The 144,179-nt window shown below is 37.5% G+C and overlaps 1 protein-coding gene and 1 long non-coding RNA gene across 5 annotated transcripts in view; both read right to left on the bottom strand.

Annotated features, from left to right (window-relative positions):
- The window catches only part of LOC135270800 (uncharacterized), a 20,011-nt gene extending 1,433 nt beyond the window's left edge, over window positions 1–18,578 (bottom strand). Inside the window, exons 1-2 of the long non-coding RNA XR_010338946.1 lie at window positions 12,051–18,578; window positions 1–8,413 (exon numbers count right to left, since the gene is read on the bottom strand). The exon at window positions 1–8,413 is cut by the window's left edge and continues 34 nt beyond it. This is a non-coding gene — a long non-coding RNA (uncharacterized LOC135270800). The remainder of the gene's footprint in view (window positions 8,414–12,050) is intronic.
- Window positions 18,579–29,471: 10,893 nt separating this feature from the next.
- On the bottom strand, window positions 29,472–102,030 carry CCDC50 (coiled-coil domain containing 50). 4 transcript variants are annotated; one of them, XM_012448933.2, is made up of 12 exons: window positions 101,933–102,030; window positions 69,002–69,064; window positions 68,008–68,134; window positions 64,674–64,764; window positions 55,884–56,001; window positions 50,581–51,108; window positions 45,891–46,006; window positions 45,441–45,485; window positions 45,242–45,346; window positions 43,383–43,462; window positions 39,081–39,187; window positions 29,472–36,672 (listed from the first exon to the last, which is right to left on the bottom strand). In XM_012448933.2, exons 1-12 carry the CDS (start codon window positions 101,979–101,981, stop codon window positions 36,653–36,655), a joined length of 1,449 nt encoding a protein of 482 aa, XP_012304356.1. In that variant the 5' UTR covers window positions 101,982–102,030; the 3' UTR covers window positions 29,472–36,652. The 4 variants fall into 4 exon arrangements, with proteins under 4 accessions (XP_012304356.1, XP_012304355.1, XP_012304357.1 ...); XM_012448932.3 differs by lacking the exon at window positions 101,933–102,030 and adding an exon at window positions 97,706–97,859; XM_012448934.2 differs by lacking the exon at window positions 101,933–102,030 and adding an exon at window positions 91,856–91,901.
- Window positions 102,031–144,179: the final 42,149 nt, after the last annotated feature.

The raw sequence follows: 144,179 nt of genomic DNA, 5'->3' as shown, positions 1-144,179 counted from the left end.
TTGCAGGCTAAACGAAAGAGAAAACAAAGATTGTGACCAAAGAACCATAAATCAGGTGATTAAAATATTCCTTCTTATATATAGAAATATATACCCTACTTTTTTGCCTCTTCAGGCATGCCTTTTAGCAAAATACACTGGTTTTGAATTTGAAATGAAGCAGTTTTTCATTTCATTTAAACATCTGGCTCTCAACTGATGGGAGGCAAAAGACAATCAAGTGTAGTCTACTGTTTGCAGAAGCATTCAGATTAGAAGGGGCAGAGTGTTCCCAAGAAATCAATGGGGTCCAATCAGAACACTCAAAATCCAAAAGTATACACCTTGTACAAAACATTACTTCTTCATAATCTGTAAATAGTTATATTAGTCTGTTTTCACGCTGCTGATAAAGACATACCCGAGACTGGGCAATTTGCCAAAGAAACTGGTTTATTGGACTTACAGTTCCACGTGGCTGAGGAGGCCTCACAATCATGGCAGAAAGTGAAAAGCAGGTCCAACATGGCAACAGACAAGAGAAGAAAGCTTCTGCAGGGAAACTCCCACCAGATCTCACGAGACTTACTCACTATGAAGAGAACTGCAGGGGAAAGACCCGCCCTGATGACTCAGTCACCTCCCACCAGGTTCCTCCCAAAACATGTGGGAATCGTGGGAGTTACAATTCAAGATGCGTTCGGGTGGGGACACAGCCAAACCATGTCAGTAGTAAACTAGATAGGATGGATTTTTAAAAGGTGAAGAAAGAGAAAAAGGGAAGGAAGGAGAGATGTATTATTTAAGTTGGCAGAGATTTATAGTGAGCACATTCATTCACTTTCTCTCAATCTTTAGGATCAGCTGTGTTTTTGAAACAGCAGAGTGTCCGGGGGTCACCTTTTGCCAGCTGCCTGGGTCCTGTTGCTTTTGATCACTTTCTCTGGCAGATGTGATGTGATTCTGTTTGCCAGCTCATTCCTTTGAATCTGCTAACTTAGTGCACACTGCTCTCATCTCACTAGCAGGGCTGCCTCTGCGTAAAAGCAGTTACTCTTGCCAAAGGCGATCTCCCCTTGGAGGGGCAAGCCCCTATCATCTCCTGACAGCCCAGACTCCCATGGCAGATGCAGCTCTCCCTCTGGTCCTGGTGTCAGCTTCAAAGGCCTGACAAGCTTCCATCAGCAGAAGCTCCCTTTTAATTGCTATAGATCAAAAAGTGCTGAATATGTCCATGAAAATAGAGTAGAAGAGGATAGAGGAAGAGAAGAAAGATCAGGCATTTACCAAGATAACCCATGCTTTCTTTATGTCACCTGATCCTACCTGATTAATGGGCTGGTCATTTTCACACCAATACCATAAACAAAGCAACCAATTTCAGCATCCCTATATGACCCTCACTCTCATGTATTTTATCTTTCCTGTAATTTATCTGTCCCTAGAGCTACCTCATATTTCCATTAGGGGACGCCCGGCAACACACATCCACACATACAAGAGAGAAAGAGAGAGAGCACTTGCTGAATTTTTTTTACATAGTTGTTATTACCTGTTGCATTCCATCAACATGGCAAAAAACTTGATTTTTATAGCTGGAAGGGGGCTTCACTAAATAGAGTGTAACAGTTGAGTAAACTAAGGCCAAGAGAATTGATCTGACTTATGCAGGGCTACAGAGATGCTTTACCCACTACCCTACTTTCTATTTAATGTACCCTTCTATTTCATGACTATGCTAGCTATGTTTCAATAACCTGATCTAAAACCTCAAGGGGCAATCATGTGTGCTGGTTGAAAATCAAACCCACTGTGCCACATTGGCCCTGCCACTCAACAGCTTCCTTCTCTGTATAGTGCAAATTTGCAGCCTTCCCTCCCTCATGGAGGAGCTGTGAGCATTGCAACTAATGTCTTGGTAATGCTGTTTAGTCCAAACACACAATGAGCTTTAATTTATCAACCCTTTTTTTTTTTTTAGCAGTTCAGGGGAACATGTGTAGGCTTGCTATGTAGATAAATTTGTGTCATGGGTGTTTGTTGCACAGATTATTTCATCACCCAGGTATTAAGCCTAGTACCCATTAGTTATTTGTCCTTATCCAGTCACTCCTCCCACCCTCCACCCTCTGAAAGGCCCAGTGTATATTTTTCCCCTCTATGTGCCCATGTGATCTCATCATTTAGCTCACACATGCAATATTTGGTTTTCTGTTCCTGTGTTACTTTGCTAAGGATCATGGCCTCCAGCTCCATTCAGAATCCTGTAAATGATATGATCTCATTCTTTTTTATGGCTGCATACTATTCCACAAATGTGGTGTGTATGTACCACATTTTCTTTATCCAGTCTATCATTGATGGGCATTTAAGCTGATTCCATTTCTTTGCTATTGTAAATAGTGCTGCAATGAACATATGTGTGCATGTGTCTTTATGATAGTACAAATTGTATATTCCTTTGGGTATATACCCAGTAACGGAAATCTTGGGTCAAATGGTATTTCTGTTTTTAGGTCTTTGAGGAATTGCCACACTGTCTTTCACAATGTTTCAACTAATTTACACTTCCATCAACAGTGTATAAGCATTCCTTTTTCTCCCCAACCTCACCAGCATCTGTTTTTTGACTTTTTCATAGTAGTCATTCTGGCTAGTGTGACATGGTATCTCACTGTGGTTTTGATTTGCATTTCTCTAATGCTCAGTGCTTTTGAGAGTTTTTTTCATCTGATTATTAGCCGCATATATGTCGTCTTTTGAAAAGTAACTGTTCATGTTCTTGGCCTGCTTTTTAATGAGTATTTTTTTCCTTATAAATGTAAATTCCTTATAGATGCTGGATATTAGACCTTCGTTGGATGCATTGTTTGCAAAATTTTCTCCCACTCTGTAGGCTATCTTCTCACTCTGTTTATAGTTTCCTTTGCTGTGCAGAAACTCTTTAATTCAATCCTGATTGTCAATTTTTGCTTTCATTGCAATTGCTTTTGGCATCTTTGTCATGAAATCTTTGCCTGTTCCTATGTCTTGATGGTATTGCCTAGACTGTCTTCCAGGGTTTTCATAGTTTGATTTTTTTATATTTTTTATATTAAAGTCTTTTATATTTAAGTCTTTAATACATCTTGAGTTAATTTTTGTATATAGCAATAAAGAAGGGGTCCAGTTTCAATCTTCTGCATATGGCTAGCCAGTTATCCCAGGACCATTTATTGAATAGGGAATCCTTTCCCCATTGCTTGTTTTTGTATCAACTATTTCTTAAGTAGAAATTAGTATTTGGAAGAAGTAAAACATTTATAGTTTACCCAACTTATTTAATACATCTCAATAAGTTAGATACCAACAATCTCCAAAAATTCAGTATTTCATGATTTTTTTTCATTTGGTGGATCAACAGATTGACAAATGTTATTTTTCCAAGTGAACAAATTTCTAAAACTCTCACTACCACATTTGTCTTATAAACTAAAAACAAAAACAACAACAAAAAAAACCACTTAAATTCAAAGTAGAATAAAAGGCATAATTTGAAAACCAAAAATAATCCTTCCCGAAAACAAATAAAATTTTTTATTCTGATGAGAAAATGCTGTCATGGACCAGTGTAACAAGCACTAGAGTTTGCTGTGTTTTTATCTCACTTCCAATAATAAAGACGCACGTTGCCAGAGACTGCATGAAGCCCTCCTTCTTCCTATCTTCCCACGTGCACCAGGAAGAGGCAAGGCTCAGGGGCTTTGACTGAGAAGACATTTATCCAGGACTGTAAATGAAGCAGCTGCCAGTCACCCAAGACTTATCCAGTGTTCATCAAATCTGCACATAAATTCAATTTGCCAAAATTGGAATTCCAAAAAAAAAAAAATTATCAAGCATGGACAATAAGCAAATCTAACAAAATAAAAGCTTGAAAAAGAGCAAGCTCTGCCTCTTATTGTAAAACTCACCTGTACTTCTGGTGAAGTTCAGGAAAATGGTGTATGAGAAAATACAGTGAAAGCTTAATAGAAGATCCATGTGAGCTGTGACTGCATGAACGGTGTTCAAATTTAGGAAGCAAGAGCTTAAACTCAGTTTTGTGGCATTCAGATCATGCCTGGAGGTGAGATTTCAATAGGGACAAAGACAGACTAAAATAGGCAAGAGGAGGCAATCAGAAGTGCAAAGGCCCTGGGCTGTTTCATAAAAAGATACTGACGACCCCAGGGATGTCTATGTCAGAGTAGTAAAATTTCAGGAGCAATAGTCACTGTTTTCAGATGGCTTTAGAGCTGTCATGTAGAAGAGAAAATAGAACTGCTAGAGGCACAAGAAGGTCAAAATGATTGGAAACAAGGTAAAATAGACTTACGCAGCATAAAGAAAAAATCTAACTCTTACAGTTGCTCCCCTCTCCCCAGCCCCTAAAAGCTGGAGTCATTTTCTTGAACAATGTTGAGTTCCTTACACTGGGAAGTAAGGAATGTCCACATCAAGGAGTTATACCAGGAAGTCTAACAACAACAACAAAAAAGACGGTGCTATAGATTCCCGCTAAGAGCTGGAAATCTGATAATTTTACCATATAATCTTGGATATCTCCCAGCTGCTTTCCCAGTCTTGCTTTGCCCACAAGTGAGACTATTATATATGATAAATTCAGAGCAGTTTGAATATGCGCTGGCTTTTATCAATAAACATATCTGGGTTTTTTTCCTTACCTTTGACTATGCAGCTATCATTTATTATTTTGTTTTGTTTTATTTATTTATTTATTTATTTATTTATTTATTTATTTATTTATTTAGAGGTGGAGTCTCACTCTGTCGCCCAAGCTGGAGTGCAGTAGTATGATTCGGCTCACTGCAACCTCAGTCTCCCAGGTTCAAGCAATTCTCCTGCCTCAGCCTCCCAAGCAGATGAGATTGTAGGCACCTGCCACCATGCCTGGCTAATTTTGTATCTTTAGTAGAGATGGAGTTTTGCCATGTTGGCCAGGCTGGTCTTGAACTCCTGACCTTGTGATCTGCCCATCTCAGCCTCCCAAAGTGCTGGGATTACAGGCATGAGCCAGCCTGGCCAGCTATAATTTATTGACTATTTTCCTTGAAAAGGACACTGAAAAATTTTGAAGTAGGTTATATTATTATTCCCACTTTAAAGATAGAAAGCTAAGTTTCAGAGTCCATACATAATTTGCCCAGGCCACACAGCTGGCAAATCAAAGATGTAATTCCAAACCCAAATCTGTCTGAGGCTCTTAAGCCACATGGTGCAAGGATTGAAGACATTTAAAATGTATTATCTTGAAAGGATTCTCATTTTGCCCTAGTAGCATTTGTTTCATTGCCAAGTCCTATGCCTATAAATTTACACAAATTCCTGATTATCCAAGGATTAACTTAGAGATCAGTATCATGAAATTGCTGCCCTTCCCAGATCCGTTTTCTTTGATGTTAACACAAGCCTCCATGATGATTCCTCTTCTCATGTTCTGGGACTCACTGCCTATAAAAACGTTACTTCCAACAACCCAGGATTATGTGTCATTGAGTCTTCCACCATAGTTGCCTCTCTTTGCACTCCATTTCAGTTACTTACTATATGGGCTCAAGCCCTATACCATATCTAAAATACCTTCTTTCTGACTATAACATTTCATCCTTGACACTAACTTCCCTATTTCATGACCCCTGAACTCTGATCTTGCTGTGATCTCATGGAAAACAGTTCCCTGCTCTCCAAGAATGTTCCTTCCTGCCCCTTGGCCTCACCCGAAGATCTCATAGCGCTTTACCTTAACCTCTTTCTCTCCTCTGACTCTAGACCTCCCTGTTAACACATGCCCATCTAAACTCCAACAATGTTTCACTCTCAACCATTCACATCATCTGCTGAAACCAAGCAGCCATGAAGAATGATGCCACAATAAATGAGCACAATCCAGTCACAGCTGCTCTCTCAATCTACAGTGCTCAGCAACTCCTAGTCAGTCCCCTCTGTCATTTACCTCAGCCATTCCTCTAAACTGTCACCATTCTCTACAAGCTTCTAAATCTCACTATTCTGTTGTAGAACATAACTTGTTGTAGTATTTCACTTTCCTCAAACTTCCAACTTGCCTCCTCGTTCTCAACACAGGAAATTGCCTTCTACTACATGGAAGGAAAAAAAGAGAAATCAAAAATAGAAATTCCATTTGCTTTCTATTAGCACATCTATGTGCATCTGCATTCTCTTTTCCCTCATCTTTATATTATATATGACTTATATATGTTCTAACATGATGCACAGGCATGTTCTTAATGGCATCGGAAATGGTGAATCCCTTCCAGAAGTTTTCAATTTACTTTGCCCAGATCCAACAGAGGAATGACAATCTATGGCAGTTATAGCCTCACAATGTGTACTTTTTAAATAATCAGACTTGAAAGTTCAAATTATTCCTTGGTCTGTGAGCTGCAGAATGGATGTTGTATCCGTAGACATAAAAACATTAATATGCTTGTACATCTCTATCAAAGCTTTAGGGCTACTAGGTGAATCAACAATGAGCAATAATATTTTTAATCTTTTTTTTTTTTCTGAGCAGTTGGTCTCAACGGTGGGCTTAAAATATTCAGCAAACCACGCTGTAAACCGATGTGCTGTCATCCAGCCTTCCTTGTTCCATTTATAGAGCACAGGCAGAGTAGATTAAGCATAAATCTTAAGGATTCTAGGATTTTTGGAAGGGTGAGCACTGACTTCAACTGAAAGTCACCAGCTGTGTTAGCTTCTAGCAAGAAAGTCAGCCTGTCCTTTGAAGCTTTAAGCCAGGCATCAACGTCACTCCAGCTTTGAAAGTCCTGGAGGGCATCTTCTTCCAAAACAAGGCTGAATCATTCACACTGAAAATCTGTTGTTTGATATAGCCACCTTCACCAATTATCTTTGCTAGATCTTCTGGGAAATTTGTACAGCTTCTACATCAGCACTTGCTCCTTCATCTTGCACCGCTATGTTATAGAGGTGGCTTATTTCCTTCAACTTCCTGAACCAACCTCTGCTGGCTTCAAACTTTCCTTCTGCAGCTTTCTTACCTCTCTCATAGTTCACAGAACTGAAGAGCCTTCGGGCCTTCGTCTAGATCAGACTTGGCTGAAGGAGATGTTGTGGCTGGTTTAATCTTCTATCCGAAGAACTAATCCTTTCTCTATATAAGCAATAAGGCTCTTTCACTTTATCACTCATGTGTTCCCTAGAGCAGCACTTTTCACTTCCTTCAAACACTTTTCCTTTGCATTTACAACTTGGCTGTTTGGTGCAAGAAGATTAGCTTTCAGCCTATCTCAGCTTTTGACATTTCTTCCTCTCTCATTCCTAATCACTTCTAGCATTAGATTGGAAGTGTGAGATGCACAACTATTCCTTTCACTTGGACACTTGGAGGCTATTGTAGGGCTATTAAATGTCCTCATTTCAATATTGTTGTATCTCAGGGAATACTGACGCCTGAGGTGAGGGAGAGAGATAGGGGAGCAGCTATTGGCAAAGCCATCAGAACACACACCACATTTATCTATTAAATTAACCATCTTATATGAGCACAGTTTATGATGCCCCAAAACAATTACAACAGTAACATTAAGGATCACTGACTGCAGATCACCATGACAGGTATGACCATGATGAAGAAGTCTGAAGTATTGCAAGAGTTACTAAAATGTGACACAGACATCAAGTAAGCACATGCTGTTAGGAAAATGGTGCTGAGACTTGCTTGATGCAGCATTGCCAAAACCTTCCATTTGTAAAAAAAGAAAACAGTACCTTTGAAACACAATGAGATATGTCTATAAAAGGCCAGTTTCTTATATATGCACATATAGGTGTATATTAGGCAAATTTCTCATATATATAAGGGCAATTTCTTACATTATGCACATTTAGGTCTGTGTTTTATTTATATATATATATATCACATTCCATCAGGAATTTTATTGTCAATAATGTATTTTCTATTATTTTTCTTTTTTTGAGGCAGAATCTGGCTCTGCAACCCAGGCTGGAGTGAAGTGAGGCGATCACAGTTCACTGCAGCCTCGACCTCCCAGGCTCAAGCGATCCTCCCGCCTCAGCCAGCCAAGTAGCTGGGACTGCAGGCGCTCACCACCACGACTGGCTAATTTTTGCAATAATGCACTTTCTTTTCTATTTTCTTCAAACTCTTAAAGTCTACTTGTCAATATTCTCAGATTTTCTACAATTAGCATCTGCTACTAGTATCTGTGAAACAGTGTGCAATGAGATATGCACACTCATTGATAAAGTACTGCTTTTGTAAAGGTGTGATATTTTTCTTACTGAACTAGTGTCTTGGTTTTTACATTCTGCCAATCCGGTAGATTCTCTCAGTCTCAGAGTGCCTCAAGGTTAACGCCGTCTTGCCATCTCCGGGTGCCCTCTGCTGGCAAAATGAGAGTACAACATGTCAGTCTGGAGAAGTTGAGACACCACTTCATACTTACCAATCATTGGGAAGTTTATAAAATGCCATCAGTTTGGGAGGCCGAGACCGGCGGATCATCTGAGGTCAGGAGTTCCTGACCAGCCTGGCCAACACGGTGAAACCCCATCTCTACTAAAAAAAACGAAAAAAAATTAGCCGGCGTGGTGGCTGTGCCTGTAATCCCAGCTACTTGGGAGACTGAGGCAGGAGAATTACTTGAACCTTGGAAGCGGAGACTGCAGTGAGCTGAGATCTCCCTATTGCACTCCAGCCTGGACAAGAGTGAAACTCTGTCTCAAAAAAAAAAAAAAGGCTTTCGTATCCGTAATTGCACAACACTAGTTAACATGTTAAAATGTGGCTCTCCTTATTTCCTTTTGAGCTGACATAGATTACAGGTGGACTGTCCAATGTGGTACTCTAGTAGTCGCCTGTGACTTCTGAGCACTTGAAAAGTATCTAGTTCAGGTGTGGTGTGGTGGGTCACGCCTGTAATGCCAGTACTTTGGGAGGCCGAGGCGGGCAGATTGCCTGAGGTCAGGAGTTCAAGACCAGCTTGGCCAACATGGTGAAACCCCATCTCTACTAAAAATACAAAAATTAGCCAGATGTGGTGGTGGGCTTCTGTAGTCCCAGGTACTCAGGAGACTGAGGCAGGAGAACCGCTTGATCCTAGGAGGCAGAAGTTGCAGTGAGCCAGCCTGGGTAATGAGAAACTCTGTCTCAAAAAGAAAAGTACCTAGTTCAAACTGAAAGGCCTATGAATATACACCACATTTGAAGAGCCACAGTGGAAAAAAACAAATGTAAAATATGCAATTAATAGCGTATTGATTACATGCTAAAATAATATTTTAGATGTATTAAAATTTTCTCAACTCATAATTTTCTACCTTTTAAAATATGGTTACTAGAAAACTATAAATCATATATATATATATAATCTTGCATTGTATTTATACTTTACAATATGCTACAGATAGCACATTCTAAAGTCATAGTATCAGGCAGAAATTTCAATGTAGGTGGTAAAAAATGGTTAGATGACACCTGAAATTCTCATGTAGATTGAGGGGATAAAAATCACTGGGAAAAAGATCTGAGAAAGATTTTATTAATTTTTTGGATCAATTTTGGAGAATCACTGATGTGTTAAGTGCCAAAGACCACCATCTCTCCTCAGAGTGGGGAGAGGGTAGGAAGTGCCTACACCTTAATTCAGGCCTATTGAGGGGCATCAACTGGACCACCGTGAGAGCCTGCCAAGAGGCCAGACATGGCCTATGCGAGCAAAATACGAGGGTGTGACTAGGGAAGTAATATGCTTTGCATCGGCGTTCCCACTCAAATCCCATATTGAATCATAATCCCCAGTGTTGGAGGTGGGGCCGGTGGCTGGATCATGGGGGTGGATTTCTCATGAATGGTTTAGTGCCACGTCCTTGGTACTGTTCTCACAACAGTGAGTGATTCTCCCCAGGCCTGGTGGTTTGAAAGTGTGTGACACCTCCCCTCTCACTCTCTTGCTCCTGCTTTCACCACGTGATGTGTCTGCCTCCCCTTCACCTTCCTCCATGATTATAAACTTCCTGAGGCCTTCCCAGAAGCAGTTGTCGCTATGCTTCCCGCACAGCCCATACAACCACGAGCCAATTAAACCTCTGATTTTTTTGTTTTTGTTTTTGAGAGGGAGTCTTACTCTGTCACCCAGGCTGGAGTGCAGTGGTGTGATCTCAATTCACTGCAACCTTCATCTCCCAGGTTCAAGTGATTCTCCTGCCTCAGTCTCAGGAGTAGTTGGGACTACAGGCAGGCTCCACCATGCCTGGCTAATTTTTTTGAATTTTTAGTAGAAATGGACTAGGCTGGCTAGGCTGGTCTCAAACTCTGAACTCAGGTGATCTGCCTGCCTCAGCCTCCCAAAGTGCTGGGATTATATAGTTGTAAGCCACTGCCACCAGGCTAAAGCTCTGTTCTTTATAAATTACCCAGTTCCAGGTATTTCTTTATAACAATGTGGGAATGGCCTAATACAGGGAGTAACTGCATTTTCAAACTTTGTCGGAGTGCAGGATGCTTCTTCCTCCAGGACGGGTGTGGGCTTTTTGTGTTCTTTACAGCTATGTGTGTGGTTTAGCTTCTCAAAGAGGGCCAATTAGAGGGTAATAGGATGATAATAGGTAGAAATTGGAGGTGGACTACTGAATGCTTAGTGAAAAAGGTTCTGGGAATTCAAGATGAGCGATCCCCAGTGATGGGGGAGGAAAGGAAAGGGTACATGTAGGCATGCCATTTGACACTCAGTCCTGGTGAGGCTGTCCCTTTTCCCCAACACCTTCCTTGCCAAAAACTACAGGAAAAAAAAAGAGAGAGAGAGAGAGACCTTCTTTGCAAATCTTTGAACCCAAACATGTCTGCAAACATAGCCTATAAATAACTGACAGGTTAAAAACATCAGCTATTTTCAGATGATCTCCTCTGATCCTTATTTTGTCCCTTGCCCCTTCCTAATACTCATTAATTTATTCATCAGATCTTGAGTAAGGCTCTGCTCAGTAAATGGAAATTCCAAGAATGTCAAAGTTGGAGAAGGCCTTAGGAGTCCTCTCTTCTTTCCATCCACAGAGTTATTCATAGATTTTTGAGCTCTTACTATGTGTCATGCACTACAGAAGGCAACAGGGACAAGAGGTTATATTTGGTGAGAAATCACATCTCCAGTGTAGCCCCATTCTACCTTGAGGAAATTCTCATATCAAAAAGATTTTGTTTGTATCTACTCATAGAATTATAAAACAGCCTGTGTGTCTGGAGGAAGTGAGCTTAGAATGGCTGGAGCACAGTATGGGAGATAACGTCCTGAACATCCCAATCTAGACAGCTTTGACTGTTACAAAAGTTCATTTTTTCCAGTTTTTCAAATATTCCAAGTGAGGTGAAGTTTTTACTTTTACAAAATGTTCCTATTTTTCTCCAGTAATATTCTTTAAAAAAAATTTTTTTTGAGATGGAGTTTCACTCTTGTTGCCCAGGCTGGAGTGCAATGGCATGATCTCAGCTCACTGCAACCTCTGCCTCTTGGGTTTTAAGTGATTCCCCTGCCTCAGCCTCCCAAGTAGCTGGGATTACAAACATGCACCACCACGCCTGGCTAATTTTTTTTATATTTTTAGTAGAGACAGGGTTTCACCATGTTGGCCAGGCTGGTCTCAAACTCCTGACCTCAAGTGATCTGCCAGCCTCGGCCTCCCAAAGTGCTGGGATTACAGGCATAAGCCGCTGCTCCTGGTCATAATACTCTTCATTAAAGATTACCTTTTCTGGTATTTATTACGGCTTTCTTTTCATTAGTTTCCATGACCATCTTTTTTTGTTGTTGTTCTTTATTTTCATTCTGTGTCATATAAGTATTTTTCATAAAGCTGCATATAGTTTTATCAGCCTTACAATCTTGTCTTTCAGTTGGAACACTTGGTTCACAAACATTTAATATAACAACTGAAATATTCAACCATTTAACTACTATTTCTTCCATTTTTTCTAAGTTCTTTTCTCACCAATTATATTTTATTATTTCATTTCCTTCACTATTAACCTGAGAGTGCAGGGCAGTTGTCCAGACGGGCTTGGGCCAATCCAGTTCTCTCCTTTTTTCTTCCTTGTAGTTGTCAAGAATAACTGTAGAGTGTGGTGGAAATGCAGCATCCTGAGATATGCGGCGCCTGGCCAGAAGAGCCTGGGCTCTGTTTCAGTCTCCCCAGAGAAACAGGCTGTCTTTCAGTGCTTTGGCACTAAATCACAGTGAAACACAATGCCCCAGGGTATAAAACTCAGGGTGGGCTTCTTTCCAGGTTCCCTCAGGGTTGCTGCAAGTTAGACACACACAGATAAGACTCCATCAGTCCAAAGCAGTTTTCCTGATCTCTGGGGGACTGGCTTATGAAGAGTCCTAGGCTACTGTTGTCCTTTGCTGCCTATTGGTAAGTAATAAACCACTTCATGAAACTTGTGTATGAGTGTGTTCTGTCTCGCCAGACTCAGATAAGGTGATGAGTGCAGAGTGAATCTGCTTCACAGGTAGTTTTACATTCTTTTACTACTCTTTTTATAGCTGTAATAATGATTACATCAATCACATCTGACATACGAAGTCTAATAGTATTTAACTTCTTCCAAGATAATGAAGAAACTATATCTTGCTAGCCACAATGTTTTCTTAGACAGAAAGAATAAAAATAACCCGAGAATTTGTTAAAAATGAAAAATAGCTAATGCATGCTGGACTTAATACCTAGGTGATGGGTTGACAGGTGCAACAAACCACTTTGGCACACATTTACCTACGTTACAAACCTGCACATCCTGCACATGTACCCCAGAACTAAAAATAAAAATTTAACATTTTTTAAAAGGATTTAAAAAAGACTACATATTAAGTAAAGTGTACACTACTTGGGTGACAGATACACCAAAATCTCAGAATTCACCACCTAAGAACTTATCCATGTAACCAACAACCACCTGTACCCCAAAACTATTGAAAATTTTAAAAGAAATTTTAAAAATGCAAAATCCCCATCCCCACCCCAGACCGATTAATCAGTATTTACAATTTAACAAGATCCCAAATGATTAATATATGAAAACATTTGAAAAATACTGCCTTAGAACACTTTTTTGATTTTTTTAAATTTATATTTCATTTTCATGTATTTTAATTTTATTTACATTTTAACCCATGATAGTTTAAATAGTCAATATTCATTTATATTTACCAATGTACACTTTTTATTTATACTAATTCCTTTCTGCATTTCTGACCTTGCTGTTGTATGTGTGCCCCTTGTTTCTAGGCCTTTTCAATGGACAACAATGGCTGAATTTTGTTTTTATATGTATATGTGTCCATTGAGAGACAGAGAGAGAGAGAGGGAGATTGAGTTACATAAGATCATTTGAAACAGTTCATTTCTGTATTAGTGTTAACCAGTTGGATACAATTAAGTTCACTTCTTTCATTTCACATTAACTTTTAAAGTTTCTTTTGTATTTGTAAAGTTTTGTTTCATAATTATTTGAAATAAATACCCAATTCTTATGTCAAATATGCAAAACAATGAATATTGCATTATATCTAGATTCTACATCTCCTACAAACACATATTTCCTCCCTTCCTATAGCAAACTCAAAAATTTTGCTATTCCATTTTCCTTAATAAAAGCAAACATGCACACATAATGGCATAATCTCTCAACCTCCCTTTTCCAGATACATGATGAGAAACTTTCATGTTTTCTCCACCTTTTCTTCCTCATTTAAAAATATATCCTGTAGCTCACTTTATGGCTGAAATTTTCTTCATTTCTTTTGACAGCTAAACAGTATTCCATTATGTATTAGTAACAACTATTTCATTAAAAGTATTAAGATAAATTTTCTAGCATTATTCTACAAAATAAGTCAATTTCCTTAAGGAATTAGCAAAAGGGCCAAGTGGGCAGTCTCAAACCCTAGGCCCCCACAAATCCCAACCACACACACACACACACACACACACACAAATCAAAAAACAAGCAGAAACTTTCAGAACCAACATTTTCAGAACTCTGGAAAACAATCAAAGGCTTACAGCAACCTAGTGAACATGAAATAAAGGAAAAGCTAATTTATACATGGTTAAAAAGTTTTCTGGCATTTTGCTTGCTCATTCCCCAGCCTCTCCTGGTTCAGCAACACTTTTAAAGAAAGCAGCCTACATTCCCAGTGTGGGATCCTGGTCCCTAATATCAGAGGAAGCATAGAAGACCTTATATGCAAATTATCATTCAGGTCTGTTCTAACCTGACAGAGTGATGTGAAAGAGTCATGCAAGGTGCTTATCTTAGTTTGCCTAACTGGAAAATCACCAAGGCCAGATAAATAGTGGGCATTATTTGAAAACACTGCAAAGTGGATGAGCAACCACTGACATCTATGGCAAGAGATTAAAGTTAAGACATACAACAGACAGACCAAGGCTTAAGAGAGAAACCTGGGAAGAGAGTTTCTTAGCAATCAAAAGTGCCCATATTTATGGGGGTGTTTAGAAAGCCATATATATGCCAAGGGCAAGAAGCATGCACAAAAAAGACCTCAAAAGATCTTAAGTTTTACCTTGGGTGAAACTCTTGTCTCAGTGAAAATTGGGCTAAGTGTTCAAGAAGGGGAGGGTCCTAGAAAAGAGCCAATCTGCAAAACCTGAAAGAGGTACTACTTTGTCCCCTGACACTGGCCCCACATCTGATGTTCAAGAAAATATCTGTTAAATACAAGATAAAAAATCACACACCCTAAAGAACTACATATGACAAGCAATATAGTCTCTGCCAACATAGTTTGGGAAAGTCACTAGACAATGGACTACTACAACCCTCAACAATAGAAAGAAAATGCAACCCCCAACAAAGGGTGAGCATCTGATTTCCAGGATTATCATATTCAAATGTCCAGTTTTCAACAACAAAAATCACAAGATATATAAGAAACAGAAAAGTATAGCCTACTTAAAGGAACAAAATCAATAGACGCTATCCCTGAGAGAGCCCAGATATTGGACTTACTAGACAAAGACTTTGAAACAATTGTCTTAAATATGATGAAAGATATGAATTTACACATCCAAGAAGCTCAACAAATCCCAACTAAGATAAACTCAGAGACCCATGTTGAGGCACATTATAATCAAACTCTCAAAAAACAAAAAATCTTGAAAGCAGCAAGAAGTAGCACCTCCTCTTGTACAAGAGAGTCTCAGAATTAACAGTCAATTCCCTCCTCAGAAACTATGGTAACCAAAAGCATGTAGAATGACATAGAGTGCTAAATGAAAAAGACTGACAACCAAAATTTCTGTATCACACAAAAATGAGGGAGAAATCAAGCCATTCCAAGGTAATCAGAAACCAAGGGAGTCTGTTACCACTAGACATGTCTTGAAAGAAAAACTAACATAGACCTTCAGGTTGAAATGAAAAGACACTGGTAACTGAAAACGGTGTGAAGAGACAAAGCGCACTGATAAATGTAACTACATGAGTGAATGTAGAAGCCAGCACTATAGTATTCTTAATTTATAACTCTACTTTTTGTGTCCTACAGCAGCATCCCCAAACCTTTTTGGCACCAGGGACTGGTTTTGTGGAAGGCAATTTTTCCATGAACCAGGGGTGCGGATGATTTGGGGATGAAACTGCTCCAGCCCAGATCATCAGGCATTAGTTGGATTCTCATAAGGAGCCTACAACCTAAACTCCTTGCCTGCCCAGTTCACAATATGGTTCACACTCATAAGAATCTAATGGCACCACTGATCTCACAGGAGGTAGAGCTCAGTGGTAATGTTTACTCGTACCACTCACCTCTTGCTGTGTGGCCCAATTCCAAATGGGCCATGGACCAGTACCAGGGGCTAGAAAGTCTCATCCTACATTATTTAAAAAATAAAAACATAAAAATAATTCTAGATCTATGCTATTGGGCATAAAATGTATAAAGATATAATCTGTCACAACATCAACATAAAGAGAACAAAGTCTTTGTATGCTATTGAAACTGATGTCAGTTCAAACTAGACTGTTATAAATTTATTATGATAAATATAATCCCCATTGCAGTCAGCAAGACAGTAGTTAAAAAAATAAAAGAAACAGAAAGGAAGCAAAACAATTCACTTAAAAATATCAACTAAAGACAAAAGAAAACAATAATAGAGGAAATGAGGAACAGAAAAAAGGAACTGTCCATACAGAAGACAGATATCAAACAGGTAGAAGTCCTTCTTTAACAAAACTTACAATTGTAAATGGATTAAAACTCATTAATGAAAAGGCAGTGGTTGACAGAATGTAATTTTAAAAATTATCCAATTATATTCTGTCTACAGGAGACCCACGTTAAATCTAGAGGCACAAATAGGTTAAAGTAAAAGGAAGGAAATGGTAATCAAAAGAGACCTGGGGTAGCTATACTAGTACCAGGGAAAATAGACTTTATGTCAAAAACAATTATGAAAAATAAATAAAGACATTATACATTGATAAAAAGTAAATTCATCAAGAAATTACAAAAATTATAAACATCTATGCACCAAACAACATAGCTTCAAAATATATAAAGCAAACACTGACAGAATTGAATGGAAAAAGTTTTACAATAATAGCTGGAGGCTCCAATACACCACTTGTATTAATGAGAACATCTAAACAGATTAGCACTAAAGAAGTAGAGGACTGGAATAACACGATAAATCCATTAAACCTAATATACATAAAACACTCCACCCATCAACAGCAGAACACACATTCCTCTCGAGTTCATATAAAACACTGTCCAGAATAGACTATGTTGGGTAAAATAACTCTTAATAAATTTAATAAAATCAGAACCATACAAAATATCTCTTTGATCACAATTTAATGAAATTAAAAGTCAATGTAATGAATATGGAAAAATTAAAACTGTGAAAATTAACACATCCCAATAAAACCAATGGAGTAAGGAAAAAAGTCAAAAGGTAAACTAGGAAATACTTAGAAAATAATGAAGATGAAAACATACACACACATTCACACACAATACCAAAACTTACAGGATGAAGCAAAGGCAATACTCAGAGGGAAACTTACAACTGTATATACTCATATAACGAGAAAAATCTCCAACCATTAACCTAACTTTATACTTTGAAGAAACAGGAAAAAACTAGAAGAAAGGGGGAAAGAATGAAGATCAGAGTAGAGATAAATGAAATAGGGAATAGAAAAACAATTAAGTCAACAAAACCAAAAGTTGTTTATTTGAAAAGATAAATGAAATTATAAGCCTTAAGACTGACAAAAAGGGAAGCAGCAAATAACTAAAATTAGAAATAAGAGTAGAAACATTAGTACCAACCTTACAAAAATGAAAAGGATTATCCCACAACTTACCAAAAAAGGATTATAATAATTTGAATAATTATATACTCATAAGTCAAATAATGTAGATGAAAAGAACCAATTCCTAGAAACACAAATTACCTAAAATAACTCAAGAAGAAATGCATAATCCCAACAGACCTGTAGTAAGAAATTAAATCAGTAGTTAAAACACTCCCAGAGGGGTGAAAAAAAAAAAAAAAGCATAGGACCAGATGGATTTGCTTGCCAATTCTATAAATAAATAAATAAGAATTGAAAATAATCCTTCCCAAATGCCTCCACAAAATAGGAGGTACCAATTCTTAACTCATTCTAAGAGGTAAGCATTGCCCTCTCAAAGATGCCCACTTTCACTGCTGTTATTCAATATTGTACATAAATTCTAGCCAGAACAAGTAGATGTAAAAAAGATATAAAGGCTGATATAGTTTAGATACTTGTATCCTTCAAATCTCATGTTCAAACATTATCTCCAGTGTTGGAGGTGCGCTGGTGGGAGGTGTTTGTGTCATGGAGGCAGATCCTTCATGAAAAGCTTGGTGCTCTCCTAGTATATTCACATGAGATCTGGTTGTTAAAGAGTCAGGGGACTTCCCCATCTCTTGCTCCCTTTCTTGCCATATGACGTATCTGCTTCTCCTTTACTTTCCACCATGATTGTAAGCTTCCTGAGGCCTTCACCAGAATCAGATGCTGGTACTATATTTCCTATACAGCCTACAGAACCATGGTCCAAATAAACCTATTTTCTTTATAAATTACCCAGTATCAACTATTCCCTTATAGCAATACAAAACTTACTAATGCAGAAAATTGGTACCAAGGAGTGGGGCATTGTGATAACAACATCTGAAAATATGGAAGCAGCTTTAAAACTGGGTGGTAGGCACAGGTTAGAATAGTTTGGAGGGTTCAGAAGATGATGGGAAGACAAATTTGGTACTTCTTTTTTTTTTTTTTTTTTTTTTGAGACGGAGTTTCGCTCTTGTTACCCAGGCTGGAGTGCAATGGCACGATCTCGGCTCACCGCAACCTCCGCCTCCTGGGTTCAGGCAATTCTCCTGCCTCAGCCTCCTGAGTAGCTGGGATTACAGGCACGCGCCACCATGCCCAGCTAATTTTTTGTATTTTTAGTAGAGACGGGGTTTCACCATGTTGACCAGGATGGTCTCGATCTCTTGACCACGTGATCCACCCGCCTCGGCCTCCCAAAGTGCTGGGATTACAGGCTTGAGCCACCGCGCCCAGCCAAATTTGGTACTTCTTAAGAGTCTGTTTAAATGATTGTGACCACAATGCTGATAGAAATATGGAGAGTGAAGGCTAGGCTGATAAAGTCTCAGATGAAAAAGAGGAACTTCCTTGCAACTGGAGCAAAGATTACACTTGTTATACCCTAGTAATGAACATGGCTACATTTGTCTATGTCCTATGACTTTGTGGAAGGCTGAACTTGAGTATGACTTAGGGTACCTGGGGGAAGAAATTTCTAACCAGCAAAGCATGGAAGATTTGGTGTGCCAGCTTCTCATGCCCAATGATCAGATATGGGAGCACAGAAAAAACTAAAGTTGGCATTTATAATTAAAAAAGAAGTAGAGCATAACAATTTGGGTAATCTACAACCTGGCCATGTGGTAGAGAAGGAAAGAGCATTTGCAAGGAATTTGAGCAAGCAACCATTGCTAGAGATATTAGCATGAATAAATGGGAACCATGTCCTAATAGCCAAGATAATTTTTAAAAAGGTCTCAAGGTATTTCAGAAATATCTGAGGTGGCCCTTCGCATCACAGGCCCAGAAGCCTAGGAGCAAAGAATAGTTTCAGGGGCCAGGCCCAGGGTCCTGTTGCTCTGTGCCACTTTGGGGAGATGTTTCCAGAATTCTGGTGGTTCTAGCTACATCCAAAGCTCAAAGGGTCCCAAGTACAGCTCAAGACGTCATTCTGAAAGGCATAAGCCATAAATCTTGGAAGCATCCACATAGTGTTAAGTCTGTAGGTGTGCAGAGAGTGGAGGTTTGGCAGCTTCCACCTAGATCTCAGAGGATGTGTCAGAAAGCCTAGGTGCCCAGGCAGAAGCCTACTACAGGGGCAGAGGCTCCATAGGAAACCTCTACTAGGGCACTGCCAAGGGGAAATGTAAAGTTGGAGACTCCACACAGTCCTCACTCGGACACTGCCTCGTGGAGCTGTGGGAAGGGGTCCACTGCCCTCCAGACCCCAGAATAGTAGAGTAACCAGCAATGTGCACCTTTAACTTGAAAAGCTGCAGGTATTAAACTCCAACTCATGAGTGCAGCCACATAAGCTGCACTCAGCAAACCCAAAGGGGTAGAGCTGTCTAAAGCCTTGGGGACCTACCCCTTGAACTAGTGTACCCAGGATGTGAGACATGAAGTCAAGAATTATTTTGGAGCTTTTAGGTTTAACGTCTTCCCTGCTGGGTTTTGGACTTGCTGGCTAAGTCTGTTGCCCTTTTCTTTTGGCCAATCTCTCTCTTTCAGAATGAGAACGTTTACTCAATGCCTGTACCACCATTGCATCTTGGAAGTAACTAACTTGTTTTTGATATTACAGACTCATAAGTGGAAGGAACTTGCCTTGAATCTCAGATGAGACTTTTGACTTTTGAGTTGATGGCAGAATGAGTTAAGACTTTTGGGGACTATTGAGAAGGAATGATTTCATTTTGCAACGTGAGGAGGACATGGATTTTGGGGAGCCAGGGGCAGAATTTTATAGTTTGGATATTTAGATTTCAACTCCAAATCTGATGTTGAAATTTGAAGGTGTTTGGGTCATAGGAGCAGACCCCTCATAAATGGCTTGGTGTTCTCCCCACAGTAATGATTTCATAAAAGATCTGGTTGCTAAGAAGTCTGGGGCCTCCTCCCTCTTTCTTGCTCCCTCTCTTACCATGACACATCTGCTATCCCTTTGCCTTCCACAATTACTCTAAGCCTTCTGATGTCCTCAACAGCAGCAGATATTGGTATCATGCTTCTTGTACAGCCTGCAGAGCCATGAGCCTTTAAATAAACCTCTTTTCTTTAGAAAGTACCCAGCCTGAGGTAATTCTTCCTAGTAATGCAAAACAGACTACTACAAAGGCATCTCAATTTGAAAGGAAGAAGTAAAACTATCTCTTTGCCTATGACATAATCCTATTTATTGAAAATCCCAATGAATCCACAAGACAGATACTAGAGTTAAACAAAGTTGCAAGTTATAAGATCAATAAATAAAAATCAGTTGTTTCTATACACTAGTAATAATCAAAAAATGAAATTAAGAAAGCAATTTCATTTACAATAGCTTCTAAAATACAAGGAATAATAAGAATAAATTTAACCACAGGTGTGAAAGACTATACACAATAAACTATAAAATATCATTTAAAATAAATTAAAATTAACATAAATCAATGGAAAGACATTCCATGATCATGGATTGAAGAACTCAATATGGTTAAGATGACATTGTTACCCAAAAGACCTGTGGATTCAATGCAATCCTTATCAAAATTGCTACAGTATTTTTGTAGAAATGAAAAGGCTAATCTTAAAATTCATTTGGAATTGGAATGGGGACCCTCACAGCCAAAATAATACACACACACACACAGACACACACACACACACGAGGAGTCACAATCTCCAATTTCAAAACTTACTACAGAGCTCCAGTAATCAAAACAGTGTAGGACTGGCGTAAGGCTAAACATACAGACCAATGGAACAGAACTGAGGTCCAGAAGTAAACCCACAAACTTATGGCCAATTGATTTTCCTCAAAGGTGCCAAGTTTATTAAATAAGGGAAAGAAAATCTGTTCAACATATAGTGCTGAGACATACGGTAGGTTTCCAGATACAAAATAATGAAGTTGGAGCCTCATTTCACACGCAATTAGGATGACTATTAGGGAAAGAAAGAGAAAACATCAAGTGTTGATGAGAATGTGGAGAAAATGCCGATGGGAATGTAAAATGGTGTACTTATTATAGAAAACAGTTTAGCGGTTCTTCCAAAAGTTAAACAGAGAGTTACCACATGATCCAGCAATTCCAACACAGAAAACCAGAAAAACTGAAAATAGAGACTCAAATACTGGTACTACAATGTTCATTTAAGCATTTATTCACAATAGTCAAAAGGTGGAAACAATCTAGTGTCTATCAATAGATAACTGCATTCACAAAATGTCATATATACTTTATTCTTCAGTCATAAAAATGAACTGCTGATAAACGCTACATGAGTGAACCTTGAAAACAGTATGCTAAGTACAATAAGCCAGACATGCAAGTAGTGTGATTCCACCTTTACGAAATATCTAAAACAGACAAATTCGTAGAGACAGAAAGGTTAGATTGCTAGAAGTTGGGGAAGGGGAAGAATGGAGAGTTACTACTTAATGAGTACAGAGTTTATATTCTGGGCAATCGAAAACTTTTGGAAATAGTAATAGTAATGGCCAACACTGTGAATAAAATTGGTATCACTGGATCATACACTTAAAATAGTAAAATTTCATATTTTATATTATACAGATTTCATTATAAAAAATACACCAGCAAAATAAATAAATGCAGAACACAGTAAAAGATAAAAAGGAAAAGAAATTGCCAAAATTGCTTTAATCTTCCACTGGGGTAATAAATAGGAAATAGTCATTTTTTTGAATGTGCCACTAGACAAATATACTTTTTTAAACAAAAAGTACAGAATTAGAACTATTATAATAGTGGATTTCAAATCTATAAAACAATGAGTTGGTTGTTTAATAAACAGCATAGGCAGAAATGAACAGAAAATAAAACTAATCACGTCAAAATAAATTCCTAGTGAAATAAATCTCAAAACCTAATTAAAATGAGATTAAAATATGTAAATATTGGAGTCTTTCATTTCTAGGAAACAAAAGACATACTTTTCCCTATTCCTCCCACTAAATACAACTAAAACACCTAAACATATTATACAACAACACAGGATGCTGAATAAATAAATAAATAAGGCAAAGAACTTTGGAACCTAAGGAACATGGTACTCCTGGGTTTTCTTGTTCTCTCATATATATTAGGACTAAGCTGGCCATAAAGTTTTCAAAACCAGTGGTCTTCAACTTTTTAGCATCAGGGACTAGTTTTTTAGAAGACAATTTTCCCATGGACAAGGATAGGAGGGTGGGGTGCAGATGGTTTGGGATGAAACTGTTCCATCTCAAATCATCAGGCATTAGATTCTCGTAAGGAGCCGGCAACCTAGATCTTTTGCTTGCACGGTTCACAATGAGGTTTGCGTTCCTGAGAATCTAATGTTGCTGCTGATCTGACAGGAGTCAGAGATCAGCCAGTGATGGGTTCATTCAACTGCAGCTCACCTCCTGCTGTGTGGCTCGATTTCTGACAGGCCAAGGTCCAGGACCTGTCCATGGTAAAACAGTCACTCCACTAAGACATGACATGTATATATGTCATGTTATGTATCTGTGATGATTAATATTAGATGTTGATTTGAAGGATGCCTAAATGGCTGGTAAAGTATTATTTCTGGGTGTGTCTGTGAAGGTGTTATCAGAGGAGACTGACATTTGTTTTGGTGGACTGGGAGAGTAAAACCCACTCTCAATATGGGTGGGTACCATGCAATCAGCTGCCAGTGCGCCTAGAACAAAGCAGGTGGAGGAAGGTGGGATAAGCTTTGCCTGCTGACTCTTTTGCTTTGCCTGTTGCCTTTTTCCCCCATGCTGGATGCTTCCTTCCACTTGTCCAGCCCTTGGACATCGTACTTCAGGTTCTTTGGCCTTTGGACTCTGTGACTTCTACCAGTGGCTCACCATAGGCTCTCGGGCTTTGGCCACAGACTGAAAGCTGCAGTTTTCCTGGTTTTGAGGATTTCGGACTTGGACAGAGCCACTATCATCTTTTATCTTCCCCAGCTTGCAGATGGCCTATCGTGCAACTCCACCTTGTAATCATGGGAGTCAATTCTCCCTGATAAACTCTCTTTCATATTTCTATATCCTATTAGTTCTGTCCCTCTGGAGAATCCTGCTATAAACACACACACACACACACACACACACACGCACGCACACACACACAAAGTACAAAGTATCAAATGACAGCTGCAAAATATGTAAAGCAAAAAATGATAGAACTGAAATTAAAAAAAATAGACAAATCCAAAGTAGAGACTTCAAGACCACTCTCTTGACAACTGATAGAACAACTAGACAGAATTCAGTGAGGATACAGAAGAACAACACCGCTGACCAACAAGATCTAATAAGCATAAAGATGGCCCCGACTGCATGAAAATGATGTTGCATCTAGATAAATATGATTACAAAAATGAGGATGGGGTTACATCTGGATAAACCCATCATAAGTTGAAATTATTAAGTTGAGGCTGGATGCAGTGGCTCAGGTCTGTAATCCCAGCACTTTGGGAGGCTGAGGCAGGCAGATCACGAAGTCAGGAGTTCAAGACCAGCCTGGCCAGCATGGTGAAACTCCACCTCTATTTAAAAAAATAAAGATTAAGTTGAAAGGCATTTTCAACTTAATGAGTTTATGCAGATGTAACTCCACTATAAGTCAAGAAGAATGAGTACGTAGAACACTCCACCCACAGCAACACAACACACATTCTTTTTAGTGCTTATGGAACATATACTAAAATAGGCAATATCCCAAGGCCATGAAACAAACTTGAATTTTTTTTTTTTTTTGAGATAGAGTCTAGCTCTGTCGATCATGCTGGGGTGCAGTTGTGCAATCTCACTACAACCTGCACCTCACAAGTTCAAGCGATTCTCCTGCCTCAGTCTCCCGAGTAGCTGACTTCAGGCACCCGCCACCATGCCCAGCTAATTTTTGTATTTTTAGTAGAGACAGGGTTTCACCATATTTGCCAGGATGGTCTCGATTTCCTGACCTCATGATCCACCTGCCTCAGCCTCCCAAAGTGCTAGGCTTACAGGCGTAAGCCACTGCACCACGCCCCAAACTTCAACAAATTTAATGAAACTGGAATCATGCAGTGTCTTCTCTAACCACAACAAAATCGAACTAAAAATGGGAGAGCTTATTTTTAAAAGATAACAAGAAAATGGTTCTGGAGCAATTAAACATCCATGTAAAAAACATAAACCTTATCCTAAACCTCACTTTATATAAAATCCACTCCAAAATGGAGAAAAATCTTCAGGATGTAGGGCTAGGTAGAGAGTTCTTAGACTTGACACCAAAGAATAATCTATAAAAGAAAAAAAAAATTGATGTACGCAATTGGTACTGTCCTCTCCAAGCCAAAAAGGCCATTTTCATGCAAACATAAACCCTTATAGTCAATGGCAGATTTACCTGTCTGTGTCTGAGAGCCCCTAAAGCCTGGACAAGGATTTGAGGGAAGGAGGGCTTGAGAGGCCAGCAGGGGAAGGTTTCAAAAAGATTCGTTAGGCACGAAGAACACTGCTAGTGATGGCAAAGATCAGGTAATGGTACAAAATAATTTAAAGTAGCAGGCATAATTAAGGGCATACTATGATCTACAAGACCAATACCAAATTCGCATCATCAGGCTGAGGAATTTGTAAGAAAGGTGTGTCCTGGGAGTACAGTAAGCAAGAAATACTAGTGGAGTTAATTTACAAGAACATTCAAAGACCATTTGAGGAAAGAGGCTCAAATTTCAAGCTGGGGAATAAAACATCGATATGGACATTGGTTAGAAAAACACATACAAAAAAGCCAAAATTGACAAATGGGACCTAATTAAACTAAATTACTTCTACACAGCAAACGAAACTATCATCAGAGTGAACAGACAATCTACAGAATGGGAGAAAATTTTTGCAACCTATCCATCTGACAAAGGGCTAATATCCAGAATCTACAAAGAACTTAAACAAATTTATAAGAAAAAAAAAAACACCCCATCAAAAAGTGGGCAAAGGATGTGAACAGATGCTTCTCAAAAGAAGACATTTAAGAGGCCAACAAACATACAAAAAAAGCTCATCATCACTGGTCATTAGAAATGCAAATCAAAACCACAATGAGATACCATCTCAAGCCAGTCAGAATGGTGATCATTAAAAAGTCAGAAAACAACAGATGCTAGAAAGGATGTGGAGAAATAAGTACGCTTTTACACTGCTGGTGGGAGTGTAAATTAGTTCAACCATTGTGGAAGACAGTGTGGCGATTCCTGAAGGATCTAGAACCAGATATACCACTTGACCCAGCAATCCCATTACTGGGTATATACCCAAAGGATTATAAATCATTCTACTATAAAGACACGTGTAACCATATGTTTATCGCAGCACTGATCACAATAGCAAAGACTTGGAACCAACCCAAATGCCCATCAATGATGCACTGGATAATTATGTGGCATATATACAACATGGAATACTATGCAGCCATAAAAAAGGATAAGTTCATGTCCTTTGCAGCAACATGAAGCTAGAAACAGTCATTCTCAGAAAACTAACAAAAGAACCAAAAACCAATGGGCAAAACAGCCAGCTAGCATCAAATGCCAGTATTAAAGTTATATATATTCTAATCGGATAAAAAGCCAAAGCCCATAGGTATGCTGCATCCAGACCATCTCACATGCAACGATACACAAAGACTCAAAACAAAGAGAAGGAGGAAGATTTATTAACCAATCAGAGAGTAAAAATAAACAAATAAATAAAAAGCAGGAGATGCAATTCTCGCCTCTGATAAAGTAGACTTTAAAGTAACAAAGAGCAAAAGAGGCAAAGAAGGACATTACATAACGGCAAAAGGATCAATGTAACAAGAAGAGCTAACGATTTTATAGATCAACGAGATAGAAAATTAACAAGGACATCCAGGACTTGAACTCAGACCCGGAACAAGTAAACTTAATAAACATTTATAGAACTCTCCACTTCAAATACATAAAACATACATTACCACCTCATACCTATTCCATAAGTGACTACATAATTGGAAGTAAATCACTCCTCAGTAATCGCATAGCATTTCATAGGTTTAAATGAAATATTGGTTGGCTGCTCGTTTGTTATTTTCTTCCCTTATTCCTTCCTGTTTACATCAAGTATAATTATTGGTATAAAAGAGGTTTTCAATACCCATTACTAAACTGCATTCTAGCCTGGGCAAGAAAGCAATACTCCTATTCTCTCTCTCTCTTTCTTTTCCTTTTTCCTCCTCTTCTTTATTCTTTTTCTTTCTTTCTTTCAGAAAAAAAAAAAAATCTGGAAAAGGCTGCTAGTCCAGGCCCAGTACCCCACCACACACAAAAAAGTAGCCAGGAGTTCCTTTTCTCTTTTATACACATGCACATAAACATTTATACACATTTATACATACACACACATATGCTAACTTTTCAGTTCTCATGCACTCAAATAAATACAAGGGGATATGAAGCTATTTAAGCATATATGATTCATAAGTACAGGGAAAATGTTTCTTGTATTGTCAAGATTATTTTTATAATTTGACTAAAGAAGGGTAAGAGGAAAAAGACTTGAAGGAAGTGAATACTCAGGAGGTGGAAGGAGACACTGAGACAAAGAGGATGAGGTAGCAAAATTTGCCTCTTGATTTTTTTAACCTTTTTACTTTTCAGTCATTGGCCAAAAGGATATCATTATTTGTCCTGTCAGCCAGACATTTCTTCACTAGCAGTTTAAACTTATGTGGAGAAAAAAAAAAAAAAAGAACCAAAAACCAAACACCACATATTCTGACTCATAAGTGGGAGCTGAACAATTAGAACACATAGACACAGGAAGGGGAACATCACACACCGGGACCTGTCGGGGGTCAGGGGCTAGGGAAGGGATAGCATTAGAAGAAATACCTAATGTAGACAACGTGTTCATGGGTGCAGCAAACCACCATGTCACCTGTATACCTATGTAACAAATCTGCACATTCTGCACATGTATCTCAGAACTTAAAATTCATCAAGAATGTGGCAAGCCAGTTACTAACCACATCCATTATTAAAAATTAAACAAATTACAATTAAGTAAATCATATTAAAAACAAAGATTATAAATATTACTATTTATTTTACTGTTATCTATACTTTTGAGGTTATATCTATTTTATTTCTGTAATGGAAATACTACATAATGGTGTGCTACTTATTGATTCTGTATTTGGTGATGCCACATTGATATGACATCACTGATATATGAAATAGGCCATGGATAGAGATTTGTACCATGGATATTGGAAAAACTTAAATCAGAGCTTGAATTATTGTTTTGTTGACTGTCTACTTTAAAAAGATAGATGTGCTTAATAACTGGCCTTAAAAAGATGGGGGAAAATGTTAACATCGTTAATACTGTAGAATAAAACTTTAAAATGTCTGTAGCTGTTACATTGTGAATAGCACAAAATACTGAGGAATATTCTTTAAGTGCTTAAAAAGTTTTAAACTCAGCAAAGAACTGATATTGTTAACCAGAGTCGACTTCAGACATCCAATTCTATTGTTATACTCTCATTTTGTCAATATAAGTGAAAATGCCAATCGATATTCATTTCAGAATTGCTCGTTTGTTAATTGCAACCATAGGTTAACTAAAGATACATGAGTTTGAATAAATCAATGAGAACATTCTATAAGTTCACTATACAGAAGAGAGATTACATATTATTTCTAAATTGTGTATTACATATCCTTTCAGTAAAATTTGTAATATGTGTATTTTTTGCAAACACACACACACACCCATACACACACACACAAGTTAATGACAATCTACTGGATGTGGAGATACAAGTAGCTGTAAATAGTGCTGTGAAGAATGAAAGATCACCCTTGAGGCCTTTCATGATGGAATGCCTAGGAAGTCTTTTTGATTCTGCAGGCACCCAGTAGTGCATAAAGCCGCTCTCTTCCTGGCAACATCTTAAAAGAAATTAGCAGCCCTTGACAGCAGGACTCCTCAAATGTTACACTTGAAGGCGTACTTCAGGCAAGTGAACTGAGGTACAGAGCAGGATAAATGATGTCCCAAGTCCCTGAAACAAGCTCATAGCAAAGCCTGGACTAGGATCCACATCTCCTTATTACTGTAGATTTCTTTAGTACACTGATTTTGCAGCAGTCTTTAGTTTGTGTTCGTTCATTTAAGCATGATACACAAACACAATGGAGGCACGGAATTGGTCTTCCTGCCCTTGAAATGGGGACAAAATTGTCTTGAAACTGTGACTCTAGGATTTGCAGTAGTCCAAAACCCTCTTAAAGGTTTCCCCAAATTTCTAAGGTGTGCAAGGTGGATAGCTGTCTCTTAGCTGCTTTAAGGGACTTTCTAGTATGTTACTTCTTCACGTGGCCACATGGCCACATGGCCATAGCCTGACAGACTCAAGTCATATTCCACATAAATCACCCTATCTCCTTGAGTACCTTACCACAGATTAAAGGGAGCTATTTTACTTACATATTTAATTTTTTTAATTGGCTTCTACATGCATCAATTTTTTCCATTAGTAACTTTAGTAATCAGAGACCAAAGGTTGAAATCAACATACCAATCTTCTTCAACTAAATAACAGTATAACCTGCACACCACTGGTACTACTCAGGATCTAGCAGAGACTACAGAAACCATTTAGATTCCCTGCTCTATTTACCATAGAGGAATCTGAGGTCTACAGAATCTGCTATAGGGTGGCTAAATAGTGACATCTTTAAAAATTAATTTAGTAGTCACCGAAAATATTTTTAAAATACCTGATACATGTTTCCAGAATCATTTCCCATATCGTGGCTATTCTATCAAAACAACTAAAATAAAAAATAAGTCCTATAAAGGTAAAACATTGAATAAATCAGTTATCCATTTTCTCAAAACACATTTAAGTGTCTACAAGGTGTTAGGTATAGTGCAGGCGAGTTGTGCATGGAGTCTTTAATCATTAGGATTATTGTGTGAACATCCACTTACCTATTTTTTCTCCCAAATACATCAAACCACCATACACTACACACAAAACAAAGGTACTTCTCCAACTGATCCAACTTGGCAGTATTTATTGAGAATTTCAATACACCGGGCTTCATTATCATGTCATACATATTTATAGAAAGTGTATGAAACTGGAGTAAGAGAAAATTTTACTGTTATTAAACAAAACTATTAGGGTCATTTTGTAAAAATAATAATACTCTCATAACTTCCCATCCTAGAATGCTGTAAAGGAACAAAACAGAAATATAAGACAGAGACCACTGACTTAAGAAATGGATGACTTTATTAAGAGAGAAGGACAAGACTGGTGTTTACCTTGGTCAAACCATCCAGGAAAACAAAGCACACAGACTTATAGAATACTTTGGTTTAAAAATTATTCATAATATCAATATTAAACCTGATGTTTAAAGAACCCAATGAGAAATATGGTGTAAAAAACAAACCATGAAAACACAAGCTTGCATAGATGAATTAATGTAGATGTACAACTGGCATTTAAAAAAGGAGGTTTGCGTTTTGGGAGTGACTTAACAATGCTGAACACCCCAACCTCCCAAGACACATGAAATTCACCAGCACCACGTTTCTCATTTTCCTCAATGAGGTCATGAGCAGGAACAACTTGTGCTGTATGAAGGTGAACTGAACGAGACTGCTTCCATTGGCCTAGTCCAGATGGGTGTGTATATTCCCATTAGAATCCACCACTGGTCACCTTTAAGGCATCCACAAAGTGTCCCTAACAGTTTCACTTAATCTCTAGATGTGGTTTGAGGCAGCCTCTGTTTTCTGTCCTCACACAGGCAACTATATTCCATCAAGGTTCTGTTTAATTCCATGAAATAGCTATCTCAAAGCTGCCTGTTCTTCTAGGGCTTGGTTATAAATCCATGAGCATTTGGGATAACAATCCTTTTGTTTTATAAATATATCTACATTCCAAATATCAAAGGGGCACTTACTAAAGAACCTGAAAGTGCCTGGGCAATGTGTAGTCTCTCTCTCAAAAGACCATTTTTCCAAATTATGACACAAATGATAGCATCACCTCAGATTTCCTGAGCAACTTCATTTATACGAGAAAATTCTTACACTTTTGAATTCAGCACCTTTTCAAAATATGTGCTAGAATGGATTCATCTTAGGGAAAACCCCATTACAGAGAATTCTCATTTTGGACCATCATTTTTATATGCTATCTCCCCAGTGTATCCTCTCATTATTTGTAACAATTTATGAAATAAATACTGGGTTGCCTGTAAGAGGAAAGTAAAAAATACAGCTTTTTCTGAGAAAGAGCATTTGGCTTGCAGTGTACAGCAAGAGCTGAAATTAGAAACCATAGGGATTTCCAAGGCCAATTCGACCAAAAGTATAAAAATTCTGATGCCAAAAACCTTCTCATCAAATTTAACAGCTAGAAATTATTTTAGCAATTATAGTCTGAAATCCAGTGTAACAAAAATGTATCCCAATTATATGACATTTCATAGTATAGTCTCTTAGCTGCCTTCCCTTACATGTTCTTACTCCTTGATCTTTCATGAAGAAAATGTCACTGAAACCCATCTTTCACATTTTCTATCATTTATATATGAACCTCACCAATGAATAACGGGGCATTAAGTTACACAATTAATTCTGCCCTTATCTGAAATGCTGAAACCTGCACAATGCTGGTTCCCTATGCTATGAAGTTACTTGAAAAGGAAAAAAAACATTTTCTAGTTTGCTAAGAATATACAAATGCATCTTACATCTATTAAAACGTTACTAGGCAGTGTTCATATATATATATAATATACATACATATATGAAAGAGAATGGTTTTTAGGGCCGTATAGTTCTACAACTCAACATGATTACTTACAAGATTGTGTTAGCTTGTGGCATCAAACAGAACCACTCTTCTGGTGTCTTTCTTACCATAGCAAAAGTTTTCCTGCTTCTCTTAAAAGTAAAATAAAAACACTCTTCACATTAGCAGATCTCCCATTTCAAGTAAATGTCTCTGTTTTGTTTTGTTTTCTCCTTTTTTTTCCTGTTAATGGTTAAACATTTCAATACCCAAGGGTGTTGGTGAAATTCTTACAAATAATCTAAATGTCTTCCCTGCACAACAGAACCTTTGGAAATATCTTCTATATAGTCACCATAGAAGACAGTCAACTCTCAATTACTCAAGAAGTGGTCAACTGTAATAAAGGATTTGACCAGGAAATTCTCACACTTTTTCTACCAGTCTTTTTGGTCATGCTACTGCTTATTCAGAGGTTGACAAACAACATGAAATAAAACTATGTATTTACTGTGTTACAGGTCAGCCACGAGTCAGTAGCAGAGAAGGTCCAAAGCTTCTGATGGCAAGGATGCTTGGGGATCATCTGTGAATGTTATATCTCAATGGAAAGCTGACAGTCAGTCACGTAAAGGAAGTAACATACACTGACATCAGAGTCAAACTAATTTAAGGCAGTACTGCTCCTCAGAAACAGTGCTGGCATAAAGTGCAGGTCTCATTGTAAAAGTGACTCTGTAGTACTGCGATTTTTCTCAGTTTACCTTTTCTTTCTTGACTTCTCTAGAATTAAGTTTCAGCGTTTTTAATGACAGTTGTTAAACACCAGGACCAACAATAGCCTCTGTCTCTTTTCTTTAATACTCTTACCTCTCACCATGGATAAAAGAGATTCTTCCACCAAGAATTTGAATGACATTGTGCCCCATGCAGCATTAATAGGACAGTCTCCAGTTTCCTTCTACTTGCCCATATACCTATCATGGGCTAAGAAGAAAAAAGTATTCTATCAACAGTAAGATAAGCAAATATGGCTTTAAGACTCACAGGCACCACCAGAAATGAGAAAATGGGACCATTTTATATAGTCACTTCTCTATAAGCAGTAAGTAACAGATAAAGTAGTTTAAAAATCATTTTTCCTTTTTGCTGAAAGATGAGCTTTTGATTTTGTTATGATTGTTTCTAAGAAAAACTTCTTTTATCAGAATATGGCACTCTATGTACAATGTAATTTACCTTAATACTCTCTACACAAATACTGCCTTCCCAAAAGGGAAAAAGCCTTTGGCTGCAAGTTCTATTCTAGTCTCAGTTCTTCAGAAAGCTGTTTACACAGAGATCTCACTCCTTATCATCATAGTTATCTTTCAAGAAAATAATCACTAAATAATGAATCATCTTGGTATTCCCCAAAGTGATTTTTATACAAAGGCAAGACATTAAAAATCCAGGACTTAGCCAGGCACAGTGGCTCACCCCTGTAATCCTAGCACTTTGGGAGGCCGAGGCAGGTGGATTACAAGGTCAAAAGATCGAGGCCATCCTGGCTAACAAGGTGAAACCTCTTCTCTACTAAAAATACAAAAAAAATTAGCTGGGCTTGGTGCCTTGCCCCTTTAGTCTCAGCTACTCAGGAAGCTGAGGCAGGAGAATAGTTTGAACCTGGGAGGCGGAGGGTGCAGTGAGCCCAGATGGCGCCACTGCACTCCAGCCTGGCAACAAAGCGAGACTCCATTTCAAAAAAACAAACAAAAAAAAATCACGGACTTAAAATGTTAACCACTTATGTGGTAAACTGAATGCACCATATTATAGTAGGTATTTCAAATTTGGCACAACACAAAATTTAGACAAGATTTGACAGTATTAAAGAAAATTAATAATCAGTTAAAAGCTAATTATTTTTATATTGAAAAGTTTTGACTTTGAGGGAAATAGATGAGCAACAATCAGCAATGAATTTACTCATCATCTAGCTGAGCTTCAGGCCACATTAGAGAACAAAAGGCGGGGTGAATTGGGTCCAGAATTTTCTAGAGTGAGTTCAGTAAACATAAAGCCCAAGGTCACACATTTTGGAGTATGCTGACCTAGATCCAAGTGGTCATTGCCATTCTACAAAGGTTTTCCTCCTAGGAGCATCTATTCATATCTTTCTTTTCTAAGTTAGCTATTTCTCTATCATTGAAAACACCTAGGGTTATTTTTCATTTTCTGTTTTTGTAATTTATTGGTATGCTCCTGGTGGTTGTAAAGTAACTTGAGAAACAGTTATAGTATGCAAAGCCACTTTCTGAAAGTCACAATGTTCCTTTGAACACATGTAAACAACTGTCCAGTTCCAAAATAAAATACTTAGGTCTAATAAAATACTTATGTCTAACAGTGGTTTGAACGCAAAAGTCAAATATTTTTCAAGTCAAAACATTTCATCTGACTCTTATCTAACTTCACTTCCAAACAATGACTTATAAACGGTAGAGGAGAGTGGGTGTCTATGTCAAGCAGCCTTATGATAAGGCTCCCTAACATATTTTGTTTATTCAACAATACTGGTGTTAATGAGGCCTGGCCTCCAAAGAACAAAAATACAGAAACAGAAACGTTTTCCAAGGCCAGAATTATTAGTTTACATCACAACATTAAATCATATACTACATTATGGGCCTAAAAATTAAGCTGCATGTGTTCGTTCCAGCAGCAACAACAACAAAAAATGCTTCCACATTTATATAAAAATGACAAAGTAAAAAGCAGAGAGCACAGTGAAGAGTGTCTGGCAGTTCGTTAAAATACAGTTGAGTTGCTTCTATAGTCTCAAACATTATTACATTACTTGCATGAGAAAGAATAAGAGGATTTAAATGGCTGAATTTCATTTCTATCTCCTTATTCATAGGGTAATATTTACTCTGATATTCTTTAAAAAGTGTTTGCTTTACACAAAAATAAAATAAACATAAAATATTTTAAAATTGTAATCTTTTAGAAACCTTGAAAAAAAGTAACAATTTTTCAATAAAGATGTTGAATTAGCTATCACAAGAGAAATACCACCTTTGGTCACTTACTAAGACAGCTAAAACACTAACATTCTGGTTAAGTGTTAAGCGGTGACATTTTTTTTTGAATTAAGTATCTCCAGTTAACATTTGACAATAATAAATATGACTGGATGAAGTATGTGAGAAGCAAGAGAAACACAGAATTTTTAAAATAAAAGTGATCATAGTAAGAGATAGAAAAATAAATATTTATGAAATAAAAAATGGCAAATGATTTTGCCTAGTTATCAAATAAAAATACACTGTTTTTTCCTTTAAAATTACCATAAAAAACTTTGAAGGACATGAAGCAAAATCACAGGGCAGATAAAGAAAAATATAGCATTACTATAAGTAAACAAGGCCTAAGCTTTGGATGTTGAAACCACTATCCAGAATTTGACTTAAGGCCAGGACCTACCATTTTGTCTCCCCTTCTGTATCTAAATGGAGGTTTTCTTTATGCATTTTATCATAGCTATAAGAAGCCCTGTTATTTTCCTTTTCCTCCGTTTCTCCAAAATGACATCACTTAGGGATGCAGATTATCTTTCCGATTAACATTTACCCAAAACTTAACTCAGATGATTTTATTTAAATTCCTACAATATATAAACTTTATTAAATTAAAAATCTTTCTCAAAATGAGATACCCAAATCCACTCTGAGAAACTCTTCTAAACAGCTTCCTGAATATTGCCCAACTTTAAAAGCTATCTGAAAAGGTAAGGCAAACAGAAGGCAGTTCCCAGCGGGAAAAAATTAACATTTTCTCTAGTGATCTATATATTTCCTTCCTAAACAAACGCCCTATTGAAATGCCAAGAATTTCAGATTTATACAATAAAAGATAATAGCAAGTCAAGCTGAGGGGATATATATATATATATATATGGAGTGGGGAGAGAGAGAGAGGGAGAACAAGTGAGCTCGATTGCCATTTGTTATTTAAGTAGTATAGGAAAATAAATATTGCAGTAAGGTTAGCAGCTACACAAAAACTAAATTTCTTGAGGAGGGGCTTAAAGATCTTGAAATAATAATAATGATTATACAAAGGAATACAATCCCTTGCACAAAGAAATACAAATGTTTAAAACCAAATACTTGGCTGGCCGGACACGGTGGTTTACACCTGTAATCCCAGCACTTTGGGAGGCTGAGGCGAGTAGATCACTTGAGGTCAGGAGTTGCAGGCAAGCCTGGCCAACATGGTGAAATCCCGTGTCTACTAAAAATACAAAAAGTAGCCGGGCGTGGTGGCACATGCCTGTAATTCCAGCTACTCCGTAGGCTGAGGCAGAGGAATTGCTCCAGCCCAGGAGGCGTAGGTTGAAGTGAGCAGAGATTGTACCACTGCACTCCAGCCTGAGTGACAGAGTGAAACTCCATCTTAAAAAAAAATACCAAATACTTGAATAAATAACCACTTTATCAAACTCAACTTCATGTTGAATTAATCTAATTATTGGCAAATAAAACATTATTGAGAGGTTGTCAACAAATACTGCAATGACTTTAAGCAAGAGAAAAACCTCAGTCTACAGCCAGAGAGACGGATGGCATCACTATTTATGCAATCATTTTTCAAGTCCATTTCCTTGGCTCTATAAGTAAATGAAAAACAAAAGAAGAGATACAAAGTTATTCATATATCTAAGTTAAAATTTCAGTGAACTAAATTTTTTCCATAAATATTAATAAATGGTCCATTGCCTGGGGGCTTCAGAAAGCCTTGCCACTGAGGCAAAAGCAAAGTGTTAAAGAATGCTATCTAGGCCAATTTCCCCAGGAGGGCTGAGACGGATATGCAAAACCTCTACAGTCCATCTAGTCAGAATAACATACTTCAATTGCTCTAAGTGTTTCTTTTTTAAAAATACTTTATGGTTGTGATTTTCTTTTCCAAAAGAGTACAAAAAGCAAAAGCTCTGTCCTTCAAAATATCATAAACTAATGCAACAAAAAGCTATTTCTTATATTCTTTTATTCTGCGTTGCACCCAAAACATTGTTTTTACTTTGATCATTCATCTCCATAAAATTTGAATTGCTAAATAAGGCCTACTCCCTAGATATCAAACTTCTATACCTAACAAAATGGCAGCTTACAGAGATCTTAGATACTGTATCCCAGGAAGTATATGCAGCATAGAGGTGGCCAATATTCAGAAGCTACATTTTCTCATACTGCCCAAGTGATCATGGATAACCAAAACATTTGAAATGAATTAAAATTATTTATGGTCAGAAATATATGCTTGAGGATAAATCCCAGGAATGCAAACACAGATGAAAAAAATATGTGTAGAATTCATTCTGTATCACCCAGTAATATCTGCTAAAGTGAGTCCATTTTCAAGGCAGATTCTTAGGTTCTTAATGCTTGTAATGAAAACCTGGGGAGGGGAAGAAAAAAGGAAACACAATTAAGGAAAAACTTTTGAAACTCAGACAGCTTTTTCTCCCTGCCCCAGCAAAATAACTTTATTTCTATACATTTCTAGTAGTACTTGTTTCTTGATTCTGACATATATACAGAATCAATGTGTTATTTTAATATTATGCATCAAATGTACGTCAAGGACAGTACAAAGGTACCCCCCCAAAAGGTGATGCATATATAGTTTGAGAAAGAAAAATAGGAGCTACTTCGTTAAATCAGGAACAGTGAAAATGCCATTGATGAAAACTGAGGTGGGATGTTTTGATGAAGATGTTTATAATGTCCAACTATCCTCCTTTTTAAAATAATGCCTTTTGACTTTTTCTCAGTATTGAATCAAAGTCAGAATGGGGGGAGGGAAGCTTTCTTAAAAATGCAAATGCTTGACAACCTCCATCCAGAGATGCTGATTTAAGTAGTCTAGAGTGTCATCTGTGCAATGGTATTTTTAAATGACAGCAGAAAATGTAATTTAAAGAAAATTCAGGACATTATTATTAGATTTGGAAATGAATAACAATACCACCTAAGTCTTCAAAAATCATAACAAATAAACAGCATCAATAAGATCTAATATAGTTGCAAAGTCTACTGCACTCTGCAAACTTCTTTTACATATTTAACCTTTAATGATCCTGACAACTCTTGACACTTTCTATTTAGACTGCCTCCACTTTGCAGATGAGGAAATTAACATAAGAAGCTACCTTTTCACCATTTCATTTTACAATTCATAAAATCGTACATAAGTGAATGCAGATCCTTGCAAGAGCAAATACAACCCAACTGTTCCTTCTGTCTGAGGTGTTTGAACCAGAGCAACTCCATCTTGAATAGGGGCTGGATAAAACAGGGCAGAGACCTACTGGACTGCATTCCAGGAGGTTAGGCATTCTCAGTCACAGGATGAGATGGCACAGGACACAAGTCAAAAAGACCTTGCTGATAAAATAGGCTGTGGGAAAGAAGCTGGCCAAAACCAAGATGGTGACAAATCTGAACTCTGGTTGTCCTCACTGCTCATTATATGCTAACTATAATGCATCAGCAGCATGCTAAAAGACACTCCCAACAGGGCCATGACAGGTTACTGATGCCATGGGAACGTCCAGAAGTTACCCTACATGGTCTAAAACAGGGCGGAATCCTCAGTTTCAGGATTTGCCCACCCCTTTCCCAGAAAATTCATGAATAATACACCCCTTGTCAGCATATAATCAGATAACCATAAAAATGGGCAACCAGTAGCCCACACTGCTGCTCTGCCTACGGAGCAACCATTCTTTATTCCTCTACTTTCTTACTAAACTTGCTTTCACTTTTAGGGATTCCCCTAGAATTTTTTCTTACAGGAGATTCAAGAAGCTTCTCCTGGAGTCTGGATTGGGACCCCTTTCTGGTAACACATTTTAAAGGTTTCGTCCAATTTAGATATCTATATTTTTTCTTTATTTGCTTTGTCCCATTTTTCTTTTGCATAAAAGTTATGTGGGAGGTATGCATGCATATTTTAAATCTAATTGAGTCATACGTAGATAGGAAACAAGAGCCACTATAGAAAATGCAGTCCTACAGATCTAAATGGAGGTCACAATCACCCTTTAAGAATCTGATCAAAGAGCCGGGCGCAGTGGCTCACGCCTGTAATCCCAGCACACTTTGGAAAGCCGAGGTGGAAGGATTACTTGAGTCCAAAAGTTCAAGACCATCCTGGGATGACATGGTAAAACACCATCTCTACAAAAAATATGGAAATTAGCCGAGCATGGTGGCACATGCCTGTAATCCCAGCTACCTGGGAGGCTGAGATGAAAGGATCACCTGAACCCAGGAGACGGAAGCTGCAGTGAGCTGAGATCATGCCACTGTACTTTAGCCTGGGAGACAGAGTGAGACTCTGTCTCCAAAAAAATATATATATATATATATCATATATATATATAATATATATGATATATATTATATATATGACATATAATATATATATGATAGATATATGTGATATATATTATATATATGATATGTAATATATCATATATAATATATCATATATGTATGTATGAATACATATATATCATATATATATGTATGTATGAATCTGATGAAAGTTTTGTGCTCTTTGTAGAGGAACATGTAAATACACAGAATATCTTACATTCAATTTAGGGTGCTCTGTTTTCTGTCTTTTTTGTTACTGTTTTAGTAAATGAGGAGTGCTATAACCACCTGCTGAGGGGAGAATAACTTATTTTTCCACTCTAGTGGTCAGAACACAGAATTTGATGTTTCCACTATAACATGAGGCTTATAATATATATATATAAAAAAGATCCTAAACTTGACCATACATACTCTCCTTACCTTTATGAGAGGACTCTGATTTTGGGAAATGCCGTGTGGAACTCTGCTGGTTTGTAAAATGAGTGTAATCCAAATCTTCACCATCTGTCATGATAGGTGGTGGTGGCCTAAAAGGAAGCCAGAATTTAAAGAGGCATTCTAAGTAATGCTTACTACAACTCCACCTTCCACTGGACTGCAAGGTAAAAACATTTTCTGATGAAATGAAAATCCAAAATGCTTCAGAATTCACACTGTAGTTCTTGGACAGTTGCATGACCTTGAATAAATTATCTTACTGTTCCTTTGTTTTGATGCACATAATTCAATTAAAACAAGTATCTCCTTAACAACTAATGCATGTTAGGAACTGTGCTAGATAAACAAAGATTAGTGAGATGTGACTGCTGCCATTTATAAGAAATACTCTTTTTCTTTACCAAGTAAAAGAAAAAAGAAGAGAATAAGGAACAGAAAATAAGTAATAAAGTCAAGGAAAAAAGAGGAAGGTAGAAGACAGACAAGGAGGGAGGAAATGGAAGCAAATTTCATGAGTAACGTTCCTTAATCCACTAGGTGGCAAAACAGATCTTAATACATTTGCAACTTCTATGCAATACATTTGCAACATTTTATGGCAAAAAAAAAAAGACAAAATTTTTACTAAACTTTTTATTAATACTCAGTATTGATTTATGCAAACATGTGGCATTGAAGCAGAAAACCTCTCATTCTTTTTCTTATTTCCCAAAGGTGTACTCAAAGTTTGCACTAAAGCATAGCATGAGATTAAGATTTATCAAATATATAGGCCATTTTGTACAATTATATGTAAAATCTAGAAGGCATAAGTATTCTGAGGTTTGTAAAGTTATAGTTGGTTTGGTACAATGGACTCTGTCATGTAAAAATAAGAGCAAGTGTTTTCAGATTTTTTTATCTTGTCCCTAAGCAGTAAGTCTTTCCCTGGGTATTCAGCAGCCAGAAGAGGTCAGCATGGGATGTAAACTGTTATATGTACTGAGGACTATGCTACAGGTTCTACACAGATTATCTCAATTAACTTTCAGGACAAGTGTATACGCTATCATATACATATTTCAGAGTCAGATTAGGTTAGATAAGGTAAATGATCTGTCCATGCTCACACAGCAGTTAAGTGGCAGACCCAGGCCTCAAACTCAACTGGATTTTAAAACCAGTGTTCATAACTACTATACTATGCTCTACTACATAGGTGCGTATTTTTATCAGGAGCAGCATCATCTGCATACAAGACTATATGTATATAAGTATGTATACATTTGCATCTTAGATTTCCATAAGTACACTTTCATATGTATCTGTACTTATACTTTCAAATATCATTTCATGCATTTGTTATATGCATATAAGTGAACACAGTGAATAATGTAGTATTTTTCTTATTTTTATTTTTATATCATTTTTTACAAATATTGGAAATTAAATGGTGTTTTTCTCTAATACTGACATTTATAATTCTTATCTTTAAAAAATAATGTAAGACTTGGTAGAAAACTTGAGACAAAGCAATCTGACCTCTAGGATTAAAGAAATTAGCTTCAAAAAGCAAATAAGTGTCTTAAGAAGTGACTCAGGACCAAAAAAAACAGGGTTGGTAATAAGAATGACCCAGTCTGCCCTTCACTCTTTTATTAATGTCATTAGGCAGTCAAAAAATCAGAAAGACAGAAGTTGGACTCACAAAAACAATCCATGATTATTGCCTCACCATCAACTCATCATCAAGGAAAAGTATGCTAAAGTTATGAAACAAAGCACAGGATGCCCACAAGTCTTCTAGCATGTCCATGTAAAGATAAACAAATCAATCTAGAATGTTTTCAGTTCTCTTAAGTGTTCTCCTAAGTTCTGTTCAATTTCAGGTTATGCAGAGAACAAACCTTGGTTTACTGTTGTCAGGAGTCCTATCACCCTGACAATTCCATTACTGGGTATATACCCAAAAGAAAATAAATCAGTCTATCAAAAAGGCACGTGCACTTGTATGTTCATCGCAGCACTCCTCACAATAGCAAAGACACGGAATCAACCAAAATGCCCATCAACAGTTAATTAGATAAAGAAAATGTGGTATATACATACTAAAGAATACTACATAGCCATTAAAAAAAGGATGAAATCATGTCCTTTGCTGCACCCTGGATGCCTCTGGAGGACATTATCCTATGTGAATTAATACAGAAACAGAATGTTCTCACTTATAAGTGGGAGCTAAATCCTGGGTTCACATGGACTTAAATATGTGAATAACAGCCAATGGGAACTCCAAAAGAAGGAAATGAGGCAAGGGCTGAAAAACTTCCCCATTGGGTACTCTCTTCACTATCTGGGTGACAAACTCAATAAAGTCCAAACCTCAGTACCACACAATATACTTCTGTAACAAACCTACACATGTATCCCCATGAATCTAAAATAAAAGAACCTAAAAATGGAAATTTTTGAAAAATAACAAAAGTTAAACACACAGAGTTGAAAATTTTTAACAGACAAATCAGATCTTTGACTATAAATATTATAAGCTCTACATGAATATTTGCTTCTCCTCTACTACTACTATCACTACACTTTAGTAATAAACATCTTAACCTAGGAAGTGCCGTGTTTTTCAATCCTTGAAACCAACTCTTTCTGTATAGTTAGCTAAACTTTTGCACCATGATTAAATGTGAAGAAGGAAAATCACAGATTCTAACCAGAAAGTATACATTCTGATATCAGTTGTGCAAGGTATCTACATATGGCAAGATATATAAGCTTTAATTTTTAACTATGAAAACACAGCTTTCATAAAATTATTATTCTTTTTTTGTTTTGTCATATATACAATCCTTCTAAAACGACATTTAAAGACAAATGCTCCACTAAGGTAAAAACAAAAATTTCTACTCTACTAGCTGTAAGTCACTTTTCATTCATTTACAATAGCCATTTTTAATACAGGATCATTTGATTATTCACTCTTTCAATACACCAAATATTTCTAAAGTATCTATTACATTCCAAAAACTTGTTTTCAGACTTTAATAAACCATCTTAAGAAACCATCCAAGACTGTTCCATCATATATACTGTCAACAGTATTAGTATTCTAAAGAAGTCAAGGATTTGAAAACTGCAGACTAAGCCTAAGGATGATTTAATTCATTTGACTAAAAAAAGGATAATAATCTGGATGTATTTACTTACTGAGAACAGATTAGCTGCTGCTTCTTTTACTTGGATACTTTGGGAATGTACTAACCTATATAGTTCTAAAAAATGTTTGGCAGGTGCTTAACCAAAAGCTACAACAGAAACAGATTTTATATAACTAGACGGAATATGCCACTATTGTTCTCAGAGCAATACAAATCCAATGTAATTTGCTGAAGGGTTTTTATCTTCTGAAAGCAAATGAGTTTTAAAATAGAGGATTATTTTCTAAGGACGCTAAATACATTGACTTGAAGGAAACAAATCTAGGAGCTTAAGTGTGGGAAATGAGTGGCACCAATAGTGTCAATTATTCAACGAAATAAACGTTACGTTTTAAGAATTATAAATATTACTAATCAGAAACAAAATTCAAATGAATAATTCTGAGTTTTCAAAATGTTAAATTTAGTGTTACTTCTGTCTTTTCGTTTTTAACATTTTTTTCTTCACATTCCAATCATGTTTAAGGCAACCAAATGCAATTAAAAAAAAAAAGGTTACTTCCAAAGAGACTTAAATGTTGACAGCTTGAAGCAGAAAGACAACAGCTGCTCCATAACTATTACCCATGACTGTTTGGGATAAATTAGAAAGTATGTACACCATAGCCACAGCTATTTGTCCAGTGGGATTTAGACAGTCTGCAAGGATTCAAGATTTTGTCAAGGACACTGAGATTCAGAAAGAAATGAGTTTGAGCATGTGTAAATGTCACGGACACATCAGTGTGGCTATAAAACCCGGTAAAAACTTAAAACCTGAAATTTTATTTAGGAAAAAGATCACTCTCATTCTCCAAGCTGAAAGTACAACTTCAGTGAACGCAGAGGTAAGAATTAGTTCTAACAGAAAGTTACGTCCTTCCTTATCCACCTCAACTTTTGTAAAATTTCTGTGTGTGCAACTCAATTTAAGACGGAAAATAAAGTTTGAAAATAACCCTGAAGGTCTTGACACTACCTCACAAATGCAGATTTTTGGATCTTTTCTTCAAAATACAAATACTCTTCTCAGGCAACTGTCATCTCCTTACTCACCCCGAAGTCAACTTCCTCATTTTCCTTTAAGATGTCATCTTACCGTGCTGGCGTTTCATTCTTAGAACGGTGAGGTTCATCACTCTCTTTTGACTTTGAGTGTGCTGCTTTAGCTGTTTTTGGCTATAGACAAAAAATACAAACAAACAAAAATAATGCACACACACAATCCAGAATCATCAAACAAAGGGAAAGATTAGGTTTAGAAAGTATGTTTATCATGCCAAGCTCTCCCCAATTTCAGATTAATTATATTTAGTTGAACAATATAAAATATTTTTATATATGGCCACTGAGAGGTAAAAAACTTAAACAAAGGTATGCTTTGGACCTACATGGAAGGTGTGTTTAGCCCACTCATCTGACAGCCTTAGAGCAGCCAGAGAAATGGGTTAAACACACATGAACATACTTCCCTAGTGCATGGCCACTGATTATTAACATAATACCTACATAGCAGCTGACAAGAACTAGCGGACACCCAGAGTTTGTGGAATCCAGGTTTGTACACTCTAACTTATTTCCGCACAACTGTCTTAGGCTGATTTCCAGCCAGTAAACTAAGGCAAATTCAAGTCAACTTTTCCAAGAGTGGAACTATACCAGTACCAGTTATAAAATAAAAATTACAGAAGTCATGGTACTTGCTAGAGATGTGGCCATTGCCCTCTGACATGCTTGATGTATAATCCTTCTCTTTCCTAGTTAAGGTAGCAAAGAATCTGAGTAACTCCTGGGCAATTATTTGTCGCTTAACTTATTTAACAGAAGTATTTATGAATTGTTAACTAAAACAATATTTTAGAAAAAAATCCTGAATTACTCACCTAGGTAAAAGAAAGAGCTAAATACACATAATTAATATGAGAATAATACATTCATTGTTTTTAGGCTAACGTGGGTAACTGAGCAACAGGAAAGAGTACAGCAATACTATTAGCAGGGTTTCTACACCTTCTTTTTCCTCACAACCATTACTGAGACTATGAAGTGTGATCAGAAATCCAATGAAGGAATTTGTTTGAGAGACCAGTGCTAAACACCAACTGTATCAGGTATACACAACCTAGGTTTCATCTTCTGGGCCTACTGTAAACTCCCTCCTTAAAAATCCTGTATTGTACGAATTCTGTCCCTATTTGTCTCCTCTATTCCCACCTAGCTTGACCTTCTATTTGTTAGCTATCTACACTTTGTCTTCCTCTCTACATTATACACTACTATCAGGAAAAAACGTCTTTCCATGTAGGTCCAAAGTGTTGCCTTGTGCGCTGTCACTGATGAGTAAAGTCTGCTAAACTGAAACTTCCAACTACTGCATACAGTATAGAAATTACAGCAGAATGAATTGCAGTAACCGCTTATTTTGTCTACTATTTCTGATCAATGAGGGGAAAGGTAACAGTCCAAACTCATGCTAGACAGGTCTTTCACTGTGACATAAGTAATAATTGTTGGTGATAAGTATGTATCTTTCAGTCTGCTACAAACCACATTACATCAAAGGAAAAAGAAATAAATACATGATAGAGATGGAAGATAATGTAAAAACAAAGAGTAAAGATGGGAAGATAAGGTCATTGTGGAAAATATGAAAGCATGTGAAAATGCTACATTTTTCTATAATCAAAGTACTGTATATGAAAACTAAGACTGTTCATGACCTGAAGCACTTGCATTTCAGTCGGTCTTAAAGGGAATAGAATGAGTTTTCAATCTTAGAACTTTTTACATAGTTATTTTCAAACTTCAGTGATTTTTCATGGTGATGCAACCTTCACGAATCAGATTCACATACGCAATACAGATAATTTATATATCCATATATCCTTAATATATTTGCAGACCTTAACTTAAAAGCCGAGTCCCCTTTTCATTTCTTATTTCTAATTAGAAAACTACCTTCCACTCAGGGTCTTGCTTTCTTTTGTCCAAAGATGATTTCTCCCGCTCCTTGGCTTTTTTATAAGCTTTCTTTTCTTCAGCCATTAGAAGTCGAGCGATTTCCTAAAAAATACAGTCAACATCACTAACTGCAGAGTTGCAGACAGAAATATACGGCGCTATTTCCAAAGAATATCAGCTAAATTCATTAACTTACTTCATCTTGAGCTACTTGAGCGGCTCTCATGTCCACCTGGGTAGCCTATGATTATTGAAAATACAAAAACAAATAATTTAATTGGAATCTATGTTGTCTATTTTTAATATCTTGTACAAAATAAGCTGGTTTATGAAAATAATTGTGATTCATGTTCCTGAGGTTGATAATCAGTTGGTATGCTTTCACCAGCCAGAACAGGAGCTCTTTTTATCAAATCCCCCTGCAGGGTCATGGAGAACAATCATGGAGAGACGGGGCTATGGACTTCATTGTTAATCCTTACTCACTAAGCAAAACTGGATACTCTGTTCCGATTGTCTTGATTTTTCCACTCATAAAAAAGGTTTCTCAATTGATAGAGGACTATTAATATAATCTCAAGATAGACTGAATTCAGAAAAAAATACCCATCAATATAGCTAAACTTTTGCCTTAAAACATGCTCACCAGAAGTTCTTCTTCTTGCAGTTTTCTGGCAATTTCAGCATCATACCATTCCTGATCCCTGTGGGTTACTCGTGATGGAGTAGATATAGCTTCTTTTGTTGTTCTTGACTTCATTCCTTTAAAAAAAAAAAAAAAAACTCAATTTAATAAAACAACTGAGGATGTTTTCTGAGAAGTTACAAAATTTAAGATGAAGATTTTCTTTCGTAGCTAACAATGACAATATTACCTCTACTCCAGAATTCAGTGTGGGGTGCACTTAAAATATTTTTGCCCTAGGAATGGAAGTGGCAATGTAGATAATGCATACATTTAAACAAAGGTATCTAACCAAACCTGCCTGGTAAAAACTCCCCTCTCACATAGTTTCTGCAACAGCAGAAAATTATGTAAGAAGCTGCAAGTGAGGACCTGGAAAATACAAAGTGAAAAAAAAAAGTCACTGAAAATAAAAAGAATTTAAAGAAAAGCAAATTATAGAGTCAGAGTTTAAAAGAGGCTAAGCTATCAAGGATGGAGGAGAGGAAAGGCTTCCTCCCATTTACCTCAGCCTGCATACTTATTACTTCAGAGGGAACAGAAACAGCATCACCTGGTAGTCATGTGATGACATCTGTTAGCCAAGCAGTAGCCCTGCCATGGCTTTTGCTCTGAGAGTAAATAAACCCACATACTTTAGATCTTCCCCACAGCTTTGATCAGATTGATGGCACTGTTAAATTTTAGGGACGATATAACATAAGAGCTTTATCGAGAGCACAATGACCACAGAGTTCTCTTCCAATTTATTCCTATAAAGCAATTCTCGCTTTAAACTTTTACTGAGTGTATTATATTCAGAATTAATAGAAATTTTGAATACAGTGAACAAGATTACTCATCTGAAATAGTTCAGTTCACAGAGGAGAAGGAAAATGTACTCCTGATTGTCTGTCTATTTATACCAGTGGTTGTCAACCAGGGCTATATATTAGAATCACATGACAGTGCTCTGAATACATATAAAAATATTTGCCCCAACCTCCAGGGATTCTAAGTTAAGTAGCCTGGTTGTGACCTGTCCTTGGGTAAGTCTGTTTTAAATCTTCCCAGTTGATTCTTACTTGCAATTAATATTGGAATCACTGGTTTAGTGTATTATGTCCATTAAAATTACTGTAAATTAAAATAATTTTTATAAAAATGTTTCACATTTGACTCACTTGCTATTAATTTTTTTAAAAAGGAAAGAAAATAAAATACAAGTAAATACTGGGCAAATGATGAGAATTTAAGTATTTTGTGAAGCCTATTTCTACACAACTTTCAACATGGCTTCTAAAGTCACCGACTCAACATCTGTCTTCCCTACAAAGACAGACTAGTAAACCTGGCTTTCTTAGCTTCAGACCTAATAGAACCTGATTGCACAGACCACTTCAAATCATCTCTACAGCTACCGAGTCTTATGCTGGGCTGGGCTTAATCTAGATTTCCGAGTGGTTTGAGACAGCAAAAAAACAATGGCATAGTCTCAAGAGTGGACCATCTGTAAACAGAATATAAATCTCCCTGAGTTATTTAGCTTAGTCATAACTAGGAAGATTTCAGAAAAAATGAAATTAGATAAGGAACTCAGTACTGGGCAAAGTCAGTGGATAAGAGAGTCTGCTATATATACCATATTCCAATTTATAGAAAAAATGGCTAGTTGAATAAGCAGCCCAAAGCCTAATTAAGGATTATGGAACATGCCTCGCTCCTTCACTTTTGCCATCAGTCAAATAATACAGTGAGATGTGCTAAAATGATAAGAGACCAAATTTTTTCCACTATTATGCCTCCTAAAGTAAACCACAGAATTAACCAAGAAGATATTTCACTTTAAATTTTATTAAAGACACATTGTTTTAAATTCTGCCAAAGACAATATTCCACTGAACAGTCTAATTGGTTTGACAGGTGATAAGACTGTAACCTCTGGCAGTTAAAAAGAGAATGATGACTTAGTAAGAGTCAGAATCTGAAGGAATATCTCTCAGTTCCAAATATTTAGAGGGGAAATAGTTTACTTAAACCCTTGATGTATCGCTGGAATGTGTACATCTCATTAAGTAGAAAATCCCCACAGCTAGGAATACTAAAATTCTGCATTGTCTGCAGAAATACTAAATTTCCCATTCTCTGCAGTGTCCTCTAGACCTAAGGTGACAAGAATTTTTTTAAGGATATAGAAAAAAAAAACTCACAGATAGTGCAGTGTAAGGCCATCATTTAAGAAAACAAAGATGTCTAAAAAATTTTTTAAATGTAATGAACTGAAGGAAATTAAGGAACAAGCTTCCTGCATCTCAGTATGCTAAAGAGACTCTGGAAACTAGCTTTCAAAAAATCGAGTGAGTGGTATTTTCAAGTTCCATATATATCTTTATATAACACTTCCTTGTCTTTTTCTGTTCATCATCCTTCGGTTTGAGAACACAAGAACATCCCTAAATGAATACAAAACTTCAATCTTAAATAAGTTTACAGAATAAAATTGTTAAAAGTACTGATATCAAGATAACTTTATTCTGAGCTTGGAATAAGGTAAAATAAAAGCTTCTTTTTGATATCATGTAAGAATATTTGTAATACACCAGTCTGACATTTAGGGAATGTCAGTATATTTGACTAACAATTCACAGCAGAACAGTGCAAATATTTATGGCCCTGTGAGTTTAGAAGTTAACCTGCAGAAAATGATAAGCTGTTAAGAATTTACAATCTAATAGAGCAGTAACTCTGAAAGGTTAGGTACCCACTGCCCTGTAGAAAATTAACCTATCTTATACTTAATTTAAAATTTTACTTTGCGCTCCTTTTCAGCTGATTCTATTAATGCTGCTCTCTGTAAACGCTCTTCGAATCAGCTCCCTGTCATCCTGATAGTTTCTTCATTATTAAGTTAAATATAACTTTGGTCTGTCCTAACAACTTTAAGAACTATGCTTTTACAACAGCAAGAACAGATGCCACTACCAGTAATTATATTGTAATGTAATCCTCTGACCTAGTCCAGTGAGTTACAAAATCAAATGCCTACAAAGCCTAGAAAGGTAAAGTGTAAAAAGCAAGCTGAATATAAAATGATAGATGCAAATCAGCTTGTGTTGTAGCCATTTTAACATCTGCCTGGTAGCACTGTTTTTTAATCCCTTGTACTGGCAAAATAAAAAGCAAAACAAAACATTTGCAATTCCAGTAGTGGAGCCTTTGAGTCAGTGTTTAGTGTCATGCTTCCTAAGCCTATTTAAAATATCCTGGGGCATAACTAAAAGCCGCTAAAGTCTAAGTAGCCTTCAGGGCACTCTTGAAAGTCAGATTCACAGACGCAGAACCCTAAAGGTCAGTGTACAACCATTCCTCCTCCGTATTTCCCCCACACCTTTGGAACTCCAAAATGTCTTTCTAAACCTGAAAATGGTGTAACTGCCTCATAAACCTACTCAAGATAGATTATATCACACTTTCCTCTATTCTACCACAGCTCTTTGTTAACGTCTCCCTAACAAAGTGTATCTTATTTGAAATTGTTTACATACCCATCTTTTTGGCTGGAATCCAAGTACAAAACCTAAGACAAGAATATTTGTGGCAGCTACTCAGAATGGCTTCCTGAACTAAATTTTAGTTTTCTGCCTAACCAAGTCCTTTAATAAGAAATAACATGACAGGAAAAGCCAACTTCACCCGAATCTACAACCTAGAAACAAGTTCTCTGACCACAAATAGAACTTGACTGGCTCCTTGGTACTATGATTTCTAGTGCTACAGTCACATACATGGAAAACATCACCTCAGCAGTTTATAGAAAATAGAACCAATACTGTGTCAATGATGGACTTCAGAGTTAAGCTTCAGGAGTGCCAGAAATTTGAGGTTTATCTGTAATATTTACCTCATTCCTATACAGGTACCAAGAACTTACCTGTACTGACACTTTAGAACACCAACAGTAGAGTTAGAGCTGGAGAAAGTTAGAGCATAAAAAGTAACTTACCGCAATGACTTTAAACTTTAAGTCCCTAAGAATCTACCTCCAGGTCTAAAACATGCCCAAACTGCCAGGCCTCACTCCAGAGATGATAATATATGTGAAACCCAGAAATTTCCATTTCTAGCTAACAGCTGATTTTGATGAAAATGAACCGAGACACATTATTTGAAAAATGCTTTTTTAAAAGACTGCCAATCCAACTCCTCATTTAACAAATGAGAAAGATGAAGTCTAAAAAATACAGTATTTCCGACTCTATTGGCCTTTTGGTCAGGCAAATACTATCAAGACAGACTCATCAGCTCTTCCAGGTTCACTGAAGTAAAACCAGAAATTCAGGAGTTTTGATTTAGTATCAGAATCTTTGATATGCAGTTTTGGTACATGAAGAACTGTATCTGGAATGGTTACCTCTAATACAACTTGGGCCTGGAAGAACTCTCCAAGCAATCAATGCATTCTCACAGAAGGGAAAAGTTACAAATATTTTCCTGCTTCTTACAGACCTGAGATTAAGTGTGTACCTTTTATAATATATTGCTCTAGGATTCATTTCAAAGTCACGAGCACAAACTTGAGAGAAAGAAAGGTTGCTTAAGATACTTATTAAATTCATTGGTTTGCAGGTATATACGTGATACCAGGACTTCCATCATGACTGTCATCTTTTACCTGGGTCATGGAGGTGGACCTGCTTCTCACGCTCTGAGAATGGAGGATTCCTGGGCCTGTGTCTCCTTTTTCTGTGCTCACCTTGCCCATGGTCCCTCCCATATACAACTTCCTTGCAGTGAAGCCCTGCTTTTTGTGAGGGCTTGGGTGAAAGTCGGTCTTGGTGTTGAGAATGTTTTTCCCAATTTCGAGTCCGATGGTTACTCTTAGCCTCCCAGTCATCATATTCAGTGCTCAGAAACACTTCACCACTGATCGCGGGAAGTGGAGGTCTCCGGAGCCTCTCCTGAGTGGATCGTTTCCTTTCATGCTGCTGACTGTTAATTTGGGGATTGTCCCTCATTGTGCCCCAGCTAGAGGATGACAGGGATCTCTCTGATGAACAATGCTGTTCTGGCTCTTCCAAGTTCTCCAGTGGATGTTCTGGTTTCTCTTTCTTCTGCTTCACAGTCTTTCCATCTCTTTGGAGTCTACAAGGTCTTGAGAATCCAGAACCCAATTCCCTGGCCCTCCTTGACCTTGATTGGTCTGAGTGGAGGCAGAGGAATGTGAAAAATAAAAATGCAAATTAATTTAATGAGAGTATGAACTCATTACACAGGGGAGAGTCTGGGCCCCAGTTTAAGACCTTTAAAAATGGAGAAAACTGATTTTTCAACTTAACAAATTGAGAAGAGGGGATGAGAATTACTGAAACAGTCCATGCATACCTGAAGAATTCTGGATACACAGCCAAAAAGGTAAGAAACTAAAATTAAGTGAATCATATGTGAAAGAAGAATTTGATCATGACTAGGTAGAACTAACAACACTTTAATATTTGCCAATAACAAAAATTATAGCTATTAGAGATTAAGTTATATTTATAAACCAATTTGAAACTAGTATAGAGTAAAAATTAAAGGTGGAGTAATCTTGTAAAACAAAAAAATTAAGCTTTGTAATTTTAGACAGAGGCTTTCAAATATTCTTATTGGAAATGCCAACAGAACTGTATCAGAGTATTGCTAGTTTCTCTGGGTTCAGAGAAATGATCCACAGATTTTTATATTCCTCTATTTGCCAACTTTATGTGGTCAGAGCAAACATACTCAGTCACTTCAGAAAACAGTCCTCTATTACAATTCAATGTAAAAGAGGATCAAGTAGACGAGAATTTGGAGTTCATGACCCTGTTATCTTTAAATAACTCTTTTCTCAATCTTAGTTGAAACTTGACAAAGGAAAAAATTTAAAAGGGTTGCCCTGATGGAACAAAAATTTGTATAAAAATAACAACATATGCTAAATATATGTCCCCAAATTTAACACAAACTTCAAAAACAGCACAGATACAGTGCTTTTTCAGGTCTTTTTTAGGCACAAGTATACCATGAAAACAAAGGCAGCAAATTAATATGCACTTTGCAAGAATATACCGATCTTAACATTTTCTAGAACTTTTTACTACATTTTGGAAATGACAATAAAATCCCACTTCCATGGAAAATTGCTAAAGTAGCCAAGATTCCCCACTGGAATCAACCGCTTGCTGAATGCATTTGAAAGAGCTACCATAAGTTGAAGAGATGTAAAGAAAATAAAAAACTTACATCTTTTCTTTCTAACTGTTTCATTTGATATTAATCTGATAAATGAATAGAGCAAGAAAGAAATATGTGCTAAATGTTCCAATGATGCCATAAGTTTCCATTAAAAACCTCAAATTGTTTCCTCTTCAGCTTTCCAGAAGAAAAGAAAGCTTGCTTCCAAAGATAAATGTGAATTAAAATTTGTTTTCTCAACAGTTTGTAGAAGTATTTATCTTCATTGTTGTATTTTACATAAAATCAAAAGTGAAACAGAACAATTACCCTATGATAAAAAAAAAAAACCACTCTTTTAAGCAAACTATTAAGTCTATCATGAAAACTGAGAAAGAATCAAGTAGTCACTGCTGTAAATTAATAATAAAGACCAGCTACTTAAATGATGACCATATCCAGGGAACAGTGATTTACAGTGTTACCAAAAATGTGCTCACTTAAGAGTTGCAGAAGTGAAGTCCACCTTCCAGCTCAAAAGAAACAAAAACGGTTTGGGTTCTGACATGAATTTGTGATGTCATGATTTTTAATTCCTTCTAAATAGTTAATTAATATTTGTAGTTTTACTTTTAGGAAATACGTTGCAGGAATTATTACAGAGCTGTTACTACATTTTCACATAGCTGACTGGAAAAATTTATTCTCTAATAATAAATGTGTCTGCTGTGACAGCTTTAAATCTTGGGACAAAAAAGATGAGGTGGGGAATCTGAATGCTTTAAAATCACATATAGTTGAGGACTGAGACTTGTATGCTTCTTGAGACCAAGTTATTTGGCAAATATAACTTACTCCCACTGCCAATACATATATATGTATTATGTATTGGCATATACATAATATGTATACATAATATATGCCAATACATAATACATATATATGTATACACACACATACACGAATATATATATATGCATTTTATGTGTGCCTCCATGTTTGGCTTTCAAAATAGGATAGAAATATAAAATATTATATTATACACATATAACACTGATATATGTATAAACAATAAGCACTTCACCAAAATTGCATTATTTGATCTTCTCAACATCCAAATGAAGGATTTACTTTTATAATCTCCATTTTAATTATTCAGTACACAACTTCATTAAAATTAATATTGTTCTAAGGAGGGGAGAGGACTTGAAACACAGTCTTATGACTCCAAACACCATGACTTTAAAAAAAAATTACCAATATGACTGCAATAAGTGGCTTTGAAAGAAAAACATGGATTCACTAATAAATAATATTTATCATTTAAGAGCTGATATAAATTTGACAAATGTTTTACACAACTTCAAATTTGTAGAAAATCTATAAATAATCATTCTAATAGATAACGTATTAAAGTTCAAGTTACATAAAAGCTGAAAAATTGACCGTTTCTGTAATGATGTACTGTGATTACTATGCAAGTAAGGCAAAAATCAAGTAGATACACAAAGACATACAGAGAAGTATAATTAAAGAATATCCAGATGTGTTGGGAAAGGACCAGTGCAAAGAACAGAGGACTGCTTTGTAAATATGAGCTCAACTGTAATACGGTTTCTGTGGAACTGAACTTGGTCTAACACAAGGGCATATTAATGAGGACCCCATCTTCAACAATATACAATCTCCCAACAACACAGCTGAGACAAGAGAAATTCCAGTATTTATACACATGTGCTCAGGAGGTCACCATTTCCTGTTCCTCAATACTACCTTCAAAGTCCCTCTCTCCCCAAAGAAACAAGCATATATGCCACTCTCTACAAATTTAACAGAGTAATTAAAATAAACATAAAATACTTTGAAAAACTTTTATGTGTTCCTGAAAAACCACTGAATTCTTAACATAGTCCCCTGCCCTAGAGAAATAAATCAGGATGACAGTACTCTGGTCAAAAAAACAGGTTTAAGTCTCAATTCAAGTTAGCATAAGGCTTTAAGAGGGGAAGGTTAAAATTAATTCTTTAATGCATTTAATTACTTGTCATCCTAATGTTTTTATAGACTGAATAGTTTAAAATAATAACATTTACAGTGAATATATCTCCAAAGCAGAATTTTTTAAAAAGAGGAAAAAACCAGACCACATTTCTAAGATTTTAAATTGAAGCTGAAGAGCAACACTTTACTTTCTGATCTTTAGTACAGCAAAATGTGGCGATAATTTTTCTTTTTCAATGACATAATTTATAGTTTCATCAGAAAAACCAGCATAAAGACAAATGGCTATCAAAAAAGTGCTGAGTGTTTTACATATGGAGGAAGAACACATCAAGCAATAAACTGAGAATCAGCCTGCTTACTGAAAAGGCCACAGAGCTGAGTTCTACTGATTAAGGTAAATTTAGAGCAAAAAATGTTACTGCGCAAAATTATATTCAAACTATAATAATCCTATCAATATACACTGCTTTCATTCTACTCATTAGAGAAACACATACTTACCTTTTATGATGGAATTACAGAAAAGCAGCTGACAACTGGTTTGCAAGACCCTTTAGGATCACTGACCTTAAAATCTTTACTCTCTAAAAGTTGCCTTTAGGTTTTGTTCACTTGTTATCCTAAGTATTGGTCTTTAAGCTGAATTTCATTAAATACTGACACTTGTAACTACAGGAAAAGTCTTGTCTTTGACAGATCTTTGATAAGGACTGAACAATACTTGCAAATACTCATTTCCCAACACATTTTTAAGATAAAGAATCACCACAGCTGCCACCACCACACCATCACCATCACCACACTGCAAAGCAGGCACCAGAGAAGCAAAACTGAGGGAATTACTCCTTCAGAAAGTATTCTATATGGTAATCAAATAGCAAAGAAAGGATCAAAAGGAAAAAATAAACATGGAAATCTTAAAATTTAATATTGTTTGTCATCAGTAGGCTAAACCATTGGCCTAGTTTTAAAAGACAAGAAAGCATAGAAAAAAACTTTGTTACCCAGTAACTGATGCATGGTATACCTTCTTTATTCATACAACTTTGCTGCTTCAAACAGTACTGCCTAGACTTCTTGAGAAAGGTTAAGTCCAGAGACTCATCCACCATTTTCCACACTCCATTTTTATGTGCTTAGAATATACTAGGTCATTCCAAGTCACTAAAGTTTATAAAAGAATGTATGCCAATTCTTACAAAATCATATTCAAATTTTAAGTCATAAAAGTGGCTCTGGTTGTCCAATTAAAGAACAGATAAGGCCGAGAGTGGTAGCTCATGCCTGTAATCTCAGCACTTTTGGAAGGTGATGCAGGTGGATCACTTGAGGTCAGGAGTTCAAAACCAGCCTGGCCAATATGGCGAAACCTCATCTCTACTAAAAATACAAAAATTAGCCAGGGATGGTGGCACATGCCTGTAATTCTACCTACTTGGGAGGCTGAAGCAGGAGAACTGCTTGAGACCAGGAGGCAGAGGTTGCACTGAGCCAAGATCACACCATTGCACTCCAGCCTGGGCAACAGAGCAAGACTCCATATTCTGTCTCAAAAACATACACATACATACACACACACACACACACACACACACACACACACACACACGAATTTATTAGATTCAAAAAGAATCTTGTCATGTATCTAAATGTACCCAGTGCCTGGGGATAAGAGAAACATTCCCAGGTTCCTAAGGTCACTTTATGGACAAAATTAAAGGAATGTTTTATGGTTGTGTCTAAGGATAAAACAGATCATGATGCAGGAATTGTTACCTCCATCTTCATAATAGTAACTATCTGCATAAGAATGGGTTGCAGGAAACTCTGGAAAGTGTTTCTTTCGCTTTTTCTCTTCCTGTAACTCCTTTTCTTGCAAAAGACGAGCTATGTCCTGCAAAGACAAGAGAGAATGGAAATATGCATTACCAAAGAACAAACAAACTCCATATGGTAGGGGCTTGACATTTCACTGTCAAGTTTGTATGTGCTCTGTCCATGGCTCTCTAGACTTATTCTGACATTAATTTCATGCTCTTCAAATGCCAGATGATTGCTCAACAGGAGTGGCACATGATCTAGATAAGTGAGAGAGGCTTTTTTTTTTTTAATTGAAATTTAAATCTAACACAATACAAAGACATACAAACTTCAGTACTTCCTAAAGCAGGTTACACAGTAGAATTTTTAAAAATACATATTTGTGGGCCCTTTTTCAAGCTGATGATTCACTAAGTCTAGATGGGGCAGGATATAGTAATCTACAAAACTTTATAAATTATAATTTAATTTTAAAACTTTCAAAAAGAATTTTATGGGGAATTTGATTGAGCTTTGCATTAGAATACCACTGTCTTAGCTGAAAAAGAGAAAACAATCTTCCTTCTGTCTCCCACCTGTTCATCCCCAGGCAAAATTTTAGCAGTTATTAAATGAGAGGCACTGTGAGGGATAGAATGATGAATAACATTCCATAATGTTCCCAAAAAAGATGATCATCCCTTTATGAAAACAAAAATTTCATAGAAACTTTTCAAAAGAAAACATAACTACAATAAAATTAAATTCTAAATGCCTCAAAAAGGTTAAAATGCCCATGGGACTACAAAAGAAGGAGTATCATTCTTGCTTAAAGGAATTAGTACAGGATTTTGCATTGTGTTAGGCTTTGAACAAAGAACTGAATTCCAATAGGCAAAGTCAAAAAAGAAAACATCAGCAAAGCTATGAACATTTTAATGGGCACCTATCTAAGGAACAGCCAATAGTTCAATTAGAACATAAGATACGGAGTGTTATAGAAAAAGCTGAGGCTAGAAAAACAATCTAAGGCTGGATCACAGGAACTCCTTTTAGACAATCTTAAGAAGTCTGCAGTCTACAAGGTAGGGGAAGAAGGGTTACTAAAGGTTTTGAGCTGCAGGGTAACAATGTTCTAAATCTGAAGATTATTTCTATGAAAGTGCCATAAAATAGCCTCTAAACTTAAATGCTCATGTATACTTTTAAGGAGAGAAGTCTATCGTTATCATCAGATTCTTAAAGGCTCATATAAATATGGGAACAATACTCACTGACACAAATGTTAATAACAATTATTGGTAGTTTGAGGTACCTACTTCTTTATATTTATCATTAATAAGGAATACAAGAAGTACTACATGTTAATGTTGTAACTTTAAAGCCACAATTACTATCGTTCTTCAAATTTTATAAGTCCAAGTGAAGAATACACTAAGACGGCAATATATAGTTTAAAAAAAAAATTTAAGTTAATCAATTTTTTTTTTTTTATCTGTACAGAAACAAGTTGTATACTGAATCTAGGTAAATTAGTAGTATTTAGCTATATCCTCAGCTGTTTTTTACTATTCATCAAAATAGCCTTACAAATCTGACTTTATGCCAAGTACTAACTTAAAATGTACCATTAATACACTTTTACCTGACACATATATACATTTCTTAATAAATAATCTATGTAAATGCCCACGCAATAGTGTCAGACACTAAAGTGGGCACTCACAAAATGTTCCAACTCAGAATGAAAGGTAAAAGATACCATAATCCTACTTAACACGAGTATACTTTTCATGAATAAAACTTTGAATTTCTAAGAGTTTGATGGAAAAACTATCCCCGAATCTGAAAGTTAAAATGAATCTCTTTTCCAGTTCAACTCAGCTGTGGTTTAAAGAGACACTGGGAGAGAAATAGCCACTACTAATATGAATTTGAGGGGAACTTCAATTCTTTATCTGAACAATGGAAAGTTTGAACTATTCAATCTTTAAAAAAGTCAAATGCCTTTGACTCCTTAATGTATCATTTTAACAAACCTGTGTCTACCAGGTGCCAGTCCCTGTGCCATTCTTTAGCTTTGATGTTTTACAAAGTAATGTATCAATCAGGAAGAGAGACAGGAACGGGACAGATAGCCTATTCTCCAAAAAACTATTATTTGTTACAGAAGAATTTCCCAAATTTCTATAATGTTTACTACAGAAGTAGAAAGAAATGCAAACATTTTCCTGAGCTGTATGTTTACTAAGCACCTAAAACTGTATTTTCCTAAGTGGTTTGCTTCACAATAAACAAAAATTTCCCCTGCTATAATTGAGGGAAAAAAAATAAAGGAAAACTGTCAGATCCAACTTCCAGCAGAAATTATTAAACTATGCTCCACAGACCTGGTAAACATAGCTTTATTAAAATGATACAGTAAGGAGTCAAAGACATTTGGCTTTAAGACTGAACAGTTCAAACTTTCCATTGTACAGATAAACAATTGAAGCTTCCCGCAAAGTTCATATTAATTAGTAGTGACTATTTCTCTCCTAGTTTCTCTTAAAATCATGTCTGACTTGAACTGTAAGAGAAAAGAGATTCATTTTAACTTTCAGATTTAGGGGACAGTTTTTCCATCAAAGTCTTAGAAATTCAGAGTTCTCATATAATTGCTTATAACTGCTTTCCTGCTACTGAATTTAATCCTAATGATTGGATACACAGTAATACACCACTCTCTCTGTGTAAAGAACCAGGAGAGAAAAATGAATTATGACTCATCTTTATAATGTATTAGTCAAACAAGGTGTTTTTAATCAAGTAAAAAAATAATAATTACCATAATACATCATGCACCTTAGCACCCAAACCTTTTTGCTCTTTTAAGCTCTCAGCTCTTTTTTGAAAGAAAAGGTCTGCTAGGCTTGAGGAAGGAAAGGACAAAAATTCAATGGAAAACTGCCACTATATTATAGCTGAGGTTTAGTACAAGTCTGTTCTCCCTGCTTTCCAACATTACTATGCAATGAGTTTTGTTTGAAAATTTTAATATAAATTCCCCTGAAACAAGCTGAAGACGGCAATTATTAGTCACAGTACTTGGATGTAGCTAACCAGCTTAGTCACATTTGATATAAACAAACTCCTTGGTCCTCAGCTTCCTTACTGTTAATGGTGCTTCCTTACTGTTAATGGTAAGTCTAGAACAGCACTTCCCAAGCCTGTTGCTGAGAACGCTGGTGTCAAAACTTTCTCCTAAAAAAAAACACACCTTTCAACAGAAAGCATGTAGCATATCTAACTCTTTAAGATGGACATTAGCAAATTTTAAAACTTTGATTGAAAGAAAAAAAACAAACCTGTTATCTTCCCATACCTATAATTTTCCAAATTTATTTTAGAAGCTTTTGTTTACATTGTTTAAAAACTCAGGTAATTAATGTTCTACATAACATAACTTGGGAAAACAAATCTAAATGAACTCTTGAGCCTTTTTAAGGTCATTGTTAGTTATATTTTAATTAATGAGATAGACTTCTGGGCTAATATGTAAAAATAACCCTGTTCCACAGAAGACTTCCTAGTAAATACATTAATTGAAATGGGAGTTTACCATCGTATCTGACCTCTCTTTTCTGTTACCCAAGCTTACACAACTCTGGAAAATTGGAAACTATAACCATAAGAAAGGGAAGAGTTAAGGATCTCGAGAATACTACAGAAAGGCAATTTTAATGAAAACACAGACTTAGTGATTCCCTTCAGTGGGCCAGACATGTGCCCTGTGCCAGATTCTTTAGCTTTAAAGAACAGTGCTATGACCAGTAGAGGACTGGTATATATGGTAAATATCCTTAAAGTTCTTGTCTTGCTTTGGCTCTAAGAGAAGCATTAATATAAACAAGGTGCAGCGGCACCCAGAGGATCCCCACACATCTTTCCCAAGTAGATGACAAAGGACTGAAATATGGTGTTGAGTTCTTTGAGGTTATTTTTGTGGTTTACAGGTTGAACGAGCATTCCTAATCCAAAAATCTGAAATCTGAAACGCTCCAAAATCTGAAATTTTCTGAAGCACAGACATGATGCTCAAAGAAAATGCTCACTGGAACATTTTGGATTTTGGAGTTGCGGATGCTCAACCTGTACATGATTTAGATCATATAAATATGTAAGGGATTAAAGGTTACTTCTCAAAGTTTTCACCTCTATCGTCCAATGGTATTGCATTTTAAAAAGAGGAAACGTTGAATTTAAAAACAATCAAAAGGTGATTTTAAAATCTGATTGTTGCCATTGGCACAGTGTTATCCCAGCACTTTGGGAGGCCAAGGTGGGCAGATCACCTGAAGTCGGGAGTTCGAGACCAGCCTGACCAACATGCTGAAATCCCATCTCTACTAAAAATACAAAAAATTAGCCAGGCGTGGTGGCGGGTGCCAGTAATCCCAGCTACTTCGGAAGCTGAGGCAGGAGAACTGCTTGAACCCAGGAGCCAGAGGCTGCAGTGAGCTGAGATCGTGCCATTGCACTCCAGCCTGGGCGACAAGAGCAAAACCCTCTCTAAAAAAAAAAAAAAAAAAAAAACAATTGTCAAATGACTGTCAGAAAGAAAAAAAAAGAAAATCATTCCATTTAATAGCTAAACTTCTTTATTAACTAGCAAGCAACATATTAACATCCAACTCGGTAGGGATGCCAAGACAGGTATAAATCCAAAAGTGTTGTTTGATAAAACTTGGAAAGCAGGAAAATACCAATTCTATGTATGTAAAAACATCAGTATAATAGTATAAGAAGAAAGAAAGACCTCAACAGGAAGCCTCCCTCCCATTTCCCTTTCTAGTCATATATATATAAACTTATTTTTACAATGCTTAAAACATAGGAAAATTTTTAATAGCTAAATGGTATTGCTGTTTGATCTAACCTCTATTACCAAAGTATGTGTAAATATTCTTTCAGAACATGAAATCCTAATCTCCTTAAGAGTGCTAGTACCATGGTTCATACCAGACTCATTTTTTTAAAATGTGAACTGGTTACTAAGTTTATTCCTGAGCAGTTTATATTATAAAGGGCTTCAAATTGTTAAACTAGTGCCACAAACTTTTCATGACAGTTTGGCTGTGCTAATGATTACTTAAGGAAAAAAAAAAGTTTTTCCCTAAAATAGTTGTACATTCATATATATTTTAAACCTAGGTTTAAACACACACACACACACACACACACACACACACACACACACACACACACACCTGGTCATACACATAAGTACACACAAACTCTTAGAGTTTTATTTAAGAATAACTAAGTTAAATTAGCTGATTAACCCACTTTTATTAGCCACAAATTCATATAGTCCAGCATACCCAAAGTCTACAAGTGCCTTCCATAGGGTCTAGAGGGGACTCAACTACTATACTCAAACAACTATATAAAAGAGCTAAAAATAAATATACAGGAAAGCAAGACAGAGAGAGCAAGAAAGAGAAGAAGAACAAGGGGAGAGTTCACAAAGGTAGTAAGACCAAAAAAAAATTTTTTTTTAATTTTCTACATCTGTCTCCTGCATGGAAATGCTACTTTCCTTACATCTGTGCTTTGTTAACAAACACAATTAAAATTATACCATGACAAAGCTAGCTGTTCCAAAAGAAAAGGGTTCTCAGGCTCTACATTTGGTATTTATGTGGTGGTAACTACTACCCAGGAGAACTGATCCCAAAAATCTCTGAAAGAGATCTGGGTGGAAATCCAGAGAGGGATTTTCCACAGCCCTGCTGCTGAATGAGTACTTATTAACCAAGTAGGCTCTTTTGGGAAGTAGAAGAGCATTGAGGGGGAAGGGGAAAAAAAAGGAACTAAGACAGCTCATGAGTAACAAGCAACTCTTTTCCAAAATTGGCCAGAAGAATTAGCACTACTATCTCAGTCTTAGTTTCCTCTCCCTTTCAGGCACCCTGTTACCAACAGACTAAAATAAACAAGCATTTTCATATATCCTTCAATGGCAAATTTTACTCATGCAAATTTTCTTCATTAAATACTGACAACATACTAGTCAGCAGAGAGTCACATTTTTCTACCATAAAAAAATACCTTGGCACAGTAGCCATCTTCTCACCTGAGGCATGAGTGAAAAAGTCAAAAAGTCTGAAGTTTATAAAGGCTTGTCTAGTCAACAGACCTACACAACTGCATTTCTCATTGAACTTTTCCACTCTACTGAGGGCAAGCTAGTGCGAGGCCTGTAAAGGCAAGTAAGTAAACACTTGAGGACTTCTCAAATCACACCATACTGAAACACCCTTAAGCCTATTTAATTTTGCCCTATGTAGCACGTATCTCTCTATAACAGAAATCAAGGAAAGGGCAATTATAAACTTAACATGTACAAGATGCCCCAAGTACATGATCTCATTTATCTCACAACAGCCCTTTAGAGTATATATAACTACCATGACTCAACCCATTTCGAAACCTGAGGTTCTGCATGGTTCAGTGAGATGCTGAAAATCACACAGCGAAATAGTTATGAGCTAAAATTCAAACCCAGGTCAGTGGAACTCCAAAGTCCACATGTTTCATGCATGCCACAGCACATCAAAGTCAGAAGCAGTCCGGAGACCTGAATTGTACAGACATTTCTCTAGCATTTTATTATAACTTGGAATCAGTCAGTTACTTCTTTAATACTTAATTTCTACATCTGAAAAATGGAGTTAATCACTAAACTGTTTACTTTATATAGTATTACCATGAGATTACTTACTGTGATTACTATTTAGATTCTACATAATTAAAATAAAGTGTTTTATTTTCTCTTTCTATCCTGTTTTTCCCTAAATAAAAACAAAAAAGACCACAGGACAGCAGTAGCATTGATAAGAAGCCAACTTCACTATTCTGGTATCTTTTAAATAGAAGCTTTCCTGTCTCCAAAGTATAATCACTTCTTTTAGTTCCTAGAGTCATCCCCAAAGCAAAGTCTTTAGTATAAAGACGCAACACATTAAATACTAAGAAAGAGCCTCCTGTGTATTACAGGAAGTATCAAAAATCCCTAATTTTTATTTGCAGTTCTGATTACCACACGATCATGATTTGTTTCCTGAAGAAACTACTCAATACCCTCATACCAGGTGTCTCCCATTCATCTGGCATTGCATAAGAAGTCTCATAGGAACAAGAGTGGCTCAGAAGGAGTAGCAGTGTATGCAGGCTGTTTACTGATGACCCTGATCATATCTATTTAACAGGATGATCGTAAGCACCAGTTTGCCCAGTACAGTTTCAGTTTATGTAATTATTAACAGCATTCTTATAACCCTCAAAAGTGTTTCTGGGTGCATAACAAACCATATTGTCATCAAACTATAAAAAATGATAAATCAATTTCTTCTCTATTATAAATCAAGACAGTGACCAAGGACAGCATAATAGGTGTGAAAGCAGGTAGTATAGAAACGATGTAAAACGAAGTAAATTGTTCACACGAAGTGATGAAACTAAGCCAGGCATAGTGGCTCATGCCAGTAATTCCAGTGCTTCGGGAGGCTGAGGCAGGAGGATAGCCTGAGTTCAGGAGTTTGAAACCAGCCTGGGCAATAGAGACCTCGTCTCTACAAAAACGTAATTTAAAAATACTAGCCAAGTGTGGGGGCGTGTGCCTGTAGTCCCAGCTACTCAAGAGGCTGAGAGGATCACCTAAGCCTGGGAGGCGGAGACTCAAGTATGTTTACACCACTGCACTCCACCCTGGGTAATGGAGCAAAACCCTGTTTCAAAAAAAAAAAAAAAAGAAAGTGCTGAAAATATAACACACAAAAGGAAATAACAGCTAATGGTAAATTCAAGTCTTCTCACAAACCAAACACTATTGCTAATTTTAGTCATTTTCAGCCTTAACAATAGAACTTAAAAATATATACAGAATCAAAATGATTAATTTTTTTAAACAACAGATCATAGGAAAGTGAAACCTTTAAGAAAAAGAGTGAGAGCAATGCCTGCTCCCTGCCTCTCCCAACGACTACTCCCTGCCTCCTGCTCAGGTTCCACTCGAAGTCTGCTCTCTCTAATGCTGCAAGAACAACCAGCAACCCAGGGACAGATACCTTGTAGTAAGCTGAATAGTGCCCCCTCTCCAAATTCATTTCTATCCAAACCTCAAAATGTGACTTTATTTGGAAACAGAGTCTTTGCAGATGTAATTAGTTAAGCTGAGGTCATATTGGATTAGTGTGGGTCCTCAATCCAGTGACTGATGTCCTTGTAGGAAGAAGCCACAAAGATACAGACAGGGAAGAAGGCCATGTGACAATGGATGCAGAGACTGAAGTGATGCAGATACAAGCCAAGGAATGCCAAAGATTGCCAGGAGTCAGGAGCTAGGAAGAGGCAAGGAAGGATCCTTCCCAAGAGGTAGCATGACCTTGTCAACACTTACGATTTTAGACTTCCAGCCTCCAGAACTCTTAGGACAATAAATTTGTGTTAAGCCAAGTTTGCAGGAGTAATTTGTTACAGCAGTCATAGGAAACTAATTCACATCATATGTGAAATTATCCATTATCATCTCTCAAGACTTTTACCACTTACATAATCAAGAGGGTATAAATCATGGTCCATAGAGGAAAATGCAGCCCAAATAAGAGACATTCTGCTTCCCATTCAGCAATCCTTCATTGAGCCCGTGACTGCAAGAAGTATTTGCTCTAAAGCTGAGCACCTCTTTCTCCATAAGGGAGAGGGGCAGTGACTAAGTTATACCTCATCCTTCTTCTCCTGAATGCGTCGTCTCTCTGCCTCAATAGCCAGCTTCTCCTGAATTTCCTGAGCAATTTCACAGTCTTGTTGTTCACTAAAAAGCAAAGGTGAAAACATGAATAAGGAAAATAAAAAATAATGTATTTCCTAAAAATAATAAATACAATTTATTGAATACTCAATCTATGAGAAGTATGTGTTTTTCTCACTTCATCTTCAAGATAAAGATGCAAAAAGGCGGACACTTTCACATTTACTGATGAGAAAACTAAGGCCCAGGGAAGCTAAATCATTTTCCCAAGATCACAACAAAAATATGTGGCAGAGCTGGAATCTGATCATCACACCCAACAATGGAAAGCTCCACGCTTCTTCTATACCACCATATCACTTCACCCCACTGAGGCCTGTTTTCTGGTCCTGCCTCTACCACTAATAACCACAAATCATTCTCTGTCACGCCATTTTATAAGTTATAAAAAAGTTTACACTTAGTGACTTCACATTATAGGTCTAATATCATAGTATTCTTACCTACTCAAACCAAAGAAATAAAAATAAACATAAATCTACTCAGAGCAATTCTTATATATTTTCTTTTCATTTGCTCATTATAATAAGAATCATACACAAAACATGGTCTTAGTTTTCAAAGGCCTCTCTATATTTCTGTCTTCATTCAAGACTCTACCTGAACCTCCCAAATTAATGTAAAATCTGTATAGAGTTAAGTGACTGATAACTACACTCGATGTAATACGTGGGAAGAAAGTAGAAGCACCACAGAGAAGGCAAACCCAAATGAAGTGTTAAAAGTCACAAGTGACACAGAAGATGTATCTTCTGGTACAGAAAATAAAGAAGTGAAGTTTCATCTGAGCTTAATGATTTCAAAACATATTTCCAAGAAGTTTCAGCTCTGGTTCAGTCAGCTAATTATACAGACTCCTGGGAAAACGAAACTGAGAAATCAGTAGTAAACAGGCAATAATCCTGACTTGGGACAGCAGTCCTGGTAGCCAGACTGAATAAAAGGTTCCAATTCAATAAAAACTGCAGCATTTCATCCTTCCCAAGATGTCCAGCTATCAAAATTGCCAGGGAGTAAACTGAAAGACTTCCCTTTCAGCTTACTTATTTAATCTAGGAACAATTCCAAACCCTTGAAGTCTGAGGCAGAAATATAATACCTGCTGCTTCTCTCATTTAGGACCTACAAAATATCACTCTCTACTTTTGATTTATATTTGAGTGGTTTATCTTGATAATTTCTGAATAAGCTCATTATACTGTTATTAACCTAATTCAGGATTTTAAATATCTGTATCAACCTCAGAACTGGCCTTTCTAACAGAGAATTGTGAGTAATTCTAATAAATGTAAAGGGCAATGAATTTAGAACTCTACAACATTCTAGCTTTGGCTCTCACCTTAACCTGTGACACTGAGTCTCATAACATCTCAAGTATCTCTCTTCCTCTTTATTTTTATTTATTTTTTTTTTGAGATGGAGTTTCACTCTTGTTACCCAGGCTGGAGTGCAATGGTGCAATCTCGGCTCACCGCAACCTCCGCCTCCTGGGTTCAGGCAATTCTCCTGCCTCAGCCTCCCGAGTAGCTGGGATCACAGGCACGTGCCACCATGCCCAGCTAATTTTTTGTATTAGTAAAGACAGGGTTTCACCATGTTGACCAGGATGGTCTCGATCTCTTGACCTTGTGATCCACCCGCCTCGGCCTCCCAAAGTGCTGGGATTACAGGTGTGAGCCACCGCGCCCGGCCCTCTCTTCCTCTTTATATCTCCATTATCATTACCTTCAATTTAGGCCTCATCATCTCCTTCCTCTATCTCTATCACCCCAATGTCCTCATTCAAGCCTCATCATCTCTTAATTTGACCACTGTTCAACAGCTGCCTTCAAATCTTGCCCCTTCTAAGCCTTTACTCACCTATTCCCCAGAATAGATCCCAAAATGAAAATCTAAAACTACTCCAATGGTTATCTATTTCCTATAATATAAAATACACAAAACTTGAATTCTTTAACATAACTTATCATGACCCTTTTGGTCCAGCTTTTGACTACTTTTCTGGCCTCACTTCCTACTTCTGCCCCAATTACACTCTCTACTCCAGCAATACTGAACTTCTTGCAGCTAACATGAGTTTCCAAGTCCTTTTACCTCCTGCCCTTATGCATGCTGCTCCTTCTGGCTACAAAGGTTTTCCCCAAATCACTATAAACTTCCAATTAACCTTCAAGTTTCAGATTAAACATATCATCTGTCTCCTGAAGCTTTTCCCAGTCTCTTCTCTCTAAACAGGCATGAAACTTACATTTCAATTCTCTGTGACTCATGCATATACCTCCAGATATATAATGCTCAAGGGGTTTTCCCGAGGCCCTTAAAAGTTGTCCTATTTGCATCTCTGGCCTCCTTTCATGGTGTCAAATTTAGCATGAATCAATAAAAGTGTTTATTTACAAAATAAGGAAGCTTAACAAAATGATTAATAAAGTCCTCTCTACAAATAATAAACAGAAAGACAAACCCTTCCTCTAAGTTAGCCAAAATGACTGGCTTTCCTTTTTCACCTGAATATGACACTAAAGTAAATTAAGGGGTTCCTTCCATTTTTCCTTTACCCCTTCCTCCTCAACATAGTATCTGTGGTTAAATCTATCCTTAAAGATTTAGGATGTAAGAGCCACTCTCAAAGAAGAAATGTATCCTAGGAGCTTTATAACACTGAAACAGACTAAAAGTCACTGTGTCAAAAGAAAGCTGAGAAATAATAATTTCCATTTATCTGTCAGTTAAAGGAGGCTAATGAGAGAGAACTTCTGTCAGACACTGAAGTTATGAAGATAATGGTATACACTTCAGAGCATCTCAGAACATTCGGCTATGTACTGAAAAGAAGGGAAAGTAAGAGCAGCAAATGCAGCTACAACATAGAAAGGAACCAATACAACCCATAAAGCTTTCTGATGTCCACTATCTCACTGGATCCCCCTAAGAAACTATGAGGCAGAGGGGACAGAGGTTATTTTCCCCATGTTATGGGTAAGGAAAATAAACTCAGAGAAGTTGACTAATTGGCCCAAAGTCATATAGCTAAAAATGTTAGAACTCAAACCATCATTCACATGTCCTTAAACCTGGTCAAGTGTTCCAACAACAAAGAAAAATGCTAGATATCCACTGTAAGACTTGCAATCTAATGGGAAAAAGAATCAGAGGTACAGAAGTAGTCTCCTTCTCCCCTGCCCTTGTTGCTAGCTCCACAGAGAAAACCATCTTGACATTACCCCTCCCCGCCCACATCCTCACAGGTCTTTGTAGTGCTTCTGGAGCTGTGCCTGGGCTTTCAGATCTTCCTCCTGGAGCTGCTTAGCCACCTGGAGGTCATGCTGGACCAAACGGTTCCGCTGAACGTTTGATGCCAAATGATGTTCAACTGGAACAATAAGATTGAGGATAGGAATTACAATGCCTTGGTTTGTTAGTAATAAATGTCACAATAATCTTAAGAGCTTTACCGTAACACAATAGCTTTGCATCCATCACTTCATTTTATTGTCTCAACAACAATGTATAATAGAGAGCAAAAGAATTATTACCCCACTTTTTCGTTAAGCAAAAAGACGATCAAAAGGATTAAATAATTTGCCTTTGGTCACATGGCAACAAAGTGGCAGTACCAGGATGTCCACACAAATATTCTAGAGTCAGGGCTAGTGCTCTTTCTACTACTACATATTGTCACTCTATTTATTAACTGCATTTTTCAATATTTTAATTTTTATATTGATATGTGAATTAATAACTCACAAATCATATATTCACAAATATGTACTTTAATATAACATGCATAGCTTAGATTTACTTTCCATCACTACACTGAAAAAAAAGATTCAGAAAAATCCACAATGGGATCTCATTTACACTATGGTTGCCTGAGAAAGCTGTTCACGTCCCCATCCTAGGAGCAAAAACAGATTTATTCTATGCACTTCAGTTAAGTCTATAACCATTGTGTCCCTCCTATAACACAAGGCAATGAAAAAGGTTCAAACCCCTCTTTTTCTCTTGAAGATGCAGCAGTCTACTAATTCCTGGCAGTCTATCTTACTTAAACATACCCAAAAATTCACTGATCACCCTGGCATCATTTGCCTAAAGAAATCCTTCATGATTTATGGAGGGCGTCGACAAGTGACTGTGCTCTCTCCCTACCTAACTCCTGAGAAACCAGCCTCAAGCTTCCACTTAAAAAAGAAAAGAAAAGAAAACTGAAGGAGCATAAATGAGAGGTATTACTCACTCTCTTGTTCCTGCAGGCTGTGAGCCAGGGTGTGGTCCTCCAGGACAGCAAAATCTCGGCATACTACAGAAGAGGAAGGAGGAAAAACAGGCAGGAAGGCTCATTAGTAATACTTTAACACACAAAGGAAACCATTTTTTTTACTTAAAAAAAATCAATTCTAATATTTCAGGATGACAAACTTTCTAATTCCCAATGCATAAAATAGTGACTAGTTAAGTCTGCAGTCTTTAGTCACAAAAATCCATACTGCCTGTTAGTGCCAAGCACAGGGTGTCACAAAATACTGTTTAGCCTTGGCCCCTGGCCTGAGGTGAGAACATTTACCAAATCAGATTCCAGAGGTCTAGAAATTCCAATCCACTTCTATAAAAGGAGACTAAGTACTGCTGAAATAACAGAAGTATCAGTCATGCTTTGCATATTGCTACTGAGAGAGAGCTGAGGTATTGCATAGTCAGAGGTGTTAAAAGAAATCTGACCTATGCTTCTCTGTGGTTCAGAAGATCCTCTCTCAGCAATTTATTTCTACCCTGGTGTCTTCTAAGGAAAAATATACTTTCACTAGTCCCTTAGGTAGGGGCAGATTTCTACTTAAAAAATTCTTAATTTCTTAAACATTCTTTGATGGGTCAGTCTCCAGGTACCTGAGTTAGAAGTAGGTCTCTAAGTCCCTCTAAACCTTAAGCTGCCCCAAAATAATCTACAAACCAAAAGAAAATGGGAACCCTGAAAGAAACCAGGAATCTGCCTCAACTCTGCCTCAACTTGAAGATCCAGGCAAGAGTTATTTCCTGACTTGTTTTCTTAGAAGCAAAATGGGAACAAATAGTCTGGAAGGTCCATGTTTACCCCAAGCTGCTATTTAAACTCCTGCTTCTTAAACATACAAACAAACAAAACACGCAGGATTCATCATGCAAAGTGCTGTTTTAAGGACGTGTAGTTTAGGTGATACGTTCCCACTCTATTCCAACCATGTAATTCATGTTAAAAAAAAAAAAAAAATTCCCCAAAGCCTCAGAGTACTGCAATTGAGTAGGACTCAAGAAAAATTCCCTAGGCCTTAGGAAAAGTTAGATTTCTCTCTGCAGCTTTGGATTTGCCTATGAGGACACTTAACTGAAACAGAATGAAGAACATTCCTTTGCCATTCTTCTTGTACTTATGTATGCTCACATATACACTCAACATGCTTGTGTCCTTCACTACTGAGAGATAATGTCATAAAAAGGTAGGGAGATCTTGGGGGATGTCGAGTTTATTCTGAAATGGTTTTATAATGAAGGAATGAATAATTCTTACCCAAGAACTACATTAAACTGAATACAACCTGCTAAACCCTTGCTCAAACATAACAGCAAAACCAGTAATTCCAACAGAAAGCCCTGTTCTTTGTCATCAGTTATGTTCTCAACAAATTCTCATATCTTGAGGCCCAGGTCCCAGTTACCTTTTATCTCACAAAATAAAAGTACTTTCAAGATGAGCTAGATAACACCCTCATTTAATGAGTGAGGAAACTGAAAGCCAGAAAAAAGGAAGGATTTTCTAAGGCTACATAGAGTTCACTGGTGACAGGGCTTGGGGGTCAATGTCTAAGCAAGCATCCCCTTCCCTGACACAATGACGGCCCTCCTTACCACCAGATAAACCATGGTCAGAATGAACAGAAAGAAAATATTCTGTATTAACCAACATATACTCTCTCAAACACTTCAATTAATATCTAATTTTTAAATGGGTAAGACATACATGGACTTAATTCATAAAAAACAATCAGAATGACTTAGCTAAAATAAATATAATCAAATCTTATATAAAGAATGTTATTTTAGTATATTTACCTATCATTTAAAACACTTTTATTATACTGGAAACGCTTGGGCTTATATATTAAAGTCAGTCTTAATTTTACATTAATTATAATTATATCAAATTTTAAGATTAATCTTAATGACTTTCAAATTATGGCTGGCAACCTATTAGGTCAAATAATCAATTTACTAAACCTGAGCAAAGCATTTTAAAAGTAAATAGTCTAGAGAATAACAGAGGACAGTTGGCCCTCATAGCCCTGAGGAGTTCTGGATTCATAGATTCAATCAACCACAGATCAAAAATATTCAGGGAAAAAAAAAATGTAGCTACACTGAATAGGTACAGACTATTTTTAACATTGTTCCCTAAAGAAAACAGAGTAACAACTATTTACAATAGCATTTACACTGCATTAGATATTATAAGCAATCTAGAGACAATGTAAACTATACAGCAGGATATGCATGAATTACATGCAAATACTATCCCATTTTTTGACAGGGACTGAAACATCCATAGATTTTAGTATCCATGTGAGGTACTGGAACCATCCCCCACCCCACCCCACCAATACCAAGGGACTAGTGCAACTCACACACAGTACAGGAAACTAGTTTGGGGAAACTTTTCCAGTATTTACACACACACACACACACACACATATCGCAGAAATATACACATACAGAGATGATAGGTACTAGGTCAAAATGTAAAACACATATCATTCTATAGATTACAAAAGTTTAAAACCCACTTCAATTTATGTTCCTAGGTCATAATGCTATGCCAAAAATATATTTTCTATGTTTCTAATATCATGGTGACTAAAGTTAAAAATTATGAAATTATTACATTTTTCCATGTGGAGAATAATATGAAGAACTATAGTAATTTTTGAAATATTTCTTAATTTTAGTCAGAACATTAAAAATTAAAATACATTGTTTGCGGACAGATACTATAGTAAAAAAATATTTTAAATACATGGCACTGACACAAACTTAATTCTGAACAGTATTTCTCTCTACAGAGAGATTCTGAAGAGGGGCATGAGTGCCTTGGCTGCACGTGCTGTTCTACTGCTTCAAAAGCAAAAAAAGAAAAGACAGACAAGGCAAAATATTAACAGCTATTTGATGTGAGTGGTAGGTTCATCAGTTTCTCTATTTCCTGTGCTTTTTAAATGTCTTAAATATTACATTTTAAGTTCTATAATTAAATTCACTTATTTCACTTTGTCAACAGCATATATTGCTAAACCATGAACATGAAGATATGGTATGACACATTATAATAGGTGTGAGACATTTATGAATTACTGATTACCTTAATGACTCCTCATAATGATTTCTTAATAACTAGACAGCAAGACTGAAGTATATCCTATTATTGTGATTTGTCCCTGAATCTGCAGAAGCTGAATTACTACCCAAAAGATATGAGCAGGGCCTGAGCTAGAAGAGGATCTGGAAGATTTTCAACGATTATGAGGAAGTACACAAACACAAACACACAGAGACTTAAATACACTGACTTACCCCTTCACAGTTTACTAGGAATTTCCGAACATATAGTCTCATTTACACTGAAATATTATTTGCCCAGTCTATGATTTCTTTTGAATCCACTCTAATTTTTTGTCAAGATTTGCCTCTGTATTCCCTGCATCAGTATTCTAGTTCAACCTGGAAAATAATCACATATCCAGTCAACTTTGTAAATCAGTAACCAGATTGAGAATTAGAGAAAGTATTATTCACAGCCAGGCCAAGCTCAGAGCCTGAATAGAACTTTTCTCCTTTTCTAATCTCCTTTACTTTCATGTAAACAGTATGAACAGTCCAAGTATATATAAAGGGTATATACTTGTCTCACCACCTTTCCCTATGGGCACATTTAAGGTGAACCACTTTTCACCCACCCATTTCTGAAACTATTTCCCTCCCATGTTCACTTTCACTCATCCAGAACTCAGGCTGACCTTCTTGCCATAAGCTAACCCTATCGATGACTTCTATTATTCCCAGTCTGCTATTAAAATGAGCTTCCCACCATAGTCAATTATACAACCATTCTCCTTTGTTCCCACCCAGACCGCAATGGTCCTGTACCCTCTCCCCTCTGCCTAGACAGTTTCCCAGTGTTAGGGATGGTGGCTAAGTTTCTTTTGAACACTAAAAACCATGCAACTCTGCCTCATTGCTTAGAAGAGCATTAACAGAAAGAAATGCACTTTGCCCTGAAATTCGAGCACACAGCTGCTTCCCTATCCAGCTGCAAGCTCTTCATGGCAGGGACTTCGTGGGTGTACTCTCTGCACCTTCCACACAACTAACATGTGCTCATTAACTCAAAGTAGTATTAAAAAAAAAAAAAAAGCTGGACCATAAAGTCAAACAACAGTAGGAGAAAAAAAGAAAATAATGTCATAAACAGAATTAAATTCTGCTATTATGACAGCACGACATACTTATAAGGTATGTCAAACATCATTTAAACAAATTTAGTAACAAACAAACTACATAAAACTACAACCCTCTCCCTATTCTCATTAAAGGAGTTTCAATGATATGTTCATTTAAATACAGGTGCAGGTTTGGTTCCAGAGCACCACAATAAAGTGAATATCACAGTAAAATGAATCACACGAATTTTTTGGTTTCCCAGTACATATAAAAGTTATGCTTACGCTATAATCTATTAATATTCTATTGACAGTCTATTAAATTTACAATGGAATTCAGTCTAAAAAGGCTATGTACATACCTACATTTAAAAATAATTATTACTAAAAAATACTTGCTACACACCTCAATTTGTAAAAAATATAGTTTGTCCAAAGCGCAATAAAGCAAAGTGCAATAAAATGAGGTATGCCTGTATATACAAATTAGTATACAGTGAATTAATTTACAATAGGCCAAGCCGGTTTTAGAAGTGGAAAGGAAGACTGGCTGACATACATAAATACATACATATATATACCCCCCCATCCATTTCCTTGAAGAATGATTTTCATTGAGTTGTTGATCCCCCCCTAAATACATGAATGGCACAGTATGCAACTAATAAACACTCATTTATTCAATAAATACGTGTTGAGCTCTATTTCAGGATGAATGAGTCATCTCCAAGCCATCAGTGAGGTGCAGTGTCAGAAAGGAAAACAGGTATAAGTTAATAAACATTGTACTAAAGACAATTTGTTTTACTAAATAAAATTCTTTGCAGTCATAAACATTGGAACAGTTATGCTTGTTATGAATTGGGGCTAGACTAAGAAGTGGAAGTGATTTAACAGAATGTATCAAGAAACTTTAACACAAAATGTATCTCAAAGAAAGTTAAAATTCCTATGGACAAAAGCAGTAAACATTCTTGGCAAAGCGGTCAATTGTGGAAAAAGACGAAAATGCACAGGCCAACCTGGAGTTGTGTGTGCCCAGAGCACAGAAGCACCAAAGGAAATTACTCCAAGAGATGTGATAGGAAAGGCCCAGTACATCATTATGAGAAACTGGTTTTTTCACATAGGCATTCCTGGTATACAACTTACATGAAATGTACCAAAGAAAATCTGGTGATTACCACCACACTCCACCTCAAGCCAACCAGACTCTTTCTCTTATACTTTTTCTCTTTTTGCATTTGCTTCGCAAGTCTCTCATTTTTGTTTTCGCCTTATTGTTTCTCCTCACACACCTTTTTCCAGGTACATCTGTTTGCCAACTTTATTCCTCTAGCTCCAGACACAGCCCACTCCCCCATTCCCCACCAATGACTGTGGGAGCTTTCCATAAACTTGTTCTCCTTCTACAGGTAACACGCTTGTCTGCCCTCCCCTGGGCAATTAGTGGAAAACTAGAGACAAAATTTGTAGATTTTTTTTTTTTTAATTGTACTTTAGGTTCTGGGGTACATGTGCAAATCATGCAGGATTGTTGCAGAGGTACATACATGGCAATGTAGTTTGCTGCCTTCATCCCCCCATCACCTATATCTGGTATTTCTCCCCTCATTATCCCTCCCCATCCTCCCCAACACCCCCTAGCCCCCCACCACCACTGACCACAGTGTGTGATGCTCCCCTCCCTGTGTCCACATGTTCTAATTGTTCAACACCCGCCTATGAGTGATAACATATGGTGTTTGGTTTTCTGTTCTTGTGTCAGCTTGCTGAGAATGATGGTTTCCAGATTCAGCCATGTCCTGATGAAGGACATGAACTCATCGTTTTTTATGGCTGCATAGTATTCCATGGTGTATATGTGCCACATTTTCTTCTTCTAGTCTATCGATGATGGACATTTGGGTTGGTTCCAGGTCTTTGCTATTGCAACCAGTGCCGCAATGAACATACACGTGCATGTGTTTTTATTATGGAGCAATTTATAATTCTTTGGGTATATACCCAGTAATGGAATTGCTGGGTCAAATGGTATTTCTATTTCTAGGTCCTTTAGGAATCATCACACTGTCTTCCACAATGGTTAAACTAATTTACAATCCCACCAACAGGATAAAAGTGTTTCTATTTCTCCACATCCTCTCTAGCATCTGTTATCTCCAGATTTTTTAATGATCGCCATTCTAACTGGCATGAGATGGTATCTCAATGTGGTTTTGATTTGTACTTCTCTAATGACCACTGATGATGAGCATTTTTTCATGTCTGTTGGCCTCATATATGTCTTCTTTTGTAAAGTGTCTGTTCATATCCTTCGCCCACTTTTGGATGGGTTTGTTTGTTTTTTCTTGTAAATCTGTTTTAGTTCTTTGTAGATTTTGGATATTAGCCCTTTGTTAGATGAGTAGATTGCAAAAACTTTTTCCCATTCTGTTGGTTGCTGGTTCATCCTAATGATTGTTTCCTTTGCTGTACAGAAGCTGTGGAGTTTAATTAAATCTCATTTGTCTATCTTGGCTTTTGTTGCCATTGCTTTTGGTGTTTTAGCCATGAAGTCCTTGCCTATGGCTATATCCTGAATGCTTTTGCCTAGGTTTTCTTCTAGGGTTTTTATGGTGTTAGGTCTCACATTTAGATCTTTAATCCACCTGGAGTTAATTTTAGTGTAAGGTGTCAGGAAGGGGTCCAGTTTCTGCTTTCTGCACATGGCTAGCCAGTTTTCCTAACACCATTTATTAAACAGGGAATCCTTTCCCCATTGCTTGTTTTTCTCAGGTTTGTCAAAGATCAAATGATTGTAGATGTGTGATGTTGCTTTTGAGGCCTTTGTTCTGTCATTGGTCTACGTCTCTGTTTTGGTACCAGTACCATGCTGTTTTGTTTACTGTGGCCTTGTAGTATAGTTTGAAGTCAGGCAGTGTGATGCCTCCAGCTTTTTTCTTTTTGCTTAGGATTGTTTTGGCTATGCGGGCTCTCTTTTGGTTCCGTATGAAGTTTGAAGTGGTTTTTTCTAGTTCTGTGAAGAAGGTCATTGGTAGTTTGATGGGGATAGTGTTGAATCTATAAATTACTTTGGGCAGTATGGCCATTTTCATGATGTTGATTCTTCCCAACCATGAGCATGGGATGTTTTTCCATCTGTTTGTGTCCTCTCTTATTTCATTGAGCAATGGTTTGTAGTTCTCCTTGAAGAGGTCCTTTTCATCCTTTGTTAGTTGTATTCCTAGGTATTTTATTCTCTTTGTAGCAATTATGAATGGGAGTCACTTTTGATTTGGCTGTTTGTCTGTTATTGGTGTATAGGAACACTTGTGATTTCTACACATTGATTTTGTATCCTGAGACTTTGCTGAAGTTGCTTATCAGTTTAAGGAGATTTTGGGCTAAGACGTTGGGATCTTCTAAATATACAATCATGTCATCTGCAAATAGAGGCAATTTGGCTTCCTCTTTTCCTAACTGAACACCCTTTATTTCTTTTGCTTGCCTGATTGCTCTGGCTAGAACTTCCAATACTATATCGAATAGCAGTGGTTAGGGAGGGCATCCTTGTCTTGTGCCAGATTTCAAAGGGAATGTTTCCAGTTTTTGCCCGTTCAGTAAAATATTGGCTGTGGGTTTGCCATAAATAGCTTTTATTATTTTATGATATGTACTATCGATACCTAGTTTATTGAGGGGTTTTAGCATAAAGGGCGTTGAATTTTGTCAAAGGCCTTTTCTCCATCTATTGCAATAATCATATGGTTTTTGTCTTTGGTTCTGTTTATGTGATGGATTACATTTATAGACTTGTGTATGTTGAACCAGCTTTGCATCCCTGGGATGAAGCCTACTTGATCATAATGAATAAGCTTTTTAATTTGCTGTTGCATTCTGTTTGCCAGTATTTTATTGAAGATTTTTGCATCGATGTTCATCATGGATATTGGCCTGAAGTTTTCTTTTCAGTTGCGTCTCTGCCCGGTTTTAGTTTTAGGATGATGTTGGTCTCATAAAATGAGCTGAGGAGGATTCCCTCTTTTTGTATTGCTTGGAATAGTTTCAGAAGGAATGGTACCAGCTCCTCTTTGTACGTCTAGTAGAATTCAGCTGTAAACCTGTCTGGACCTGGGCTTTCTTTAGTTGGTAGGCTATTAATTACTGCCTCAACTTCAGCCCTTGTTATTAGTCTATTCAGGGATTCAACTACTTCCTGGTTTAGTCTTGGGAGAGTGCAAGTGTCCAGGAATTTATCCATTTCTTCCAGGTTTACTGGTTTTATGTATAGAGTTGTTTGTAGTAATCTCTGATGGTAGTTTGTATTTCTGTGGAGTCCGTGGTGATGTCCCCTTTATTGTTTTTTATTGCATCTATTTGATTCTTCTCTCTTTTCTATTAGTCTGGCTAGATTTTAATAATTCAACATTTTAAAGGAAAAGAGAAAACTGACCATCACTGATTTGAATGTCTCTTAAAATTCCCGCCCAAATGATAACATATTTGGAGGCCTAAAGTAGTCTTTAAAAAATGTTTTCTTGGCCAGGCGTGGTGGCTCACACCTGTAATCTCAGCACTTTGGGAGGCCGAGGTCAGGAGACCAAGACCATCCTGGCCAACATGGTGAAACCCCGTCTCTACAAAAATACAAAAAATTAGCCGGGCATGGTGGTAGGTGCCTGTAGTCCCAACTACTTGGGAGGCTGAGGCAGGCAGGGGAATCAACTGAACCCAGGAAACAGAGATTGCAGTGAGCCGAGATCCCGCCACGCACTGCAGTCTGGCTACAGAGTGAGACTCTTGTCTCACAAAAAAAAAAAGTTTTCTTAGTCGTTAACAGTACCAGATTAAGATCTCTCCTCAGCTTTCACCGACAAATAAGTAAACTGAGCATTTTTCATAAAACATATTTAAGATTGATATTTTAGAAAGCTCATTTGTAGCAAGTTTCTCTCTTTCTAACTCAGAAACAAAATATTCCTTTTAAAGCCTTTTTGAAAGAGGTGATTCAGATTTGGAAGTGATGGGGTAAGAGTCTTTACAATCCCCTTACCTTTTTTCAGGGACAAACAGAAGTGCCCCCTCCTTACCCCCACCACATTCCCCACATATATCCATACCCCTAAGGGAAGCAGGAATTTTGTTAACTCTTCCACTAAATGAATACAGTCTCAAATTTTAAAGAACTTAATTTGTATTTATACTGGCAACACCAGTGAGAAAAAAAACTTAGTGGAGGACATTTTGCTAAACTAATTCAGCTCAAAAGTTAAAGCTCTGCACAAGATTAACTAAAATCTAAACAGTGAACAGTGCTCCCGTTATCAAGAACCCCTTTCACCTCAGTCGAGTATGCAGAATGCCTGCACATCAATTACCCCATTCCAACCAAACCCAGAATATTCTGATTCAGTGAATGGCTACATGTTGCTTTCATACATTATCCAAATAATGTGCATATTCCCATTGCTTTCCCAACTAACTCTACATAAACTAAAAAGGAAGTAAAAAAAGCCATTCCCCCTCCATTGTTCTTTTACCTACACCCTAAGACTTTCTGAAATTACAATTGCCGTGATTCACCTTTACAAGCTTCCACCCATATAAAAATGCCTGGATTAATAATACATTAACTAGAGACTATTTCTTTCACCTAAGTCTGTTTTCCCTTTTATAGAATGGTAGAATTTTGTGAATTATTCCTTTTACATAAATAAATGTTATTAGTAGCAGATGGACTACATACTCTGCTTTAAAAGCAGGGATTATGCGTGCTTTCCTTTGTTCTATATACATGAAAACATCCACTATGAACAAGGAAAAAATATTCAAGAGATATATTTTGTCTTGTGAAAGTTTGGTAATAACAGCCAGCCACAACAGACATTTATACAGCATTTCGTAGATTACAATGCACTTTCACATTTATTCCTCCTAACCATCTCAGGATAAAGGTTTTATCAACATCCCCATTTTATTTATGAGGAAACTAAGGCTCAACAGAAATAAAACGGCTTGAGCAAGACTACCCAACAAATAAAACAAATTAATTGGAAATCAAATCCACCTCTTCTGGCCCCAGATATTTCTGCTTAGAGTATCAGAAAAAAAGGCGGGTATTATTAAATACTAATCAAAATAAGACAAATGTGCATTAAGTTCTTTGAAATCAAGGATAAAGGTAATTTTTAGTAAAGATGGTACATGTACTCTGGAAGTGGTTTCCAGAGTACAAATATGCAAATAAAAATGCAAATAAAAATGAGACCTAGTTTACTTTGCCTCGCTCTCTCTCAAGAACAGATTTCTAGCAATCACAGTCAGCGTGTATTTACACCTGAAAAACAAGAATAAAAATTTCTTTTTTTATTTGTATAAATGTAAGGGGTTCAAGTACAACTCTGTAATATGGATATATTGTCTAGTAGTGAAGTCTGGGCTTTTGCTACAATCAACACCTGAATGATATACACTGTATCCATTAAGTACCTTCTCATCTCTCACCCTCATCCCACCGTCCCATCCTTCCAATTCTTCAACAGTGTTTTGTAAGGGACCTACAGGAAAAACCCTAGGTAGTGACTACAGTGGGAAATTACAAGGGAAATCTCTCTTTGGGATCTACCACTTGCCCTCATCTCTCTAAACTTCTTTTCAACATCAAGTTCCCCTCCATTTGGGAAGAGAAGATATTGTTGAATTTTAGACTAATATGTCTAAGAGATATTAATGACACTTTGAAATAGTAACATGTTTTGTAAAGTCCTATGCTGCCCTAAAAAGAAATGTCTCCCTAATCTGTTAGGATTTCTTCTCTTTATTTAAAGTTCTAATAAAATTACCTGAGTAGAAGAGAAGCGGGATTCAGAGAAACTGAATAGATCTTATCCTAATGACAAATCCTCTACATTCTCAATCCCAGAAATGTTTATATAGAGATCAACAAAATGGCATCAGTATCACTATCACCAATACCACTAGCAAAACCAACCCCCATCTCCACCTCCATCAGCAGGGCAAGTAGGGAGCTTAGAGACACTTGGCTATAGACAGCAGACACTCTCTGTGCTCACTCAAATACCCCAATTACGAGCCCCATAAAAGCAAACACAGCTCTGAGTTGCTGATCACTGATAACTAAATTTCTCACTTTCAGGCTCAAGGTTGAAAACAAAAAGAACACTTAAATAATGTGTAAGCAATTCATTTACCAGAGAACAAAGGGTAACTGAAACTTTTGATCCTTCTCTATTTTTTAGTGTTCTAAAATTTTCATGTCATTGAAATTAACAAAATCGAAATACAGTATGACAGTTGCAGGGGAGTGGCACCTAATTTTGGCTGATGCTAAGTAAATAACCTACACAAGTATTCCATCTTCATTTATTCTGTTACTAGTCAAAGTAATCAATGGCAGGGCTACTCTTCTAATTAAGTCTCCAAATGCCCTGTTCTTTCCAATATGCCATGATACTCCACCTGTCTGGGAGATAGATGATCCTTGTAAGCAGAGATCCATAGTATAATTAAGTCAGATTCACCTTCTTGTAGTTATTATCCTTAGTATAATAATCCCACTACTGAACTCTCCACAAAGTCCACACAGAATTTCTGCAATTTCTCTGTGAAAGACAAAGATTTTCATTCTACACCTTATACAGATGACTATGAGGACCAAGCAATATTTACCAATATTTCATCTGTTGAGAGATTCTTATGGTTATTGGTTTTGGTTTCTGTTTTGGTTTCTTGGTTGTTGTGAGAATGCAACAGAGAGAATGGAAGAGCTTTGCAAACAGGAAAGAAGCTTAGCGACCATTATCACACAAATGATGGTGGGATTAACTCTGTTCTATCTGCCCAAAGCACCCATCGACCCCTCTACCATCTAAAAAATTCATAATCAACCTACAAGACTACCATTCAAATGTCACTTCTGTATTAATCCAATCCTATATAACATACAAACCAAAACCAATGTGACTCACAAGCACTCGTCAGACTCATCTATTATTTTCTCTCAGTGTTTTCATAGCACATAGTTTACAGAATAGTACTGTAGCACTAATTATATTATTAAAAAATTTTACTCATGTTTCCCCAGCATACATTCTAGATCCTGAAAGGCAAGAAAAATATTATGGATCATTTTATCTCTAACATTTACCCCAGTGCCCAGGATAGAATTTTCAAATACATGTTTTTGAAAATGATGGTTCCTGAGAACAATCATGACCAGTGCACAAGACAAAACATGAAATGTTAGATTTTTTCACCCACATCCATCCAGCTATTGATTCATCCACATTCACCAGCTTATGTGAAACAAGGCTACAGAGCTACATGTCTATCAATACCACCTCAAACAAAATTAAATTCCTTCACCCCCAATTTCAGATTTCATATAAGGAAAAAATACGATGCCTAACAGAATCCTAAAATACATAGAAAAGTGGTATACTTAGGCAGGTGGTCAATTCTTGGTTTCTTTGGGCCACAATTAAACACATCACTCAACTTACAAAGAAATGATGGCTCTGAGATTTGTAATAGTATGCCCAAGATCACCTAGTTAAATGAGTGGCACTGCTAAGATTAGAGCTCAGAATCAGGAAAAATGTGTTTGTTGATACAGATGTATTTGTTCAGCTAAACAATGCAAAGGGGTACTTAGGATATATGTGGCATGGAAAGCAGAGAAAGCAGTATGTGCTGAGGTGCTGGCAGCAATTTGCACAATCTGGAGCTAGTCTCCTGAATTCTTGGTTTGAGAAAACTGCCCCATGTCCTCAGAACTCCTCTGTAGTTGCAAACTGCCAAATATTCCAAAGAATTACAAAATGTTAATAAATTAAGTATAAAGTGAATAGAAAAAAAAAAACTCAAGGTTGATAACCAAAAAAATAAGAAGAAAGGAGAAAAATCTTGAGAAATTCTAGTAACAGACATTTTCAGGGTTAATCATCCTGCAATAAACATTACAGACAGAATACTGCCATTTTCCTAAAAGCTTTATAAACACCAAAATAGTATAACTCAGGATCATCTGCAAACTTCTTCCAAATATCTCATCTGCTAAAGTCACCATCTTGGTTAGAGCACCAAACTGTCAAGAGTATCAAGAATCTGTAATCCTAATATATCGAAGAATAATAATGGTCCTAAATGGCAGACTGGGCTTCCTAGTTTCCTCAAATATTTCTAAATTTCAGTCACTGTCATAAAAAGATGCTGATCTATCACTTTATTAAAATTATAGATACATTATCAGAAACAGTTTTAATAGTTGTCAAATTCAGCCTTACCTTGTCCAAGCAATCATCTGGACTCCTCTTAGGTATTTCAGCCATGGGAAACTCATTTTATTTTAAAACACAGCCCATTTTCAGATAACCAGAGGTAAAGCTGTCTTGAAAAGGACAAAACCTGCCAACCTATAGTGGTATCCACTGGTCCTAGTTCTGGCCTCAAAGCACTCACATTCTCCAGAGTGTAGAAACTGACACTCTGAAGTCTGTTATTTTTATACACCCTATCCATGTAGCATATCATACGGGTTAATGCACAGGTCAAGTCCCAAATGTACTCTCCATGTTATATGCAGAGCCTAGGGCTGATCTTATGCCTCCCTATAGTATACCCTGACTACAGTTGAAGTATTTGACTTTTCAACTTAAATTTAAAAGGTGCTAGAAAGGATCAACATCAAAATTCTAACATTAATAATATACTATGGGATTACAATGTAGCTTATCTTTCTTTTTAAACACTTGTATATTTTCCAATTTATCTTCCATGAAGAAGAATCTGATAATTCTTTTCAAAATATTTAATAATAAAGAGAGACACATGTTTTTATTCTAATGTAAGCATCTAAACAGTGAAGCAAGAAGTATTTACTAGGAAAAAAAATCAGTTGCAATAGCAAGTTTATTGATTCATTTTATAGTGCTCCCTTAAAGTTACAGAAATAAATTTATTTTAATGGAAAACATTAACAAACATAAAGCCCACATATGATCCCAAGTTTGTCTACAATCTTCCTGAGCACCAATGTAAGACAAGAAATATGAAAAGTTGTTCGGTTTTCATTATCAGAATGGAGAAATTATATCAGCTCTTTACTACAAAGAAATGTTTTATTAGTATCATATGTATAAGTAAATTCAGTTATCATGTGGTAACTCAAAATAGGGAGCACTAAATTATATAATAGACATCATCATCAATAGTTTTACAAGAAGGGTAATAGGATAAGTTTTAAATGTGTGCCAACAACACACGCACACTTCAACAAACACATTGCAAAGAATCATTTTAAAAAGTAAAACTACTGATTGAATCCCAACATTTCATTCTCACACAATGTATCAAAGTATGTTCCTGAGTTATTTTTTTTCTAATCCCCTAAATTCAAAGTTAAATGAAAATCCCAGTAACCTAAACCACTTGTTTGGCAAGTAGATATGTTACAGCTAACCACAGACACACCAGATTGCAGGCAAGTGGGTTTTGAAAATGCTGAGATGATATAAGTCCTCACATCAGAAGTACTACTTTAATATCACAGACCATCTACATCATTATCAGCAACCACAGAGTAACTGGGTTACTTACTGGAAAAGAGAAAATGGCTGAGTCAGAATTTCCATCTGACAGGACAAATGATGTGGGGTAAAAGGAACAGTGAAAGAGCAGGGGAAAGGTAGCAAGGTAGAAACAGAGCAATCTTTACTTAACATTGGTCAAACTGTCGAACACAGATAAAACTTTCCATAAGGTTTATCTGATTCAGTTTCCATAAATGATTTTTCAAATGCTCACAAACACAGACAACCTCACAAGCTTCCTGTGTTAAAGGCATCAACTGTGCGGATTGGTGCTTCGAATCCAAAACCTTTTTTTGGTGGGAGTAACAAAACAGAAGCTACCCAAGAAAAGTTAAGGCTCAGACCTTGTCTATTCTTAGAAGATGCTAATGCAGGTATTAACAGAAAGCACTCAAGTTAAGCTTCTTTTCTTCTCAAGAAACATCGGATAACCTCAAAATGAGCTCAAACAGGAGGTCATTTATTTTGAGTCCCCATCAAATTGATTCCTGATTCTGTCTTTCTATTCCCACCAAGCAGTCACTAAGGTTATCTTCAAAACCTCAGTGATGTGCATTCCTCATAGTCTAATGCTCAATGGAACATATATTAGAAATGACATCCTTAAACTGAACCAAAATAAACACGTTCTATCAATCCATCATCATTCTGTCCTTTAGTGTCACAAATAATTTTTTCACACTATATATGGTAGCCACCAATCATATGTAACTAGTACACATAGTTACACATAATATAAATTAAATTGTTCAAATTCAGCTCTCCTCAGTTTCACTAATCACACTGCTAGTGCTACATAGCCATATGGGACTGGTGGCTACTACTGAGGACAGTGTAGAGTACAGAACGTTTCCATCATCACAGGTGTTCTATTTGATAGCTCTGCTCTAGATGATAATCACAATGTGACAATACGACAGAAATAATTTAGACAACTGGACCACTCAGTGAACTTGAATTAGACCTCATAGCATTTAAAACCATTGTAACCTTCTGTATGTGCATGTGTGCACACGCATGTGTGCTCGCAAACACACTCGTCATAATTCGCTTTGCCATTATGGACATCCAAGCATCTTGAGTATATTACTGGTCTTGTGTCAGCCACTGATTTATCTTCAAAGTGCCTGCATATTGACATTTCTCCTATGCTGCTTCTTCCTCAGACCCAACATGATGATAACTCTGCTAACCTCAGTAGGGTGAAAGGTCAAAAGTTATCCCACATTTATCTAGCAACTTCTGCGCAGACATAGTCACTGACACAAAGTGAACAAATCTCTACTCAGAAAGGAAAGTGAACCAGGTATTCAACATAGGTAGAGGAGTTCAATTCTTGAAATACAACTAGAACTGAATAAATCCACCAAATATCTAATACTTTACCAAACACTTACTGAAGTACCCTGGATTCTGATTAACAAATGTGAATATTTATGAATTTCAACTGGCCCTGAAAGTTAAACAAGTCACAACAGAAGAAGCATTCTCCTAAATTTCTTGTCTCCCATACCTTCTTTAAAAAACAATTGCATTTTACATGGTTGCTTTTCTTTAGAACAATTCAGGAATATATAAATGTATACAGGAACTAAATAACTACTCTTAAAATTATAAAGATGAGTAAAAAGAAAGCATTTGTTGTTTTTAAATTGTTCCGCTTATTTTTTTAATGGATTTATAAAATTTCATAAAGAGATGACTTAAAATTATACTTAGAAAAAGATGAAATTCTTAAACAGAAGCTTCTGCAGTACACTGCACAGAACACTGGCTCTTTGAGATATTCAGTGAATATTTATTGCACAAGGAAGCAGTATGGTATAACCAAGATAACTCTTACTTTGATTCCAGTCCTAGCTCCATCACTCACCAACTAAATAATCTTAAACCAACTAACATCACTTATGTTTATGTACCTGTAATATGAGAGAAATAATAATCATCATAAGTACAGTCATCCCTGGGTATACATGTGGGGGACTGGTTCCAGCACCCCCACAGATACCAAAATTGGTGCATACTCATGTCCTGCAGTTGGCCCTGTGGAACCCAGGTATGTGAAAAGTCCCTTAGTATATACAGGCTTTGCATCCCACAAACACTGTATTTCTGATCTACATTTGATTGAAAAAAATCCATGTATAAGTGGAGCCACACAGTTGAAGCCCATGTTGTTCAAGGGTCACTGTACTTGAGCACTGCATGAAATCTATTTCTTTCCAAAGGTACTTACCAATTATTCTCATGGAGATAGGCAGATATTGTATGAAAAAAAATAGGCCCCTGATACCCATGAGACATCCTCAAAAGGGTAAATACCATTATATAAGCAGTAGTAGACAATTTTTTCCAAAGCAATTTTTCACAAAGCATATCCACATAGTAAGAATTCATTTTATTTTTATTCCATGCATCCCCAAAGAAACTCCAACCTTCTGCTGTTTCACTATTTGAATGGCACTTTTCCTGGCACTTACACAAGCCCTCAAATGGTTTGGCAGCCAGTTCTCTGTTTGCCTTAGCCTAGAAAGAAAAGCCACCCATCTCCTTAAACCTCTGCAGGATAAACCCAGTCATGCCCATTAAAACCCAAAGATCACTTCCAGCTCAACTTAAGTACAAGTTTACACCAGGGGAAGAAAAACCATTTTGGTTTATTGGCTTCATATGACAAGAGGGCTTCCTTAAAGCACCAGCTACTGCAAGTTCTATTTATCCTTTGAGTCAGATATTTCCATTTTCAACTTCTCCTTTGCAAATAGATACTTTGGCTAGCACTTTCTTTCCTATTAGGATTAGTAAATTCATTTCAATTTTAAATGACCGAGAGCAATATTCAAAATTCCCCAATAACTTTTCTTTTTTTTTTTAATTGTACTTTAGGTTCTGGGGTACATGTGCAGATCATACAGGATTGCTGCAGAGGTACATACATGGCAAGGTGGTTTGCTGCCTTCATCCCCCCCATCACCTATATCTGGTATTTCTCCCCTCACTCATTATCCCTCCCCACCCTCCCCACCCCCGCTGTCCCTCCCCTAGACCCCACCCACTGACCACAGTGTGTGATGCTCCCCTCCCTGTGTCCACGTGTTCTAATTGTTCAACACTCGCCTATGAGTGATAACATATGGTGTTTGGTTTTCTGTTCTTGTGTCAGTTTGCTGAGAATGATGGTTTCCAGATTCATCCATGTCCCAATGAAGGACACAAACTCATCGTTTTTTATGGCTGCGTAGTATTCCATGGTGTATATGTGCCACATTTTCTTTATCTAGTCTATCGATGATGGACATCTGGGTTGGTTCCAGGTCTTTGCTATTGTAAACAGTGCTGCAATGAACATACATGTGCATGTGTCTTTATAATAGAACAATTTAATTCTTTGGGTATATACTCAGTAATGGGATTACTGGGTCAAATGGTATTTCTATTTCTAGATCCTTGAGGAATCGCCACACTGTCTTCCACAATGGTTGAACTAATTTACACTCACACCAACAGTGTAAAAGTGTTCCTATAGAGTCACAGGATAAACAAACAAGGTAAAATAATCTCTTAAAATCTTGCTCCCATAAAGCAAACTGCAACACTCACAATTCCATTCTGATAACCATTTGTCAGAACTGTATTCTAGAAATCTTGGATTATGTAAATCAAAACGTAGGAAAAGAAAAAAATGTGTAAATCTTGAAATTTCTGCAATTCCACTGTTATGTCACCACATGCTCAGTAACTGGTCACGTTCACTGTCTAGAAATGTGTTTGTCTAATAGATATCTTGAGATCATGGGTACATTCCTAGAACAAAATCAGTTTTACACAATCTAGGGGGATACTTCCACAGAAGATCAGGAGATATCTCTTCCTAATTATAACGAAAGCTTACATTAAAACAGTACTTCTTCCCCTAGAAATACAGACTATTCAGAGTAAGGAGGTGACCAAAAGGTAGACTTGAGGAAGCCAGTTGGTGTTTCAAAATACGTCCAGAAAATCCCCACACAGATAACAGGGGTTACACATAGATTTTAAGCAGTGATTCTGTCAACCACTTTGGCTCTCCACGTAGTTTCACAAGAGTGGTGTAATTTTTTTTAAGGTAGAAATTTATATTCACCTCACTGGTACTTAAGTTACATGTGAACTCTCAATAGTTCTGTATTCTCAACAAAGGCTGAAAACAGCACTCTGAGAAGAAAAAAGCAAAAACTTAAGCTGCCAGTCATGCAGAGACTCCAGTGAGTAGGATGCTAAGATTTCAATAATATACAAATAAACAGAGTATATAGAGCAACAACCTGGATCTGTTTTTGGATTTTGCTAAGTGTTTAAGAAAGATTTATGAGAAGAAACATGAACTTTTGAGTACAGATCAGGACTCAAATATTGCTTACTTACAGGCTAAAAGATCTTGGGCAAGTATTTAATTTCTTTGAACCTCAGAGGTTCCTCAACTGTAAAATAAGGATAAATGTTGTTAGGACTCAATTAGATAATGTATGTGAAGGACCAAAAAAAGCATCTGCTACTCAGTAAGCAGCAGCTCAATAAATAGAGCCTATTATTGGCCTCATCAAAGTTAATAAATTCCTACAATTAGTTATTTTCTATTAGGTATTACTTCTAGTGAGGTCCCACTAAGTCATGATTAACATGGATCTAGTCACTTTTCTAGTACAGAATCTATGCTGGAATATGCAGTGAGTACTTGCTCTTAGGAATCTGAAGAAATGATCCCAGTACAGGCAAAGGTGGGAAGATTACTTGAGGCCAGAAGTTCAAGATCAGCCTGGGCAATACATTGTGAGACCCTCACTCTACAAAAAAAATTTAAAAATTAGCCAGGAATGGTGGCATGGGCCTGTAGTCCTAGCTACTCAGGAGGCTGAGGCAGAAGGATCACTGGAGCCCAGGAGCTTGAGGCTGCAGTGAGCTATGACTACACCACTGTCCAGACAACAGAGTGAAACCCTGTCTCTGGAAGAAAAAGAAACAGAATCTGAAGCAATGTTTCCTGGCAAGTAATCACAATATAATCAATAGTTTACTGCATTTCTAAAGCTCTTTCTAACCTCGTATGCCCACCTGAGGGAGAACATGTTTCCTAAACACATTGCGGGCCGGAGTTAAGGGGAAATCAGAATGTCTGAAATGTTTAATAAGCTCTGCCACTCGAAACTTTTTCAGCTGAATGTCCAAGATTAGAAAGTAAAGTAGAATTCTATGTGAAAAATATGTAATTATAGTTTACTGAAATAAAAGAATCATCAAATTATCACCATCAAGAAGGGTAGGAAGGAAAACTGTTGACTGGAAGTATAGCCAGCCAAAATCTAACCAACATATTAACATGAAGATTAAAACCTTCTGGCATAGCTAAAACTAGACATAGTTTCCTAATTCTGTATTTTGAGTTGCTGTAGTAAAAGCTTTCTGCTAAATCTCTATGACATTCTAGCATCGTAGGTGTAATAAATACAGATTTACTTGCCCAATTTACAGAAATGTAAGGACTTTATCATAGTGTATAAGGCACAAGCAAATTATAGTAAAAAGAGCCCTCTTAATTCCAGATACCTGTCAGAATTTAAGTCTTGGCTCTGTCAGCAGCTTTCTAAGAGAACTTTGACAAGTCACTTTCCAAATTAGAGCCTCACGTAGTGACGTGTAAGGAGACAGACTAAATTACCTCTAAGAATCTATCCAACTTAAAAACAATGAAGAATGAAATGTAGTTAATTTGGTGTGACAGACATTTGTCTCTTGGATACAAGTATTATACATTAATGAAATAAATGAAATGAAATGAAGCCTATTCATCTAGGTTAACTGCCATGCTTTCTCCTACACCTAATATTGCTTGCATTGTTGCTGTTGATTTCACTATTTCTAGCATCCAAAATAACAAATATCTGCTTCTATCCATCTGTATAGTATCTTTAACCACAAGTAAATTTTAACCTTTTGTTCGATCTGGTGCCTTATAAAAAGGTGAACTTTTCCTGTTTCAATTAACAGTTCTCATAGAGTCTTCAGTATCAGAGTACAAGGAGACAATGTTATCAGTCACTAATTGTTCGATGAATACAAATGTGGACTGTGACGTTTACTAAAAGGTTTTCCTGGGGTCAGATGATCAGAGTACAGCCTGGGAAAGCTAACACTTTCGATCTTCAGAAGGCTTCTTGAAGATCACCAAATGTTTTATGTTCATCTGGAGTGTGTTCTAAATGCCCTAGATTTCCCTACGATTGCTACTGAAATTGGCTTCAGTACAACCTTCAGTATGCTTGGTTATCATGTAATACCCTCTTGCAGAGGAAATGAAAGAAAATCGGGGCAGCCTGCATCTGTGAACAGGAAGACAAGCCGTCCAAATCCTTTTCTACTATAAAGGATTCACTTGTCTCACTTGTTTTATATGGTATCAAAATTATTTAGATGGTTTAGAAAATTTTATATCATAACTCCCTTGAAGGATACATTTGTTTTTTTGTAGCACTGCATATTTTTAACGGCTGTTGACTTCTAATACATCATATGAACCTGAAACAGATCATTTTAAAGTAAGTACAAATTAAACATATCACACTCAAAGCAAAAAGACTTCAGCTGATTCTTCTGCTCATGCTTTCTCTCGTCTTTTCAATATAAACTATGACAAGTTTGCAATCCATATATTCATTGTTTCCATCCCAAAACTTTCAGATTCTTCACAACTGTCTCTCCTTATATCAAGAATTTTTAAAATACATGTTAGGTTTGACTGTTTAAACTGTGGAAGAGCCTTCCCCCTTTATCTAAAAATAAATCTAAAAGAGAAAATAGCACACATAAAAATTCTGATGGAACCCAATACCATCTAAGAAACTAACTGGATACTCTAACAACAGCAACAGAATGGTAACATCACTTTACTGGAAAGTGTACAAAAATTACCAGGGTCTTATATAACTAAAATTAATCCTTAAACAAGATTGTTGCCTCCAAAAGAGACTACTCTGACTTCAGGCCTTGAGATTCTATAGAAATCTGAGAGCTGGAACAACTCATACAACAAGTAAAAGACTTGCTCCCTGTCCCCTACTCCTATGCCAGGGAATTCATGCAAATGATCATAGCTCTTACTCTAGTGTCATTAATTTGGTTACCTTGAATAGCTTGCCCACTGAGCATAAATTATCAGATATTTCACAAGTTTTATGGAACATCTCCTATGCCTGAGGACCTTAATACTGAGATCAGTCAGCAACAGCTTCCTCTTCAGAGAAATAACAGCCTGATACAGAGCATGAAGACACATTGCACACATAAAATAGCACACATAAAAATTCTGATAGAACCCAACACCATCTAAGAAACTACTTAGAGTGCGCTGGTAAGACACGCAGGAAAGAAGCAGGAGACTTTACAGAGGATCAGCATTTCAGTGAGGCCAGGGGATGGGAAGTAGGATAGAAATAAGATATATCTGGACAGAGAAGAAGGAAATTCCAGGTAGATAGTTATGGTTAGGGCTCACAGGATCAATGGTCTGGAAGACAGCAAAGTGTAAGTACTTACAGGCCAACTTGAACAGTAACAGCAAAAGAAAATGTATACCCCTGAATTTTACAAAATGTTTCCATATCCAGTTCTTCAGTTAATTCCCACAGCACATTGAATATTATCTCCCATGAACAGATAAGGAAATTGGAGCTCAGAGATACTGCTAATAACTAGTAAAGAGGAGATGTAAAACTACATCTTACAAATCTAGGTTCAAAGTACTTCCCTTTACAAATAAGTTACTCAGTTAGTTGAACTTGAATTTTATACTCCAAGCTAGATTTCTATTTGCATAAATTAGTTAATGTATTGGTAAATTAAAGCAAATACTGCAAAATAATTCTGGGAGGAGCTCAATTACTGAAAAGAAATGCACAGAGTAAAAAGGTAGCCTTTTATACTTCTATTTAAAATGTAAATGAACATGATGGTTTTATTACATACTGTCAAGTAGCAGGAATCATAAATGTGTGTATTTCTTACCTTTCTTCAATTGCACCAATAGGTTCACCATCTGTTTCCCACATTTTTGGGGAATACATAGTGGAACCTATAATTTGGGAACAAAAAAAAAACTATCTAAATAGAAATTTGATAAGCTCTGTGGGCGCACTGGCTCACACCTGTAATCCCAACACTTTGGGAGGCCAAGGCACGTGGATCAATTGAGGTCAGGAGTTTGAGACCAGCCTAACCAATATGGTTAAACCCCATCTCTACTAAAATTACAAAAATTAGCCAGGTGTGGTGGCATGCGCCTGTAGTCCCAGCTACTTGGGAGGCTGAGGCAGGAGAATTGCTTGAACTAGGCAGGCAGAGGTTGCAGTGAGCTGAGATTGTGCCACTGCACTCCAGCCTGGGCTACAGAGCAAGACTCCATTTCAAAGAAAACGAAACTGTCACTACTAAATACAAATAAATAAAACCCTGATGATTTATACAACATTCTATAGAGCAGATTACATGTTTCATTTAGTAATCAATTATGAAATAGAAAATAAATTAAGAACCTCAAGACACTATGGGAGACAGGTACTCTTTGGGTTTTAAGACTCAATTGAAATTTTACATTTACATAGTCAGAAAGTTCTATAACAGCGACCTTGCTCAATCATCATATCCAACTTCCTGTGGTATTTCAGCAAAGTCCCCTTCAGTTGGGTGGTCACCAGTATATACCTAATCTGTTGAAATTATTAGAATCATCCCTTTTTACTCACAAAGTATCTAAGTTTGGCTTATAAATTTTTTGGTGACCCTGCCTTTAAGCCCCAGTAGTCACTCTACTTTGGGGAGTTTGAGTGGCACTGAAACCAAATTCCTAGAATTCAGGGGTTAGAAGCACAGTAAAACTCCCTAGCCATTGTCTCCACCTACAGTCTGTCCCCTTTAACATACACACAGAGGCAAAAATGATCTTTCAAAGATTAGCTCTATGGAGTTTCAATGGGGAAACTATAAAAAGAAGACATGATTTGTGGATACATCAAAGACCAATTTGAAATAATGAGATCTGACCAGAGAATGCTGGGAAAACAAACATGTCAACTTAGAATCCAGCAATCACTGACAGAATTGAAAATATTTTCTAGGAAAAGCCTGAAAGTGATCTATAAATGCAGACATTGAGAGTGAATAGCCCTTTCCAAAACAGCTACTGGCCCAGATATTAAGACAAATTCAAGATGTAGAGATGGGAAGAACGAGGACCCTTAAGTGAGCCCTATCTTTCTCTTTCTTCTATGTCAGGACTCTCATTTAGACAAAAAGAGTTTTTCATAGTATTTGTCAACTCTAATATTCTGTATTTACACAGACCTTCATAATAAAAAAGAAAAATCTAATATTTTCAAAGTATTTGGTGGGAAGGTGCTACTCAAAAATTAGTGAAAATAATACTTAAAGTCAATCATGGACTCCTCTATAGTCACTAAACAAAACAGAATTTGTTGCTGATGGGGATGCAGTGAAGAGGGAAAGATATCCTTATAAGTCATTTATAGTTTTACTATACACAGTTAAAACTCCTAAAGTTAATGGAAAATGACTAAGCCTTTATGACTCATTGGAAAAACAAAAGCCAAAAAAGTCCAGTGGAGACTCCCCTGGTATTTGGTCATTGAGGAGCTGTATCAGGACTAGAAATGCTCATCAGGAAATACTAAAAAATTTGGTGATAAAACCAGCCTAGGTACCTCTGATACAAGTGTCTAAGAAGATGAAATGATACTTCATTCACACAAATATCTGTCATAAGTTTTAAACAGAGCCAAAACTATAAGCTAAAAAAATTAGCAAACATTTTAAGGTGGCTGAATCTGTTGGATACTCATGAACTTCTCTTCTGAAAGCCCCACAGACCCTTACTCGGAGTTGGCATACGGCATACTCTTACTTTACATAAGATTTCTACCTACATTGGATTTTGGGATCCCCAGAAATTTACTGGGAGTGTAATTTTTTTTTCTTCTTAAAAAAAGAAAGAAAAATGATTTAAGTCTGTACTTTTTAAAGTCAATTCAAAAATTAAATAGGCTGTCCTAAGAGTTCAATAAACAATAATTCCCAAAACCATCACTATTAAAATTATGATAAAGTGTTTATATCAAAAACTGAGCTGTCCAAAAAAGGTTAAATAAGAAAGTTTTTTGGAAGTTTCATTGAAAATGGTTCCAAAACAAATCTTTTTTTTTTTAATCTGTACAGTACCAGGTCATAAAAAAATTTAAGCTTTGCAAATCACGTGGTCTCTGCTACAACTGCTCATCTCTGTCTCCATAGTATATAAGCAGACAAACACAAGTAAATGAATGTGTATGGCTATGTTCCAATAAAGCTTTACCTACAGACACTGAAATCTGAATTTCATATAATTTTCACATCACAAAACATTATTATTTTTGAATCATTAAAAAATGTAAAAACCATCCTGAGCTACCTTGCTATATAAAAACAAGTGGCAGTAGTTTGTAAGTCACTGCAACAAATTTCAATTACTAGAGAGGATTACTGCCCACTCTTTATCGGATAAATGAACTGTCACTGCAAAAACTTAAGAAATTAGGAGAAGATTTCTGTATTGGGGTGGCCACACTATACTCATTCGGTATTTTTTGAACGCCATTGCATAAGGCTGAGTACATAGTCTGCATATAAAAACTACGGATTCTTGAAACCATCTCTAAGAGCTTTAGCTAATATCAAGTAGAGCTGGGAAGGTGTTTATAGTAAAGATCCCCACATCATTCTGATATTGAACTAAGGTTTTTAAAACTGTGGACATGGGCAAACTATATGTATAATAAGAACTGTTTCCAGAATACGTGAAGAACTTCCAAATTCAATAATAGTCTAATTATTTTTAAATGAACTAAAATTTAAAATAGACACTTCAACAAACAATGTAAGAATGGCAAATCAGCATAAGAAAATGGCACAACCATTAGGGAAATACAAATTAAAGCCACAAAAAGAATTACACACCTGTTCAAATAGTTAAAATTAAAAAAATTAAATGGGCCCTGACAATATGAAATGCCACCAAGGATGCAGGAGCAACTGGAGCTTGCATACATTGCTAGTGGGAATGCAAAATGGTACAACCATTTTGAAAACAGTTTGACAATTTTAACATGCACTTGCCATATATAACCCAGAAAGCCCATTCAAGGGAAACTAAAACTTATGTTCAAATACACACACACACACACACACACACACACACACACACACATAGACAAATGTTCAGAGTGACTTTACTGACAACCACCAAAGGAAAACAACTCAAATATTCTTCAATTAGTGAATGAATAAACAGTATGTTTGAGGAGACTCAAAAAACTACTTACTATGTGATCTTATTTATACATTATTTTTGAAAAGGCAAAACTACCAGGGCAGAAAACAATTCAGCGGCTGGTGGGGGCATGAAAAGGGGGTTGATAAGTTTGGGGTTATGAAATGTTCTGTATCTTGACTGTTGTGGTGGTTACAAGACTAAACATTTGTCAAAACTCAGAACTATATATTAAAAAGAAGGAATTTTTACTGTATATAAATTATTCTTCACTGAACTTCACTAAAAAGACAAAAAGGAAAGAACCACTGACACATAAACAAGACTGGTAATACCCTGGTTCTGGTTTGTTAGAAAGTCTCCACTGCTTTGTTTTTTGTTTGTTTTCTCAATGCAGGTTAACAACTATCCTATGTATACACACTTAATGTATGTGTGTTATTTGTGTATGCTTTTTTAATGAAATGATGACAGAGGAAATAACGATTGTTTTCTGCTTAACAGCCCTTTTAAAAGTATTATCTGAGAACTCCTGTGCTGGTTTTTAAATTCAAACACCTGGAACATTCTAGATTCAAACATCTAAGTAATCCCCAAAGTCTTTCTGAATATAAAAACTAATTATCCTTTGTAGGTCTTATTTAAGATCTAGGTTATCCTAATTTTACATTTTAAATGAGTCACCAGTTAAAAACATTAATCCAATGGCACTTCCAGTGGCTACCTCTGAAACAGCAAATATAATTGTTTTAATGTTTGTTTTTTTCTCCTCTATGGATCAGAGCAATTCATTTCTAAATATGCTCCTGTACTTGGAGAACCGGGATTTCGAGCAGCATTTACTTAAGTTTAGTGGTCTCTATAACTGTTTTCTTTATGAATGGTTGAGTATCACATGCTTTTCGTCATTGAAGCAAAATTCATTTATTTCAGTAAAAACTGTTAATGTCCCTAACGAAAGCTGAGGAAAGATGATGGCCTATGACTTTGACTTTATTTCCCTAATATGTTTAATTGTAGAGCTTCTACTTTTAAATATTATCCCCTTTAGAATGAATATATCAGAGAAGACATGCATTTTTACCTGATAGTTAAGGTAGAAAAATCACTGAGGCAAGAGTGTGACTTCCTATAGTTCACTCAGTAATTCATTCGTTGAATCAAAAATAAAAGCTGTAAAAAAATTCTAATTAAACCTACGTTAACTCAGCATCCATATGATACATTACCCTTAAAATAACTATCCTCAGAAAAAGTCTTATCATTCATTATTTTCATTCTACTGTCTTAAACATATGGCATATCACATAGATGAAACACATCAAAAATGAATCTTACACATCTACAGAACAATTTAAAATCAAGGAGAAGAGAGGGAAGGGGAAAAGGAAAGGTGAGGAGAGGAGAAGGCAGGTAAAAAAAGGAGGGAAGAATAACCTGTGTTACGACTACTCTACTTATATATAGAGTATATAACTCTAACTCTAGTTTTAACTACTCACAGTTCTAAACTTTTCTAATCCTAGACCCCAATGTGCCAACTCCTAGCTACTCAGTCTCAGTGGTTTGACTCACTTGCCCTCCCTGACTCTTGGACTTTTATCTGGAAAATAAGGAAGTTGGCCTAGAACAGTAGTTTTTAATGCTTTCTACTCTGAAATCCCTTTTTAAAACACCAATTAACTATGGTTTCCCATGTGAGTTGTCCTTTAAGTATTTGATAGTTTAAAAAACCATGTATTTTACAAGTAATAGTTACATGAATTTGAAAATTCCCTTGTTCATTGAAAAACTATTGCACGTCTACATATGGCAATAAACTATTTTCTTCCCTTTTGTGAAAGCCATTTTTGGTCCACATATGAATTCAGAGGGTTCTTCCAACAACTCCATGCATTCTATACTACAGCAAAGATCATGTTCATGCACCATGGGAAATTTTTTTTTTTATTGTGGAAATACCCTCAACACAATATGTGGCACACAGCAGATAAAACAATTACTATTTTTTAAAGTCTGTATATCTAAGATTCCTTCCTGCTCCTAAATTGAGTGATACTGCTTTGCACTTAGAAAAAAAATTAAACTTACTACTCAGACAAAAATCAAAACCACAAAACAGCATTTAGAAAATGTTTTTACTAAAATTCTATTCTTAATGAATATCTCAAAGGCCAGAAGAGAAAGCAACAAATTACTTTAATTTTTTTATGTAATACACATCTATGTTGAATGACACACCTATTAAAAAAATGGGAAAAAATTCCAAGTTTTTATAAATTTAATGCTGGTAAAAATAAGTAATACACATAGTTTAAAAGGTATTATCTCTGTCTTTTAAGAGCTAATACTCTGAAAAATAATACAAAATAATTATGCCAGAGATAAGATTCCTAAACCAACAGAGAATATTAATGTATTCATTCATTCACTCATTCATTTATTCACAAATGCAAACATTGACGTAATAGCTGCTGACTATATAAAAGGCATTCATCCAGGTGAGGAGGGTAAAGCAAGATAACTAAGACACAAACCTCCTTGCTCAAAGAGATTCAGCCAGGGTCTCATTAAAAAGCAACAACCAAAACAAAAACTGTTACGAAATTTTGAAAAACAGGGAAAATGAGTTTGCCCTGTCGCCAGAAATAGGTACATTCTCATGGACACTGCCATCTGTTTAGATGCCTAGTGTGCATGTGATAAGCTTTAAATCTCTTGGACTACTGGATTAACTGATTGTACCAGACATAACTTTATATCTTTCCCCTGAAGTTCTGGATTTAGGCCATGAACTTAATATACCGCATTATGCCACCGGAGTGTCCTGAACCGAAAATAAATCAGTGCTTTCTAGGTATGTTTCCTTTTACAGACAGTTCTAATAATGTATTAAATTGTATCTTTCATGAAAGAAAAAGGATTTGCTCCCAGAATAGCTAGCTACTTGTACGTTAAGTAGCAAGTCACTCCTAGGTAAACTGATTTCTGATGTTAAGCACATACATGCACACGAATACACACAGAATTCATCAACTTTCAGACAGCAGAACTTTCCACATAAAGAATATCAGAATAGAACATAAAAAACGAGATTGTAAGAACTGCTGTAAGGAAAGAAAAACAAAGATTAACACTTGGAGAAAACAGAAGGGGTTCAAAGCATGCATTTCACAGCTAAAAATGATAAAGCTCTAATGCTTCAGAAATTGCAAAGAAGTTGATAAAACGCCAAAAGGTTTAGAAAAGCTTCGATCAACACCTTGGTTAGAGAAGGGTAAACAGCAAAATTAAAGTAAAAGGACAATTCAAATTAATTAGCAATACAGGAACTTGGAGAGCAAAAGGAAAGTAGGGCGTCTTGACTGCTGGTTCCAAAAAGAAAAATTCAATCAAGAAGCTAAAATTGACCCCCAAAATATGTCAGTTTGTCAACTGATTTAAAGTGTTCACTTTCAGAAAATATGTTTTCAGCTGTGAACTCAAATAAACTTTCAGAATATTACTGAAACATGCCTATTCCTTTGCCTAACATTCGCAAATTGCATTTTGCATTTCAGTCATAGATCTACTGAAGTTTAAAATGGCTGGAAATTATTTCCAATCTAGAACCTCAAATGTTTCAGAAGAAACAGAGTATTATTATTCCTAAATATTGGCAACAGTGTTTTCCATTATAAAAAGTATGCAGATATTCCAAACACCCTTTTAACCAGAAAAAAATGATGTGTTGACACTTAGTTGACTTAATTCTTTTCACCTACATTCCAACTCAAACATTTCTCCTTCTCTCCCAATTTAAGAGATTTACCAAAGTATAAATACTACCATAGATACATGTGCTTTTTCAAAAGGTCTGTCCAAATGATGAATATTTCATACTTCCTTAAAAACTAAGTAAGCATTAGATTTCAACCTAGAAAAAAAGGATTTTTAGCCGGGCGCAGTGGCTCACGCCTGTAATCCCAGCACTTTGGGAGGCCGAGGCGGGTGGATCACGAGGTCAAGAGATCGAGACCATCCTGGTCAACGTGGTGAAACCCCGTCTCTACTAAAAATACAAAAAATTAGCTGGGCACAGTGGTGCGCGCCTGTAATCCCAGCTACTCAGGAGGCCGAGGCAGGAGAATTGCCTGAACCTAGGAGGCGGAGGTTGCGGTGAGCCGAGATCGTGCCATTGCACTCCAGCCTGGGTAACAAGAGCGAAACTCCGTCTCTAAAAAAAAAAAAAAAAAAAAAAAAGATTTTTAAATATCCCCTTAACCCTAATGTCAGCTGCTACCCATGACCTCTACTGAAATGTTGATGACAAAAAGTCACACGGTGCCCCATCCCCTCCTAAAGAAACAGCAGTGGAATGGGGCACACATTCACTGCACTATCATTCTTAATCTCTATTGGAATCTACCTCATGATACCAACTTGAATATAAATTATAATTGCACACACATCTACCAAAGGTTTAAACTAAAAAGGTAAGTAGAGGAGACAGATACAGGGATTTTTTTTTAATGCAATTCAAAAATCTGCATCAGAATATTAAACTAATTACTACCACTAACCCTTCTCACATAAAGTTGGAGTTTCAGTATTACCACAGTTTCAATGTTTGCGCATGTTTTACCCTATCAGAGGCACCAGCTTCTTTCTCTTTAATTAGGATAAAGACACTAATAGGGAGTAACTGGGCCATAATTAAGAGTTATATTAGAGAAAGACACACTTTATTAGACTTGAATACTTCCCAGATCAAAAACTTCACCACCATTAGTAGGACATTCCAAGCGTATCATTTCCTTTGATAATCTTGGAACCATAAAAGTCAGCTGTTTACAGACAGTGATCTTCTCTCAATTCCTGACAACCTTCAAAGTTAATAAATATTTAATTCTAACTTACCGAAAGAGCCACACCGTATTTCCTTACCAATTTACCAGACTACATAAAAGACATCGCCAGACACCATATTACGCAAAAATGAAAGCTAATTTACATGTATTAGACTCTAGAGTGTGGAAATGGAAAAATTTTCCATTTTTAGATGGAAGGTGTTTGTGGAACTCCTTGAGAAATAATATGTTAGAACAAGTCATTCATGTCTTGGTAAGAAATCAGAAGACCTAAGGGTAATATAAATGTATATAAAGAGTTTTATGTTTTTTCCAGGTCATTCGCATGAATAGGGGACTGGATAAAATCACAGCACTATATGATCAATACTATACATGCCAGGTTTTGTTTGAACTCCAATTCTCCTTCTACTCACCATGCACCCCGCACCCCCAAAGTGCCACTACACAATGCACAAGGATCACTCTTTCTCTAGAGACAAAACCAACACATAAGCACACAAAAACCCCTCATATCCAAAAGTAAAGGATAACCAGACAATCTCTAAGACGAGAACTTTCAAAGTATTGATCTGCCTTTCCTATCACTCAGCCTCCTTAGTCTTGACAGCAGAGTGAAAACTGTTTTCTACAGGTGAAAGCACTAAGTGTTCATCAAAGCCATACCAGGAACAGAAAGGCAGAAAAATACCAATGCTAAGATCTCACGCCTAAGCTTTAACACCCTTCTGAAACAATAAGACAGAACTAGGCCCATTAGAAATTCTACATGAAATCAGTGCCCACTAGTCATTAATCTCCTGGTGCTTAAAACTCTGGGAAAACAACCAAGCAATCCCTAATTTTCTTGAGATTTCTGGGCTGGCCTGAGCACCCACAAGACAACTGAGTCAATTAAGTTAGCAAAAAAAAAAAAAAAAGCGGTTCCAAAAAAGCAAAAATTATTTTCAATTCCACATCTCCAAGACACCTCAGGCTACAGTATTTAGTTGAAACAAATGACATCCACAACAAAAGCCGACTTTGCAAGCCCTTGGAACTTATGGGCCTGCAGTAGCACTCTGGAACTTCTATGCTTCCTAGGACCAAAGAATAAACAAAGATAACTCAAGGCATAAGGCGATCCAGCACCTAAGATCTCAGTGTTTAAAAAAAAAAAAAAAAAAAAAAAAAAAAAAAGGTAGGTCCTGAGGCAGCTCGTGAAGAACAGAGAAGGGAAGTCAAAAGGCTACTTGATGTCAGCTAAAGCCAGGTCAGTACTAATCAGTCTCTATTTTCCTGGACATAGGTATAAAGAGCAATGACAAGGTCATCAGTCCCCTGCTTCCTCGCTCACTTTTTTTTTTTTTTTAAGAAAATGCTTATAGTGGCTTCCCGCCCACGCAGAGCACAGCCAAGACTAAACTTTTAAACTTTGAGGAAGGTGGGAAAGTCAGCCAGCCAGCCAGCCGCTGGCCTAGGAAAAGTAGGGAGAGAAGGAGGCAGAGTCAGGTTTCAAAACAAAGGCTCCACACGGAACTAAACGTCAACCCCTCCCCACTTCCCAGCCTTCAAGCCAGCCAGGCTGGGCCTGGATTTCTAAGCACACAGTTAAGTGAGACTGACCCAGCTCTTCAGCGCTCACTGAGGGCCGTGCCGTGCGCGAGAACAGGAGCACAACCACTTGCTGGGGGTGGTGTTGGCCTCCCCCACCCCTCTTACTGGAGGAAAAACAGGCTCGAAACGCCAGTGACTTGCCCAAGGTCCCACACTAGAAGCTGAATTCAGTTCCCCTCACGTCCAGGCAAGGCCAACGCAAGGCGGGCGCCGCGCTAGGGCCGCGGGAGCCGACAAGGCAACGCCCCTGCCCCGAGAGAACCTCTGGCGGGGAGAGGGGAGGGTCCCGCGCGACCCCCCTCCCTCCGCGGCCCTTACCTTCCTTGACTCCAGGCAGCTTCGACTGGTCGATGCTGACTTCAGCCATATTGGGCCGGGGTCCCTGTCGCCCCTTTCACGCCGCCGCCGAGCGGGGCCCCGAGCGCAGCAGTAGCGCCCGACGCGGCGCAAAGTCCGGCGGGAAGCGCTCGCAGGCCGGAGAACGGAGCGGCGCGGGCGGGCAGGGGCTGGTGACCAAAGCAGCTGAAGACGGACCCCGACGCACCGGGCTGGCGGCCCCGCTGCCCCGCCGCGGACACCTGCTCCGCGCCCCCAGCCCCAATCGATACCAAATATCCGGAGCCCGGAAATGGACCGGGGCCGTCCAGTACGGAGGGAGAGAGGAGACAGAAAGGCCGGCGGGCGGGGGAGGGGGCGCTGCAGGTCTGTAACCGCAATCGCAAGTGGCTGGCGAGCGAGGATCAGCGCCCGCTGCCGCCTCCCTGTTGTCTCCTTTGTGCTCAGTGACGCGCCTGAGGCTGGGGCCCCGCTGTGCTCCCGCCCCTGGGCCCTGCCTCCCTCCCAAGGGAGGGTCGCGTCTTTAGGTGGGGGCTTTGTATCCTAGAGGCCTCAACAAAGAGGCCACGCGGGTCACCCAAAACATAACCGTTCCAGTGATTGGTGTCGTCAGCATTTTGTGCTCTGGTTCTGGGATGGAGATTTACACAGGGTGTTTACTGCACGCCTGCCTCTGTCTCATACACACTTTTTGCACCAGAAATTAGAGGAGAGATCACAGATGGCCATAAACCCCGAATACAACCTACAAAGAGCAGCTGATAAAATTCCAGGCCAGTTGGGAGTAGAGTGTGTTCACAATCAGCTGGGAGAACTGAGTCATTCATTCATCAAAATCGCATGAATGTGTCTACCAAGCGTGATGTTATGTACTGGGGATGATAAAGAGGCGTCAGACTTATCTCTGTTACAGCGCTGCACACATTGGACTATAACTGTGACATTTCTATCTCTCTAAAACAGACAACTTCTCCTGTTTCATCTCCTGGCAACAGAATGCTCCCTCCTTTTGGGAAATTGCCTCTTTCCCCCCTCTTCAGAGGTGAGCTTCTCTCCCAACGTGTGCCATATCTGAACCTCGATACTGCCACATCACTGTACCCCTTTCCTCCACCGACACGGGTTCATCAAAGGGTGGCTGGGTGACCCAGACAGATTAAACAAAATACTTTCCTGGGCTTAGTACATGAAGAGATACACATTCTATTTCCTGTGGAAAAGAAAAGATCTGCCTCTAGTAGATGATGAAGCCAAACTGAAGACAAGCAAAGAGAAGAGAAAGGGAGATGAAGAGGTCATGTTCTGATGTTACCACAGTAGCGAAGCAGGATATCCCCAGAGCAGCTGGCATTTCCGCAGCTCCTGGATTCTGGGATCTACAACCAGCAAACTCTCAACTTATCCTGTTTTGCTTAAGCTAGTAATAGTTGATTTTCCGTCACTCACAGCAGTATGAGAGGCCACATAGGGGAGGTTTGTGTTTTTTTGTTTTTTTTGAAGCAGAGTCTTACTCTGGCTGGATCTCGCCTCACTGCAACTTCTGCTTCCCTGGTTCAAGCGATTCTCCTGCCTCAGCCTCCCGAGGAGCTGGGACTACAGGCATGTGCCACCACACCCAGCTAATTTTTGTATTTTTAGTAGAGATGGGGTTTCACCATGTTGACCAGGATAGTCTTGATCTCTTGACCTCATGATCCACCTGTCTCAGCCTCCCAAAGCGTTGGGATTACAGGTGTGAGCCACCAAGCCTGGCCAGGAAGGTTTTATTTGAACTTGACATTGAAAACTAGGTGGATTTTAGGCTAGCAAAAATTTAGAAGACTTTCAAGGCCAGAGGGTAGCAAAGCATAGCCCACAGGCCAATCCAGCCCACTGAATTTGAATGACTGCTTTTTATGTGTTCAAATAATTACATTTTAAATCATTATATAAATAGGACATCATATTTTCAACCTGGCCTCTTAAGCCTCAAAGTCTAAAATATGCTTTACAGAAAAGTTTACCCACCCCAGGGCTAGGCAGAGATAACACTCAGTAAGTTAAATATGGGAATAAGACGGAAGTGGTATTAGAAAGGTAGGTTTATGGAGATTTTTTACTTGTAATTGTCCTGCAATCTAGTAATTTTTTTAACTTCCTGTGGTCATAGAGAATATTTATAATAGCAGTATTTTCTGTTTCCCTCCCCAAATCTGTTGTTTTTACTTCTCTACCAAGCCATGCCCTTGGATGCTGACACCTATAGATCAATCACTAGGCCCCCTTGACCTGTGGCTTCCTATTGGGATTGACCAATGGGAAGTGCTGGCAGAAAATCAAAAGAAGGGAGGTGAGAAATATCAGACTGTTCTTTTTTTTAAGCCACATTTTTGGCCACAATCCTGTCTCTCTATGACTACAAGGCCTGTCTAGAACCTCTTTTCTATGGCTTCAGCTCTCATGGGTCTCTAATAATACAATTTCTTTCCAGTTCCCCTTCAGCCTAGAGTATAATGCTGTCCCCTGGTTCCTTTTTTTTTTTTTGGACAGAGTCTTACTCTGTTCCCCAGGCAAGAGTGCAGCAACAGGATCTTGGCTCATTGCAACTTCTGCCTCCCAGGTTCAAGCGATTTTTTTGCCTCAGCCTCCCCAGTAGCTGGGATTACAGGCATACACCACCACGCCCAACTAATTTTTTGTATTTTTAGTAGATACACGGTTTTGCCATGTTGGCCAGGCTGGTCTCGAACTGCTGGCCTCAAGTGATCCACCAATCTTGGCCTCCCAAAGTGCTGGGATTACAGGCATGAGCCACTGCGCCCAGCCTCCCTCGTTCTCTTAACCGAGTTAGTATCTCTGTAAATAGTCTCTTCATTACATTCTTTTCAGTTAAACCATTTTTAGTGCACCTTCTGTTTCCTATGTAGACTCTATTACAGTAAAATATGCCAAAAGGTCACTGCTTTGTTTTCCTTAAAAATATCCACATTTCTGGCTGGGCGCAGTGGCTCACGCCTGTAATCCCAGCACTTTGGGAGGCCGAGGCGGGTGGATCACGAGGTCAAGAGGTCGAGATCATCCTGGTCAACATGGTGAAACCCTGTCTCTACTAAAAATACAAAAAATTAGCTGGGCATGGTGGTGCGTGCCTGTAATCCCAGCTACTCAGGAGGCTGAGATAGGAGAATTACCTGAACCCAGGAGGCGGAGGTTGTGGTGAGCGGAGATCGCACCATTGCACTCCAGCCTGGGTAACAAGAGCGAAACTCCGTCTCAAAAAAAAAAAAAAAAAAAAAAAAAAAAAAAAAAAAATCCACATTTCTGGTCTAAAGAAAAAATGAAAACATATGTAATAGCTACAATGATTGTTTAGGGAATCAGCTGCTTTCAATAGAAAAAGTAATGAAAAAGAACCAGGAGCCCCTTTCAGGTGCTGGAGCAGATGGTCTGGAAATCCATCACAGAGTTGTGCTTTCCTTCGCCAACTCCACACATGGTCTGTATAGGTCCACAACCTGAGCAAACAATTAGAACTCAGCATTACAGGGCAGGCAACTTCTAGCAAAGGACTGAAAGTAACATGGGGAATAGCCAGGATCTTTTGAGTATTTGTTGTATGGAGAATGAACATAGGGTGAATTTCTATAACAATTCTATATTTTGTTTTCCTGAAATGTCCATTTTGCAATAAAAAGGAAGGCATAAGACTTCTCAGAAAGGATACAGATCCCTAATTTGGGGCAGATCCCAAACAAGTAATTCAGCATCAAATCAACTTGAACGCCATAGTGAGAAATAAAGATTTGATTTATAAGGCAGTATGAAGCTGTTAATTAATTTTTTTTTAGATGGAGAGTTACATGATACATTTTCTACTTTTATACATGAATTTGGTAACAATAAAATACGTGGATTGGAGTAGGGAGGCATTGGTCATGAGAAATAAAAACTCCAGTTTGAAAACTATCAAATTTCACAAAGGCAACCCCAAGTTAGAGCTACTAAAAAGTAAGCTCCATGAGGGCAGGGGTTTATCTGTTTCACTCCCTACTATCCCTGTCTCTAGAATGGTGCTTGGCATATAATAAGCACTCAATAAATATTTGTTGGATAAATAAATAAATGAAGATAGTTATCCAATTGTATTATCAACAAGAATCACAAATTAAAGGTAAGTTAAAAGGAAACAGTATAGGCAAATGAATAAATTACACTAGACCTTGGCAAAACAGGAAAGGGGATCCATGGAACTACACTTCTGGAAAGAATTGTCCATCTCCTTAGCACCCAGTGCTTCCTAGCTCATCAGTATAATCTACCTAAGAGAGCAGTTCCAAAAAGGAAGATGTAATTAGAACTGTTATTCACCTTCACCAAGAAGACTGTATTAGTTTTCTAGGGTTGTCATAACAAAATACCACAGACTGAATGGCTTAAACAACAGAAATGTGTATTTTCACAGTTCTGGAGGCTAGAAGTCCAAGGTCAAGGTGTCAGAGGGTTTGGTTTCTTCTGAAATCACTCCTCTTGGTTTGCAGATTAGATTAGGGCCAACCCAAATGTCCTCTTTAAAGGCCCTGTCTGCAGTGCAGTCACTCTGAAGCAACGGAGGCTAGGGCTTCAACTAGGAATCATAGGGAGACATAATTCAGCCCCTAATGGAGACCATTCGGACAATAACCCAACCATACTGTTTACCTCTCTTTACTCTAGACCTCAAAGCATTTTTGTCTGGACTCTCACACCATATGTAAGTTCCCCAATCTTACTCATGCTCTCAACTTTTCCCTGTTGCTCAAGCCCCCTCACCCTGCCCTATGCAATTCATAATCAGTTACTCACAATATTCCCCATATCTCTCTTTGTAACTATTCCCTTTCCCTTCTTTTCCTACTGGAACTCAGTTGTCACCTGGGGACATTGTTCTTCCAGCAGCCCTCTAAATTAGTGGCTGTTTCTTCTTACACACTCTATGCCCCACTAGACCTGGAGGTGCCATGGCTGTTTTGTTTTGATCTTATAGCCTTTTCTAGAACATATGTCTTTCCTATTCTTAAATACGTTCAACTTCTTTAAAGCTCATATCCTCAAATTCTATCACCTACTACATCTCCTTATGGCAATTATCTGTACACCTCTAGGTAACTTCTTATTCCTTAGAGATGAGAACTTTTTTTCTCACTGTCATCACAGAATACTTGATGTTTTCACTGTATACATAAACATTCCAAGTAATTCCTTCTGGTCACCTAACCTCTCTTTTCTTGACTTCCATATATATATATATATAATTCCCTGAGATGGAATCTCGCTGTGTCACCTAGGCTGGAGTGCAGTGGCACGGTCTTGGCTCACTGCAACCTCCACCTCCAGGGTTCAAACAACTCTCGTGCCTCAGTCTCCTGAGTAACTGGGATTACAAGAATGTACCACCATGCCCAGCTAATTTTTTGCATTTTTAGTAGAGATGAGGTTTCACCATGTTGGCCAGGCTGGTCTTGAACTCCTGAACTCAAGTGATCCACTCGCCTCAGCCTCCCAAAATGCTGGGATTACAGGCGTGAGCTGCTATGCTTAGCTTTGACGTCCTTATTCTGATGAGCTAATACCCCATTGTATTAGTCTGTTCTCACTCTGCTAATAAAGACATACTGAACACCAGGTAATTTATAAAGGAAAGAGGCTAATGGATTCCATATGGCTGGGGAGGCCTCAAAATCATGGCAGAAGGTGAATGAGGAGAAAAGTAACATCTTACGTGGCAGCAGGCAAAAGGGCTTGTCTAGGGGAAAGTCCCCTTTATAAAACCATCAGATCTCATGCCACTTATTCACTATCAATGAGAACAGCACCGGAAAGACCCGCCCCATGATTCAATTATCTCCCATCAGGTTCCTCCCACCACACTTGGGAATTCTGGGAGCTACAATCCAAGATGAGATATGGGTGGGAGCCCAGCCAAACCATATCACCCCACCCCATCTGTCTTACTCTATTTTCGGTTGCTTATACCAGAATATTTGAACCTGGGTAATTTATAAGAAAATGAATGTATTTGTTACACTTATGGATGCCTCCAATGGAAGGAGGCCCATCTGGTGAGAGCCTTCTTGCTGGTAGAGCATCTCCACAGAGACCCAAGGTGGCACAGAGCATCACATGATGAAGAGACTAAATGTTCTAGCTCAGGTCTCTCTTCTTCTTCTTGTGAAGCCTCCAATGATAACCCATTAATGATGGTCCCACTCCAATGATAACTCATTAATGATTGAGCAATGGATTAATGCATCCATAACCCCAGAGCTCTCATGACCCAATCATCTCTTAAAGTCTCCACCTCTTCATACTCCCATGTTGGTGACTAAATTTCAGCATGAGTTTTGGAAGGCACAACATTCAAGCCATCATCTCCATCAACTGTTCTCAGGGTCATTCACTAGAATCTGTACTTAGTAAAAACTCATCCTTTGTCAATTTCAAATATCCTCCAATTACCACTTCTATCTCTCCAACTCACTCCTAGGGGTACCCCAGATTCAACAGTTCTTCAATTACACAAGAACCTATAATCTGTTTGTCCTACTACCCTGGTACTGACTCTCACTTGACCCTATACCCCATTTTCTTCTTAACTGGCTTAAATTTGACAGCTCATTTTGATAATCACTCCAGACTCAGTACCCTCAATTCCCTTGTCTCTGTCTTCCTCTTTTCTACTTGCATACCAATATACAAAATGTGGCTAATCTACTATAAACTCTACATATTGCCCTGATCAATTAATTTCCTATTCCAAAAAACACTGATTGCACACCTTCTTTTCTTATACCTACAAGGTTCCTAGCCTCTTTTTACTCTTAGTGTCGTAGATTTGTTAGAAAATAAAAGTACTGAGGCCAGGGACGAGGACTCACACCTGTAATCCCAGCACTTTGGGAGGCAAAGGCAGGCAGATCACCTCAGGTCAGGAATTTGAAACCAATCTGGCCAACATGGTGAAACCCCGTCTCTACTAAAATTACAAAAATTAGGTGGGCATGGTGGTGTGTGCCTGTAGCCCCAGCTATTTGGGAGGCTGAGGCAGGAGAATCACTTGAACCCAGGAGGCAGAGTTAGCAGTGAGCCCAGATCTTCAGCCTGGGCAACAGACTGAGACTCTGCACTCTACTGCACTCTGACCTGGGCGACAGCAAGACTCTGTCTCAAAAAAATAAAAATAAAATAAAAGCATGAAAAGAGAACTTCAACATCATACTCTTTCCAAATCTCTTAACCAATCTACTTCTCCTGACTGACATCATCATTTGGAGACTGGATATTTGAGTGATATAACATTTAACAACCAGAATAACAGAAGCACAAACATAGCACCAGAGCAGTTTGTGGAGCTTTCTTCTGTTCCAGTTGTTATCCTTTAGTTTCTGGATGGTTGGCAGGTCCAGCAACTTCCAAGGGAAAGGAGGTGGGGGTGGGAGCACTCAAGGGGCTCAGAAGAGCAATTATTTACAAACCGTCCTGAAAGTATGTTAGTATCTTAACAGTCATTATTGCTTTGGTTGTGCGTGTCTGCTGAATATCAGCCCTGATGAGACCCCATTTCTTCATTTTCTCAAAGATACTGCTCCCAAAATTATCTTCTCTCTCTACTGCATCATTTTTTTGTCCTCTCAAATTTGCTATAATTCCTCCAGCTTAACAAACATTTGCCAAAGCTCCAGTCCCCTCCAGCTATTATCATATTTTTCTGCTCCTATTTACAGCGACCCTCATTGGAATACTTGTCTGTCCTTATGGTCTGCATTTCCTACTATCTTATTCTTTCTTGAATCTATTCTAATCATACTTTTATCTACACCACTCCAAAAACAAACTTTTTATTAACATTAGCAGTGACTTCCATGTTGCTAACCCAGAGATTAATCTCATCCTCCTCTTATTAGCAAATTGCCACCATTTAACCAAGATGACTCTACTTTCATGTTTGAAACATTGTTTTGGTTTCAGTTTGTTATTTTTATTACATTTTGTATTTTTCTTATCTCCCAAGACAATGCTACATCACTGACCACACTGTGGAGAACTGGCCTAAGTCAATGAATGCTCAACACTGAGTTTCTATTGGATGGTGTTATCTGCCAATTATTGGAGATAGTTATGGGCTGGCAACTCTACCTAAAATGTTTCTACCAGGTTACAAAGAAAGTAAGTCTGGAACCAAATTCATACATTATATGTGAATGTTCATTTATTATACGCACATAATGAATGTATGTACAAATACATAGTCACATATATTTTTGTATATCACATATATGCACATATTTATATGTACACACACAAACACATTTATTAGCAGGTAGATACAAAGAAGTCATAAAGACTGTTTTGAAAACATGATGAAGTCCCAATTTCCTATCTTTTATGGAGTCTGACTACTCAGTCTATAAAAGATTTGTGCAAACACAGACATTATTTTGGACTCATGCCTTTGGAACCATTGCAAAAAGTAAAGGCTGAAAAGCTCCTTTGGCTGTTACATCTTGTCCACACAAGAGTGTGGGATTTCTTTAAAATATTTCGGGCAATTCATATACCTCCACCTATTTTGAGTACTCTTAATTTTCCTAGTGGAAAATTTCTTGCTTTCATTCAATGATGCTTTGGAGTTCCTATTATTAATCTAAGATTTTAAAGATAGCTAAAGGTCTTACTATAACTTCCTTTAGAGTATAGCCTTCTGATAATAATGTGGGTTACAATACCTGCGGTTTGAATTCCTGGCTAGATAACTGACAGTCCCTGTACTGTATGTGAAAACTAACCACCCCCTGCAACACATGTGCACTTTTTTTTTTTTTTTCCGAGGTGGAGTCTCAATTTGTCACCAGGCTGGAGGGCAGTGGCACAATCTCAGCTCACTGCAAGCTCTACCTCCCAGGTTTAAGCAATTCTCCTGCCTCAGCCTCCTGAATAGCTGGGACTACAGGCTCGGGCCATCACACCCAGCTAATCTTTGTATTTTTAGTAAAGACTAGATTTCACCATATTGGCCAGAATGATCTCTATCTCTTGACCTGGTTGATCAGCCTGCCTCAGCCTCCAAAAGTGTTGGGATTACAGGCCTGAGCCACCATGCCTGGCCCTGTATCATTTCTTATCATACTCTAGTGTTTCCACCACCATTTTCCAAACATAAATGTTACAGTGTTTCAGATTCAGACAGTACTCCTGTTCTCAAATTTCTTCTACTTCCTAACTATTCTTAACTCTGGAGAATTTATTGAGGAACAATGTTGCATGAAGCTTATTGTATGAGTCTTAATCCCATTAATGAGGAAGAGGCCCTTATGACCTAATCACCTCTTACAGCCCCCACTTCTTAATACTATCAATTGATAATACCTGAATTTTGGAGAGACACATTCAAACCACAGCACCAACCGACTATTTTTTCTTACTAGTAAGAATGTTTAATTAGCACTTATTCATGAATACCCAAAACTGATCTCGTGATTTCTTCAATACCTATTGCTCCTTTGTATACTTCATCTCTGTAGTCACCCAGTTGTCACATCAAAAACTCTAGAGTCATCTATTCTTTATTCTGTTTCTTTCACACCCTACATTTTTCTTCAGCAGATTCAGTCAACTCAAGCTTTAATATACAACAAAAATTTCACATCTCATTTCCTGACTGCTATCACTGTGGTCTAAACCTTCATCATCTCTACTTGGATTTTGCCTCCTTTGCAGTTTCTTGTTTCTGCTCTTGTTCCCCTGGAGTTTACTGACACAGGAGCCAGAGTGACTTATATCTTAAAGCATGCCAGAGCATGTCATTGCTTTGTACATGAACCTTGGGTGGTATCTTACCTTCTCAGAATACAATCTAAAGTGGTTAGCATCATCTGCTAAAGTCACCTCCTGTGCGTCCTCTCATTCCCTTCTCACTGCCCTACTCTCATAGTGACCAACTTGATGTTCCCATGCAAAATCTTACTTCAGGGCCTTTCACTTAACTGGTCCCTCTTCCTAGAAAGGTCTCCTATACCAATAACTGCATGATTTACTCCTCTAATTTTATTCCAGTGTCTGCTCAAATTTTACCTTCTCCTAGTGACATTCCCTGATGTTACCTAAAATAGCAGCCCAATCTGTCATTCCATATCTTGCCTACTCGTTTTTTCTCTCTAGGTCAGTTATTCTTTTCAATATCATATATTTATATATTTATTTATTATGTCTTTCCAATCTACCACAAAGACTGAAACTTTGTCTATGTGGGTTAATACCGTAATTGTCAGTACATAAAATAATGTTGGCATGTAATAGCTGCTCATGAAATATGTATTGAGTAAATGGCTGAATAAAGCATTTTGCAAAGAATAATTGAAGCATATCTGGAATATGCTGATCAAATAATACTTTTCCAAAAAGTAAGGTTTAAAAAAAAATAGGCTTTTTTTTTTTTTTGACACAGAGTCATGTACTGTCACCTGGGCTGGTGTGCAGTGGTGCAGACTTGGCTCACTGCAACCTCCTCCTCCCAGGTTCAAGCGATTCTCTTGCCTCAGTCACCTGAGTAGCTGGGATTACAGGCACCTGCCACCACGCCCGGCCATTTTTTTTCCCCCAAACATCTTTCATGGTGGAGTTATTATGGTAATTTCTACAAATTTATATGTGCATCAAAAATTACATACAGACTATATAAGTTAAAATTTTTTCATAAAACATATTTTGAATTCTTAAATGAATACAAATAAAACTGTAACACATATAAATTTCTTTACAAATATTAAGATCATGTGATTTGCAATTATGTATTTTTTCAACCAAAGATTCCAAAAAAAAAAAAAAAAAACCCAAAGCAAAAAACAACTGTGTGAAGGAAAATCTTAATTAAAAGATCTTCAGCCAGGCACGGTGGCTCACACCTGTAATCCCAGCACTCTGGGAGGCCAAGGTAGGTGGATTGCTTGAACTCAGGAGTTCCAGAGCAGCCTGGGCAACATTGTGAGTTCCCATCTCTACCAAAATTATAAAAAATCAGCCGGACATGTTGGTGTGTACCTGTGGTTCCAGCTACTCGGGAGGCTGAGGTGGGAGGACCACTTGGACCCGGAGAGGCGGAGGTTACAGTGAGCTGCAATTGTGCCACTGTACTCCAGCCTGGGTGACAGAGTGAGATCCCGTCTCAAAGCAAAAAATAAAAATAAATACGGCCGGGGACGGTGGCTCACGCCTGTAATTCCAGCAATTTGGGAGGCCGAGGCAGGCAGATCACGAGGTCAAGAGATCGAGACCATCCTGGCCAACACGGTGAAACTCCATCTCCAGTAAAAATACAAAAAAATGAGCTGGGCATGGTGGCACGCACCTGTGGTCCCAGCTACTCGGGAGGCTGAGGTGGAAGAATCGCTTGAACCCGGGAGGCGGAGGTTGCAGTGAACCGAGACTGCACCACTGAACTTCAGCCTGGTGACAGGGCAAGACTCGGTCTCAAAATAAATAAATAAATAAATAAATAAATGAAGATTTTCAAGCTGGAAGATTGGAACCCAATTTAAAGGATGAACCATTCAGTCAATTTTTCTGCAGGAGGCCTATAGTTTAGGAAATTCCTTTTCTACAGGCTACTTTTCTTGTGATCTCAGATTAGTGAGCTATCCCTAAGATTTTGTTTTGCCCTATGTAGAAAATGCTTAAAGTATGAAAAGCATTCAGTGCTACAGAGAAGTCTGGTAAAACTACACAAATATGAATGGGAAATATGGACATTGATTACAGTAGCTACCTCTGAGAATGGAGCAAAGGAAAACAAAATGTAGGAAAATGTGTGTCATAAATTAGTGCTTTAAAAATGACCACAATATTGCTTCTCATCACATACTCCCTCCTGCAATGTGACCTTATAACCCTCCATCAAAATGTGGAATTGATTTCCCCTCCTGTTGAACCCAGGCTGGACCTGTAACTAATTAACCAATAAAATGCAGTAGACATAAGAAGGCCAGGCAACTTCTGTTTTCATGCTCTTAAGGAAGTCAATTGTCTTGTTAAAAAAAGAAGCTGACACAGTACGGTGGCTCATGCCTGCAATCCCAGCACTTTGGGAGCCTGAGGTGGGCAGATTGCCTGAGGTCAGGAGTTTGAGACCAGTCTGGCCAACATGAAGAAACCCCGTCTCTACTAAATACAAAAAATTAGCTGGGCGTAGTGGTGCATGCCTGCAGTCCCGGCTACTGAGGAGACTGAAGCAGGAGAATCACCTAAACCCGGGAGGCAGAGGTTGCAGTGAGCCGAGGTCATGCACTCCAGCCTGGGTGACAGAGTGAGACTCTGTCTAAAAAAAAAAAAAAAAAAAAAAAAGCTGACTGGCCTAATATGCTGTAAGAAACTGGCTATATGGAAGGATATGTGGAAGAAAACAAAGACCCCAGCCAACATACTCAATGGGGCTCCCAATGGAGCTTTTTGCCAACCACTTTGAAAACTGATCTACAAAATCCACTTGAGCTAGCTCAAGAGAAGTCACATGGGACAGAGGTAAGATGAACTCTCTGACCTTACCCCATTTGCAGAAATTTGAATAAATAAACACATGCTATTGTATAAAGCTAATAAGCTGTAGAATGCTCTTATTATGCAGAAATAGGTAACCAAAAGAGTATGTTTCAATTATATATGTAAAGACAAGTATGGCAGCATGTTTACCTCCAATCTGAGTGTGGTTCATTGGTGACTTTTTAATTTTTTTATTGGAAATATTACATAACGAATAATTCAAGATTTAAAAACATATTTAAAGTTGAACTTTTGCCCAAGAAAGAATAAATAGTTCTAAACATGTTCTTCTCCAGAAATGATGAAAAAGCTAGAGAAAATATATGAGACAAGCATTCTGAAGCAATAGGCAATAGGTAGCATGATTCTAGCAGTGGAAAAACACAAATCGTTTTTCCTCTGCTCTCGCACCACAATAACAATTATCAACACAGAAGGCATCCACCACCAAATGTACGAAGGGATTTCCTTATACACGACACAAGCAATCAGTTCTGTAACAGACACCAGCTGGGTGTATGCCAATCTAATTCTGACACTATCTAGCTGGAAATGGTGTCAGATTCCACAGCTTAGGACTCAGTCCCCAAGACTGCCCTTCACTTCCTATGCCAACAACAGGTCCCAAGTTGTTCTATCTGTGCTTCTGACTGATTAGCTATAAATTAGGGATCCCACAACCCCCTCCTTGGGTTTGATCAATTTTCTAGGCTGGGCGTGATGACTCATGCCTGTAATCCTAGCACTTTGGGAGGCCAAGGCAGGTGGATCACCTGAAGTCAGGAGTTCAAGACCAGCCTGGCCACAATGGTGAAACCGCATCTCTACTAAAATTACAAAAATTAGCCAAGCATGGTGGCAGGCGGGAGGCTGAGGCAGGAGAATCACTTGAACCTGGGGGACAGAGATTGAAGTGAACCGAGATCATGCCATTGCCCTCTAGCCTGGATGAAAGAGCGAAACTCCATCTCAAAAAAAAAAAAAATTCTAGAGTAGCACGCAGAACTCAGGGAAACACTAGTTTATTATAAAAATATTACGAAGGGCCGGGTGCGGTGGCTGATGCCTGTAATCCCAGCACTTTGGGAGGCCGAGGCAGGCAGATCACGAGGTCAAGAGATCCAGACCATCCTGACCAACATAGTGAAACCCCATCTCTACTAAAAAGACACAAAAATTAGCTGGGCGTGGTGGCGGGTGCCTGTAATCCCAGCTACTTGGGATGATGAGGCAGAAGAATCACTTGAACCCAAACCCGGGAGGTGGAGGCTGCAGTGGGCTGAGTTCCCGCCACTGCACTCCAACCTGGGCAACAGAGTGAGACTCCGTCTCAAAATATATATATATATACATGTGTGTGTGTGTGTGTGTGTATAAAATATATATTTATATGTATATGAAATATATATACGTGTATACATATATATGTGTGTGTGTATATGTATATATATATATATCTGTGTGTTCTTGCAGGTATCTATATTACAAAGGATATAGATGAAGAGATGCACAGGGCAAGGCAAGTAAGAAGGGGCAAAAAGTTGCCATGCTGTCCCTGGAAGCTCCATCCTCCAGAAACCTCTAATGTTCAGCTATCCAAAAGCTCTCTGAACCCAGTCCTTTTGGGTTTCTATGGAAGCTTCATTATGTAGGCATGATTGATTAAATCACTGGCCATTGGTGATCAACTTAATTTTCAGTCCCTCCCCCATCACTGGAAGTTGTAGAGTGGGACTGAAAATTTCAACGCCGGAATCATGACTAGTTTTTTTCTGGTTATCAGCCCCCGCCCTTGCACTTACAGTCCTCAAAGCTATATAGAGGCTGCCTGCCATTAGTCAGTTATTAGCATACAAGAAAACATCTAAAGATTTTAGTCGTATGCCAGGAAACAAGGTCAAAGACCAAATACATGTTGTTACACAGTATCACAATGATCCACGAGAGAAGAGAAACACAGGAAGTTGAGCCCCCCATATTCTTGCCAGCTTTGTACTTGGGGTCTATTTCCCAACTCTTGTTAGGAAAGAAGAGTCTAAGAAGGGTCTCTCTGGAGGCAAAGAATAGAATGCAGGACTGCTGACCCAATTGGAACTTACGGAGTAGGTACTGAAGAGGATAGAGCTGCACATAGGGGTTCCCAAGTCCTTGGTCAAAGCCTGCACTGTATGTACATAACATGAAACTCCATGAGGGTTACAGAAAGTAGCATCTACAGATTAGGGAATGCAATTGTCGCTGGAAATAGAGGTCTTGATCCAGACCCCAGAGAGGGTTCTTGAAACTCGTGCAGGAGGGAATTCAAGATGAGTCACAAAGTGCAGTGGAAAAAGCAAGTGTATTAAAAGCTACTCCATTACAGAGTAGGGTGTCTTGAGAAAGCGAGTGGAAGAATGCACTGTCTTAGTTTTAAGTTTTTCATATCTAGGGGTCTTGTCTATGTAAAAACTAAGCTAAGCTGTGTCTATGTTCAAGTGAGCAGACAGCATGACAAACTGATTACTGACTTAAAGAGAACTAGCTTTGACAGTCTGGTGTGTGAATACATCAAAGCATAACTTATTATCTCACAAACATATATTGTTATGGGTATTTGAACATCTGGACTTTGTTACTGTAGGAGTGTGTTCTTGCAGCATCTTTAGGCTGTTTCATTTTCTATAAACTTCCCATGAATATACCTCCTAAGTAGCAAGGAATATGCTTTGCTAGTCTCAAAATGGAGTTGAACTTTAAAGGGTATTACTCTCATTCTCCTAGGATCCTGCTTCCTTAACAGAATGGTGACTACCAGGGCTCAGAGAATTCTGGAAAATGTTAGAATAAAGATCCACTTAGAATGGAAAGACCTTATTAACATATCTGGATTAAAGTAAGATACCAAAGAGATCATAACTCATATGTATATCCTATATGCAAAGGCTACTCTGTAGCTAACCTAACAAAGCCCCCAGAGCAGCCTTGACAGAAGACAGGAGACATTCTATTAAATTAACTTCTTGCCAGAGCAAAATTCAATAATATTTTCCAAAGAAAATTTAAATTCAGATGACTTGCATTGTATCATCACAATGTCCAGCATTTAATAAAATGTTTCTAGATATGGAAAGAGGTAGGAAAGTGTGGTGAAAAAATCAAGAAAATGTAATCAATGTGCACCAACACCGATTACCCAATTGTTAGAACTACAAAGCAAAGATACAAATAGGCCATTGTAAGCAGTTATTATATTTTTTAGAACTCAAAGTAAAATATGTGATCTTTATCAGAGAACATCTGGGAGCTCTCACTAGAGAAATAGGACCTATAGAAGAATCACTGAACAGATGTAGAATGTCAGAAGATGAAAATAGAAAAGTAAATAGAAACTCCAGAATTAAAAAGTACATTATCTGAAGTGGAAAAAAAAATATTGGATGAACTTATGAGTAGATCAGAAATGGCAGAACAAGCACTCAGTGAACTTTAGGACAGGTCAATAAAAATTATTTAATCTGAAAAAAAAAAAGAAAACACATTTTTTAAAAACCTGAGGCATAAACAGTATATCGTACCATTTATAATGCATATACTTGAAAACCCAGAAGAAGAGGAGAGAGAGAGAATGATGAAGAAAAAAATATCTAAGGGATAACTTTTGAAAGGTTCCAAAATTTTGTTATAAAACAAAATTTATCATCATCAACCTACATGCCCAAGAAGCTCAGGAAACCTCATGAAAGACAAGAGCCAAAGAAAATTTCCAAGGAAATTCTAGTCAAAATGCTGACTAGATGAGAGAAATGTTTCAAAGCATCCAAAGACAAATAGCACATGATGTACAAGGGAACAACTGTATAAATGGTGGCAGACTTCTAATCAGAAACATCGGCCAGAAAACAATAGCAATTGTGACTTTAAAATAATTAACAACAACAATAACAAATATTTGTAAAATTAGTTTTAAATAATTAACTACATTTTTCTTTAAAATAAAAATAAAGACTTATTTAGATAAATAAAGGCTCAAGAAATTTGTAGCCACAGATCTATACTATAAAAAATACAAAAAGACTTTCAAGAGGTTTAAGGAAAGGATGATAAGTAGAATTTCAGATTTAGAGAAAAAAATAAAAATCTAAATATAAAGATACATTTTCCAAAGATTACCTTCTTTTCTCTTTATTTCCTGAAATGGCAATTTACTGTTTAAAGCAAAAAATATATATATTATAAGGCAGTGTTTATGAAGTATGTAGAAGTAAAATTAATGACAGCAAAGTCACAAAGTAATGGCACTTAAATTGCTATGAGATTAAAATGTGAAAGACTCAAAAGTGAGGAGGACAAAATATGATCCAACTCATTTTATATGCTCAGCATAGTGCCGAATACAAAACCTGACAAAGATATTGTATGAAAATGGCAACATAGATTAATGTATCTTACACAGATAGATTCAAAAACCCCTCAGCAAAATATTAGCAAATAAAATCCAGAAATATGTAACAGAAACACTAGATAAATACCAAGTGTGATCACTCCAAAGAATACAAAGTTAGCTTAATATTCAAAAATCAGTCAATGTGGCCTGGCAGGGTGGCTCACACCTGTAATCCCAGCACTTTAGGAGGCCGAGGCAGGCGGATCACAAGGTCAACAGATCGAGACCATCCTGGGCAACTTGGTGAAATCCTGTCTCTACTAAAAATACAAAAATTAGCCAGGCATAGTGGTGTGCGCTGTAGTTCCAGCTACTTGGGAGGCTGAGGCAGGAGAATTGCCTGAACCCAGGAGGCGGAGATTGCGGTGAGCCGAGATCGCGCCATTGCGCTCCAGCCTGGGTATCAAGAGCGAAACTCCGTCTCAAAAAAAAAAAAAAAAAAAAAAAAATCAGTCAATGTAATCCAACATAGTGAACATCTCAATAAATATAAAAAACACTCTTGAGAAAAATGCAATACCAATTCACTGTTTAAAAAACAAACTCTCAGCCGACTAGGAATTGAAGAAGGATGGTTCCTCAATACCATAAAGGAAAACATAAATTATCATCATGCTTACAGGTGGAATATTGTGTGGTTTCCTTCTGAGGTTGAGAACAAGGAAAGGATCTCAATTTTTATTCAACATTTTACTGTGTGATATTCAGCTGTGCAGTAAGAAGGAAAGAAAATAAAGTGCACACAGATCAGAAAAGAAGCAAAACTTTATATAGACTATAAATATCTAAATAAAAACTCTAAGAGTCTGCAAAGCAATGACCAAAAATAATACATTTTAATCATTTATAATTTTACATATTGGCACCAAACAACTAGAAAATAAAATTTCAAAAATCCATTTGCCTTAGCATCAAAATACAAAAAATTCTTAACAAAAAGTTTAATAAAGATAGACAAGATTTCTTGTCTGAATGTTACAAAATATTGCTCATAGAAATGAAAAACAATCCAAAGCAGAAAATCATTCTGTGATCATGAATTGCAAGGACAAATATTTTCAAAAGAAAAATTCTCTCAAAATTGATCTATAAATGTAATAAATGCAATTCCATTAAAAATTCCAATACGTACTTTTGCAGAAATTGACAAACTGATTTGAAATCTAACATAGAAATGCAAATACTGGAACGATCAAAACAATTTTGAAAAATAACAAAATTTGTGGACTTATACTACCTGTTTTCACGTCTTGTTATAAAACTGCAGTAATCAAGACTATAGTATTGACCTAAATAAATAATTCAATGGAATAAATAGAGAATCTAGAAAGAGGCCGGGCGCGGTGGCTCAAGCCTGTAATCCCAGCACTTTGGGAGGCCGAGGCGGGTGGATCACGAGGTCGAGAGATCGAGACCATCCTGGTCAACATTGTGAAACCCCGTCTCTATTAATACAAAAAAAAATTAGCTGGGCACGGTGGCGCGTGCCTGTAATCCCAGCTACTCAGGAGGCTGAGGCAGGAGAATTGCCTGAACCCAGGAGGCGGAGGTTGCGGTGAGCCGAGATCGCGCCATTGCACTCCAGCCTGGGTAACAAGAGCGAGACTCCGTCTCAAAAAAAAAAAAAAAAAAAAAAAAAAGAGAATCTAGAAAGAAACTAACAAATATACATTTAATTGCTTTATCAATAAAGATGCCAAGGTAATTCAATAGGAAATTAATTGTCTTTTCAAAAACTGAAGGAACTAGAACTCACACATTATTACTGTGAGTTAAATGTTACAACCATTTTAAAAACCTGTTTGGTAATTAATGTTAAATGTACACTTATGACTTTGAACTTCCCATAAAAATGTGGCCTGAAAAGAAAATATCACCCTGTATTCATTTTCACTTTTGGTCATTATCCTTTTCTCTTTACTCCTGCTGCCCTCACAGCTCTCAATAAAGCATTAGCACTTTGTAGGTTTTGCCGTCTATTCTGTTTTCTTATAGCCCCAGGCAACTATAATTGATAATGAGGAGTGGGCCTCAAAAGCCAATCCTCAGGATGGCGTTTTGGGGTTAGATCAGCCACGTTCCGAAAGTCACAGGGACTCACTTCATTTCTGTTGTCAAGTGAAGTGGCAAAATCCCTGGCCTGTAATGAATCACAATTATTAAAAACTTCACCTGTGGTTAAGTAGAATGAAGTGTGGGTAGAAGGAAGGATATTAGAAAGTCAAATGGCTGTTGCAATTGATTTGTATAGAAGCATGTATAATTACAAAGTTGCACGAACTGCAAAAAAGAAGTAAGTAAACTGATGGGTCCCTGAGGCCGGGAATAAAGATTTTTGGGGAGTTTGAACTTCTAAATTCTTTGAGCTGTCACGGCCAGCAGAATCAGTCCTGTTCACTTGCCAGAAGAAAACAGCCCAACATAAAGACTATGTAATAACCTCACTCAGAGCAGATGACTTGCAATATGACTGTTGGTGTCCTCGGGATCCATGACTCTCATTCCCCATTACCTCCAGGGCTGATGATACCCCGAACCAAGTTTTAATACATCCTAAGTAGGGAAGCACAGCTCAAGAATTTGCTGTGATGATTTCTTGAATCCTGGCATTGGTGATGGCTTACACTAAGTGAAGTAGAAATGCCATTTTTATTTTAAGACACAGTCTCACTCTGTCACCCATGCTGGAGTACAGTGGCTTAACCTCGGCTCGCTGCAACCTCCACCTCCCAGGTTCAAGCAATTCTCCTGCCTCAGCCTCCCAAATAGCTGGTATTACAGGTGCGCATCACCATGTTCAGCTTGTGTGTGTGTGTGTGTGTGTGTGTGTGTGTGTGTTTAGTAGAGACGGGTTTCATCACGTTGGCCAGGCTGGTCTCAAACTCCTGACTTGCATCAGCCTTCCAAAGTGTTGGGATTACAGGTGTGAGCCACCACACCTAGCCAAGATGTCAAAATTTTTATGCCGCATTACTGCAGAATTTGTCAGGGGGCTCAGGGAAGTGGAAATGTTTGAATGGATTTATTATGCCACAGATGAGAAATATCACCTAAAGTCTAAAGGATACTATCACACAAAGGTACTAATGAATACACAGGTGAGGAAGGCACTGAAATCATTGAGAAGCTCAGTGTTAGCTGCCTTCATCAGTGGAAGATGCTGCTATAGAATGAGGCTAAATAGTAAGTATGAAGAAAGTGGGCCTCTGGAATGTTACAGGCTATTGGAATAGTACCACTGGAATGGAACAAGTGCAAAGTTACCATGCAGAAATACAGGAGTGGCAATCAGAAAATCTTGGCTATCAGCGAACTGTGGTGATGCCTAATAGATATGGATTTCCTAAGGATGACAGGTGAAGAGATAGAAAAAGAAAGAGAGGTCAATCTGCTCTGAATGCCACTCTGGAGAATTACGGAGCTTTCAGTTTTCATATCTAAGTCTGTTCACAGACCTAGGTCCTATTGATTGAAAGGAATACTAGATACATGCAAGTATATCAAATTAATTTCTTCCAAATTTCCCCACAGAAACCTGTAGCCATTTGACAAGGCAACTTGTCCTAGGTGATTTTAAGACTGTTAGGTGTGAGGACTCAACTGACTGCTATCAGGGGACCTGAAATGTCATCTTAGACACCTGGGGAGGAAGGGCACTTACGGAGAGCAGGTGTTAAGTGGAGTTTTGATCCCAGTCTGGTTGCTCAATGGGTCCACTGTGTCTATAGACTGTCTTACAGTTATTTCCATTGCCAAGATACGTATAATCAGGATGGACATACTTAAACACTGACAGAACCTTTAAATTGCTTCTTTGACCTTTGCAATAAAAGCCAACTTAAAGTGCCAACTGCAGCTTCTGAAACTTATGTCTCCACTTTAAAGATAGCAAATAATAAATATTTCAAAGGAACTGAAGAGATTTGAATCCCCCATGTGAAATATTTAAGAGATGCAGGAAAGGTTAGCAGCATTTTTCTGATCAATTCATATGTTCGATCTCTGTTAAAAAAAAGTAGGATCATGGTAGACAGTGGGAAGCTACTGTAACTTTAAATTATAACTCTGATCATTGCTACTGCAACAGATGCCAAGAACTGAAAGATCTGAGACTTTATTCCACTTGCAAGCAAATAAGTTGGCTTGCCACAATTTCATGGATGATAACAGAAAACATGTGACTCTTGGGTTAGAGACAAATGACAGTTCATTACTCACAGAAATAGCAATGGCCAGAGCATCAGCATTTGCACAATTTTCCAAGCGTCAATTCACAGGGCTCACAGTTGGTATAAGGGCCAAATGACTTCTGCACACTAAATAGGATTTGTTACAGGATAGGGATCTCAAACGTAGGGATTATGAGTCTTTTACAATGGGCATTAAGTATGCTTGACTTTTGCCTTGATGGAAGACATTATCTTTCTTATTCTGGCGTGTAAAGAAACCTACTATTTTCTTTGAAAGGGGATGTTATCTCTATCTTTGTATTAGGTCATTCTCACACTGTTATATAAAAAAAAAAAATACCTGGCTGGGTGCAGTGGCTTATGCCTACAATCCCAGCACTTTGGGAGGCCAAGGCGGAAGGATCACCTGGGGTCAGGACTAGTCTGGCCCATCTCTACCAAAAAAAAAAAATTAGCCAGGCATGGTGGCATGTGCACATCTCAGCTACTTGGGTGGCTGAGGCAGGAGAATTGCTTGAACCTGAGAGACATAGGTTGCAGTGAGTGGAGATCTTGCCACTGCATTACAGCCTGTGTGACACAGTGAGACCCAGTCATACACACACACACACAAAAATAAAAATAAAAAATAAAAATACCTGAGACTGGATAATTTTATAAGGAAAATAGGTTTAATTGGCTCTTGGTTCTGTAGGTTGTAGAGGAAGCATGGTGGCATCAGCTTCTGAAGAGGCCTCAGAGCACTTACAATCATGGAGGAAGGCAAAGGGGAGTGAGGCATTTCACACAGCTAGAGCAGGAGGAAGAGAGAGTGAGAGGAGGTGCTACATGCTTTTCAACTACCAGATCTCACAATCACTGATTCACAAACTGTTACCAGAATAGCATTGAGGAGATGGTGCTAATCCATTCATGAGAACTCTGCTCCCATGATCTAGTTACCTCCCACCAGGTCCCACCTCCAATACTGGGGATTACAATTAGACATGAGATTTGGTGGGGAGACAGATCCCAGCCGTATCGGTCTTCCAAGGCTGTTTGCTATACAAACATAAACTTGAAAATATGAAATTGAAAACAGTCTAGAACAAAGAAAGCCAGTTCCTGTACCCACAAGAGATGCAGAAACGTTGGATATCCATTCAGAATTGACTTTCATTAGCAAATGTATGATCGTTACTGAAGCACATTAACCTAGCTACTGGCATTTGGTATGCCATTATTAAATTAGTGATCCCTTTAGGATAGAAGATCAAATACAGTTTGCTTTTACATGACTGTGTTAATGGTCCTAGTCTCTTTTGTAACATAGTCCTCAATTATCTTGATGATGTTTATCATTTTTACATTCTGTTGAATATCACACTGGTCCACTTTACAGAATAAGATCATTCTGATTTTTCTCATAGCTAAGAGGTAGCAAGTATCCTCAATATCCTAGTAAGACACACATAGAGCAGAAAGTGGAGATAAACCCCATAAAGATTCAAGAATAATGGCCTTGGGTATGTTGAGTCATTCCATCTAAACCAATGGTTCTTAGTCAAGGATGACTTTGTCCCAAGGAGACATTTGGAACTCCCTGGAGATGTTTTCAGCTGTCAGAAATCAGGGAAGGGCATGGCATCAAAAGGATAGAGGCAGGGGAACAACAAAACATCAGACCATGCACAAGCCAACTCTCTCGCAATAAAGAATTATCCAATTCCAAATCTCAATAACTACAAGATTGGGAAACTTTGCTTCAAAATAATAAATATGATGCTTCATCTTGTAACCCCTAAGCAACAAAAAAAGATACAGTATGTGTGAACCCCTTTGAATTTTTGAGGTAATACAGCAACTGGTAATATTACTTTGACTAACTGAGTAACTTAAAGGCTGTTCATTTTGAAAGTGGCCCTGTACAAGGGAAGGTTCTATAGTAGATCCAAAGTGCAGTGAAAGCTGCCCTGCCACTTAGGACATATTCATTTGGCTCAGCTCTACCTTTATTCCTAGTCCTAACGTTTGCCTGGATTCCAAGCCACAGAGGTTCTCCCATAGCTCTCGCCATTGTCATGAGGATAAAGGTCCAACTATTTCTGCCTTTTCCACCGACACAAACAAAAAGCCTCCACATAATGTGTTGACGGACAAAGAGGAGAGATAGCTGCAATGGTGTATTGGTAGAATAAACTCGAGGAGATTCCAGATTCCCTGCTGGATGCCTAGAGCAGGGCGGAGAAGAATACAGCCTGAAAGTGCAGGAAAGTTAACACTTCATGAGGCAGACCAGTCAGTTACAAAAGATGAGATGGAAGCAAGAGAGGATCCTTTGAAAGTCCAACCCACCATGACTGGTTCTAGGTGCACTGATCTCTTATACCCAGTCCAAATTTATCCTACAGGACTCAGCAATGGACTGTTTGTACATGAGACCACAGCCAGCACAGGAATACATCGTGTTGTGTTTGCTTTTCCTTTGTCCATGCTTCGCTTTTCATTTTCCTTTTATGCTTCCTTGTGCCTTTCAAAAAGACACTAGCATATCATTTTGCCTCAGTTTTTTCCTTAAAGGTCTCAAGCTAAGATGCCGTGTACTAGAATAGGAAGGGCATGTGGAAATTTGGTTGGTGAGAAGATGTATAGATGGGTTGAGGCTAGATCATGGAGAATCTTTAATGTCAAGCCAAGGATTCAAAGTACACTCAGTTTCCAAGAATGTATGATTCTGTATTCACACAGAGTGCTAGGAACAGAACTTTCCATCAGTAAGGCAACTCAGAGCCTGTCTAGGCATCCTGGGGAGTGAATATTGCTGCTTCTTTCTCTTCGTGTATTTCCTTTGAATCTTTCTTTTGTTTAATTCCTGGCTGTATTGTCCTTCCTGCCAGTAACCCATCTCTCACATGCTGTCAGAGGTGAATCAAGGTTCTGCAAGGCATTAGTTAATGAGAAAATCTGTAGCAAGTCCAAACACTAAAATGTCCCCTCCTGGCCAGGTGCAGTGGCTCACAACTGTAGTCTCAGCACTTTGGGAGGCTGAGGCAGGCGGATGACTTGAAGTCAGGAGTTCGAGACCAGCCTGGCCAACATGGTGAAACCCTGTCCCTACTAATATACAAAAACTAGTTATAGGGCGTGGTGGTGTGCGGCTGAAACCCCAGCTATTCGGGAGGCAGAGGCAGGAGAATCACTTGAACCCAGAAGGCAAAGGTTGTGGTGAGCTGAGATCTCACCATTACACTCCAGCAGGGGTGACAGAGACTCAGTCTCAAACAAAACAAAACAAAACAAAACAAAAATGTCCCCTAATTACCATTCCTTTCCTTAACATAGTAAACTACTTAGTGCTAGAGCAGCTTAAGAACCCTAAGGCAGGTCTTCTGAACCATTATCAATGTCTCTGTGCTGTGTTAGGCAATTTCTGGAAGTAAAATTAAATCTAGTTGCTATTGTAAGTTTGACTTAAATTTTTGGGAGGGGGATTAAAAATGATAAATAGAAACTATAAAATAGATAATAGATCAATTGAAAATTGCAAAATGTACTAGAGTTCAATCCTCATTATACCTAATTATAAGTGATGAAATCAGTAAGCCAGTTAAATATATCTCTGAAGTTTACTTGTGCTATTTACGTCTTTGAAGCAATGTAGTCTTCCTTTATCTTAAATGGTAAGTGAATGAAAAGAAAAACCAATTTACACATTCAATGCTATTTCCATTAAACTACCATTGACGTTCTTCAGAGTACTAGAGAAAACTATTTAAAAATTCATGTGGAACCAGAAAAGAGCCCAAATAGCCACAGCAATCCTAAGCAAAAAGAACAAAGCTGTAGGCATCACGCTCAGCGACTTCAAACCGTATTACAGGGCGACAGTAATCAAAACAGAATGGTACTGGCACAAGAACAGACACATAGACCAATGGAACAGAATAGAGAAGCTAGAAATTAGACTGTACACCTACAACTATCTGATCTTTGACAAACCTGACCAAAAAAAGAAAAAAAAAAAGCAATTGGGAAAAGTTTCCTATTTAATAAATGGTGCTGGAATAACTGGCTAGCCATATGCAGAAAACTGAAACTGGGCCCCTCCTTACACCAGGCAGAAAAATTAACTCAACACAGCCGGGCGCAGTGGCTCACGCCTGTAATCCCAGCACTTTGGGAGGCCAAGGCAGGTGGATCACGAGGTCAAGAGATCGAGACCGTCCTGGCCAACATGGTGAAACTCTGTCTCTACTAAAAACACAAAAATTAGCTGGGTGTGGTGGCATGCGCCTGTAGTCCCAGCTACTCGGGAGGCTGAGGCAGGAGAATTGCTTGAACCCGGGAGGCGGAGGTTGCAGTGAGCCGAGGTCACGCCACTGCACTCCAGTCTGGCACTTGTCAACAGAGTGAAACTCTGTCTCAAAGAAAAAAAAAAAATTAATTCAACATGGATTAAAGACATAAATATAAAACTCAATACTATAAAAAGCCTGGAAGACAACCTAGGCAATACCATTAAGGACATAGGCATGGGCAAAAGTTTGATGACAAAGACACTAAAAGCAAGTGCAACAAAAGCAAAAATTGACAAATGGGATCTAATTAAACTAAAGAGCTTCTGCACAGCAAAAGAAACTATCAACAGAGTAAATAAACAACCTACATAATGGGAGAAAAATTTTTCAAACTATGCATTTGACAAAGGTCTAGTATCCAGCATCTATAAGGAATTTAAACAAATTTACAAGTAAACAAACAAAAATCCCATTAAAAATGGGGAAAAGGGGCTGGGCGCAGTGGCTCACGCCTGTAATCCCAGCACTTTGGGAGGCCGAGGCAGGTGGATCACGAGCTCAAGAGATCGAGACCATCCTGGTCAACATGGTGAAACCCCGTCTCTACTAAAAATACAAAAAATTAGCTGGGCATGGTGGCGTGTGCCTGTAATCCCAGCTACTCAGGAGGCTGAGGCAGAATTGCCTGAACCCAGGAGGCGGAGGTTGCGGTGAGCCGAGATTGCGCCATTGCACTCCAGCCTGGGTAACAAGAGCAAAAAACTCCGTCTCAAAAAAAAAAAAAAAATGGGGAAAGGGCTAAGCATGGTGGCTCATGCATGTAATCTCAGCACTTTAGGAGGTCAAGGCAAGTGAATACGAGGTCAGGAGTTCCAGACCAGCCTGGCCAAGATGGTGAAACTCTGTCTCTACTAAAAATACAAAAATTAGCTGGACATGGTGGTTGGTGCCAGTAATCCCAGCTACTCGAGAGGCTGAGGCAGAGAATTGCTTGAATACAAGAGGTGAAGTTTGCAGTGAGCTGAGATCAAGCCACTGAACTCCAGCCTGGGGCGACAGAGCGAGATTCCATCTCAAAAAAAAAAAAAAAAAAAAAAAAAGCAAAGGACCTGAATAGACATTTCTCAAAAGGAGACATACATGTGGCCAACAATCATATGAAAAGAAACGCAACATCACTGATAATTATTAAAATGCAAATTAAAACCACAATGAGATGCTATCTCATACCAGTTAGAATGGCTATTTTTAAAAAGTCAAAAAACAACAGATGCTGGTGAGGTTCTGGAGGAAAAGGAACACTTATACACTGTTGGTGGAAGTGTAAATTAGTTCAACCATTGTGGAAGACAGTGTGGTGATTCCTCAAAGACCTAAAGACAGAAATATCATTTGACCCAGCAATCCCATTACTAGATGTATACCCAAATAAATATAATCATTCTATTATATAGACACATGCATGCATGTTTATTGCAGCACTATTCACAGTAGCAAAGACACGGAATCAATCTAAATGTCCATCTATAATAGACTAGATAAAGAAAATGTGGCACATATATACTATAGTATACTGTGCAACCGTGAAAAAGAACAAGATCGTGTCCTTTGCAGGGACATGGATGACGCTGGAGATCTTTATCCTTAGAAAACTAAAGCTGATACAGGAAAACCAAATATGGCATGTTCTCACTTATAGGAGGGAGCTAAATAATGAGAACACATGGACATGTATTGGGGAACAATACACACTGGGGCCCATTGGAGGGTGGAAGGTGGAGGTTGGGAGGAAGGAGAGAATCAGGAAAAATAAGCAGTAGATACTATGCTTAATATCTGGGTGATGAAATAATCTGTATAACAAACACCCACGACACACTTTTACCTGTGTAACAAACCTGCACATCCTGCACATGTACCGCTGAACTTAAAAAAAATAAATCAATATAAAAATAGCTGGTGTTTGGTGAGTTTCTGTACAGTAAAATTTGAGGTTAAAGAAAATAAGAGCATTATATTCGCATTGTACAAATTTGCTTCCTGTAGAAGCAGAAGGATTCAAATAGAAGTCATTTATTTGGGAGGAAATACCAGGAGAGAATGATGAGTAGAGGAGAAGTGTACCTGGGAAAGGAAAAATGCCAATAGAATATGCAAACTCGCTAGCTACCAATGTGGGCAACTGAAACATGATCTCACTAGGGAACTGGAATGATAGTGAACAACGTATTTCGGAGTTGCCCCAGTGAAGATCAAGGAAACCAGCATATTTATTTTTCAAATTACTGTCTTTCACTAGATGAAGTCTGCTTCAGATTTCTTTTAAAAGCCACCAGTCAAGCTGGGCATGGTGGTTCATGCCTATAATCCCAGAACTTTGGGAGGCGAAGATGGGTGGATCACTTGAGGTCAGGAGTTCTTGACCAGCCTGGGCAACATGGTGAAACCCCGTCTCTACTAAAAATGTAAAAATTAGCCAGGTGTGGTGGCACATGCCTGTAATCCCAGCTACTCGGGAGGCTACTGCAGGCAATTGCTTGAGCCCAGGAGGTAGAGATTGCAGTGAGCCAAGATTGCTCCACTGCACTCCAGCCAGCGAAACAGAGTGCAACTCCATCTCAAAAAAAAAAAAAAAAAAAAAAAAGCCATTCTTTATTCTGCAATACATCCTTCCCCAGTGGAGAGTCTGGGACCAAGCTAGACCTAAGTAAGTGTGCCTCATCCTGTTCTATGTCTGGCCACATCTGTCTAAGACGGTGAAATCCCGTCTCTACTAAAAATGCAAAAATTAGCTGGACGTGGTGGTGGGCGCCTGTAATCCCATCAGCTCGAGAGGCTGAGGCAGAGAATTGCTTGAACCCAGTAGGCAAAGACTGCAGTGAGTTGAGATCTAGCTACTTTAAGATTATTAGCAAAAGCTTTAAAGTAAATTAACCTTTGAAGAAACTTATTTATTCATAATGAACTAAGAAACTTATTTATTCATAATGAACTTCCTCTTCCTTTGAAGAGGAAGCTTTTATTTATTCTTATTTCCTACATAGGATAGGCTCTTTCCAATAAAGAACAGAGCTTCCTGAATGATTTTGAACCTTATAACACTTACTACTGCCCAAATTTTTATCTTGAATTCTTTCTTTTCAGAGCAAAATGTTTGTTCAAGGGACATGCCTGATAGAGATATCTCATACTAAACCTATGATTGGAGCTGAACCTCAGAAGACAACAAAATTGATAGTTTGATGGGAGTGAGGGGAACTTTCCTTCCACCCTCTGAAAGTTTGACAATCTGAGTATCTGGAATAAATTGACAGTAGATATATTAACAAGAGAAAAGACACACAAATTTATTATGTGAATATGCACGTGGGTCCCACAAAGTATGAGACTCCCAGAAGAGTCCAGCAGGTGGAAAGGTTAAAATATCTATTAGTAACTGTCCCTGTCCTAGCTTTACCCTCCTTAAAGCAGCCATTCTGTCTTTTTGTCAGTGTAAACAAGGGTGTAGCCTTACCCAAAAGCATGGAAGCCACTGGCAACCTGTAGCCTTCCTATCAAAAATCCTTAACCCAGTAACCCGCGGGTGGCCCAAATGCATTCAATCTGTAGTGGCAACCACTCTGCTGTCAGAAGAAGGTAGAAAAATAACTTTTGGAGGAAACCTCACTGTAAGTACACCTCGCCAGGTCAGAATTACCCTAAGTCAGAAGGCAGAAAGTAGCTTACTGACTCAAGAATCTTAACATATGAGGCTATTCTGTTAGAAAAAGATAATTAACATTAACCACTGAGAATTGGCTTACCCCAGCAGGTTTTCTAACAGGGGATCCAAATCTAAAGAGAGAGCACACACGTTTAGATTTAATTGATTTTCATACAAAGTCCCACCAGATCTAGGAGAAACTTTCTTCAGGACTGGATGACACTAATATATAGATGGTCCCTCCCGGGTAATTGAAGGAAAAAGACACAATGGGTATTCAGTAACTGATGGAGAAACTCTTGAAGAAATAAAGTCAGGAAAATTACCTACTAATTGGTCTGCCCAAACTTGTGAGCTGTTTGCACTCAGCCAAGCCTCAAAGTACTTGCAGAACCAGAAAGGAACCATATATACTGATTCTAAGTAGACCTTTGGAGTGGCTCAGACATTTAGAAAAATTTGGACTGAAGGAGGACTCATCAATAGTAAAGGTCAAGACCTTGTTCATAAGGAGTATTGAATAACCTTCAGTTGCCAGAAGAAATAGAGATTGTCCATGTCCCCGGACACCAGAAAAGCCTTTCTTTTAAAAGTTGAGGAAATAACCTAGCAGATCAGATAGCCAAACAGGCTGCCGTTTCTTCTAAAACGCCTATTCTTCACTGAATTCCCTACCTTTCCCCTCCTACTGGGATCACCATTTTCTCTTCTACTGAAAAAAAAACAAAACTAATAAAAATAGGTGCTAAAGAAAATAAAGAAAATTCAGAAAGAAAATGGGAGCTTTCAGACCAAAGAGAAATGTTATCCAAACCCTTCATAAGAGAAGTCCTCTCTTATCTGCATCAAGGGACCCATTGGGGGCCCCAAGTCATGTGTGATGCAGTCCTCATGACCTCCAGGGTCATGGGCCATAGTCCCACGGGAAGACCTACCAAACTAAAGCTAAGAGTTTATGGGTACATAGGAATTTATATCCTGGCCAAACAGTTTACAGACAGTTGCTTAGTGTGTAAACAAACTAGTAAATAAGCTATAAAAAGATTACACCTTGGAGGAAGGAGTCCAGGCTTAAGGCTATTCCACAGTATCTAAACTGATTACACAGAGATGCCTTCAAATGGTTGTCTTAAGTATTTATTAGTAATAGTAGGTCACCTTACTCGTGGGGTAAAAGCTATTCCCTTTTCAAGTACAACTCCTAATAATGTAGTCAAGGCATTAGTTGAAAGTATTATACCCAGGTTTGGATTATTAGAAAACATTGATGAAGATAATTGGACTCATTTCTCTACACATGCCATTAAAAAAAATTAGCCCAGGTACTGGACACAACATGGGAGTATCATACTCCCTGGAACCCATCCTCATCAGGAAGAGTGGAAAGAATGAACCAAACTCAAAAAGGCCACCTAACCAAATTAGTCTTAGAGACTCGGTTGCCATAGACTAGATGCCTTCCCATTGCCTTGTTGAGAATCTGAACTGCTCCTCAGAAAGATGTTGGCTTATTTCCTTATGAAATGTAATAGATGTTGCCTTATTTGCACTCTACTGCTGACATTCCCAACTTGAAAACAAAAGATGAGTTTCTCAGAAATTATATACTTGGTTTATCTTCCACTTTCTCTTTCCTCAGAACTAAAAGTCTTTTAGCACAGGTACCACTCCTGGAGTTTCCAGTATATCAGCATCAGCCTGGAGATCATGTCCTCATTAAAAGCTGGAAGGAGGAAAAGCTCGAACCAGCCTGGGAAGGACCTTACCTAGTGCTGCTAACTACTGAAACTGCAGTCCGGAGAGCAGAAAAAGAATGGACCCATCACACCCGCGTCAAGAGAGCGCCGCCCCCTCCAGGGTCATGGGCCATAGTCCCATGGGAAGACCTACCAAACTAAAGCTAAGAAAAGTTTAACCCTCTTTCATCTATTCTATCACTCCTTCTTCTTTCCCCTTTTCTACTGCTGACCACCTTGTTATTAATGTAACCAAGTCAATTTCACCTCAACCTATTACATTTAATGCTTGACTTGTTATACACTGTGGAGACTTGTCAAGTCCTTAAAGACAGCTCTCCACTTCATAAAAGTACCTCTGTCCTTCCTGGCTCTCCTCAGACTGGACATTAGTGAATCAGGATTATTTAATCTGGGGAGATTTCGATGTCTGAAGGCAAAGGGAAAGCAGGCATATCTTTACGCTGTCAGAGCAGGAGGAAGAGAGAGCAGCGAGGGGCCACACGCTTTTAAACAACCAGATGTCATGAGAACTCAGTCACTATCATGAGAACAGCAAGGGGGAAATCCACCCCCATGATCAAAACACCTCCCACCAGGCCCCACTTCCAATACTGGAGATTACAATTAGACATGAAATTTGGGTGGGGAGAAAAATCCAAACCATATCACCAAGTTAAAGCAGTGACTTTTTTTGGTATTCAATGTATACATTTTTCACAAGGTTATTGTGGGACTATTATTGTTCTAGGTACTACATTAGGAGTTAAATGTATCAGAATCTTGGCCAGGCGAGGTGGCTCACACCTGTAATCCCAGTACTTTGGGAGTCCGGGGGCAGATCACGAGGTCAAGAGATCGAGACCATCCTGGCAACATGGTGAAACCCCGTCTCTACCAAAAAAATACAAAAATTAGCTGGACGTGGTGGCACGCACCTGTAGTCCCAGCTACTCGGGAGGCTGAGGCAGGAGAAGTGCTTGAACCCAGTAAGTGGAGATTGCAGTGAGCTGAGATTGTGCCACTGCACTCCAGCCTGGTGCCTGGCTACAGAGCAAGACTGTCTCAAAAAAAAAAAAAAAAGACTCTTGAATTACTTTTTTCCCTAAAAAAATAAAAAGATTAATATATATGCTACAACTAGACAACAGATGGTCATAAGAAAGGGTTCATCAGAATATCGCCACAGAGTGTTCAAAGGGAGAAGACCTCAGATTTAATTAGCCTAAACATCTTACATGTTAGAGACAGAAGCCCAGCATTTGGTAGTCTCAATGTTACATGTTAGAAGTAGAAAGATATTTATTTTCTAACATAGGTGACCAAGAACACTTAACCTGTTGAATGACAATGTAAATATTTAAGTGCATTATCACAATAAAGGAGGTTTTTAAAAAACTAATTTGCTAAGTAAAGAGATTATTTAAATTAGGATAATCAATGATAAAATAATTATCCACTTTAACACTATGTGCCAGGTGCTATGCTAAATATTTTATTATCTATTTTCTCCTTTAATCCCCACCCCAGGCTAGAAGGTATGTAGTGCAATGAAAAATGAGGAATTACTATCCTTGTCCTCGAGCCATCCAGAATTTAGAGGGAGACCCAGACTTCGACTTAATTACTAACAAACATATTGCAACAAGTAAAATAACACATTATATTGTGCTACAAGAATATGAAAGAAGCAGCAATGAATTTTGTCCTAAGAAGAGGATCAAGGAATCATTTATTGGAAAATATGACCTTGGATCTCAGATTTTTTAAATAATGCGTTTTCCAGGTAGGTTAAATGAAGTATAAAGATTTTCCAGACAAGGGAAATTGTGTGAACAAAGAAATGGTGGCTTGAAAGCATTCTCCTCTCTCCACTGCACAGTGAGGCAAGGTCTAAACCAGATATCAGGGTAAAAGAAAAGAAAAAGCTGAAATGAGTGTGAGACAAGAGCAAATGAGACTCAAGAAATTAGTTCCTAATAAGGATAAAGTTAGGAAAGTGGCCAAGGACAGATGTATTAGTATTACTCTATGAGTCAGATACCTCTCAGGGACAAAACGTTTAGGATTATTCACAGTCCAAATCCAAAAGGTGCACGCAAGGAGAAAAGGCACAGAAGTTATAGGAAGGCTCTTCATCTGAAGAGATTCTCATTAAAAAAAATGATTTTTTTTTTGTTCTCTCTCAACGATATTGACATCGTTTCCCGAGCACAACAAGCATCATTACAGTTTATTGCCTGACCTAGGAATGCATTGAGGTGTTCATCTATTTTTAGTTAATTTGCCTATCGAATCATCACAGTCATGTTTGATTCCTCTCTACCTCACCTGCTCAATGCCAGTTATTCCTCCACTTAGGAGAAAAACAGCTAAATATGCCAGCCTTTGATTTCTCTTGCTATCTTTTCCTCTAGGCAGTGAGACTCTGGATTTGAAATTCTCAGCCCTGCCTAATTTTGGAGACGCTCATCTTCCTACTTTCCTTAAGAAAGATCTATTCTGTGTGTAAAATCAGCAGGAGACTTCCCTCCAGCAGTGGGGTTCGAAATAGTTTTATAAGTAGAGACATGGAAGCACAAAGGGAACCACAAGTGTTCTTTTACTCTATTTCTTCATTAATTTGTTTAATTATTAGATATTTCTGGGCAGATAATTATGGGTCAGGAATTGTGGTTACTGAACATATTAACCATATGTTCACAGTCCTGAACGTGGCAACTATACACAGTGGCATATTGAAGCTTATAGTGTAATGGAGACAGACATTGAACAAAAACATAGAGCAATTGATTTACAGTCGAGATATGAGCTATTCAGGAAATGTACACAGTGCAGTAAAAGCCTGTGACAGGATGACCCACTTAGTCTGGAGAAATCAGAGGAGATTTTGTTGAGGAAGTAACAACTTTAATTGAGGCTTAAAATGGAGTGTGTGTGTGTGTGTGTGTGTGTGTGTAAGTGGCGGAAGGGGAGTATGCCTCCCTGCAGGTGCAAAATCCTTGTGGCAGAAAGTAGCTTGACAGTTTTGAAGAAGTGAAAGAAGGGTAATTGTAGTTGAATTACGAGAAGGGAAAGACAGATCTAGATGAGACTGAGAGGACTTTCTAGATCGTGTTATGACTTGCAATATTTATTCTATGGGTAATGGAAAACAGTTGAAGGATTTTAAACAGTAGTATTAGTCATTTGCATTTCCAAAAGATTAACAGCTTTGTAGAGAATGAAGGGGAGAAACAGTGAATTTGAGAAGATTTCTTATTGAGGGTATTTCAACAGTGCAGGTGTTTAAGACGGTACCTTTTTGGTCTAAGGAGCTGGTAAGATAGAAGGAAGTGAAAGGTTTTAGAAACATTTCAGACTTAATTGACAACTTAGTGATGGATTGGAAAAGAAGAGGCAACAGAGAAGAAAGAGTTTCTTGAATGAATTACTGGGTAAATGGTCATGCCACTTTCTAAGATTCTGAATACTGAAAAATAAATAATACCTTAGGGTATAATGAGTAGTTCACTTTGTGACATAGTTGAGAAGCTTATAAGAAATGCAGGTGGGAAAGTGTCTTTGGATGCACAGGTGTGGTCCAAAAGAGGTGAGGAGAGAGGTATAACTTTTGGAGTCACTGACATGTAGAGTGACTCCATGCATCTCCCAGGAATATATTGAAATGTGATAAAGAAAATCTAGAATCAAACCCTGAGTAAGTTCAGCTTTTAAAGGTCAGAGAAGGAGGAAATGGTAAAAGAAACTGAAAAACAGTAATCAGCAAAGTGGGAGAAAACAAGAAAACTAGGGAGTTTTCCAAGAAGCAGGCTGTTGTCAGCAATGGGAAACTGCAAAGATACCCAGGAAAATGAGGACAGAAATGTGCTTATTGGATTTAGCAGCAATAAGATTTTTAGAAAGGGCTGTTTTTAGTATTTCGGTGAAGGGAAAGGTGAAAGGGAGATTCAAATGGGTTGAAGAGTAAATATTTGAAAAGTATTAGAGGCCAAAAATTATTTCAAGTTTGGCCTGAATGGGATGGAAAGATTAGATATAGTACATAGATTATGAATGTCCCTTGCCCAATCTGGAGTGTAGTGGTGTGATCTTGGCTCACTGCAAGCTCTGCCTCCTGGGTTCAAGTGATTCTCCTGCCTCAGCCTCCCAAGTAGTTGGGACTACAGGTGTCTGCCACCATACCCTACTAGTTTTTTGTATTTTTAGTAGAAAGGGGATTTCACCATGTTGGTCAGGCTGGTCTCAAACTCCTGACCTCAGGTGATCCACCCACCTCAGTCTTCCAAAGTGCTAGGATTACAGATGTGAGCCACTGTGCCCGTCAAGGTTTTTTTTGTTTTTGTTTGGTTTTTAAATGATAATTGGGAAAATTATAGAGAATGATTAAAGATGCAAGCCATAAAAGGAATAATTGATAATATAAAAGCTCCTGAGAAGATTGGAAGAACACATGAAGAGACCCTCATCTTTGATAGGGTGGAATTTTTTTAAAACTACCATCACCCCGGAAGCTGAAGAAAGAAGGTGAGAACATGGACATTTATCATAGTTCATAGCTCCTGCTGGCCAAGGAGTCCATCCTTTAAATGGGGTCACAAATCATTTTCTTGACAGTTTTTTTTCCCTGTGGTCTTAATTCTGAGAGTATGGTTTCCTGCTGCTTACAACATGCTTAGGCTTAGAGAATTTTTTTCTTTCAAAAACACTGCTAATTTAAATTGGCATCTTCTAATAGAGCCTGGAGTTTGAATACAGTTTTTGCTTGCTTCCTATTACCAGGGCCTTTACATTTCAGATGAATCCTTGCTCAGTGGTTTCCCCTTAGTTAGTGATTCGATAATGTTTTATTTTGTGTCATGTGCTATAAGTGAACGGTATGTCTAATCCTTGACTCAGTATGGACCAAAATCCCCTACTCACTTCTACTTAGGTATCTTTCATGTTGTCAATTACTATTGAAGATATTGCTTGAAAATAAGCTAAACTTCCACATTACAGCACGTTTGAATTTGAAAAGTCCTGCTGCCATGCTCACCCACTAGATCAAAGCCCCTTCTTGGTGAAATGTCTGTGTATCTCATGGCTCTTCTTAATAAAGATGAGACTAAATATTTATATATTCAAAAAATATAATCACATTTCAAGGACTGGGTATATTACTGCCAACTCTACAGAGACAAAATAGTTATAAAGGAATAATATGAATAATTGAATGCCAACAATTAGAAACCTATATGGAATGGATAAATTCCTAGAAAGACACAAATCAGCAAAATCAAATTAAAAAGAAATAGAATCAATCTATAGTAGTAAAAAGGTTGAATCAGGGCCGGGCACGGTGGCTCACACCTGTAATCTCAGCACTTTGGGAAGCTGAGGCGGGCAGATCACGAGATCAGGAGATTGAGACCATCCTGACTAATGTGGTGAAAACCTGTCTGTTCCACAAATACACAAAATTAGCCAGGTGTGGTGGCACACGCCTGTAGTCCTGGCTACTCAGGAGGCTGAGGACAGAGTTAGACTCTGTCTCGATAAAAAACAAAAAGCAAACAAAAAAACCCCAGGTTGAATCAGTATTTCAAAATAACTTCCTGCAAAAAAATAACAGATGAATTCACCATTCAATTCTACCAAACATTTAAGGAAGAATTAACAGCAATCCTTTACAAACTCTTCAAAAACTTAAAAGAGATCATTCTCAATTCATTCTATAAGGCCTGTATTACCCTGATATCAAAATTGGACCATGACATAAGAAAATAAAACTACAGAACCTCTCTTATAAATATAGACACAAAAATTCCTAATAAAAACTAGTAAACAGTCCAGCAACATATAAAAAGTATCACACAACATGATCAAATAAGATTTATCCCAGGAATACAAGGTTCGTTTAACAAACTAAAATTAATGACTGTTATACACCATATTAACAGAGTAAATGATGAGAATTTTATTATTTTTTTCCTTTATTTATTTTTTTGAGACGAAGTCTTGCTCTGTCGCCCAGGCTGGAGTACAGTGGTGCGATCTCCACTCACCGTGATCTCTGCTCATTGCAACCTCTGCCTCCCGGAAGAATTCTATTCTATAGTCATCTCAATAAAGAGGAAAGGGCATCTGACAAAATGTAACACACTTTCATAATGAAAACACTCAACAAACTTGGAATTGAAGGGAACTTCTTCAATCTGGTAAAGGACAGCTACAAAAAATCCAGAACTAACATCATATTTAACAGTAAAAGTTGAAAGCTTTATCCTCTAAGCTCAAGAAAAAGACAAAGAGGTCCACTTTCACCATTTATATTCAACGTTGTACTGGAGGTTCTAGCCAGGACAATTAGGTAGGAAAAAGAAATAAAAGATACCCAAATTGAAAAGGAAAGAGTAGGCCAGGCGCGGTGGCTCTCGCCTGTAAACCCAACACTTTGGGAGGCCGAGGCGGGCGGATCAAGCAGACGGGAGACCATCCAGGCCAACTTAGTGAAAACCCGTCTCTACTAAAACACAAAAAAAAATTAGCCGGGAGTAATGGCGCGCACCTGTAGTCCCAGCTACTTGGGAGGCTGAGGCAGGGGAATTGCTTGAACCGGGAGGCGGAGGTTGCAGTGAGCCGAGATAGCACCACTGCACTCCAGCCTGGCTACAGAGCAAGACTCTGTCTCAAAAAAAAAAAAAAAAAAAAGGAAGGAATCTATGAACAAATACATAAACATATTGGAGTTAATAAAAGAGTTAAGCAAGATTGCAAGATATAAGATCAATATACAAAAATCAATTATACTTTCATGTTCTAGTAAAGAACAATGCAAAAATAAAATTAAGAAAATAATTCCACTTAAAATAGCATAAAAAAGGATAAAATATTAAGGAGTAAATTGAACCAAAGAAGTGTAAGACTTGTTCACTGAAAATTACAAAACAACATTGAAAGAAATTAAAGACCTCATTAATTATAAAGATATTCTGTGTTCACAGATCCAGGTATAACATTTTTAAGATGGCAAACTTCTCCAAATTGATTCACAAACTCAGTGCAACCTCTATCAAAATCTTAGCTTCCCTCCACCTCGCGACATTTTTTTTTTCCAGAAACTGACAAACTGATTCTACAACGTATATGGAAATGCAAAGGATATAGAGAAATAAAAACAGCTTTGCACAAAAGATGATTAGAAGTCTCACACTCTCCAATTTCAAGGCTTACTACAAAGTTATATTAATAAACAATATTTCATTTGTATAAGAATGGACACATGGGTCAATGGAATAAAATTTAGACCTCAGAAATAAAACCATACATCTACGACAAAATACCAAGACTATTCGATGGGAGAAATAATTATCTTTTAAACAAATGTGGTGAGACAACTAGATATTCACATGTGAAAATAAAATAAATAAAAGTAAAGCCCAATTTCACACCATTTATAAAATTTAACTCAAAATAGAACAAAGACCTAAATTTTAGAGCTTAACTGTAGAACTCTTAGATGAAAATATAGGCATAAATCTTTGTGACTTTGAATTAGGTAATAGCTTCTTAGATATGGTACTCAAAAAACCAGAAACAAAAAAAGAAAAGATACATTAAACTTTTTTTCAAATAAAACGCTTTGTTCTTCAAAGGACATGATCAAGGAAGTGAAACTACCCTCAGATTGTGAAAAAATGTTTTCAAATTATACATCTGATAAGGAACTAGAATCCAGAATACAATAAACTCTTACAACTTAATAAAAAGACTCAATTTTCAAAAAGGGCAAAATATTTGAAAAGACGTTTCTACTTTATTTCAACAAATACAGGCCATTGTTAATTCTTAAATGAGAAAAAGAAATCCAAGCACCGTCTTGTCAGGATGTCAGAACCTCTACTTTTGCTTTCTTCCTTCTGCTTTTTTTTCCCCCAATCATTTAACTACATGTAAGGAATTCTCACCAAGAATTAATAGTCAGAGAGAAGTAAAAATAAAATAGTTCAGTTCAATTTTCTGTTTTCTCACTACAAAAAAAGGAATAATGCCAACGGCTTTCTAGAATCTGAAAGTAATTATTCAAATTAGTTTGAGTCACCATACACTAGTCTGTGCTTTTCTTGTCACTCATTATGAGAAACAGTTAAGATGCAAGTTAATCTTAATCTTAAAGCTGTCTGTTCCCTGTACGTTGTAACTTGACGATGTCTTCATTGACAAAATGGAAATGTTATCCTGTAATTGATGCACAGACTAATGATAATACAAAGTTCAAATGTTTCTAAGTTTTATTTAAAAAGGGGGCTCTCTGTTATTGAAGCAGTCAATCATTTTCCATCTCTGTGTTTCCCCAGTTGTGATATGTGGGCAAGAGATCATTTGGGTTAAGCATGTGGCTCTGTGTTGAATAGAAGTGGATTTCACTTTTGGCTCCAAAACTGTCTTGTTTTACCGTAAAAGGTGAAAAATTTAATTGTTGTACAATTGTTGAGGGATTGCTATAGAAAATAATATGCGTAGTACATGGGCCTGGCATGCGATGATTGCTCAATAAATGGCAAAAATAATATTGCTATGTACTATAACTGTGTATAACAAGAACTCCCCAAACAAATATTCTAACTTCATTTACCCATCCAATAAGATCAACAGGAAACATCTGCTTTTATTTGAATGATTTGGTTATGCACTCATGACAAGAAGTTAGTATTTTATTAAAGAGAGACAGAAGAGATTGAATCAAAGGTCTTTACAGACTTTCCCCCAAAGTAGATGGAAATGGTCATGGAAAAGGGAATTCTTTGTCTATTTCTGCTTTTTAGAAATTAATTAATTAAGAAATTGACAAAAATTCTATACCTCTATTGTATACAACATGAAGTATTGAAACATGTATATATTATGTTATGACAAAATTGAGGAAATTAGCATATGATTCCCTCACATACAAATTTTTGTGTGGTGAGAACACTTAAAATTCACTTCTTTAGTGATTTTCAACAATCAAATACATTGTTATTAATGGTAGTCACTAGGCTGTACAGTAGATTTCTGAAACCTACTCTTGCTGTCTAACTGATATTTTGTATCTTTTAAACATCTCTTTCACATTCTCCCTTCCCCACAACCCAAGCTCCTGGTAACTACCATTCTCCTCTCTGCTTCTAAGAGTTCACCTTTTCTTAAATTCCACATAAAGTAAAATTATGACAAATGTAAATATTTGTCTTTCTGTGCCTGTCTTATTTGATTGAACATATCCTTCAAATTTATCTATTTTATCACAAATGAGAGAATTTCGTTCTTTTATAAGGATGAAGACATTTCCATTGATTATATATATCATGTTTTCTTTATTCTTTCATCCCATCATACACATCGGCTGATTCCATATCGTGTCCATTGGGAATAATGCTATAATGACTATATTAGTGCACTGAACATACTAATTTTATTTCTTTTAGATATATAAACAGTAGTGGGATTGCTGGATCATATGGTAGTTCTATTTTTAATTTTTTGAGGATCATAAAGTCTTTTGCTTATTTTAAAGCTGGGCTGTTTTTCTGATATTGATTTGTTTGAGTTTCTTAGATATTTCGGATACTAACTTCTGTGCAAAAACTGTTTAGTTTGATGCAGGCTTACTTGTCTATTTTTGCTTTGTTGCTGGTGCTTTGGAATCGTATCTAAAAGAAAATTATTGCTCAAATCAATGTCATGAAGCTTTTCAGCTGTGTTTTTTTCCCAGTAGTTTTACAATATCAGGTCTTAAGTCTTTAATCTACTTTGAGTTAATTTTTGCATGTATTGTGGAACAAGGATCTCCTTTTTTTCTTCTGCATGTGAATATTCAGTTTTTTTGACACTACTTATTGAAGACTCTCCTTTCCCTGTTGTGTGTTCTTGGCATCTTTGTTGAAAATCAATTTATCTTAAATGGGATTTATTTCTGGAACTTCTATACCATTCCATTTGCATTCCATTTGTCTATTTATCTGTTTTTATGCCAGTGGCATGCTCTTTTGATAATAATATTGTAGTATATTGTAGTAATGTAGTGTATGTGATGCAATTTTTGATCAAAATTGTTTTGAATATTTGGGGTCTTCTGTAGTTCCATACAAATTTTAGAATTGCTTTTTTCTATTTCTGTACAAAATGTTATGAAATTTTAAGAGAGACTTCATTGAAGCTATATGTCACTTTTGGTAGCATGTACATTTTAACAATATTAATTCTTCCAATTCATGAAAGCAGGCTATCTTTCCATTTGTTTGTGTTTTTCATCAATGTTTTATTGTTTTCAGTGTACAGGTCTCTTACCTTCTTTGATAAATGTATTCTTAAGAAGTTTTTGAGGTATCTATTGTAAATGACATTTTTGATTTCATTTTTGGATAGGCCATTGTTAGTATATACAGAAGCCAGTGATTTTTTTTATCTTAAATATAGATTTTGTATCTTGGAATTTTAATGATCTAACAGTATTTCTAACTTACTTTGTGGAATATTTAGTGTTTTCTTTATACATGATCATGCCATCTGCAAGAGGGAAAATTTAACTTCTTCTTTTCCTATATGGATGCCTTTTCTTTGTCTTTTTTTCTGATTGTTCTGGATACATTTTCTTTCTTTTTTGATTGTTCTGGCTAGGACTTTGAGTACAACATTGAACAGTAATGGTGAGAGTGGGCATACTTATCTTGTTTCTGATTCTAGAAAATATGCTTTCAACTTTTTACCTTTGAATATAATGTTAGCTATGGGTTTTATTGTGCCAAGATACATTCATTCTATACTTAATATGTTGAGAGTTTTCATCATGAAAGGATACGCATTTTATCATGTTTTTTCTTCATCTATTGAAATTATCGTATAGTTTTGTTCTTTAATTAATTTGGTAGATCACATTTATTCATTTGTGTATGTGAACCATCCTTGTATCCCTAGGATAAATCACACTTGATCATGGTGAATGATCCTTTTAATTTGTTGTTGATCTTGGTTTGTTAGTATTTTGCTGAGGATTTTTGTGTCAATGTTTGTTACGGATACTGGCCTGTAGCTTTCTTTTCTTGTAAAGTCTTCATCTGGCTTTGGTATCAGAGTAATGCTGGCCTCATAAGTTTGGAAGTATTATTTCTTCTTAAATTTTTTCTAAGAGTGTGACAATGATTTTTATTAGTTACTTAAATGTTTGGTTGAATTCAGAAGTGAAGCCATCAGATTTTTTCTGGGATTTTTTTTGATGAGAGACTTTTTATTACCAATCCAATTTATTTACTGATTACTGATCTGCGCAGATTTTCTATTTCCTCATGATTCAGTCTTGCTAGGTTGTTTGAATTTAGAAATTTATCAGTTTT

This window comes from Aotus nancymaae, unplaced genomic scaffold, assembly GCF_030222135.1.
Source record: "Aotus nancymaae isolate 86718 unplaced genomic scaffold, 86718_ANA_hifiasm-v0.15.2.pri h1tg000067l, whole genome shotgun sequence".
Lineage (NCBI taxonomy): Eukaryota > Metazoa > Chordata > Mammalia > Primates > Aotidae > Aotus > Aotus nancymaae.
Note: the sequence above shows the minus strand (reverse complement) of the source record. Positions and strands in the feature narration are given on the sequence as shown.

Bases quoted from the DNA above. Each gene is read 5' to 3' on its own strand.
- CCDC50 (XM_012448932.3), bottom strand. From the start codon at position 97,844: ATGGCAGTGTCCATGAGAATGTACCTATTTCTGGCGACAGGGCAAACT. The intron at 69,065-97,705 runs GTTTGTGTCTTA...CCTCTTCTGTAG, and splicing joins GAATCTCTTTGAGCAAGGAG to TATGCCGAGATTTTGCTGTC. The intron at 39,188-43,382 runs GTAAGATGACAT...GCTTCCTTTTAG, and splicing joins AAGAATGAAACGCCAGCACG to GCCACCACCACCTATCATGA.